Genomic DNA, 137,189 nt, shown 5'->3' with positions numbered 1-137,189 from the left:
AGCCCCAACAGGAGAGGGTGGTATCTGGGCCCCTGGCCTTCATAGAGCAGGAGAGCCCCAGGTGAGCTTGCCGCATACTCAAGTTTGAAAGTCACAGCTGCGGTCCCCCTCCCCTATTGTTCAGAGATGGGAGACTGAGGCTGGGCCATGGAGGTGGGTGGGCAGGGAGACACAGAGAACTCCACTCCCCATCTATCCGATCCTGTTCCCAGGGGTTCAGGAAAGGGGCGCCTGTGGATGTGTGGTGGGGGCGGGGCTGGCGCTGTGCACAAAGCATAGCAAAGGGCAGCTGGGCCATCCCCTTGCCTGGGGGGACATACCCTTGCTCCTCATCTCAGGGCCTGGAATCTACCAGTCATCGTTTCGTAAAAACAGAACACTAATAATACTAATAAATACACAACCTCAGGATTTGGAGACAGGGGGAGGGAGGCGGAAAATGTTTGGAAAGTGATAAACCGTGCAAAAGACTTTCCCTTTTCAGTTATTTCCAAATCTTCCCATTAAAAAGTCTTAAAACACGTTTGTAAAACGACTTGAAAACAGAGGCAGTTCCACTTAGCGGCATCAGTAAGGCTCCATTTCACAGATGAGGACGTTGAGGGTTGGAGGGCTTAAAACCAGGTCACTCGCTCAAGGTCAAGAGGCGACAGAGGAGGTGATTTTGACGCCGCCGGTTCCCAGAAGTCCCGAGGTTCCGCGCTCACCCCAGGGCCCCTACCCAAGGCTCGGTCCTTACCTGCGCGGCTTGCTACCCAAGCCCTTACCTCGGGCTTACCTGTGTGGCCGAGCGCTCTGCGCGGAGGTCCTGGGCGCGCAGGTGCCACCGCGCCGTGTGGTATAGTCCCAGGGCGCCACCCAGGGCCAGCGCCGCCGCCCCCAGAAGCCGTGGACCCCCCTTGCGGGCCGTAGCGGCGGGGCCCGAGCCTCCCGCTGCCCCGGTGAACCCGGCCCGGCTATGCGCGTGGAGTCCCACCGCCGGCCGATCGCCCAGCCTCCAGGCCAGAGCGCGCCCGAGGGGCCACAGAGCCCGTACAGCATGGGCCATGTTTGCTCCGCCGGCGCCGCGGAAGGGCGCGAGAAACAAAGACTGCCTTGGCGCTGGTTCCCCTTGAAGGGGCGGGGCCAGCCGGTTGCCAGGGGTGACGGTGACGCCAAGCGGGGCGGGGGCAGCCCTCGTGGGACTGAGCTTGAGTCCCCGGCGCCCAACTTTTAAAACATCCATCAGAGCCGAAGAAACACCTGAGGATGTCTGCTAACTGCCGCCGGCTTCTAGAGTGTAGACGTAACTGGTCTCGGTAGTGACCCGGAGCCGAATGCAGGAACTCAGGCATGCAGCCCTCAGTTCAGTTCAGTCGCTCAGTCGCGTCCGACTCTGCAACCCCATGGACTGCAGCACGCCAGGCCTCCCTGTCCATCTCCAACTCCCGGAGTTTACTCATACTCGTCTACATTGAGTCGGTGATGCCATCCAACCGTCTCATCCTCTGTCATCCCCTTCTCCTCCCACCTTCAATCTTTCCTAGCATCAGGGTCTTTTCCAATGAGCAGCTTTTCGCATCAGGTGACCAAAGTATTGGAGCTTCAGCTTCAGCATCAGTCCTTCCAATGAATATTCAGGACTGATCTCCTTTAGGATGGACTAGTTGGATCTCCTTGCAGTTCAAGGAACTGTCAAGAGTCTTCAACACCACAGTTCAAAAGCGTCAATTCTTCGGCGGTAAGCTTTCTTTATAGTCCAACTCTCATATCCATACATGACTACTGGGAAAACCATAGCTTTGACTAGACGGACTTTTGTTGGCAAAATAATATCTCTGCTTTTTAATATGTGGCCCTTAGTGTCACCCATAACAGGCACCCAATCGAAAGAGACTGAACCCTTCACAGTATCAGGGAAAACGTCGTGGCATCCGGTCCCTGAGAGCCGCAGAAACTGTCCATCCCGACAAGTAGCAGGTGAACGCCCTTGACTCGGGATTTCCGCACCCCGCCTCCCCCGCCCCCAGGATTTTTTATTCTGCCCTCCCGCGTCGATGCACTGTTTCTTCTGTGACCCGAACCATAAAAATTTCCATACACATGTGGGGCCTTAGAAACCCTGTGTCTCGGATTTCGCCCAGCCGGAGGTGCCGAGTCGCCGATTTGCCCAGGTCCCCAGGGGTAAGATGGGGCAGAATGGGGGGTTCCGAGCTGTCCCGCCCCTCTGTCGAGCTCTTTCACCCAAGCTAAGGGCTGGAGCCTCCATCGCCTAGGCTTCTCAGCAGGCAGCCTCGGGATGGCCCCTCCCGGGGACCGGGAAAGGGGCGGGGCTCGATGAGTGGGCGGGGTTTGGACAGCTTATGAGTGGGGCAAGGCGGAGTTGAAGGCCGGGCCTGCACAGAGTTCTGTTCACAGGGTAAAGCGCTGTGGGGACAGGGCCGCGGCTCTGAGTGGGGTGGCGACCGGGGGCAGAGTCTGCCAGCGTGTGGGGGCGGGGCCGGGGGCCCCTCTACGGCGTCCCGCCCCTCCGGTCCAGCGTTCGGTCCACAGCCCCCACCTTCCGCCCCGTGCCGGCCTTTCTGTGCGACAGTCGCCGTGTCCCATCTTCGCGGGGCCCTTGTGGAGCCCGTGTCTACAATGTCGGGACCTGGGCACGCCGGTGGAGGCGGGCGCGCAAGGCGAGGACGACGGCTTCAGGGAAGCGGGTGACTCGAGGCGGGGGCGTGGGTGCTGCTGAAGCGACTTTTGCTTTTTCGGGGATGCCCTCCTGGGAAGGGGAATCGAGGCTGGGAAAGAACCCCAGAGCCCTCCCATGCCCCGCCCCAGGGTGGGTCTGGGGCTGCCGGCGCCCTTCTGGGGTTTCCGGGGCGAGCACCTGCGAGTAAGTCCCTGGAAACCGCAGCATGGGAGAACCGGCCCCGTTTTACAGCTGGGGATACTGAGGCCGCCACAGGGTCACTCGCCCTTTGGGATTGGGATTTGCTTCAGCCACTTTTTTCAGCCCCGGTGGAGACGGAGGCTCCTAAGGGGACAGGGCTGGCCGTGGACCCTCTTGGGTTGGCCAGAGCGTCTATCTGGGTGGACGTCAGCATTCCTTTGCTGGTAGTGGTCTGGAGCCCTGGCAAATGTGACTTGCTTACAAAGCATCCTGTTGCCTGCATAGCACTGCAGGGGAAGGGAAGGAAGGAGGGTCAGGAGAGAGAACCATCAGCTCCCTTCTCACCTTCTGGAGCCTCAGTTCCCCCATCTGTAAAATAAAGATAATGGTTAGTGTCTCCTGCATTGAGATGTATCAGGATTCAATGGGGAAATGAATGGGAAGAGGCTGGAAGCCTGAGAGGCCAGTGTTTTAGAGACCCCTGGCAGTGGCAACCCACTCCAGTTCTCTTGCCTGGAAAATCCCGTGGACAGAGAAGCCTGGTAGGCTGCAGTCCATGGGGTCGCTAAGAGTCGGTCAGGACTGAGCGACTTCACTTTCACTTTTCACTTTCATGCATTGGAGAAGGAAATGGCAACCCACTCCAGTGTTCTCGCCTGGAGAATCCCAGGGACTGGAGAGCCTGGTGGGCTGCTGTCTATGGGGTTGCAGAAAGTCAGACACGACTGAAGTGACTTAGCAGTAGCAGCATTTTTTGCCCACCATTTTTTGCAGTTTGTTCCACCTTTGCCAAATATAAGAAGGAAACCCAATAACCCAGTCCTCCACCAAAATATTTGGCAAATTCTCCCTTTGTTCTCCTGACCAAGATTGGGCAGGATGTAAGGGCAGACCCACATCTCATGGCCCATCTTCCAGTGCTGTCTGCCCTGGGTCCCTATACTGCCTCTTCCTTATCTCATTCCAGCCAAAAGCTTCCTCTCTGTCACTTACTTGGATGGATCCCTAAGCCCAAGTCTGAGCAAGTCCCAGGGACGGCCATACTCTTCCTTGTTGCTGTGGAACATCTGGGGACAGGTAGCCAAGACCCAGGCCTCTCATGCAGAGAAGACAGAGCCTCTGTTCAGGCAGAACCCAGATCCTGCCAGTCCAGGAGCCCCATTCCAAGATCCAGCCTCCATGACCTCCCATTGGTATCTGACCCTAGTGACCAGTCTTCTGGATGGACACATGCCCCTCTGTGGGTCTGAGACCCCACCCCTTTTTGTTTTTCTTCACCCTCTCTTCTGCAGCAGCCCCCAAAGAGTTTGGTTCTTCAGGGTTCTGTGCTGGCTTCTCTAGGTCCCAGGCATATGGCCTCGGCCACTTCTTTGCTGCCCTGGTTTCTGTTACCATCTGTGTCGTGAATGCCCAGCCTGGGGTTTCAGGGCAGTTCTATCCTGTCCCTGCTTCTGGGACAGCCAGGATTTCCCCCAGGACATCCCCCACCTTCATCCTGGCACAAGCACCCAACTGGCTATCTCTCCCACCTAACCATTTTCTCCTCTTCTGTTCCTGCCTCTGTCATCAAGGGAAAACCCAAGAGTCCTGCCAAACTCTTCACCCTCCATGACTGCCAAGCCCCTGCTCTGCCACCTCCTCTGACCCCATCAGTTACCCTTCTCTGCCACCCCAGTGGGTTCTACCCATGTGTCCCACTTCATCTCACCCAAAACCTAGGAAAGAGATGAATTTCAAAATAATTATGCTGAATGAAAGAGGCCAGGCAATAGGGTATATATGCTGTTTGATTCCACTCCAGTACTCCTGCCTGGAAAATCCTATGGACGGAGGAACCTGATAGGCTGCAGCCCATGGAGTCTCGAAGAGTCGGACACGACTGAGTGACTTCACTTTCACTTTTCACTTTCATGCATTGGAGAAGGAAATGGCAACCCACTCCAGTGTTCTTGCCTGGAGAATCCCAGGGACGGGGAAGCCTGGTGGGCTGCCGACTCTGGGGTCACACAGAGTCGGACACAACTGAAGCGACTTAGCAGCAGCAGCAGAAAATGCCAGCTAATCTCTGGTGACAGAAAAGATATTGAAGCTTGCCTGGGGGTGGGGCATGGAGTGTGTGATGAAGGGCAGGAGGGAAAGAGCATGAGGTATCTTGGGGGGTGGGGGGGGGCGGTGACGAATACGTTCACTGTTGATTGTGGTGGTGGTTCCAGGCATGCTCAGTTGCTTCAGTCATGTCCGACTCTTTGTGATCCCATGGACTGTAGCCCGCCAGGCTCCTCTATCCGTGGGATTCTCTAGGCAAGAATACTGGAGAGGGTTGCCATGCCCTCCTCAGTGGTTCCATGGGGTATTTATATATATATCATAACAAACTGCTCAAAAACCACAATGAATGGGATATAGCAAGAGGACTTAAGAGGTCCCAATGGCCAAAGTTGGAACAATTTGATTAACAAAATTAAGTAGTATTGGATTATAACCAAAGTATAAAATAAATATCCATGAATCCATTCTGACATAAATGATTGAATTAATAAATACAGAAGAGAAAAATCTCGTGCAGAATTCCAAATAAGTTGTGTAGACATCCTGCCCTCAAGAAGGTGGAGAAAAACTCCGCCCTCCTTAGGTGCAGGCTGTGCAGCTTGACTCCTTCCCATGAGGACCATGTGGGAAGGAGGATGAAGGGCAACTGCAGTGGAGAAGCCCAACACTCACCCCCAAGCCAGGTGACCAAGCTCAGCATCAACAGTGATCAGTCATGTTGATAGTATATACCCTTGATAGAACGTGATGCAAAAATGACGCTTGACCTCTCTGCTCTTCCTCCCCTAAACTCGGTCTAACCATGAGGATAACACGTAAGAAATCCCAATGGAGGGACATTCAACACTACCTGAGCAGTGGTCCTCCAACCTGTCAAGGTCATCAAGACCAAGGGAAATCTGAGAGAGTGTCAGAGCAGAGAGAAACCTAAGGAGTCATAACAACTACATGTACTATGGGATCCTGAAATAGGAAGAAGGGCATTATGGACAAACCAAGGGAAGTCTGAATAAAGCATGGACTTCAGTTAATAATGTATAATTGGTGGTTTGTTCACTGTAACAAATGTATCGTATCAATATAAGAGGTTAATAATATGGAAAACTAGGTGCAGGGTATATGAGAACTCTTTACTTTAAAATTTTTATTTTAAAAAACTTGTCAAATCGTGTACTTTGAACATGCATAGTTTATATTGCCTGTCTGATATTTGTGGAAGATCTGTTAATGATTGATCTGATTTCTGTGATGGCTATAGGGCAGCTCAGATTTTCTTCTTCTTGAATCCATTTTGGTAAGTTACAATTTAGTGGGAAACTTCCCATTTCATTATCTGTAGCATTTGTCTGTTCTTTTATAATTTGTATAGAATCTACAGTTATATCCTTCTTTTATTTCTGTTTATCTGTGCCTTATATCATTCTGTCTTGAGAAATTTTTCTGAATTTCTATGTTATTCGTCTTCTTCCTGTTGTTTGGCCATGCCATGGGGCATGTGGAGTCTTAGCTCCCCGGCCAGGGATTGAACCCTTACCTACAGTAGTAATGCAGCCCTAAGCACTGGACCACCAGCGAAGTCCCTTATTAGTCTTTTCCAAGAATCAACTTTTTGGCTTTGATATTCCTATTGTATCTTTCTATTTTATTAACTTTTTCTCTTGACTTTATTTTCTCCTTCCTTCTGTTTTCTTTGGATTTATTCTGTGGTTTCTTTCATACGGTTTTATTCTGGACAATTTGCTCACGACATTGGGGCCTTTCTAATTATTCTAAAACACATCCTTAAGGCCATGAATGTTCCTTGTTTTTTGTGAGCCCAGCAGGGCGTTAAGAGTCTATTTCACGCTAGATCTGGTTGTCTGGCAGTGCGGGCCCTTCAGCACGTCCAGATTGCTGTTCGCCAGGTTTGCTTTTCAAATGGACCCTCCCCCAAGGTGCACACCCCAACGTCCACTTGGGCCACAGGAGAACCAGGCACCGCTCCCTGCCTGCCCTTCGGAGCAGTACCCTCATCTCAATAGCCTCCCCTTCTCTGCTCTCCAGCATTGTCTGATCCTGCCCATTCTTGCCTTTTGACTTTGCTTGGCAGTAATCCAACTCCAGTTCACAAGCTCCAAGATCAGAAGTCAGCCTGGCATCTTCTCCAGTGATTCTCCAAAACAGCCCTCACTGGGCAGGAGCTGGTGGAAACAGCCCCTTCCCGTCCCTGACCCTGGGAGGGATAATTCATAGATAAAAAGGGGAGGGCTCTGATCAGAAAAGGGGGGCCCTTAAGGTTGTCTGCAGAGGGGCCTATCCTACCTCTCCTAATACAGCACACACTGGAAGGAAACACTTGTGTGCACTGGGGGCCTGTGAGAACTCTCAGCCATGCGGGAAAGGGAACATCAGGAGGCAGAAGGAGGCGCAGACAGTGGCAGAAGGGCGGGGCTTCCAAGCTCCAGCCACAGGTCCGCAGCACCTGCCGGGGCATCCAAGCTCCAGCCACAGGTCCGCAGCACCTGCCGGGGCATCCAGAAACCCTGCCTGGACAGAGCTGAGTCCTGGAGCTCCTCATCAGTCCAGCTGCAGCTACACAGACTAGGCTGTCAGGGCCTGAGATGAACCCAAGTCTCTTTGTGAGCAAGTCTGGGGTGTGGATGGCTCAGGACAGGTGGGGACTGGGTTGTGGGGAAAAGTGGTCTGTATGGATCATGGGATTCTGACAGGCTGAAAAGTAACCCCCCAAAGGTATTTATGTCTAAATTCCTGCAAAAGTAAATGTAACTTTATTTGGAAAGAAGGCTTTGCAGATGTGACTAAGTTAAATATTTTTTTCTTTATTACTACTTAAAAAGTTTTATATAGTAGTTAATGTCTTACTAATGCCTGATTGCTACAGTTTATAAAGAAAATGTGTTACTCTCTTCAAAACAAAACAAGCTATTTTTTGCTTGGTATGGCCCAGTTTTGTTTGTTTGTTTGTTTTGCTTTCCTGCAGATTGACAATATCCTAATTCCTGACTCATAATATGATCAGTTGCATTCTATTTTCAGATGTCTAAAAGAATAAAATTATTTTCACAATTCACCAATATTTGAATAGTAGAAGACAGTTGTCCTAACCTGGTGATCAGCCTTTTCCTTCTTTCCATCTTTCTTTCCTTCTTTGCTTTTTAAATAAATTGGGGTTTTCCCAGACCACCTCAATAAAGTGAATATTGCAATTCAGAATTTTTAATTAAATGGGATTTGATATGAAAGTTTTTCAAATTATCCAGGTGGCCCTAAATTCATCATGGTGGTGGCAGTGCTGCTTTAGTCGTTAAGTCGTGTCCAGCTGTTGTGACCCCATGGACTGTAGCCTGCCAAGCTCCTCTGTCCATGCATGGGATTTCCCAGGCAAGAACACCGGAGTGGGTTGCCATTTCCTTTTCCAGGGGATCTTCCTGACCCAGGAATCAAACCCAACTCTCCTGCACTGCAGGCAGATTCTTTACCAACTGAGCTATGAGGGAAGCCCAAATGTCATCATGAGTGTTCTCATAAGATGAGCAGGGGCCATGAGAATGAGTCGCATTCTCGCTAATTTCTCTTGGCAGTCTCCTCCTCCTCTTTCCCTGCCTCCATTTCTAGGAGGATAATAACTTATAGAAAGGCCATGAGAAGCCGACCTATAACTTTTCGGATAAGACGGTCACCAGCATAGCATTGCCACGTTTAGCAAATAAAAACACAAGACACCCACTTAATAACTGCATGGGTTGTACTTATACTAAGAGATGATTTGTTGTTTATCCAGAATCAAAATTTAATTAGGCATTTGGTGCATCTCATATTTTATTTGGCAACTGTGTGAGCAGTCCCATCTTCCACTCAACAGACACATTCTGATTTGATCCCTTTAGTGAATGAGGACCGAGTTTTATTTTGTTGTTTTGGCTGCGCCACGTGGCATGTGGATCTGACTTCCCAGACTGTGAATTGACCCTGTGGCCCCTGCAGTGGAAACACAGAGTCCTGACCAGTGGACCACCGGGGCAGTCCCGTAACTGTTTTTAAGGAAAGTAAAGGATGGTTATGTTACAGGATGTCATGGCCCAGGTAGCGCAGGACTAGCATCTCCCAAAGGTCCTCCTATAGACAGGACACAAACTTGGGCAAACTCCGGGAGATGGTGATGGACATGGAAGCCTGGACTGCTTCAGTCCATGGGGTCTTGAAGAGTCGGACACGACTTAGTGACTGAACAAACAAACAATAGACAGTGACTGCAATATCTGTTGCAGGTTCAAGGGTTTAAAATACAGAATAGGACTCGGAGGCAGTACCATGTTGAGGGCTGCAGCATCCAGAGGGTCCTAGGTATACACATCTCCGTTCATTAAATGGCCATTAAAAAAATATATATATTTATTGGATTTCCTGGGTGGTTGAGAATTCACCTGTCAATGCAGGGGACATTGGTTCCATCCCTGGTCTGGGAAGATTCCACATGCCTCGAGGCAGCTAAGCATGGGCACCACAACCAGAGATTAGCCCCTTCATGCAACAGTGAAGACCCAGTACAACCTAAAAATAAATAAAATGATTTATTTGGCTGCACCAGGCCTTTGGTTGTGGTATATGAGATCTTCGACCTTCATTATAGCATGCTGCTGCTGCTGCTAAGTCACGTCAGTTGTGTCCGACTCTGTGCAACCCCATAGATGGCGGCCCGCCAGGCTCCCGTCCCTGGGATTCTCCAGGCAAGAACACTGGAGCAGCACAGCGCGAGGGATCTCTTATTAATAGTTGTGGCATTTGAACTCTTGGTTGCGGCATGTGGGATCTAGTTCCCTGACCAGGGATAGAACCCGGCTCCCCTACAATGGAAGCACAGAGTCTTAGCCACTGGACCACTGGGGACAGCAGCCATTTTTGAGTGCCAACAGTACATTTAGGCACTGTTACAGGGCTCTGGATAGAGCAATGAGAAACCAAATAGACAAAAATCCTCACCCTCCTGGAGTTTACCTTCTTCTGGGCATAGATGGTAAACAATAAAAGGACTATGAAGAAAAAGGGGATAGAGTGCTTGCTAGGTGGGGAACAAGTGTGGTTGCAATTTAAATAGGTTGCTGGAGGGAAGGCCTCGCTTAAAAGGTAATAACAGGCATAGTGCATTTATCTTTATTTTTTTACAAAGGCTTCTGGCAACCCTACATCAAGCGAGCCTGTAGGCTTTTTTCCAGCAGCATGTGCTTATGTCATGTCTCCGTCAGATTTTGGTAATTTTTGAAATATTTCAAATATTTCAAATCCTTCAACAGCAAAAACATGACTCACTGAAGACTTAGATAATAGTATTCTTTTTTTAGCAATAAAGTGTTTTGTAAAAAACAAAAAAACAGACGGAGATTATGCGCAAAGGAGAAGTCGATGAGAAGACAAGCAGATACGAGTAGTGAGGCCACCCACGCATGAGTGCTGGAGAGGCAAGGAACGGTGCCCTGGAGACTCCTGAGGGCATATGGCTGCCCACACCTTAGAGTCAGCATCCTGAACCTCTGATTTGGGGCTTCTGGCCTTTGGAATGTGTTGTTTTAAGCCAATAAATGATTGTTTGTTGTAGTAACTCAACAAGAAATTCTCAGCCTATCTAGGGGCTTCTCTGGTGGCTGAGACCGTAAATCCTCCTGCCGACACAGGAGACCTGGGTTTGATCCCTGGGTCAGGAAGATCCCCTGGAGAAGGAAATGGCAACCGCTCCAGTACTCTTGACCTGCCTGTTGAGAAATCTGTATGCAGGTCAAGAAGCAAGTTGGAACTGGACATGGAACAACAGACTGGTTCCAAATCAGGACAGGAGTACGTCAAGGCTGTATATTGTCACCCTGCTTATTTAACTTATATGCAGAGTACATCATGAGAAATGCTGGGCTGGGTGAAGCACAAGCTGGAATCAAGATTGCCAGGAGAAATATCAATAACCCCAGATATGCAGATGAAGACACCCTTATGGCAGAAAGTGAAGAAAAACTAAAGAGCCGATTGATGAAAGTGAAAGAGGAGAGTGAAAACATGGGCTTAAAGCACAACATTCAGAAAACGAAGATCATGGCATCTGGTCCCATCATTTCATGGCAAACAGATGGAGAAACAGCGGAAACAGTGGCAGACTTAAAATTTGGGGGGGCTCCAAATTCACTGCAGATGGTGACTGCAGCTGTGAAATGAAAAGATGCTTGCTTCTTGGAAGAAAAGCTATGACCAACCTAGATAGCATATTCAAAAGTAGAGACATTACTTTGCAAACAAAGGTCCGTCTAGTCAAGGCTATGGTTTTTCTAGTACTCATGTATGGATGTGAGAGTTGGACTATAAAGAAAGCTGAGCACCAAAGAATTGATGCTTTTGAACTGTGGTATTGGAGAAGACTCTTGAGAGTCCCCTGAACTGCAAGGAGATCCAACCAGTCCATCCTAAAGGAGATCAGTCCTGAGTGTTCATTGGAAGGACTGATGTTGAAGCTGAAATTCCAATACTTTGGCCATCTGATGTGAAGAGCTGACTCATTGGAAAAGACCCTGATGCTGAAAGATTGAAGGTGGGAGGAGAAGGGGATGACAGAGGATGAGATGGTTGGGTGGCATCACCGACTCAATGGACATGAGTTTGGGTAAACTCCAGGAGTTGGTGATAGACAGCGAGGCCTGGTGTGCTGCAGTCCATGGGGTCGCAAAGAGCCAGACATGACTGAGTGACTGAACTAAACCAGTACTCTTCCCTGGGAAATCCCATGGACAGAGGAACCTGGCAGGCTACCGTCCATTGGGTCGCACAAAGAGTCAGACATGACTAAGTGACTAATCACATGTGTATGCAGCCTATCCAGATTGCAGAAGATGCTGAAAGTATGAAATTCACTATCAAGAAGCCTTGCTCTGGAGAGAAGGCCCAGGGTGTGTCTGGGCAGGAGACCCCTGATGTAGGGGAGAGGGGGCCCAGGACAGGGGGACCCAGGACAGGGAGACCCAGCAGTGTGGACAGATGGCTGAATCAGCCTGTAACAGAATACCCCTGGGGACCCCTGTCCTGAGACACTGTTATGAACTGAATGTAGACTACGTGGCTTAAAAATAATAGAAATTTAATTCTTATGGTTCTGGAGTCTGGGAAGTCCAAGATCATGGCACTAGCAGATTTGGTATCTGATGAGGGCCCATTTCCACCCATTTCCTGGTTTGCAGCTGGCCATCTTCTCCCTGGGTCTGCACGTGGTGGAAGGGGCAATGGAGTTCTCTGGGGTCTCTTATAAGGGCACTAATCCCTTTCATGTGGGCTCCACCCTCATGACCTAATCACCTCCCAGTGGTGTCCCCTCCTAGTACCATTGTACCGGGCATTAGGATTTCAACATGAATTTCAGGGGGGACATGAACATTCAGTTCATAACAGTGTCTCAGGACAAGGGTCCCCAGGGGTGTGGACAGAGATCAAGGAGTCATAGGTCACTCAATCCTGACAGACCCAGGCTGGCTCCTAGGAGGGCAGTTAGGGTGTGCTGACCCTGGGGTGGCTAGTATCCATCTGAGGCTTAAGGGACTCTGTGCCCAGAGGGAGAACCCACACCTGTGCCCTGCATCCTCTGCCTGCCGAGGAGGCCTCTGTAGAGGGTTCCCACCCCTGAGATGATTCTGAGAGTCATGAGAAGGGGGAAGGGCGGGGTCCTCCCTCCAGCTGAGGTCCCCAGAAACTCACACCTCCCCCCAGACCCCTACCTGGTCTCCCTGAGAATCAGACTACAGAGGGGCAGTGGCCAGGCCAAGGCCTTAGTGGGTGTTCTCAGGGTTTTGTTCTCCTCTGCTCCCTGTACCATCCTCCCTGGCCCTTGCCCCCCTGTCCACTGTCCCCTTGTCCTTATAACAGTGGACGCCGCCCCTTTGGAGCCTGACCTTGTCCTCACTCAGTCTTGCTCATGGCAGGAGGGGTCCTGAGCTGGGGACAGCAGATCTTGTCCGCTGTCAGGATCAAGCCAGGCCTATGAACAGAGCTGCCCCTGCCCAGCTCCATGGGAGCCCAGAATCCACCCACCACCCGTGGGATGCTTGCTGCCTCCTGCAGATCCCGCTCGGAGCAGTGGCTGTCAGTCCACCGTCCCCTGAGAGTGTGTGTGTGTTCAGTCACTTCAGTCGGGTCTGACTCTTTGCGACCCCATGGACTGCAGCCCACCAGGCTCCTCTGTCCATGGAGATTCCCCAAGCAAGAATACTGGAGTGGGTTGCCATGCCCTCCTCCAGAGCATCTTCCCGACCCAGGGATTGAACCCACATCTCCTGCATTGCAGGTGGATTCTTGACCACTGAAACACCAGGGAAGCTCAGAGCAGTGGCCTCCAGTCCGCTGGCCCCCTAGTGGTCACAAAGGCCCTCTCGCCCGCATGAGAGTCCAGGCCCTGCACTGAATGGGACGACCACCCATCTAAGGCGCATGCGTGGGCCAGGCACCCAGGGACTGGAAACAGAAGGGGCTGGGCCCAGACCTCACTGCTGCCTGGTAGACCCCACGAACTTCCCCAGAGGGAGGAATCTGGGAGCGTATAGTGGGGGGTGTCAGTAGGGGCTGCCTTTCTGAGCTTTGCCACAGCTAGGGTCTCTGGTATGTGGAGAGGGCAGGAACCAGGAGATCCTCCAGTGAGCCCTGGCTGAGAGATGAGCGACAGGGGTTGGAAAGCTGCTTCTGGAATCTTGAGACTCCAGTCAAGTCCCGAGAGGAGCAGGCCCCTCACGTTGAACAGTCCTTCCTCCGTCTTGGACCTGCAGTGGCCAAGCAGGGTCCATTGGAGGACCCCAAGAGTTCCTGCCCCCCACAACTGGCCGCCTAGGGGCATTGTGCCTGAAAGCTGCTCCCAGGTGCGGCCCCGCTCTGGGGAGCCTCGTGGTCCCTGCCCTTCAAGTCGGGGAGAGAGGGCTGTTTTTGCCCCAAACATCCCAGATTGGATGGAACAGGCTCCCAAGCTTCCAGAAAGGAGTCCAAGGGGTTAGACTGGATTCCTGAGATGCAAAACCTGTCAGAGAGCATTTGACTGACTTCCTGATTGGATTAGACCAGGTTGCTCCTTGGGAGGTCAGGCCACCAGCAGCCCCTGGGAGCTTCTCCCCGGGGCATGTAGAGGGGAGAACTGCCTGCCAGAACAAATTCAGAGCAGCCATGGTTCTCCTGGCCTCTTGCCACAGAGAGCCAGGTATGGGTGGTTTTTAAGTTCCTGCCTTTGCTGAAGAGACCCAGAGCAGGTCCAGCCCTGGCTTCTCCCAAGAGGGGCTTGGCCCTGAGACACCTGTGTGCTGGTCATGGCCTCACTCAGGACATCTGCAGCTCCTAGAGAGACAGTGGGGAAAGCCAGCAAGGGTGGCCCTGTAGGACCAGCCCGGGAGCCACGGTGGAAACCAAGACAGGGGCCAAGGGGAGTCAGGGAAGCACCTGGGGTGCCCACGCAGGGCCAGGCGTGCAGTGCAGAACTTTCTGAAGCCCCGGAGTTCAAGAACTGCTCCCGGCTTTGGGCAATGTGGACATGCGAGTGCCCTCCTTGGCCAGGTCCAGGTTCAGAGGGAGAGGGCTGGGTAAGGAACGAGGCCTCCAGGGTCCAAGTCTAAACAGGAGGTTTACACCACGATCTTCACCCAACCCTCCTAGCACCTGGGTCTGCAGCTCATGCAAGGCGGTGTGCGTGTTGAGCTGACCCGTTCCTGAAGCCCAGCTGGACTCTGGAGGGTGGGCAGGACCTTTATCCCCAGCCCAGCCCGCAGGACCCTTCCCTTCCTGAGGCAGACTGCAGCAAGCACCCTGGCTGATCCCCTGCGCCCCTACAGCTCCACACAGCCTCAAACCCACCTCCTGTTGGCTGGGATTGGCCTGACCCCTGCTCTGGCCAAGGCCATGACCATCCTTAGGCCCCCCACGAGGTATGGCTGGCACCGTGGCACACTGCTGAGACTCTGGACAAAGCTCACCCACTTCACCTTGCCCCTGGCTCCTGGACCGGGCCAACCTCCAGGGCTGGGCCGGGGAGAAGGCAGTGGCAGCCAGGTGATGAGGGGTAATGAGATGGCCATCACCAGGTGTCAGCAAAGGCAGAGACCACACAGAAATAAGGACAGGGAGACAGAGAAGGCCAGCGGGTCTGAAAAAGGCCTACAGCCAGCACAGAGAGATGGGCCCTGCGAGGGTTTGGACAGAAACTCGGAGGTGACTCCGTGTATGTGCACCAGCCACGTGACCTCGCAGGATATGCTGGGAAGCTCTCTTTCCAGAGGGAGAAACTGACAGTGCCAGGGTAAGTGGACAGAGATTTGCAAGTACCTGGAGGAGTCAGGATTCAAACAGGGGCCCCTGAGCTGGACAACTGGCCCGTCCCCACTCCTGCAGCTGGTCCTGGTTTTCACATGCAGCAGACCCAGCCCAAACCTCCCTCCCCAATTTATACCCAGAGAGCACTGGCCACCTTCACTTTTATTTATTTTTCATTTTTCGCCATGCTGCCAGGCTTGCAGGATCTTAGTTCCCAGACCAGGGATTGAACCCAGACCTGCAGCACCCGGAAAGCACCCAGTCTTAACCACTGGACCAGCAGGGAATTCCCTCACCCTGACTTTTTTTTTTTTTTTTTTTTGAGATTACTCAATCAGATCAGGTCTTCTCATTTATTGGTTATCAACATCAATGGGAAATCTTAAAACACTGAAGAGAGCAGGTCACCCCTCCTTCTGTCTCATTCGGTTAGTTTTTTCTTAGGACCCAGTCCTTGTTTTTTAAGAGTAACCTGACTTTTAGAATCTAGAATATTCCTTGCAGTGGCTCCTTGGTAACCCAAGGCACTGCCCCTCTCCTACTTAAATTCTTTGGAGCTCCATCCATCAGCCTCCCCAGCATCTAGCAGTTACCACGACTCAATGGACATGAATTTGAGGACACTCCAGGAGACAGGGAGGCCAGAGGAACCTGACGTGCTGTAGTCCCTGGGATTGCAAAGAGTTGGACAAGACTTAGCAACTGACCAACAACAGACTCGAGGATTCCTTTTAAGGTCAAAGAGAGCAGCGGCAGCAGAGGCCCTGGGGCCGTGAGCAGGGATGAAAAGGGTGGCATGGCCTCTGGTGCCTCCGGAGGGCACGGGCGGGCTTCGGTGGTAACATCCTGAAGAAGCTTTGCTCATCTCTGCTTCCTGTGCTTTCACCACCAGACAGGGCAGGGCCTGAGGGGGCAGGGGTCCTGTGGGGGCCTCTCTGCCTCAGGAGGATACAACCCACCCACCAGCTTAGGACCCCTCCAAAGCCTCTTCCCTCGGGGCCTGACACCCCAGAGCCGAGGTCGGGGGAGCTGGTTCCCAAGCAGCAGGTGGGAAGAGTCAATGAGGCCCCTGTCAGTCTCATTTGGGGCCAGTGGACCCTCAGTTTCAGCCACAGATCAGGCCTCTAGACAGCCTTGGCCTGCATGGTGAGCAATTTGGGTGACTCTCCCCAGGGGCTGGGACTCGCCACTGCCTCCCAAGGATGGCCAGGCCCCCAGGAAAGTGCCTCCCTCCAAGGACAAAGCTGGGATCAGCCATGGCAGGGATATTTCTGGGGTCCCAGGCCTAGGCCACTGGGCTCCGAGGCTGCAGCCAGAGACTGCACACGGCCTCAATGACCTCTCAGAGAGAAGGCTGAGGGGACTTCCCTGGCGGCCCGATGGTTACGACTTCATCCTCCAGGATTCCTCAGTGGTCCCATGGTTAGGAATCTGCCTGCCAAGGCAGGGGACAACACAGGTCCCATCCCTGGTCCGGGAAGATCCCACATGCCACAGGTCAACTAAACCAAGCTGAAGCGCCACAACTTCTGAGCCTGCACTCTGAAGCCTGTGAGCCCACACTCTGCAACAAGGAAAGCCACTGTGACAAAAAGAGCTAAAGAAAAGCCCCCACTAACTGCAACTAGAGAAAGTCCCTGAGCGGCAAGAAGACCCAGTGTGGCCAAAATGAAATAAATGAAAAAAAAATCTTCACCTTCTAATGCAGAGGGTGGGGGTTCGAGCCCTGGTTGGAGAGCTAGAATCCCACCTGCCGCATGCCTCTCTCAGCCAAAGTCAAAACATAAAACAGAAGCAGTACTGTAACAAGTGACTGTTTGTTACAGTACAGACTTTAAAGACTAAAAATGGTTCACCTTAAAAAAAAATCTTAAAAAAAATAAAAAGACAAGTCCAAGTCCTTGCACTCCCTGTGACTCAAAGCACTTGGTGTCCGGAGCAGCCCAGTGGATAGCCTGCCCTCAGGCCCTAACCCCTTGCCCCCCAACTCAGTGCAGAAGCTCACCCTGTGCTTCCCCCACCCCCAGCAGCATGGTGCCTGGACTGTAGCATCCATGCTCTGCTTTGCTGAGCATCCACATGTGGGGCTCTGGTGTCCAGCTTGGGGGGTCTCATCTACTGGACCCACAGCAGTGGCCAAGTCCTTTAGGGGCTGGAGGAGAGGAGGGGCCGACTCGAGGAAGACGCGTGTCCTTCAGCCTCTGGTCTGGTGTGGGGCTCCCTGGGTGGGGGGTCAGGGGGCAGGATCTGGGCTCCAAGAGCTCAGGGCTCACACCGCACACTCTGTCCTTCCTGGTTAGAATTCTCTCAGCTGCCCTATACTTCCTTGTCCCTTCTAAGAACCAGGCCTGTTTGACTACATGGGCTACGAGCGTGAGTAATTCTCTATTTTCACTGGGGGGTTGGAAGCAGGAGTCTCATCACACATTCCCCAACTTGGGCTAGGGCTGAGTTGGGGCTCCTGGAAGCCAGAGATGACAGCTCCTCTGGATCGGGGACCACCAACCATGTACAGAGCCAAGCAGAGTGAAGGGAAGGGGCACAGAGCGGGTGTGGAGGGAGCCCTTGTCCCTGCCAGAAGTTGCGGAGCTCTGGGGAAGGTCCTCTCCCCACCCCCTGGCCCTCTGCCCCTGGTCTTGCCCAATCCTGACCAGCGGGGAGAGGGGCAGAAATCTTGCCAGGTGTTTCAGCAGGAGTGCTGGCAGTTGCCTCACCCTTCCGGGATTTGGCAAAATTTGAATCACTCCACCCTGGGGTGGGCCATGGGTCAGGTGGACCATAAATAGGGTCCCCCCAGGGAGCCTGCTCACTTGCTTCCTCCTTTAGCTGCTGCCTGGACCGCCGGCCTCCTCTGCCCCAAAACCATGTCCATAGGTCTCCTGTGGCTGGGCTTCACCCTCCTGGGGGCCCTGCACACCCAGGCCCGGAGTTCCAGCCCCAGACTGCTGCGGGCCCCACCTCTGTCCAGGATCCCGCTGCAGCCCAACTTCCAGGCCGACCAGGTAAGGGCCCCGGAGGGACAGCAGCAGGGGGCGGGCAGGGAAGCGTGTGAGTAGAGGGGACGGGAGGTGAAGGGTCTTAGCGAACCTGCGAGGGCAGGATGCCCAGGCTTAATTCAGCTCAGCCTGCCCTCTGGCCCTCTGATGGAAGCCAGGCTCCATGGCCCCACATTGACCCTGACCTTGCTGGCAAGAAGATCACCTGGACAGACCTTCTCTAGATCCACACTCGCTCCCATCATCTCTGTAGTGAGTGGATGACAGGAACACCTTCAGTCCTCTGCATGAGGAGGAAACAGGCCCAGGGTGGGGATACCCCATCCCTACCATCCACAGGGCTCCCTCCTGGCCTGGCCTCCCCCAGCTCCCACTGGCTTCACCAATCCAAGAACCGAATGCCCAGTCCCAGGCCTGCTGCTCAGTGAGAGGGGCTCCTGGCTCGGGGGCAAGCTGCCAGCGGCGACCGCAGGGACAGTGCTGTAGGGGAGCCCTAGGGTGGTTTGTGGGTTCCGCCTATTACAGCCCCCCCTGTAGTTCCAGGGGAAGTGGTACGCCATAGGCGTGGCAGGGAATGCAATTAAGAAGGAAGAGCAAGACCAGTTTAAGATGTACACCTCCAACTACGAGCTGAAGGAAGACGGCAGCTACAACGTCACCTCCATCCTGTTAAGGTGAGAGCTGCCACCTCCTTGGGGAAAGTGGGGGAGCCTCGAGGGGCTGCTTGAGTGTCTAGAGGCAGATTCATGTCGCAGTCAAGGGCTGACCGGAGGAGAGGCAGTTACTCATCCTCCTGCTCCGCAGTGGACTCAGATATTAATATTTGTTCATTTCTTCCTGCATTGTTGTTTAGTCACTAGGTCGTGCCCAGCTCTTTGCGACCCCTTGAACTGTAGCCCTCCAGGCTACTCTGTCCATGAGATTATCCAGGCAAGAATACTGGAGTGGGTTGCCACGTCCTTCTTCAGGGGATCTTCCCAGTCCAGGAATCAAACCTGCATCTCCTGCACTGGCAGGGGGATTCTTTACCCCTGAGCCACCAGGGAAGCCCTCTTCCTTCATCAGATCAACATTTATTGGTCATTTCAGTGCAAACAGACATGGACACAGGCATCAGGAAACAAGAGACAGAGAGGAGGGGTCTCCTGGATGGTCTCCTGAATCCAGCCTGGAGACCCACCCAGGTCTTCATCGAGGGCTTACAGGGAGGTAGCCTCCAGAACTGAGCCTTGAAGGAGCCACTCTGCCTTGGAAGGAGGCACGGAGCATCCATAGCAGGGGCTGGTGGACTCTGAGTCAGAGGGAAGCACTCCTTCAGGAAGCAGCAAGTCATCCTCCAGCTACCCAGCAGGAGCTGATAAGTGGCTTGGCTGGGGGGCAGCCCACACACTGCCAGGGTCCTCAGACACCAGGGCAGAAGTGATCTGGGGAGGACTGGGTCTGAGCAGGGTCCCTCTGGGTGTGGCGGAGAGAGAAACGGTGGCTGCCAAGGAACACCAAGCCCCTCTGGCACCCAAGGGAGACTGAGGCTGGAGCATGTGTGCAGCAAGAAGCAGAGGGAGAATGGGTTTGGGGAGATACGCTCTGGAATACCAGGAGAGAGGGTGGAACTCAGGTCAGGGTTGATCCAGGAGCTAGAGGAGTCCTTGGCATGGCACAGACTGGAACCTTGGAGGGTGAGCCCCCCAGGAGAGGTTACAGGCAGGGAAGCAGCAGAGGGGAGATAGGAGTAGGGGATAAACACCTGAGGAATGGGGTCGGGGACAGTGTGTAGGGAAGACCACCAAGGAAAGACAGACAGTGGGTGCTAAAGGGAGGACCTGAGCAGGGTCAGGTGGCCCAGGGTGGGCCAGGCAGGGACACCCACAGGTAGGCTCAGAGGCCCATCTGAGCTGGTGGAGAGGGCACCTCCTGTTGTGGCGGGGGATGGGCTGTCTTGGGCTGGGCCAGACCAGGGGTGTCAGAATCCCAGCCCCTCCAGCTGCAGCCCTGGCCCCCACCATGTCCAGCCCCAGGAACGCAAGCCCCTGTCCCCTCTGCCCTCACTCACCCATCTCTCGCCCACAGGGACGAGCGCTGTGACTACTGGATCAGAACTTTTGTCCCAAGCTCCCGGCCCGGCCAGTTCACCCTGGGCAATATTAGGAGTGAGTGTTGAGGGAGGTGGGCCCTGGGGTTGGGCTTCCAGGAGGTGGGGGGAGCAGGGTCCTCCTAGAAGGGGCACAGACCTCCTCGCCCCTCCACACAGATGCTGTTCTGCGTGGAGAGCCCCTGTAGACAGGTGGGGAACCAAGCAGCTCCCTCCTCCCAGGGCAGGCTGACCCCTCCCTGTCCTTCCCATCTTCCCCGCAGGCTTCCCCGGGATAAGGAGCTACACCGTGAGGGTGGTGAACACCGACTACAACCAGTTTGCCATAGTGTACTTCAAGAAGGTTCAAAGGAAACAGGGGTACTTCAAGGTCACCCTTTACGGTGGGTCCTTCCCTCGCGACCCCGGGGACCCACCCCCACCCAGCCCCCCGGGTCCTCTCCGGTTCAGGAGAGGTCCTCTCCAGTTCAGCTCCGAGCCCCTGCCGGGGAGGTCCAGGGAGGGAGGCCCTTCTGCAGACCCTCCATGAGGAAGGGATCAGAGGCCTTGTTCATACGTTCAGCAATGTTTATAGAGTGTTTGCTGGCCGCCCGCCGGCCACCTTGACCACAGGGAGGACCAAGGAGCTGACCCCTGAAGTGAGGGAAAACTTCATCAACTTCGCCAAGTCCCTGGGCCTCACCGATGACCACATCATCTTCCCTGTCCCGACTGGTAATGGCCCGTGCGGACTGTCCAGGCCCACTGCTGCCACCCCGCCTCCCGGGGAAAGGGGGGCGGAGGAGGGGCCTGGCCCTCTGCTCAGTCACTGAAGCCCCTCTCTGGGACCCACTCTGGGTTCAGGAAGATCCTGCCCCAACCCAGGGATCTGTGGGGCACCCAGGGATCTGGGCCCCAAGTGTTCCTCCTTGACAGATGAGGATTTCAGGCCCAGGTCCAAATTTTCCCAGTCTCTCAGCCCCAGGGCCCCTTCCCCCTACAACCCAGGCCCTCACCATCTGGGGCCACTTCCTCCTCCCTCCCTCCCTCTTGTCTGGGGCCCCTTTCCTCCTCGCCTTGAGGCCTGCTCACCACTGACTTGAAAGGCGGCCTTGTCTTCAGGCGGCCTGGCCTGGGCAGGGGCCTCCAAGACGGCCGCCCAGGGAGCCAGCAGCCCCCCATAGCTAGGAAACTGCCAGGGCTCAGCAGGTAAACAGGCGGCGGCCTGGTGCCCGAGAAGATGTGTGGCAGGGCCTCGCTGGCCTGCTCTGGAGAACGGGGTCCCCCCGAGCTGCTCATCCTCAGGCCTTCCTCCCAAACCCCTGCTCCCGTCCCTGAAGGGAACCCCCAGATCAGCAGTTGCTGGGCCAGGCTGGGGCCTGGGGTGCCCAGGGGCAGGGCAGGCATCCCAGTGGGCAGAAGTCACACACACACATACACACCTGCCCATTCTGACAGACTCTCTCCCCCACAGACCGGTGCATCGATGCCCAGTGAGCCTGCAGTGAGTACGGCTGGGGAGGGGGGCGGATGGGAGCCAGGGGGGTGCAGTGGGCCCGGGGTCTCAAACTACCTTTGCGCCCCCCCCACCCAGGACAGCTGCTGTCTCTACTTTCCCATCTCCCTCTCAGGTGCCTCCGGTCTCTCTTTGCTCCCACCCCCCTCACACCAGCCTTTGGCCGGCACAGCAGCCAGTTGAGCCCCCCACCAGCCTGGACACCAGTAACAGGAGAGAGCCCAGAGACCCTTCTGTGGTTCCTGCAGCCCCAAAGATGCAGCCCTGCCTTGCCTGCTAAATAAACATGTGCCCCGCCCCCAGTCTGTGCTGCTTGACTCTGCTCCTGGATTCCTGGGCCATTGGGAGGAGGACAGGCAAAGGCTGGGCTCACGTTGGCATGGCTCCTGGGGCCCCTGGGGTCCTCAGCAAGAGACGGCGGCCCCAGGGCCCATGGCCAGCTTTGGCTGGACCCTTCCTAGCCCCCCACCCCAGGCCAGCAGCAGGCCTCACATGACTCTTGACTTCAAGGAGTGCCCAGCAGAAACACTGAAGGGGCCACAGCTCATTTCCACATTCGGCCACCTGCAATAGGCATCACCGCAGGGGCTCAGCCAGGGCCGGGGAGCTGGAGGGGGGCTGCAAGGGCTGAGGTGCTGTCACCCCAACTTCCTCAGGACCCCTGTGGATGCTGGAAGATGGCAGCTAGGGCAGGAGGGGTGCACAGTCGGTGGGGCAGAGGCACGCCCAGCCTGAGGCTGTGCCAGGGGAGGGAAGGTCGCCAGGCGTGGTTCCCTGCCCCTCTGATAGCCAAACCTCCCTGCCCCTGGTTGGCCCAGGGATCACTCTCTGGCTCCCACTGGTGGGTGGCTGTGACCATGCTGAGCCCACCAGGGGCAGAGCTGGGGGCTACAGGGAGGCAAATACGCCACCAGGAATCCAGATTCTAGAAGACTCAAGGACTCCAGGCCTGCACGCACCACTTGGCTGGGCCTGACAAGCGCTTGTTCACCCACAAGCCGGAGCTGGAGCCCCTCCTTATCGGCATCAGGAACCCCCTCCCTGCCTCTTCTTCCACTTACAAGATCAGAGGCTGGAGAGGCGGGGTTCTGAAGAAACCCAGGCTTTTCCACCCTCAGACTTGCACACCCACCGGGTCACCTTTTGGAACTGTGCTAATCCTGGATAATTTCCTTCTCAAATTCTTAACATTGTCACCTCTGCAAAGGCCCCTTTCCCAAATAAGGTACCATTCACTGGTTCCAGGGACTCATTGTTGTTTAGTCACTAAGTCGTGTCCACCTCTTTGTGACCCCATGGACCGAAGCACACCAGGCTCTTCTGTCCTCCACTATCTCCCAGAGTTTGCTCAAATTCATGTCCATTGAATCAGTGATGCCATCCAACCATCTCGTCCTCTGTTGCCCCTTCTTTCTTGCCCTCAGTCTTTTACAGCATCAGGGTGTTTTCTAATGAGTTGGCACTTTGTATCAGGTGGCCAAAGTATTGGAGCTTTGGTTTCAGCATCAGTCCTTCCAATGAATATTCAGGGTTGATTTCCTTTAGGATGGACTGGTTTGATCTCCGTGCTGTTTAAGGGACTCTAGAGGTCCAAGGACTAGGAGCCAGTTGTCTCTGGGGACTGCTATTCCGCCTGCCACGCTGGGCTTGGGGACAGGATAATGACAGGCTTTGTGAGGTGGGGAGTGAGAGGTGAACGGGGACCCTAGAGACAGGTCCCCACCTCTGATCGAGGCTGGCTGGGGTAGCGGCTGCATTGTCCTGTGGTCTGGTTTGTGGACCTTGGCCACAGGAGTGGTGTGGGCAGGGTCCAGGTTCGCTTTGGCTTCTGGGAGTAGAGAAGGGGCCAGCCAGGTAGTGGGCTTCATCACCTGCACTACCCAGCTCCCCATCCTCCCACCCTCACTCAGCTGCCTGGGGGTGAGGCTTTGGCTGGGCTCTCCTCTCCTTTCCTCCCACCTGCCTCCCTGTGCCCAGATCTCTAGCCCCAGGCCCCAGGCATACACTCAGGTCCAGAAGAAAGGCCATTCCTTGAATACTATTGTGGGGACCATGCCCAGTTCTCCATGGAGTCCACCTTCTAAGAGGACAAGCCAAGGGCCTCCCCTGCCTGGTTCCCCTGACGGGATGGGAGTCCTGGGGTTGGAGAGGGGGTACTCTCTGGGGCTGGGTTGTCTCCCTGGAAAGAGGGGGTTGAATGCCTGGCACAGGCGTGAGCAAGGCTGAGGAAGGAGGGCTGGGCACCTGCCTTTGGCTGACTGGTGAGAGGCCCTCCCAGCGACCATGGTATTTCATTAAGACAGAAGAGCCCTGTGTCCTCTGATGGGCACAGAAACACCTGCGTCTGTGTGTAGTACACAAGTGTGCAGAGACACGGCAGAAACACAGATCACACATGTGGACATGCTGGCGCAATCCAAACATATGTATCCTTCCAAGCACAGGACACCCAAAGGAAAACACATGTTTTTTCCCAGATGTGAAATCATACCTGGGGTCACAGGGGCCCACTCTGTGTGTGAGTTCACAGACAAGGGGTGAAACACGAGGATACCTAGGCACAAGGAGCAGCAGACCTTCAGAGAGACATACAGGCTCCCAGAAACATGCCAACGCCACACAGACATGGCAGGTGGATGGGAAGGCTCATGCATGGAGCTTGCTCGGGGACCCCTGATGCCACATGTGAACCCATCTGAGTGCCCAGTTCCCCAGGCACACTCCCAGCACCCTTCCGAAGCCAAGACTCTTCCCTCTCCAGTGGAAGAGGTGCCTGGGTGCTACCTGCCCCCTGCTCCATCCATGGGCACAGTACCTTCAGAGACGGCTGGGGAGTGTGGCCAGCCACAGGTGGTGGGGAGTAAGTGGAGGCCTGCAGGCAGGGGAATGGGGGGAGGGATACCCACCGCTTATAGTCAAGGAGGGTGAGCTGACCCGGGTGAGGGATTGTTCACTACAATTCTTCCCACCTGGTTCAGCATGGGCCTTGCCTCCACTCCACCTGGTTCAGGGAGAAGGTGGGGCTGCCATCATGCAAGTCAGTGGTGGTGCTGACTGCAGGACATGACTGCATCTTCCACGCTCCTCAGGAGAAACAGCAAGGCAGCTTCCGGGACAGAGAGGATCCCTCCTCGTTGTTATCATCAGGGAACACACCCGGGCCTGACCCCCACCTGAAGGATGGCCTTCTGACAGGAACTACCAGTGTGAGACCAGAACCAGGCCTCGGAGCAGCTGCAGTGACAGGAGTCCCAGTAAGCCCCTCTCCCCTGGACATGAGCCTGACTCAGCTGTGTCCTTGGCCAGGATCACACCTGTGGGGCCAGCTCAGGAGAGAGAATTTCTGGCTGGATGATTTGGGGCAGGGCTCCCTTTCCAAGCTGGTCAAAAGGGTAAGGTATCAGCCCCAAGCATGCTGTATCCTCCATCGGACATAGACTGGTGATTCGATTCTTACATGATAGTATACATGTTTCAATGCCATTCTCCCAAATCATCCCACCCTCTCCCTCTGAGTCCAAAAGTCCCCTGGTGCACGGGGATGACCCAGAGGGATGTTGTGGGGAGGGAGGTGGGAGGGGGATTCATGTTTGGGATCGCATGTACACCCGTGGTGGATTCATGTCAATGTATGGCAAAACCAATACAGTATTATAAAGTAAAATAAAGTAAAAATAAAAAGTTGAAAAAAAAAAGGGTAAGGTATCATGGCAGCTGGGCAGACCTTATCACAACGCCTTCCTTGATTGACAGCCACAAGCTGCACTCTGCTGACCATGACTCTCAAGGAGGCTGTGAAAGGATATCGTCCCTATACATTGTTGTTGTTGTTCAGGCACTCAGTTGTGTCCAACTGCAACCCCATGGACTGCAGCATGCCAGGCTTCCCTGTCCTTCACCATTTCCTGGAGCTTGCTCAAACTCATATTGATCAAGTTGGTGATACCATCCAACCATCTTGTTTTCTGTCCTCCCCTTCTCCTCCTGCTTTCAATCTTTCCCAGCATCAGGGTCTTTTCCAATGAGCCGGCTCTTGGCATCAGGTGGCCCAAGTATTGGAGTTTCGGCTTCAGCATCAGTCCTTCCAATGAATATTCAAGGTTGATTTCCTTTAGGAGCGACTGGTTTGATCTCCTTGCTGTCCAAGGGACTCTCAAGTTTTCTCCAACACTGCAGTTCGAAAGCATCAATTCTTCGGCGCTCAGCCTTTTTTATGGTCCAACTCTCACATCCATATTATGACTATTGCAAAAATTATAGGCTCTATACATTGGGGCCTTAGAAACGGGTCTCAGATTTCACCCATGGGGAGGCACCGGCTAGCTAGGGAAGAGTGGGGGTCTCAGCTGCCCTGCCCTCGTGCCAGGTCGCTCGCCCGACGTGAAGGCCGAGCCTCCACCGCCTAAGTTTCTCCTGGAGGTAGCCCTGGATGGTCCAACTTGGCCTCCAGGACAGGGGCGGGCCTGGGGAAACCGGCCAAAGTGGGCGGACCTCGACTGTGAGGCAGAGTGTGGGCGGGGCTCTTTTGGGGGCGGAGCCTTGCGCTCGGCCGGGGGCGGGGTTCTGGAGGCAGGGCACAGTGGAGGCGGAGCTCCAGCCTCCGGGCTCCGCCTTAGGGGCGGATCCCGGCCGCCACGGCGCGTTCCGCCGCGGCGTTCCACCCTTCCGGCTCGGAGTTCCATTCACCGCCTCCGCCTTCCGCCCCGCGCCCGCTGTCGGCTAGACCATCGCCGCGTTCCATCGTCGCGCGGCCCTTGCGGCGCCCGAGCCCGCAATGTCGGGCCCCAACGGGGACCTGGGCACGCCGGTGGAGGCGGGCGCGGAAGGCGAGGAAGACGGCTTCGGGGAAGCAGGTGACTCGGGGTGGGGTGGGCTGGGCTGGGCTGGCGGGAGCTGCTGAAGCTACGTTTGGTTTCTCGGGGATGTCCTCCTGGGAGGGGGAATCGGGGCCGGCAAGAAACTGCAGCGCCCTCCCATCCCCCGCCCCAGGGAGGGTCCGGAGCTGCAGGCGCTTTCCTGAAATTCCGGGCGAGCACCTGCGAGCTGGCCTCTGGAAACCGCAGCCCTGAAGAACTGTGGTCAGCCGAGCCTGTTTTACAGATGAGGAAACTGAGGCCGCTTCAGGGATCATTCGCTTTTGGCGGCGGGGGGGTGGATTAAAACCTGCTTCAGCCATCTCTTTCAGCCCCTGTGGAGATGGGGACTCCTAAGGGGGCGGAGCTGGGCGTGGACCCTCCTGGGTTAGCACGGGAGGCTATCTGGGTGGGCGTGCTGCCCTGCTGAGTCAGCATCCCTAGCCACCTTTTCTGGTAGTGGTCTGGAGCCCTGGCGAATGTGACTTGCTTACCCAGCATCATGTTGCCTGCACAGCACTGCGCGGGGGAAGGGGTGGGGGTGGATAAGAAGGCTGGGTAAGGAGAGAGAAAGATCAGCTCCCTTCTCACCTTCCGGAGACTCAGTTTCCCCATCTGTAAAATAAGAATAATGGTTTAGTGTCCCCCTACGTTGAAATGTATCAGGATTAAATGAGAAAACGAATGAATAGTAGGCTCCAAGCATGCAAGAGTTCTGTAAATGGTTAGTCCCTTTAGTGTAGTAAAGATTAGTGTATTAACTCAGAGGTCAGGACTTAGTAAATGCAGGGTAAGTATAGACTCTACTTTTGGCTTTGTTTTGGGTAACAGCTTTATTGAGTGGTAATTCACATACTATACAATTAACTCATTTAAATTGTACAGTTCAATGGGTTTTAGGATATTCACAGTTGTGCACCCATCCATCAAGACCACAACAATTTTAGAACACTTCCTCCCTCAAGATCTACATTTTTATTAGTAAAGAGGTAGAGTGAATGGGGTAAGCTGTGGGCTGCCGGGTTCCCCCTTCCACTGGTGAAGAGCAGCCAGGCGAGGTGCTGGGAGCTGTGATGGGCCATCCGGAAGGACCTCCCAGGAGTCATGTTGAGTGGAAGTTGGCAGGTTGACAGGATTTAGGACATAGAGGAGGAGGGTGTCCTCAACGGAAGGCAAAGACTTGGAACTGAGAGGTACCCTTGACACTTTAACTCAGACAAAGCCCAGCCCCAGGAGTGGAGACACCCGCCTCCCCCAGCCTCCTCTCCACTTGGGTCTCTTAACCAGAATATGAAATGTTGCTAATAGTGACCATCTACTAAGTGCTTGCTGTGGCCAGACCCTGAGTTCTTGATATATGTATTTGATGTCTCACAATAACCCACTTTGTCCCCTTTTCCCAGAAAAGTGCAGTAACTTGCTGGGATGGAGCGGAACTGGGACTGAAACCCAAGGGCCCTTGCTCTGCTAGCACCACCAACCAGCTGCAGGATCCTAGGCAGGTCTCTTCCTTCTGGGACCTCAGTTTCCCCTTTTGTACAACAAGGGAGTTGGACTCAGATCCAACAGAGGCTTTCTAGGACTCTGTCCACTGTGAGTTAGGACAACTCTGAGCAATGGGTACCCTTCCCCCAGAAGGCAGACACCTTTGCACCCTTATCCCAGACACTCTTTTCTCATGCTGGCCATTCCCACACACTGCCAGCCACTTCCCCTTTGTCCCAAGCTGGCAGCTGAGTGTATCTGAGTCATGGGCTGGCTCAGAACTGGGTCCCGCAGTGGGCACAGGCCCAGACCTTGGCTCCTAAGAGAGACTGTGTTGCTGAGAGAGGCAGGTCAGAAGTGTCAGTGGAAGAGAGAGTGATGGTTTCTGATGGAGACCAGGGAAGGCTTCTTGGAAGAAGAGGCATTTGGAGCTGGTCCTTGAATGGCTGTTGTGGTTGAAGCATTCAGGGTGGCAGGGTCAGTTGAGAAAAGGCAGAAGGCTGGAAAGTCAGGCTCCATTCATTCATCCATTCATTCAACAAACACTCACTGTGTGACAGTGAGGGCCCTGGGGGACGGCAGTGGACACAAGCCCCCTCTCGCAGAGCACTCACTACAGGCTGGGGGAGACAGACCGGCACCCGATCACAGCAGTCGAGCCGGAGGTGAAGGCCACGGAGCTGTGAGAGCAGGGGCTCAGGAATAGAGGCCTGACTCAGGCTGGGGTGACAGCCGCGCTGACACTCGAAGGATGGGTGGGGCTCTCCCAGGAGAAGAGGAGGGAAGGAAGACACGACACAGCACACTCCAGGCAGAGGCCACAGCAGGTTCAAGGGGCCTGAGGTGGGCAAAGGCAGGAGTGAGAGAAGGGAGCAGGCAGGGGAGGCGGGGTGAGAGAAGGGAGCAGGGCCTGGGAGGCTGCCAGGAGCCCTGTTCTGAGGGCAGGGGGGCCAGGCAGGGCTAGAGAGTAGGGTCTGCCTAGGGACAGAGGCCTGCATTGCCCGACTCAGGCGCATGGGCTCTGGCCTCTAGGCAGTTGATGCAAGAAGTAGAGAGACTCGGGACCTGGCAGGACTTCCCAGGCTGGACACTGTCTGCCTGACCTCCCTATGACCACCCTAACCCTAGAAAAAGATGGCACACTAAGCTATTTCTCCAATGCCTTTCTTTCGATATACACCCGTTTTCCAGATGGTGACAGAGGCTCAAGGAGTAGGGACTTGCCTGAAGCCCTTTTAGAGACAGGTTGGCACATGGTGGTGGTGGGGAGGGTGCCTGTGAGCCCTGAGGAAATATAGGACCTTGACTATCTTTCCCCTTCCTTCCAGAATACGCCGCTATCAACTCCATGTTGGACCAGATCAACTCCTGTCTGGACCACCTGGAGGAGAAGAATGACCACCTCCATGCCCGCCTCCAGGAACTGCTTGAATCCAACCGGCAGACGCGCCTTGAGTTCCAGCAGCAGCTTGGGGAGACCCCCAGCGATGCCAGCCCCTAGGCTCTGGGAGCCCCCAGCCAGGCCCCAACCCTGCCTTGCTGGGTCAGGCTCTGGCCTGAACACTCACCACCTGGCTTAGATACCTTCTCAAGGGCTGGCTGACAGATCTCCTGGGGGTTCTGCCTGCCTAGGCCACCTTTCTGGTACTTCCTTTGGTGTGCCTAGGCCAGCCCCCACCTCCCAGCATACCCTCTTGGAGCCAGGTGTGGGCCAGTGGCTCACCCACCATGCCTGCCTGCCCAACTCCTGGATGCTCCCCACTCTGCCCAGGCCTTGAGTGTCCACATTAAACGGGTCTCCAACACCACTGCGCTTCCTCTCTCTTCTGTATCCTGGGATGAGGACCCCAGTGGCTGCCAGAGGTGAACAGGGCAGTGGAGGCATTGATCACATGGGTGGGGTTCTTGGCCTTCTTGTATTTCTGGGCACAGAGGTGCAGGTGAGGTCAGGGCTTCCTCCCAACTGGATATGCTCCTGGCCATGCTCCTGGCCAGAGGTTGCTCCCCTAGGCCAGCTGAGATAGCATCAGCCATGCTGTGTGACCCTGGGTGATGTGCTCAGCTTCTCTGGGCTCTAGGGCCTTTCACCAAGACAACCAACACCAAGACATGCTGTGCAGCCTTGGGTTCTGCCTCTGGCTCTTGACCCTCAGTCTTGGTCCTCAGTCTCCCCATCTGGCCAGTCACAGGGCTGGGCTGGTTGTCTGTCTCTAAGGGTCCTTCCAGATGGGGAAGTAGAACTAAAGAGCTTGCTCAGCTAGGGCCTCACTCACTGATGATTCATCATAAGGTCTCCTGATAAGAAGGGTGGTGCTTCCGCTAATGAACATGAACTTGGAGCCAGAGGGCCTGAGCAGTGAGGACCCCCCACTCCCACACCAACTTTGGTAAGGTCCAGCTGGAGAGAGGCCAGGATGGGGGTCCAGAGCTCAGGCTTGGGGTCAAATCCTGGCCTGTCACCAGATCTATGACCTTGTGCAGGCACTGAACCTTGCTAGGCCTCAGTTTCTTCATCTGTAAATTGGGTATAACAACAAGACTTCCCTCCTGGAGACACTGTGAAGATTAAATGAGATCTTACTTGAAGGTAGTACTTTCCAAGCTTGGGTACATGCTTAAGAGAGAAACTGAGGCTCAGGAGGTGAAACACCTCATAATCCCAGGGTCCCTGGTGAGGGACCCTGTCTTCAGATTTCCAGTTGTGCCTCCTCACTACCTGCAGGGGCTGGGTGCCAGCTGGGGCCCCCCTCTTCCCCTATCCATGCAGACAGAAGTGCTGGTGGAGACTATACAAGCCAAACTACCTTCCTTTATTGGATTTTCAGTAAAAATACCAACCATGTCACAGTCTCCACACAGACTCCTAAAAAGCATAGCCGATTGGGACTGAGATGAGGCAGGCATGGGGTGCTTCCTCCATCAGGTTCTGAGGCGTCTGGAGCGCCGGGGCAGTGGGGGCCGAGGGGGTGTGGGCGTCACCTTGCTGGGGTTTTTGGCTGTGTCCTGGGTGCTGGGCTGGCTGGGTGCACGGCCGCCGGAGGTGAACAGAGCCGTCAGGGCGTTCCGGGCGTTGATGGCACACCGGCGGCTCACGGGCCTGGTGGTGGGGCTGGGTTTCTTGGCCTTCTTGTATTTCTAGACACAGAGAGTGCAGGTGGGTCCGGGCTTCCTCCCCACCTGGTGTGCTCCTGGCCATGGCTGCTTCCCTGGCCCCGCTGAGACAATGTTGGACATGCTGTGTGACCCTGTGTGACGTGCTCAGCCTCTCTGGGCAGACCTCTAGTGCTAATCCTCTGGCCCTCAGCACCACCCGCTCCAGAACAATTGCAAAAAGACCTTGGCCCCAGCCTGGTTCGGATTCCCTTTGTGGGTAGAGCCTCTAGTTGGGGGCTGTGCCCAGGGGCTGAGGCCAAGCCTACGAGGGAGGTGGCCACCGGCTCTTCCCATCAGCTCAGACAGAGTCTGACCCCCCTGGGCAGGGCGGGGCGGGCCGGGAGGCCAGACTCACCTGCAGGTTCTCGAAGTGGGCCAAGGACTTGCAGTGGGAGAGCTGCGCCCCAGAGCTGCTGTGGTAGAACTTGTGGCAGACGCGGCAGACATAGCCCATCACGGGCACCAGGAAGTCCACCCCTGAAGCACAGCAGAGTCTAAGCGCTCACATCCCCACGCCAGCCTGGTGCCTGCCCTCGCCCCGCACCTAGGGGCCTGTCCTCCCCTAATACCCTCCAGGTGGGGAAAGACCAGGACGAGGGGACAGGCTGCCTGGCCAGGATGCTGTGACTGGGACCCGAGGCCCACCACTCCTGCAGGTGGGGTCAGGGCTGGGGTCTTACCGTATGCGGTGTTGGGGCTGTAGGTCTCTGAGCCTTTCCACTCGTCTATGGATATGTCTCTGGATCTCATCTGGAAACACACCAGTGTGGGCCCTGGTTGGTTCTGGCTTCCCTTGGTCTCCTCCTGACACAGGCGGGGCCTGGAACCCACCTATGCTCTTCAATGCCAGCCCCTTGATTTCCAGGAGGAGGTTATGGGCAGCATCCTCTAAGCCTTTGCCCATGCTGGTCCTGTCCCCCAGAGTGCCCTTCCTAATCTATACTTTCCAGGTGCAGCTCAATCCGTTCCCTCCTCTGGGAAGCCCTCCTGTTCCCACAGTGGCCATAATCCATGCCCAACACATCACATGTGGCATTTCACTGAATCCTCGTAACAACTTTCTGTGGTTCACCCATTTCACATATGAGGAAACTAAGGCCCAGGCTCATTAACTCACTTGCCCAGGGTCACCCAGCTGGTTGATGGAGGAGTAGGGTAGTGAACCCTGGTGAACCCCAAGCCCTGGTTAGCCTTTACCATGAACCCCTGCCAGCTCCTAGAGGCTGCAGAGACCACAGTCTTTGGGGGGGGGGAGTGGTTTCAAGTGATCACCTGCTCGACACGAGCCCCTTCCAGACAAGGCCATGCCTAGCAGTGCCCTCCACCACTTACCAGGCAAACAAACACAGCCTCTAAAAATGATGACCACCCCCGAGGCTGTGGCCCTTCCTTACAGTCTGAGTTGGGACTATTACTTCTAAGCAGAGAAAAGGGAGGCTTAGAGAAACCAACGGGCTTGCCCAGGGTCATGCCACTACTGATTTCTGAGCAGCAAAACTGGCATTACCCCAATTTGTTTAGGGCTGGAGGCCACACCTGCAACCCTCCATCCACAGCCCCTCTGAGCATGCCCTCTTTGGCTGCCCCCTCACTGCCCTGGACTGTGACTGGCAAGCTCTAGGAGGACAGGGGCCAGGCCTTGGTCCCGGGTATTCCTGGTATCCAGGACCAGGGCCTGGCCCAGAACAGGTGCTCCGGAAACACCTGTTAAACTGAAAAGCTCCTCCAGCTCCTCACTCATGGGAGACAGCAGAGCTGATGTATTCTAAGCACAGGCTGTGGAGTCTCGCTTCCTCGCATCCAAATGGGTGAGACTCTGCCAGGAAAGTGCCTGGTTACACGCCTAGCATATAGTAAGCACTCAACAAATGTTGACTGTGGGGGTTCCCTGGTACCCTAGCAGTTGGAATTCCAGGCATTCACTGCCATGGCTCAGGTTCAATCCCTGCTCAGGGAACTGAGATCCCACAAGCCATGTGGCATGGCAAAAAAAAAAACACCAATGTTGAGAGCTTCCCTAGTGGCTCAGTGATAAAAAAATCCGCCTGTCAATGCAGGAGACACGGGTTTGATCCCCGGTCCAGGAAGATCCCACATGCCGAGGAGCAACTAAGCCCGCATGCCACAACTGCTGAAGCCCTAGCGCTCTACAGCCCATGCTCTGCAGCTAGAGAAGCCACTGCAATGAGGTGCCTGTGCCCCCAACTAGAGAGTAGGCCCCGCTCGCCACAACCAGAGAAAGCCTATGCGGCAGTGCAGACCCAGAGCAGGCAAAAATTAATCAAAAAATAAAAACTATTTTAAAAATTGGGCAATCTGGCAAGCTTTCTCTGTAAAGAACTTGATAATAAGTACTTAAAGTTGACTGTTCTCGCCACCATCATCACCATCATCACCTTTCACTGACTTTCCTGTGTGTACCATGTAGCTCCCCTCTCCGTGTCTCTGCGATGCTATTCTCTTGGCCTAGGATGCCTTTCTCTTCCGCAACACAAGAAAAAATTTCAGGCAGGCTTTCAGGACCTTGCGTATTTCACCTGCCATCCTACTGTCATCATGATACAGATTTACACATTGTCATATTGAAGATAGTTCCTAATAATACTAGATTGTGGCATGTCTTTGGGCTTGCAAATACCAGCACAGCGTCTCCTGGCCCCTGGGAGGTGGGGGGAGGTCTCTCCTGGTCTGGGAGTCCAGCCTCCAGCCTCTTTTCCACGACCCCTCTCCCCAAGCACCTGCTTGCGGAATTCCTCCTCAACCTCGATCTCTTCTTCCTCCTCGTCATCCTCCTCCTCTTCTTCATCGCCTTCAAAGCAGCCCACAGCGTCCACTGTGATGAAGAGGTCCTCGTCTTGGCTGGCTACATCCTTCTCCAGTGTCTTCAGCTTCCCGGGGTGGGTAAGGGCTCAGGTCAGCTCTGGGGAGCCACAATGCGACACCCCAACCACCTCACACCCTGGAGAGCTCCAATCCCTCCGGCCCTGCTATGAATTTGGACTGGAATACACCTCAGCTTGCTGTGCGGCCTTGCCCAGGCTCTGTACCGCTCTGGGTCCCTGTCCTCTGAGGGAGCTGGGGTTACCTCCTTGGCTTTGTCTTTATGGCCCTGGGACTTCATGTGCTCCACAAACTTGCGGGGGGTCTTGAAGTAGCGGTTGCAAATGGTGCAGAAAGGTCGCAGGGATTGTTTGGCGAGCTGAGGAATGGAAGGCAGGCCCAGTGGGCAGTGAAGGCGGGCAGCGTCCCCAGGTGCAGCTGGGCAGGGCCCAGCAAGATGCCACCTCCCACCTGCAGGCCTCAGGTGTGCTACCTCCAGTCTCAGGGTTAGGGTTAGAGTTAGGCCACTCTACAATCAGCAGACTGTGCTCCACGGAACACAGGCAAACGCAAGATGGGATGGCGATGGTAACAGAGAGACAGGACAGTCAGAAGACTGAGAGGGCAGACGCCAGAGGACCCCATAAGCCCTGAGGCTGAATGCGGGGTGAGATGGTGCCTCGCCCACACTGGACAGATGGGGAAACTGAAGCCCAGAGAGGAAACGTGACTGACTCATCACGAGCTACAGCCATGCAGGGACAAAGACTGACGTCTACTTCCTGCTTCCAACCTGGGCTCCCTCCTCCCCAGCCCTGGGCCTGCAGACCGCACACGGGGTGCCTTTGCAGCCAGCGGGGGGGCCCGGTACCTTGTGGCCCTGCGTCCTGCGGTGCTGGATCAGGTCCCCCATGTAGTAGAGCTGGCAGGTGTTGCACCAGCGCCTGGGTGGCGGCTCTCTGATGACAATCAAAGCAAGTACAGTGTGACATTGCATTCTTGCTGGAAAGACAGCTGCTCTTCCGGATGCTCCATAAATGGAACGCAAGTCCAACAGAATCGGGTTGTTTTTTTTTTTGAAACTTAACAAATGGCTTCTAGGGTTTGTCAGGAAGAATGCTTAAGAATAAGAGAGAAAACTTGAGGGGAGGGATGAGATTTAGAAGCACTGGGGACACCAGGAGGCCACCAGGACAGGTGACAGAGCTGAAAATATCTGGCCTTGAGAACTCCTCTTTATCTTTCAGTTTGGACTCCCTGTCTTTCCCAGAGCTTGTCTGAGCCCTTCCCCAATTCCAGGACCTGTCTCCATGCCTTAAGTCAGGCCCCGCTCTGGGACCCCCAAAGTCCCGCTGCCATAGCATTGTCCACAATGGAGTGGGAGGACCTGATTCCCTCTCTGCCCTCACTGGACTGTGAGTTCTGGGAGGCCAGGACCTCACCCCAGCATCCCTGGGGTCTGGCAGGGGATCAGTCCAGAGCTTCTGACTGTGAGGGAAGGACAGACAGCCCAAAGGAAGGACTGCTGCATTCTGGGCGGGGCCAAGTCAGGATCCAGCAGTGTCAGGACGCAGTGTAGCGAACCTTCTCCACCTGAAGCTTGTTTACAGCTTGGGCTACAGCCCTGCATTCTGCCGCAAGGTCTATTTTTATATAGTCAAACTCATTCTGCAAATGCAATTTTGGATCCTGTTTGGTCCTGACATTGCATCATGCATATGTTTCCACACTGTCAGCAATTCCCTGCCGTTGTCCTATATATTATTAGTTCTCCGACCAAGTGGAAGAACTGACCTAAGTCCCTAGTTTGGGATATTTTAGATCATTTCCAAGTAAATTTTTTCACCACTGCATGAACTCTGCAAGGAACATCTCTGTGTCACCTTTCTCCTGGTTTTATGCTTATTTGGCCCAAGTGTAACTCCTAGGTCAGCAAGCCAGGGGAGGCTTAAGGGTGAAGAACATCCTGCAAAGCCACAGGGAAGTTCCTCTTGAACTGAGAACCAGCTAACAGAGATACAGCCCTTGGAGAGACCTCCCCGTCACTCAGGGAATGCAAGCAGAGGCCACCCAAGGGCCCTTCCTGTCCCCTCACCCCACCCAGGGAGCTGCAAGCTGTGACTCTCTGTAAATCCTCATGGCAGAGCCCCTGACCACTGACTCAGGGCCTATCCAACCAGGGAAAGGATCTGATTTGGCCTCCACAGGACTCATTTCTTATTTTTTTAAGTTTTTTTTTTTTTTTTTTTTTGGATGTGGATCAGTTCTAAAGTCTTTGTTAAATTTGTTACAATACTTCTGTTTTATGTTTTGGTTTTTTAGCCACAAGGCACATGGGATCTTAGTTCCCCAACCAGGGATTGAACCCACACCCTCTGCACTGGGAGGTGAAATCTTATCCACTGGACAACCAGGGAAGTCTGCTGTTCTGGTTTTAATTCTGAACTAGCTGTTAACATTATGAAATTGGGAGATTCACATTCAAATCGGTTTCTAGATGCTTCTGAGAAGCCAGGAAATCTGGAGCTGAGTGGCAGCTGTTTGGTGAGACAGAGCCCATGTCCCTTAGGGTGGACAGAGCCAATGCCAGCTTGTTTCCCTCACTGCTGACGCCTCCCAGCTCCTGCAGGCCTCAGTGGTTGCCCGCTCAGCATCCCAAGAACCAATCCCAGACTCCGGAGGGCTGACATTTCTAATGGAGCAAGCCCCCATGACTAAGAAAGGAGAAAACCCAGGGAAGTTCTAATCTCAGGCCATGAGATGAGCAGGTCCTGCCTGACCATCAGGCCCTGTGGTTGCAGGCAGCACATATGCCAGGGGAGTGGGGGGGTCTGTGCCACAACCCAATTCCCTCCCACATAGGGGGTCAAACTGTTCCTGCCTGGATGGAGCCTTAAGAGACTGTCTAGGGGCTTCCCTGCTGGCCCAGGGGTTAAGAATCCACCTGCCAATGCAGGGGACACAGGTTCAATCTCTGATCCAGGAACTAAGATCCCACAGGCCATGGAGCAACCAAGCCTGCGAGCCACAACTACTGAAGCTGGCATGCTCTAGGGAATCTGCGCTCTGCAGTTTGAGAAGCCACCGCAACGAGAAGCCAGTAGTCCACAGCTAGAGAGTAGCCCCACTTGGTGCAATTAGAGAAAGACTGTATGCAGGAACAAAGACTTAGCACAGCCAAAAATAAATAAAATTTTTCTATAAAAACCCAGAGGCTGTCTAGTTCATGAGTTCCTGCCTTACATCCCTCATCAGGCCATTTTACAGATAAGGAAAACTGGGGGCCAAGGCCACACAGTTAGTGAAGAAGTACTCGGGAGAGGGCAATCTTAATCCCTTAAGACCTTGTGGATGGTAGATCCGGGACCCCCTCCACCTGGGCTGGGGAAACCACCTCCCCCCCTCCACAGTCCAGAGCTTCTGGGACCCCCCACTCACTCGTCCTCTCTCTCCAGGACGTCCCGGGGCACAGGCAGCAGGGACAGCAGGTAGGCTTGGCTCATGTGCTGGATCTCACCGAGCCGCTGCTGGTGCTGGGCTCCCGACATGTGCTCCTGGAATTCCTGCAGCAGGCGGGAGCGAGGAAGGGGCGTGAGGAGTGAGCCGCTGAACACTGGGGCTAGAGGAGGCCTCCAACCTGGGCTTTCTGGCCACCCCACTGCCGCCGGGAGGACCCTTCTCCTACAACCCTGTATGGGCCAGAGAAGGATGGTAAACTGAGGCCCAGAGTGAGCACACACCAGCCAGAGCCTCTGCTCCCGCTGGAGACCAAGAGCACCTCCGAGGTGAGGAGCAGAGTGATCAAATTCCAGGTTCCCGTGGCTCTGCTCAGGCCAGGCACAGAGGGGCAGCGCTACCTACAGTGACGTAATCCCACCAGTGTGATGCTGTTGTTAAGGCTGTACTCGCTCTGGGCCAGCCCAGGGACTCGTGACTTCAATGTCAAGTGGACTCATGACTTCAATGCCAAGTTGCTGAATCCCCGGAACCCCTCTGGGAGGTAGTTTTTCTTTTTCTAGAGGTGGGTTCTAAATGTTTCTTCTGACGCATGCAGAAACCGAGGCACCAATGCCTCAGTTTGGAAGGTGAAACCCACATAGCCGGTCAGGGCTGATTTGCACCAGGTCCACCCAACTCTGAAATCCTGCCCCCTTGGCTGGTCCAGAGATGTTTTGTGAACTAAGGTACAACTGCCAGAGGTGGGGCTTGGGGGCCCAAGTGGACACAGAGGCAGCCCCCGGAAAGGCAGGCTGGGCATCACATACAGACCCCAAACCCTCCACCCGCCCACGAGATCTCCCACCCGCCCACCGGAGGGTACCTGCTGGCTGCTGCAGCCGGCCTTGCAGATGTAGCAGAAGAACTGAAGGGCCTGCTTAGAGGGCGTGCTGGCCGCCGTAGGGGTGGCAGAAGTAGAGGCGCCGGCCCGGGGCCCGGGTGTGAGGGGCACGGTGCTAAAGGCCCGGCTGTCGCTGCTCTGCAGGATGGTGACCTTCAGGGAGCCCCCGGCCCCCCACACCTGCACGGGAGCAGAAGCAGAGCTGCCACCAGCTGGGCACTTATGGTTGGTCAGCCTTGTGCCAAACTTCTAGGAGCCCTCCTGACAGTGGATTTTACAGGCAGGAAAACTGAGGCTCTGAGCCATTAGGTGATCACCCAGGCTCGCTCAGCCAGGCAGCACCGCAGTCAGGATTCAAAAACCCAGGTCCCCCTCAGTTCCCCCTGTCTCCTGTAACAGGTGGAGAAACGAAGATGCAAGGAAAGGGGGCTTGGCCACAGTTATACCATAAGGCTCCCCAGGTGGCGCTAGTGGTAAAGAACCCGCTTGCCAATGCAGGAGACATAAGGCATGCAGGTTCGAGAAGATCCCCTGGAGGAGGGCATGGCTACCCACTCCAACATTCTTGTCTGGGGAATCCTATGGACAGAGGAGCCTGGTGCGCTGCAGTCCATGGGGTTGCTAAGAGTCGGACACAACTGAGCGACTCCACTTTCACTTTTCACTTTCATGCATTGGAGAAGGAAATGGCAACCCACTCCAGTGTTCTTGCCTGGAGAATCCCAGGGACGGGGAAGCCTGGTGGGCTGTCGTCTATGGGGTCGCACAGAGTCAGACACGGCTGAAGTGACTTAGCAGCAGCGGCACACAGGGTGGAAGCCAGGACTGGGCCCCGGGCCCCAGACACAGGCTTCCACACCACGCTCTCTCTGCTGGAGCAATGTAGCAATGTAACCCATGTGGGGGCTCTGAGCACTCTAGTTTTGGGATGAGCAAGCTGGAAGGGACCCTTATCACCAAAAGTGCCTCCAGATTGTCAGAGCAAAGGAATGTAAAGGCCCACGTGAGAGCTGATGAACACTGTCAAACCCAATCTGGTCTGCCCGCAAACCCAGGAGGGCTGCCATCACATTTCACAGGAAGGGAAACACCAGGGGATCCCAGGTAGGCGGGGCGTGGCTGGGGCAGGAGGCTCTCCCACCACTGGGCACACCATGCGGTCCTCATCAGCATCTCTACCCACCCCCAGCATCTCTCTTGCTCTTTTTTCACATTCTGCCACATCCAGGCCACCGGTCAGCTCCTCCTGGCTCTCCTCCATGCTGACCTGGGCACCCCCGGGCTCTGGCGGGGCCTCCTCTGGGCCTGAAATGACAGGGGCATGCTCCATTTCCCACGGTCCATCTCCCACCGGGGCCCTGAGGGCTGTGGGCCTGAGAGCTACTTTCTCTGCCCATGGCCAGGACCTTGAAGCCTCCAGTGCACATGGACCAGAACCCTGGATCCAAGCCCAACCCTCAGTCCCAGGGTGGACAGTGCTCGGGGAGGAGTGGGGTCCCAGCAGAGCAAGTCCCATCACCGGGCCAGCTGGGAGTCACTGCTCACGTACCTGCTCTAGCTTCTACTGTATCAGGCAATGTTTCCAGCGCTGCAGAGCGAACCAGAACTGGGGCTTTCTCCAACGCTGGCACCGATGCCTGTGGCTGAGTCTGAGGCCGTCCCTGGGCCGGTTCTGGTGGCTGCACCGGTAGCTGACCCACAGGTTGCTTGGGTGGCTGCTCCGGCGGCTGGAGCCTCGGCTGTGCTTCCGTCTGGACCTGTGGGTACGTCTGCGTCTGTGCCTGCTTCTGTAGCAGTGGCTGCATGTGCCTGGGGGGCTGGGGCTGCACCTGTCTCCGTGGCTCTGCCTCCTTCCGCAGCTGTCGCTGCACCTGCTGCGGTGCTAAGTGCTCTGGAGAGGTCTGTGTTTGTGCCTGCTTCTGCAGCTTTGGCTGCACCTGGGCATTTACGGGGCGCGTCTGCGGCTGGGTCTGTGGCTGCACCTCGGCTGTGATCTGCAGGACCCGGGGCTGAAATTGTGGCTGCACTTGGGCTTCCAGGGGCTCAGGCAGTAGCTCGGGTGTCTGTGTCTGCTTGGGTGCCATCATCCGGGTCTGCAGCTGGACCTCTGCCTGCAGCTGCCCTGGGGGCCCCTTCTCTGTGGGCTCCTCTGAGCTAGGAAAGGTCAGAAGATCATATTCATGTCTGCCAACTGGCCCCAGAGGCTCCCAAGAAAGGCCTTGACCTAGGCTCCAGTCTTGGCTCTGCCATGTACAAGCTGGGACCTTGGCAAGCCCCTTCAGCTCTCCAGACCCCAGCTTCCTCTAAGCAAACTGATCACTTGCTCCCACCTCCCACAGCTTACTAGTACGTATTCAAGGCCCTGGAAGCCTGCTTACCCTCTGGCCATGCTCTGAGGTTCCAGGTACACATTTTCACCCCTCCACAATGGCCCCCTCACCTCACTGTGGCCCAGTCACAGTGAAGAAGCCAGAGTCCATTTGGCCAAGGGCCTTCCCAGGTAAGATGCAAAATTAGGTTTGACCTCCCCCCACGCCAGAAATCAAGGTCCTTGCCTTGTTCCCTTGAAGGATCTCACCCCACCTACCCCTACCCTTTGCCTTCTCAGAAATGAGGGTATAGAACACCTGGGAACCAGGCAGGTTTTCAGCCTCAGTTACCTCTTTGACTTTTTAGCTGGTGGCTCAGAGGCTTCACAAGACTCAGGCTCAAGTGCTGGAGTGTGTTTCTCCTTAGTGATGTCATCTGGGCACTGGGGAGGTTCTTGGTCTGGGATGGAGGGCAGGTGAGAGACTGCCATGGCAGGTGGAGCACTTTTGAGCTCCCAGTTCCGGGAGGTGGGACCTGGGCTCACAATTCCCCCCGCCCCCTATAAGAGCCCTGCCTCCCAGATCTGCCTCCAAGGCTGCCCCCGCACCCACCTCCCCCCAACCCATGTCCCTCCAAAGGACCAGCACCTTCCCTCTCTCCCTCACCTTCTGGTGTGCCTGTCCTGATCTCTGCAGCTTCTTCAGACCCCTCTGGGGGGTCTGACTTGTCTTCCACAGGCATCGTCTGAGAAGAAGAATCCTACTTCCTTTCAGAAACCATTTCTGATATCTGCCACCCACCCCAGTAAATACCCTCTTGCCCAAGAGTGGCTCCAACATATAGGCTCCAGGGGATGAAGGAGCCTGGCCCCAGAGCTGCCAAGGGAAGACCCTAAACGCCCCGGGAATCATGTCCAGGGGTGCCATCTAGCTGCCAGCCTGTTAAGTAAATGCAGGTTTGGGCGACGCAATACTTTCTCCAAGGCCATGATGCCGCCCCGATTCCTTACCCTCTTCACGAAGCAGCCAGAGGGACCCTTCTCAAATGCAGACCTGATCATGCCTCTTGTCCCTTTCAGGCTGAGACCCTGCCATGACTTCCCATAGCCCTGGACTATTCCTTCCTTACCCCAAGCCTGAAACTAACTCCCCTCTCCAGGCCCCTGCACAGTCTGGCCCCTACCTCAGGCCTGACCCTCCAGCCTCAGCCCTCATGCTCCATCTCCTCTCTGTGTCCACGCTAGCCTCTCTGCCTCCCCAAAGCCCTGGGTCTTCTCCCAGAGCCTCAGAGGCGCTTCTTGCAGGAAGCCCTCCTAACCCACAGTACAGGTTCCCCGGGGCCTTGGACTTCCTTTTTGCGGCATTTCCCACGGCCATCATTCATCAGCTGGAGAATTATGTATATTAAGGTCTCATCATCACTACCACCCTCCTCCCAGCCCAGGATCTCCAGGAGAGCTGGGCCAGATGCCTTCTCTGCCCCAGAGAGTCCTCTGCTGGGCCTTAACAGACATCTGCTAAGTGAACACAGTTCCAGATGGCTCCAGGGTACCCCAGGGAGCCCCAGGGGTCCACCTGCCGCTTCCCTCCCTCCTACTAAGCCCAAGGGACCAGCGGTGAGTGGAAACACGCACCACTTCAGGGCTCCACGCCCTTCGGAAACTACCCAGCTCTCACCCTGCATGGCACAGGCGCTGGTCTGAGAGTCAGGAGGGCCGGGCTCGGTCTGTGCAGCCCAGGATAATATCCACCCTCCTCTCTGAGCCCCTGTCTTCCCATATGTAAAATGGGGCAAGGAGGTAAGCACTAGACAGGACCATGTTTGGACAGGCTCAACTGGAAGGTCAGAGGCTGTGACCCCTCTCTGGAGGGAAATGCCTCACCTGTGGATGTGGGTGGTGTCAGAGCCAGAAAAGGTGGGTGCTGCCCCCTCTCCCAGTTGGGATGCTCTCAGGAGTGTGGTGTGTGTGAGGAGCTGTCTAGACATCTGGGGACAGGACAGACATAGGGAGCATATTATTTCCTTTGAAAACCTCCCTGGTTCTTCCAGCTCAAGTCAGGGAGAGCTCACTAAAGGCTCAGAAACTTCAGCTGGCAACAGGGTAGAGTTTAGGATTTTATAACATTGTTTTACCCCAATCACTTTTCTTTTACTTCTATGCTTGGGGATTAATTCAGAGTTATTGTTACTGTGTCGCTTTTTTAAAAAATTTCAGATAGTGATTGTTTCTTTTTTAAATAAATGTAACAGAAAAGCAGTGTTCATTTAAAGCTACACTACCCTAGACAGTAGCCAGTAGGTACATGTGCCTGACTTTCAAGCACTGGAATTGCAACGAGCTGAGTCGAGATGTAAGCATAAAATATATACCAATTTTAAAGAATTAGTATTAAAAAAAAAAAACTCAAAAGAATAAAAAATACCTTGTTCATTTTTTATATTGATTACATGTTGAAATGATCATTTTTATTATATTAGGTTAAATACAATATGTGAGTAAAGTTAATTTTGCCTGTTTCTTTTTACTTTGTTACTGTGATTACCAGAAATTTTTAAATTACATGTGTGGCTCACATTTAATTTCCACTGGGGAGTGCTGATTTAAAGAAAGTTGGTAAAATATACCTACAATGAATACAGTATTATATGTCAATTACACCTCAGTCTTTTCAAAAAGAGAACTGTTAGCAAATAGTATTAGTAGATAATAGAAATGGTAAATAAAAAGAGAATAAATAGTTTGAGTGGTGTTCGGATGTAGCAAAAATCACTTTGGGGTTCAGAAATATTTAAAGTTTTAGAAACACTAGACAAGCCTAACTCTCCCCCCTATCATTTTACTGATAAGGAAACTGAGGCACAGAGAGGGCTAGGATCAGCCCCAAGGCCAGTGTGAGCTGGAGGGGGTGCTGGTAGATCCCCAGATATGTCCTCTCCCATCCACACCTGCTCCGTACCCAGACACCACTCACCTTGCGATTGGGGGTCGTAGAGGAGGAGGTCCGGGCCTGTTTCTGGGGGGTCCGCCCTGAAAGGTTGAGCTGGGAGGGGTTGATGGGGACCCCGACGGGAGGAGGGCCCAGCAGGGACTGCCGAGTGGCCTGAGGAAAGAACTGCTGGAGATTTGGGGTGGCCAGCTGTGGGGGTGTGAGGCTGGGGGGTGTCAGGTTGGGGGTGGCCACGCTGTAGCCACGGAGGTTACCTGTGGGTGAAAAGAGGGCAGAAGGGGGATTACAACTGTGGTCGGGTAGTAAAGATTAGGGTCAGGGGTCAGTGCCCCCAAGCATCATGGGGGCATCAGGGATAACTTCAAAGGGACCCTTCCCACCCAAGGGCAGCCAGAGGGGAAGAGATGAGAACCGAAGGCCCCGTCCCACCTGAAGCACTGGTGGGAGGGGGCTTTCGGGCTGGTTTTCTGCTCCAGCTTGTGAGGGAAGGGGCCCTTTTCCCTCCTCAAATGCCTCCCTCGTCAGTGGCTTGGGCACCCCCAGAAACTCCGCTCACCCTGAGGCATGCTTTAGGGTACACTTTCAGGTATATAAAAGATTCAGCACAGCACCCAAAGGGAGAACCAGCAAGATGACTGGTCTCTGGAATAACAAGATAACTCTCCTACCAACACCAGCTACCCATCATCAAAAGTCCCCTGAGGACCTCGCTGGAAGTCCAGGGGCTAAGACTCCACGTTCCCAATGCAGGGGGCCTGGGTTCCATCCCTGCTCAGGGAACTAGATCCCACAGGCCACAGCTAAGACCTGGTGCTGCCAAATACATAAATAAATATTTTTTTAAAAGGAAATGTCTTTTGGTGACCGGGCACTTGCTAAAAACAACCTTAGTCACACCACCCAGCCACCATCAGGGTAACTATTATCCTCTCTACTGATGATAAAACAGAGACCCAAAGTGAAGGAGCTGCGTGTCCAGGATCTCCGGGGGCGGCACTGCTGCCCACTCACCGGCTCCCAGGTAGGGCTCTGGGGGTCCTCCTGACTCCCCTCTCGCCTCACCCTCCCCCATGTGAGCCAACACCATTTCTCTTAACCCTGACTCTTACCCTTCTTCTCAGTCTAGCCTGACTCCCCTTCACATCTCCACTCCTATGGCCCCCCTTCCTTCCAAAGCCATTTCATCCCACGCGTGAATTTCAGCCACAGTCTTTGTGCTGTGATCCTTCTAAAAACCACATTCTGACTTTGCCCCTCCCTCTGCTGAACCCTTCCATAGCTTCCTGATGCTCAGGAAGGAAGCCCACTCCTCACTCTGCAAGGCCCAGCCCTGCTCCCCTCGACTCCCTCTCTTGCAGTTCTCTCACACACACCCTCTGTGCTGCAGCCACATGCTCCCGTGCATGGGTCTGCCTCAAACAAGCCTGGGTCTGCCTGCCTCTGGGCCTTTGCACATGCCCTTCCTTCTGCTTGGAGTGTTCTGCCTCTGCATAACCAGCCATCCTTCATTCCTCCCTTTAGGTGATTCTCCTTTGAGAGGGCTTCTCAGACCTTCTCTCTGTCCCTAGAAACCCAGCTTCCCTGATTCCAGGCGAGCTGCACAATTTCCTTGTCTGCTTCCCATTGTCCACCACTTAACCACCCTGGGAACTCCTTAAGGGCAGGCACTTCATCTGACCCAGAGCACTGGGGAAGTATCTGATCCAATAAAGGACAGTTTAAATCCTTGCCCCAGTGCTGGGATGGGAAACCCAGGGGTTACAGGCATGTATGGACTTCCCTGGTGGCTCAGACGGTAAAGCGTCTGTCTACAATGCAGGAGACCTGGGTTTGAGCCCTGGGTTGGGACGATCCCCTAGAGAAGGAAATGGCAATCCACTCCAGTACTGTTGCCTGGAAAATCCCATGGACAGAGGAGCCTGGTACGGTACAGTCTATGGGGTGGCAAAGAGTTGGACACGACTGAGCGACTTCACTTCATGGGTCAGATGTGCTGGGAGAAATGGTTCAAATGCAGGCTCTACAGTACAAGTTCTGTGACCCTGAGCAAATAAGTTTCCCTGTCTTAGCCTCAGTTCCCTCATATGTAAAATGGGTATAGTAATAGTGCTTGACTCACAATGTTTCATGAGGATTCAGTGAAATATGTAAGTGTGCCTGGTATTTACTAAGCATTTTGTGAACATTAACTTAAACACATATACACATATGTGCAGAGAGAACACCAGCCAGCTCTTAAACAGTGAGATAAAAGATGGCACACTCTAAAAGAGAAATGGACAAAGAACATGGACAAGTCACAAAATGAATTACAAATGTTCAGCAGACACAGAGAAAATGTTCAAGCGCACTAAGAAATGTAAACTAAAAGCACTCCAAGAAATGTAAACTAAAGCATTAGTGATATAGCTTTTTTGCCAAGCAAATTAGATTAGATGTATATATACATATATATTAGAAAAGAGTATAATACCCAGTGTTGCCGTGGGCATGGTGAAACTGGCACTGTCATACGTGGCTGGTGGCATTGCAAACTGGTCCAGTCCTTTGGGAAAGCAATTTGGTAATACTTATCAAGAACCATAAAACACCCATCCTCCCTGACCCAGTCATTCTACTTTTGGGAATCCATTCCAGGAAAATATTCTCAAACATGATATTCACTCCATTATTTAAAGCAGCAAAAAAGAAAAGAAAAAAGAAAGAAGTAGAAGGAAACAGCTGAGAAAGTTTAGGAACATGAGGGCACACACCTCCAGAGGAATATTAAACAGCTGTTAAAAATAATCTTTATAGAGACTGTCAAATCATACGTAAATGAACATGCCATTCTGCTCAGTGAAAAACAAAATACAACTTTTCATGTATATCAGTAATCACAGTTATATATAAAGCCTCAATTCTGTGCCTACAAAAAAAATGGGAGGAAATATACCAACACTTTAATGGGTGTTCTTTTTCTTTAGAAGTGAGTCTACATATGATTTGGATTTTCTTGTCCTTTTTAAAACATTTCTTTTGCTCTTTGAAGAGTATGACTTTTAAAATGAGAAAGAAAAGAGTGAAAAAAAAAAGTAAACATTGTGGGTTTCTGTATGTGGTCTTATCTCTCTATCCATCCCTCTACAATTTATAAGCCGGCTCCCAGGATGATCCACACCCATGTGGCCACGGGAGGGCTGAAGAGTGACAACATCACATCTTCTGACCTGGCTGCATACCCTGCTGGGAGGCAGGAGAGCCTGGTGACTCAGAACAAAGCTCTGTAGTAAGACCTCTAGTCAACACCTGGTCCTCAGTTTCTTCATCTGTAAAATGGGGCCATGAGTATATCTCCCTTTAGGGTTGTCAGCAGAGTCAAGAAACTGGATTTGTAAGGGGCTCAGCACAGTGCTCAGCTCTGAAGGACCAGTCAGCATGTCACAGCTACCCTGTGGGAGGGGCTAGGTCTGAAGAAGAGATGCCTCCATGTCTCTGGACCTCTGCCTCCTCCCACAGTGGCTGAAGTATTGGGAGCAGCATTATGGAAAGAAAAGCTGAAAGACTGCTCTCCACGTAGAGAAACGTGGGGGGAAGGCACAGGCTTAATGCAGAGGGCTAGAGACACCTACTCAGAGATCCAAGGGCCAGGAGGCCCAGGCCTCCATCTAGCTCAGCCATTGCTGATGCTGTGTGACCCAGGGTGAATGACTTCCCTTCTCTGGACCTCAGTGTCTTCATCTGTCAAACAGGATGCAAAGGAGGGTGGTCAAAATAGATCTTTCCATCCATCATATCATCTAATCTCTCAATGTCAGCAAAATATGTGCTGAGCAGCGCCCACAGAGCTAGCACCACGGCCAAGGGCACGCCTCTGTGATCAGACAGACCTGCATCCAGCTGAGCAACCTAGGGACTTCCACCTCCCAGAGTCTCAGTATCCTCCTCTGTAAACTGGGATATTGACAGTAGCTCCCTCTCAGAGTTGCTGTGTGGCCTGGATGAGATTCAGTGAGCCCGCAGCCATACCTTGTAACTGCTGCAGAAGCAAAGCTCTCTGCAGCACAGAGCCATTGAGGAGGGAGGTGGGGCTGGTCCCCTGGAGAGTCAGGAGCTGCTGCTGTGGCTGCTGCTGGGGGAGCCCCCTGTGTGTTAAGAGCAGGGGTCAGAGGGTCATGGGGAGAGGCAGACCCCTCCCTCTTTTCTGACCCCCCTCCCCTCCATTCTCTGCCCCTCTCTACTGCAGAGGATCTCCTTGGAGTGGGAACTGATGACCTCCAGGGCTCAGACAGGGCTGCCCCTGGGCGAAAGGGCTGGAAGGGGGCGACTCCAAGGCACGGGCCAGAGTAACCCAGCCCTCCAATGGGGAGCTCACCTGCTGACGGTCATGGGCAGTGGGGCCTGCGGTGGGGACTGCTGGAGCAGCTGCTGAAGCTGCAGCAACTGCTGCTGTTGAAGCTGCTGCTGCTGGAGCTGCTGGAACTGCTGCTGCTGGTTGAACATGGTGGCTGCGAGAAGGGAGGGAGTCAGGTCGGATGGATCCCGGTCGCCCAGCTCCAGCCCGCGGCCCTCGCGCGCTACAGACTGAGCTACATGGCTACCCTCCGGGTCAGGCCCAGAGCGCGCCACGCGTGCGCTCCGTCCCTTCAATTACTCCCCCAATCCCACCAGCCGCGAGGTTTAACCACCCTCCCGCCAAAGTGAAGTGAAAAGTGAAGTCGCTCAGTCGTGTCCGACTCTTTGCGACCCCATGGACTGTAGCCTACCAGGCTCCTTTGTCCATGGGGTTTTCCAAGCAATAGTACTGGAGTAGATTGCCATTTCCTTCTCCAGGAGATCTTCCCGACCCAGGGATCGAACCCAAGTCTCCCGCATTGTAGACAGACGCTTATACCATCTAAGCCACCAGGGAAGTCTCACCTTCCCGCCAAATGCCTCCAAATCTTCCCAACAGTTCCTCCTCCAAACGCCCAATCCCGCCCTCCGTCTCTCCATTCTCCGCTCCGGTCCCTCCAGGAGCGGCGCCTGACACTGATACACCTCCCACCCCACCCTTCGGCCTTTCTTTAGGCCAATCACGTGCAGAACAAGCCAAGCCTCGTGCCATTCACACCCCTCTGATGCTCCCACCCCGTCCCGGGTGCGCGCGTTCTGTCAATAACATCACCCCACCCCCACCCTGCTGCCACCTTTGACTCTTCCGCGAACAAAGTAGGAGGAAGGCTTCCCTCCACTCTAATCCAACCGCCGCCCCCCCCCCGCCCCCGCCATTCCACCAGCCTCTTCCTCTACGGACAGATCCAGCATCACATCCAAATGCGGTGTCCCCACCTGCCCACGAAGCCCGCAGTCTCCATCCGAGTGGCCTCCGGGTCCTCGGCCATCCCCCCCGAACAGTGCCCGACCCGCGCACTTTGTCCCCGCCCCGGGAACCTCACTGCCAACCTCCCCTCACCCGCTCTGCCCTCTCGTAGCTCTCACCGGCGGGGCGGGGTGGGCCGGGCCGGGCAGCTCCGGCTCGCGGCTCCGCGGGTCCCCGTGTCTCCCCGCGGCTCCGCCCCGGCCTATCCACTCGGAGGGTCGGTCTGCGGGCCGGGCCCGGGCAGCGCCCCCTGGAGGACGGGAGGTCCAGGTCACGCTGCGGGGACCGCGGTGCGCTGTGGGGGTTGGGGGTGGGGGGAGATGGCTCACCCGGCAACGCGGCCGGCGGCGGGAGTGGTTCCCGGCTGCGAGCGGGCGCCGGGCACGGAGCAGACCTTCCGCCCCGCATCCTCCGCATCAGGAAGGGGCGGCTGTGAGCCCCAGGTCCGTCTGTCGCCCAGAAGAGGGTCTGTCGTCTGGCGGGGACTTGGCGGGGGGCTTTGAGGAGGACTGTCCCTAACCGACTTTCCCGAGGACCCCACTGTCCCGCGATCCTGGGGGCCCCGCGTGGGGCTGCGGGTGGGAGGGGGTGAGGAGCCGTCCGCTGTACATTCGGGGACCGAGACCCAGCGAGGGGACGCCCGGCACAAGAATTTGCCCTAGAAGGGGTGAAGGGACGGGGAGGGATGCGGGTGGGGACTCGATTTGAAAGTGTGTGTTTTTTTTTTCTTTTTTCTCGGGTTTGGCCGCGGAGCCGGGGAGGAGGGCAGAGTTCAAAGATTTAAAAAACGGCGCTCATCGTCCTGCTCTCAAGGGCCCTTTAATTTCGCCTCTGTCCGGTGTCCCGCTGCCTCGCTCCTCGGTCCCCACACTGGGTCACAGTGTGCAGTTACTCGAGAGCGATCCCTTTTCTCTTTAATGCAAAGCCGACCGCGGCTGTAACAGCCCTAGGCAACTCGCTCGCTTTGTATCCGGCGCCGACAGTGTGCCGCGGCGGCGCACGCGGTGGGGCAAGAGACTGCAGGCCCGAGGTTGGGCCAGCGGAGACCGGAGGGGCAACCAGGCACCGCAATCACGTGGTCAGCGCTGCCCTAAAGCTAAGGACCTGCGCTACTAAGGCCCCTGGGGCGGCAGCACAGGTGTCTGGATTTAGGCGTCAACGGGGCTGGACGTGGGTGGGACTAAAGGAGATGTCCCGCCTACGGGTGGAAGGGCTGCCCAGGCACTTCGGACTTTGAAGCAGAGCCTGGTTTTACACCTGAAGGGCAGGAAACGACAGCGAAGTGTGTGACACCATCACATCCGCCCAGATTCGGACACGGGTCGAGATCCCCCGGGCTTCCAACCAAGCAGATCTCGGCGCTAGCCGGGATTGAATTGGGGCTCCTCTGCCTCCTGGCTAGGGGACCCTGGCAGACGCGGGAGTCCTCTCTAAGCCTGCTTCTTCGTCTGTAAAATGAGTGCCCCCTCCCGGGGTGTGTGTGTGTCTGTATGATATTACATAATGTTTCGCACTGGCATCTCGCACAGAGCGAGCTTAGCAAATTGCCAAAGTAAGAAAATATATATGGTTCAGTTCAGTTGCTCAGTCCTGTCTGACTCTTTGCGACCCCATGGACTGCAGTACGCCAGGCCTCCCTGTCCATCACCAACTCCTAGAGTTTACTCAGAATCATGTCCATTGAGTCGGTGATGCCATCCAACCATCTTATCCTCTGTTGTCCCCTTCTCCTGCCTTCAATCTTCTCCAGCTTCAGGGTCTTTTCAAATGAGTCAGTTCTTCACATCAGGTGGCCAAAGGATTGGCGCTTCAGCTTCAGCATCAGTCTTTCCAATGAATATTCAGGACTGATTTCCTTTAGGATGGTTGGATCTCCTTGCTGTCCAACGGACTCTTAAGAGTCTTCTCCAATACCCCAGTTTAAAAAATATATGTATAAACCTGAAACTAATGCTCATGTTGGTGAAACTAGGGACACCAGCACTGGCTTCTTGTGTTGGTTCATCTTTCTGGAAAGCAATCTGCAAATTCTCTATCAAGACTCTTGAACGTGTTCTGCCCCTTGACCTGGTAACCCCACTTGTAGGAATCTAGCCCAAGAAAGTAAGCAGAAACAAGTCTTTTTAAAAGCCAGCATGTGCACAGAAACATCTATAATAGTGGTCAGGGAAATAATCAACTTTGGAGAATAGCTAAATAAATCACGGTGTCTGCCACGACTGAAATGACTTAGCAGCAGCAGCCTCTTAAGGAATAGCACACAGCCTTCAGAAATTATGTTTTCAAAGGATATTTAAACACGATATGGTATGAAGTGAACTCAGCAGGTTACAAATCTGCATACACATCAGGATCCCAGTTTTTGGAAAGAATAAATGTGTGTAGTGGGTTCATGGGGGCGGAGATTCACTTTCCTTTTTAAAAATAATTTGCTATGATCTGTTTGGATGACTTTTTCATGAGGAGGATGTGGACATTTTTTGGAAGGTATGTGACCTTGTGCTGCCTCCTTGGAGATCAGAGAATGCTCTGAGGACACTGTTTGGGGCTAGACTCATGTTAATTGCTTTTTTTTTTTTAATCCGCTGAACCTCAGGGCATGTGGGATCTAAGTTTCCAGACCCGCTCCAACGGAAGCACCAATTCTTAATCACTGTACTGCCAGAGAAGTCCCTCGTGTTAATTCCTTTAAACCAACCCCTTGCAAGCAAAGCCCCCCAGTGAAGTATGTTCAGAGGGAGAGGCCTCATCTCTGCATCCCAAATGAGGTCTGAGGATGTAGCATCGGCTGGAGGCCTCACTCTTCCCTCCACGTTGAGGTGCACCTTCACCATGAAATAGACTTATACTCGGGTGGCGCCATGCTCCAGGAATCTGTCTCTTCTCATGATGATATCATATAGCGTGATTATGATGGTGGTGGTATAGTCGCTAAGTCGTCTCTGACTCTTGTCACCCCATGGACTCTAGCCTGCCAGGCTCCTCTATCCATGGGACTCTTCAGGCAAGAAGCTTTCATCCACTTGTGCCTTTACCTACTACTAAGTAAGCAGAGGGGAGCAGAGAACAGAGGCAGGGAGTGGCAGGGTGGGCAGCCTACCCTTCAGAGTGACCTGGGGCAGGACCCCTCCCGACTTGGGATCTGAGTGTGGCCATCTCTGCTGGACAGGACTGACTTGTGTGTAACAGGCTCGCCCAGCCCTCACCCCCCACTTACCAGCTTCAGCCACAGTGGCAACCTTCTGTCCCCAGAGGAACCAAATCTCCCTCACAATCTCCCCTCTCCTGTCACTCATCACCAGGCTGATTCCTGTCCAGTCTTTGCTGCTCCATTCAAACATCACCTTCTCAGGAGGCCTTTCTCTTTTTTTAACTCCTTTTTTGAATTTTTATTTATTTTTGGCTATTCTGAGTCTTTGTTTCTGTGCAGGCTTTTCTGCAGTTGCAGCAAGCAGGGGCTCCTCTCTCGTGATGCTCGGGCTTCTCACTGCAGTGACTTCTCTTTTTGTAGAGCACACATTCTAGGGTGTGTGGGCTCAGCAGTTGTGGCTCTCAGGCTCTAGAGCGCAGGCTCAATAGTTGAGTGCACTGGCTTAGCTGCTGTGCAGCATGCGGCATCTTTCCAGATCAGGGATCGAACCAATGTCTCCTGCCCTGGCAGGTGGATTCTTTACCCCTGAGCCACCAGGGAAGCCCAAGAGGCCTTTCTTGATTGTCAGATATACCCTCAAAGCTCTCTGTCCACATGGGGAATAACTGGACAATCTAGGGCTCACTGGGGCCTGAGATTCTCACAAGCTGACCCATCCAGGGATAGAGTTGGCCCCCAATCCATGCCTCCAGACCTAGCTTTGTCTCTCCTGGACAAATCCTGGCGTGTCTACAATCCTTTAACCTTCCCACCAAGAGGTGACAGCCCAGACTTCCCTGTTGGCCAAGTGGCTAAGACTCCACATTCCCAAAGCAGGGAGCCCAGGTTCGATCCCTGCTCAGGGAACTAGATCCCACATGCTGCAATTCAGAGTTCATATGCCGCAACTAAAGATCTCTCATACCACAACTAAGGCCTGGCACTGCTAAATGAATAAAATAAATTTTAAAAAAGAGAGGTGACATCTTTTGCTACCTTCATGAGGTTGAAGTTTCTTCAGACAGTACTGTGGTAATGATGATTATAATCACACTAATCATAGCTCTAATTATTCACTGTTTCAGGCACTGTTTTCATATTTTCTCTGAATTATTACATCATTGAATCCTCCTCATATAACGCTACGAGGTAGTTAATAGTCTTATCCCCTTTTTGTAGATGCAGAAACTGAGGGCCAGGTAGGTGAAATGACTTGTCCAAGGTCACTGGGTTAGATAGTGGTAGGGGTGGGATTTGAACACCAGGCAGTCTAGCAACAGAACTGTACCCTTGATCCTCAGTATACAAGAGTATGTGCCTTGTTCCAGACTTATGGGGAGCTCCTCATTGTAAGATGAGGCAGTGCAAGCACAGATGCCTGGACCACTGGTGCCCCAAAGCCCCTGGGAAATCTTGGTGCCCAGCCTCCAGCCACCCGGAGAAAGGCACTATGTGGAGCCCCAGCCTGGCCCAGCCGGCTTCAGCAGTGACCTTGCCTGACACAGCCAGGTGTCTTGGCTTCATCCACCTGGACTGCTTTCTTGTCTTTCTCTCCCCTGTGATCCACATCCTAGGAGGGTTCAACTTCTGCATCTTGTTAACCTCTTCATCCCCTTATGTCTTGCTTGAGGTCTGGCATGAAGTACCCGATCAATACCTGTTGAAGAGGGACTTCCCTGGTGGTCCAGTGGCTAAGACTCCAAGCTCCCAATGCAGGGGGCCCAGCCTTGATCCCTGGTCAGGGAACTAGATCCCACATGCCACAGCTAAAGATCCTGAATGCATCAACTGAAAAAAAAGATCACACCTGCAACGAAGATTGAAGACCCCACGTGCCACAGCTGAGACCTGGCACAGCCAAATATATAAGTAAACATTTTTTTTAAAAAAAAGCCTGTTGAAGAATGAATGAATCCAAAGGGCCAGACTCTGAGCAGACTTCACGACTAAATATAATGGCTTGGTCAAGTGGTGCATAATAAAGCCATTGAGAAATTCAATACAGTCAGCATTTATTGAGCACCTGCTGCATGCCCAACAAAAGCCCCATCAGAAGGGACTAGCATTTCATTTCATGTGCATTAGAAGCATGCAGATTACAACAGCTGGTGCAGTATAGGCTATAAACATGGAAGCCCAGAGTCGCACCAAGCTCCATTCACATCTTTACTCCATCATTTTCTGGCTTTGTGCCCTCAGCCACATCCCTCTTTGCGCCTCAGTCGCTTCATCTGTCAAGGAGAACTAATAGGAACTCCTCCCCCCTCCTGAGGGTTGACTCTTTCAGCACAGTAATCTGGCCCAGGGAGAAATGCCCAATGAGTGTTCCTGTTGCTGATCTGCCAGTACAGGTGGTGGTTACAGCTTCAAGGGCTCCAGAGAGAATTCTCCCTCGTTAGTGCTCAAAATAGAGGGTCAAAGCCATTTCTAAGACTCTCATTTAACTCATTGGCCTTCGGGACTCCCACCTTCTCAGCACCTGGGAGAACCATCTGCAGCATCCCTCCTTTGGTCCTCACCAAGCCCTGTGGGAATGAGTGTGTGTGTGTGTGTGTGTGTGTGTGTGTGTGTGTGTGTGTGTGTGCGCGCGCGCGCGCGCGCGTGCACTCAGTCGCTCAGTCATGTCTGACTCTTTCTGACCTCATGGACTGTAGCTCTGCCAGGTTCCTCTGTCCATGGGATTTCCCAGGCAAGAATCCTGGAGTGGGTTGCCATTTCCTCCTCCAGGGGATCTTCCTGACCCAGGGATTGAACCCAGGTCTCCTGCATCTTCTGCACTGGCAGGAGGTTTCCTTACCACTGAGCCACCTGGGAAGCCCCATGGGAATGAGGCCAGTGTAGCTATCAGGTTCATTTCCTTTTTTCCGATTCCATACCTTTGCTTATGCTGATTCCTCTGCCCAGAACATCAACCCTTCTCCACACACACACCCTCAAGTGGCATTTTATCCATCCATTCTTCAAGCCCGGCACAATCATTTTTACCGAACCAGAGAACAAAACCAAAGCACTACTTAACAGCAGGAAATTATGCAGCTGTGGACAAGACACTTGACCAATCTGTTCTTTTTTTTTTTGACCAATCCGTTCTTACACTGAGAGACCTCAAAGACTTACTGTTGCTAAAAAAACAAGTTGCATATAATAAAATATATTAGAGCTTCTCCAGCTCTGATGTGCACAGGATTCTCCGGGGCACTTGATTCTTGTTAAATGCAGGTTGTGATCCAGCATGAGTGAAGCATGAGATTGTGTATTTCTGACCAACTCAGGGTGATACCCAGGCTGCTCGTCTGGCATGGGTGATTCAGCAAGACAGGATTTATAGTATAATCCCATTTCTGTAAAAAACAAAATGAAACAAAATGAATATACATGGGATAAACCAGAGAATAAACTCTAAATAGTGGTTATCTCTGGGTGGGAGGATGACCAGAAGTTTTCAAATACTGTGTAAAGTCTGATTTTTACAATACGTTTTGCTACTGTAATTAGGAAAAACAAACCAGCCACAATGGCGCCCCTCTAGGATGACTGTAACTGGCACCCTCTAAATAAATGAATGGCACCAATCCAGGCTTCATCTCTGCCCTCTCTGGTTCTGGAGCATAACAACGGGCTGGCTGGGAGCAGCCACACAGGATGTGCAGTTCCACATCCACATCCAGTTCTCTGGAAGGTTGTGATCATCAGCATCCTCAAAGCAGTGATTTAATAAGGGTCGCCTGAGCCTCAGGCCAGGGCCATGCCCTTCACGGGCATTCCAGTCTATCATTATCCCCATTACCCAGATTAGATCACTGAGGCTCAAAGATATGGAGGAACCTGGATCACACAGCTCATCTAAGGCCCAGGTCAGGCTCTTGGAATAGGATCCGCTTATTCCTCTCTGCCCAGATGTTCCCCAGAGGTCCACATGGGTTACTCCTGTACTTCCTTCAGGTCTGCTCAGATTTTCACCTTACCAGAATCCTCCTCCAGCCACTGTATGCAAAACAGCAACACAGCCCCCACCTCCAACTTCTCCAGCTTTCTTGTCTTCCAAAGTACTCATGACTATTTGACAGTCACATTTACGGGCTCCTTTGTACTTTGTCCTTCTTTTTCTACTAGACTATAAGCCACATGAAGGTAAAGGCTTCATCCATTTTGCTCCCTGCTTTTTCTCTGAGGTCTAGCAGAGTTCCTGGTTTAATAAATATGTATTAAATGAGTGAATGAACCACAGCCTCCAATTTACAGACTACTGATCTCCCAGCAGTGGCCCCTACTCTCTTCACAGATGGTGACCTACTGATCCCCAGTAGAACAGGACTGTTGTTGTTGCTAATCTCTAAGTCATGTCCAACTCTTTGCAACCTCATGGACTGTAGCTCTCTAGGCTCCTCTGTTCTCCAGGGTTCTCTCTCTGTTCTCTCTTCCCTAGTCTCCTTGTGGGGAGTCCCAGTTAGGTTCCTTAAATGCAGAGGTGGAAAACTTGGCTTGGGGCCCCCCGGTCTTTCTATGTGAAAAAAATAAATAGGGTAGGGTTTCAAGAGTCCTGGATTTGAGCCCTACTGTCTTACCACCACCCTGATGGTTTGGGGAGAACACTTCACTTACCAGGACAAGATGTTCCAACTGTCCCAAGAAGGCCCTTCCAAGTGTCAGAGCCTTTGTACCTGCTGTTCATTTGGCCTGGCTAGCTGCTCCTCGGAGAAGGCAATGGCAACCCACTCCAGTACTCTTGCCTGGAAAATCCCATGGACAGAGGAGCCTGGTAGGCTGCAGTCCATGGGGTCTCGAAGAGTCAGACACGACTGAGCGACTTCACTTTCACTTTTCACTTTCATGCATTAGAGAAGGAAATGGCAACCCACTCCAGTGTTCTTGCCTGGAGAATCCCAGGGACAGCGGAGCCTGGTGGGCTGCCATCTATGGGGTCGCACAGAGTTGGACACGACTGAAGCGACTTAGCAGCAGCAGCAGCAGCTGCTTCTCACCATTCAGGTCTCTTCTCAACTGTCACCTCCACAGAGAACCCTCCCAACCTGCCAGGCTAAAGAGAACTCTTCATATGCTGTGTTGATTTCTCACATCACTATTAGTGTATACTATCTTCACTTGTACTGTTTCATTTATCTGTTTATTCATTTACTGTCTGTCTCCACTGTAAGATCTATGAGGGTGGAGACCTGGTCTGTCTTGTTTACTGCTATATCTCCAGCGCCTAGAACAGGGTATGGCTTACAGTACGTGTTCAGTAAATATTTGTTAAATTAATGCTCTATATCTTTTCCTTCTAGAAACAGGGAGATTGAGGCCCAAAGGCGGGAAGGGAAATGCCGGAGATAAATTAGTGTTACAACCCAAAGTAGAAGGCAGTGAAGCCAAGTGAAACTGAAGGTCAGAAGACTATGACCTTGGAAGGAGGCCGTGCCTCCAAGCCTCAGTTTCCCCATCTATAAGAGGGAGTGAGGCAGCCACGACTACTCTCCAAGGGGTCCGGTACTAAGGGCACCTGGTACCTAGGAGACTTTGCCCGTTTCCTGGAAAGATAACCTGCGGTGCAGCATCTGTGCCTCCCCCAGACACGGCTCAAGCGTCCCCAAAAGCCGCAGAAGTTGAAAACTACAGTCCCCATAGTGCTACGGGCGGCGCCTGCGCACGGCTGCCGACCCGCGGCGCAGCGGGCGCCCCCTCGCGGCATCCCGGCGCAGCGCGGCGCTCCGATCCCCGAGGGGCGGGGGGACCCGCGGCGCAGAAAAGCGTCGGAGCGCGCCGCTGCATCCGCGGAGCCGAAGCCGGGAGCCCAAGCGGCGGCCGGATCGCAGCCTGCTGGGCCAGCCGCAGCCATGGGCAACCGTGGCATGGAGGATCTCATCCCGCTGGTCAACCGGCTGCAGGATGCCTTCTCCGCCATCGGCCAGAACGCGGACCTCGACCTGCCGCAGATCGCCGTGGTGGGCGGCCAGAGCGCCGGCAAGAGCTCGGTGCTCGAGAATTTCGTAGGCAGGTAGGAAGCGGCGCGCCCCTGGGACGCGGACTCCCCGCGCCCGGGTCCTCCGGGTCTCGGGACCCGGCCCCGACGGCGCCGGGACCTCGTAGCCCCTGGCGCTGCACGGCGGACAGCGCGCCACCCCTCCGCCCCCACCTCCAGCCAGAAGGAGGAGGCGGCCCTCCCCCGCGACGAGAGCCCTTCGGGGGCGCAGCGCCCTCCACCCTCCTCATCCCCGCTGGGCCGCAGACGTCAAGCCTGCGGCCGCGGGCTCACGCCCCCCTCCTCCGCTCCATCCTTTAGGAAGACAGCAGACCCGGGCAAAGGGCTGTTCCCCTACCCCGACCCCCCCATGGGTACCGAGGGGCCTACATGACTCCCCTCGGTTCTGAGGGGGTCTCTTGAAGCGGGCAGCACCCCTGGGCCCATGCCCCCAGGCTCTATGGGCAGCTCCCCCTCCTCTCATGGGGATTCCTGGACTGCGGTGAGGGGTCACCCCTCCCGTCGCCCCTGGGAGAGGACATGGCCCCTTGAGCATCGGGGACCAGATACAGTCTCCCCCGTCACACACACCTCTGCGGCTCCGGCCGCCATCCGTGCGCAGCGCGGAAGAGGGGGGAGGCGCGACTGCAGGATGAGGAAGAGGGGGTGGGGGGAGCCAGCGCCTCTGAGCCTTCCCCGAGCCGCCGGCCCCTTGCCCTGCCGCCGCCCCTGGCGGGGGGCGGGGGGGCGCCTGTCAGTGTCGTCCTCCCCTTGGCCTGGCAGAGGGATTGGAATGGAGGGAGAAGGCGGTGGAGGACAGAGATGACTAAGACAGGGAGGGAGGCGGGCTGGCCGGGAGGGGTGGGGGGAGCCATTTGCACGACCTAATCCCCCTCCTGCCTCGGATCCCACAAGGCGCCGGGAGGGCCAGGTGGCAAGGAGTCAGGGGCAACCACCAAGACAAAGAACCGTGGGTTTAGGGAGGCAGGCAGGGTCGTGACCACCCCCCACGCTCTCCCCAAGAAGGGGAGACAGAGATGGGCTTTCCGGGGGCTGAGAAGGAGAGAGAGGCCGGCGCTCTTCCCGCGGGCTGGAGGCGGAGGGGGGGTGCTGGGCAGACTGAGGGAGGAGGCAAGAGAATTGACGCTGACCTCCCCATTCTGTCATCTGCCTTCCTAACCTCCTTCAGAAACCCTAGCTTTGGTCCAATGACCTTCATGGGTAAAGAGGCGGATGACCTGTGCCAGAGAGGGAGGCAGGCAGAGAGGGCTTTCTCCTCCCCTCATCCCAGGGATGGCAGTTCTGGGCTGAGACATCCTGGGTCCCAAACCAGGTTCTGCTGTGAAACCTCCAGCGAGTCACTGCCCTCTCTGAGCTTCAGTTTCCCCATCTCTAATATGGGCGATTAGACTGGACGGTCATCCCTGCCCCTCAAATGACCTGGGAAGGCCCAGTGTCAGCCTCAGGGGTGAGAGAGAAGGATACTGCACGGATCGATGTATCTGTGGCACGCGGGAGAGCCACTGTGGGGGCGGCCGGGCCCATCTGATCAGCAGGGGGGATGCCGTCTGTCTCCTGGGGAAGGGCTTCTAGAGAACCGCTTTCCTGCTCATGTGACCCCACCTTCCCCCAGAGCTGCAGAGACACAGACAAGAGACACAGAGATGGTCCGTGTCCCTACAGCTCAACAGTCACCGCGAGGGGGGTGGGAGGGCCCTGGAGGCAATACAGCCCCTGAGGCCCTCATGCTTTAGATGACAGTCGTGGACATCCTGTACTTTTCAGGGTACAAACCACAGGCCTGCCTCTCCCCCCTCTGCTCATGCATGCTCTGTGCCTGCTGCGTGCTCTGGGCAGGGGGCACCAGGGGGCAGCTGACCTCAGCCACTGTCTGCCAGGCCCTTCCCCTGTGCCCCCGCCAGGCTATATGGGATGGATCACAAGAGCCCCGTGAGGCGGGTACTGTGATGACCACCCTGCAGGGGAGGAAACTGAGACTCTGAGGTTAGAGGCCCTGTCCAAGGTCACAGGGCCAAGAAGGACCGTGCCTGTCAGGCTCCAATCTGGGGCCCACACCACCTCTAAGAGTCCAGCTCAGCACTGAACACAGGAACACCCAAGTGTATGGACCCCCACTTTCCCCATGTGAGGAATGGGCCCAATGCCAGCTGCCGCCCTGCCTTCCTGAGACATGGGTGTGGGGCTCCAGCGAGTTCACGAGTGTAAAAGCCCCCTTTTATAGACTCGTGGAAGGGAGGTATCAATGTTCAGTTAGGTTTGGGGCCTGTGTGGGCCAGGAGACCTAGCTGCTGCCATCTCGGAGTCCACCATCCAGCCGAGAGAGGTGCCGGGGGTAGACCGCACAGCAGGCCAGCCTGGCCGCAGCTGACTTCCGCAACTGTTAGCTTGTCGAGGGGTCGAGTGAGATTCAGACTCTGCCCCCAGAGGCTTGGACCCTCTCGCTGCCCTCCACAATCCAATAGCCTTTGACTGCGGCCCCGCGGGAGGATACACAGGGTGTCCAGGTGCAGGTCTGGGGCAGAGTAGGGGCCTGGCATACAGTGGCGTGCACGGGGATGCATTAGTTGATTCTCATGAAAGCTAGTGAGGAGGCCAGGACTGGAGTGGGAAACAGGTTCACTGGGGTCCCCACAGTCTGCCTCGCCATGGATCCCCACCTCTCCACCTTGGGCTGGGTCCCCAGACCCATGTGCATGGTAACAGCCGCTCTGCCTCCTGGGGTTTCCCGGGAGTCAACCCCCCATGGAGAGGAAGTGGAAAATATATCAGAGGAAGCAGAGGCTGCTCCAGGCTTCCGGGCACCCAAGAGGGCCCTGTTGTAATCTCTGCTGTGGTGGTGGCCCAGGCAGCTGCCCAGGATGCTGGCAGGGCTGCTCTGGATCTATGCTTTTTCTTTGTCTCCCTTTTACAGAAAGGAAGGCTGAGGTTGATTTGTTCAGCCATCCAGCAGATGTACGTGAAGAAGAAAACTGGGGGCCATAGTCAATGCTGGGAGTGAAAAGGGCCACTTTCCACAGGGAGGTCAGAGAAGGTGTCTAGGAATCCGTGGCATCTGAGATGAGAACTGAGGGACAAGAAGTCATGTGACTATTTGGGGAGAAGCATTCTAGGCTGAGGGAACAGCGCATGCAAAGGCCCTGGGGCAGTGACGAATTTGGTATCTCTGAAGAACAGAAAGGAAGCGCGGTGGCTGGTGCTTGCTGGGCAAGGTGAACACAACATGGGAGAGATAGGCAGGGGCCTCAGATTAAGCTGACGAATGACGTTTGTTTTCATTCTTATCGGAAGCTCTTAAGTAGTGGAATGACTTGAGCTGCTTCCAGCAAGTGTGCGACTTGGGAAGGGCGACAGGAAACAGGTCCGGAGGCTGCTGCACTGGACAAAGTGGGGCTGGACCAGGGCGTTGGCAGAGAGAGGGGGAGCACAGTGGGGTTCAGGACGTATTTTGGAGGACGGTCCCACAACACCTGCTGGGGGATGGGATGTAGAAGGTGAGGAAAGAAGAATCCAGGATGACTTTAGCACCTCTGACCCCGGTGGGCGTTGGTACCATTAACAGAGTCTGGGAGGAACAGGCTGGGGGTCCGGGGGTAAGATCGGGAGATTGGTTTTGAACTCGTTGAATCTGCGATGTCAGGTGGGCAGTGTGGTGATGCAAGTCGGAAGCTCAGAGGGAAGGCGGGCTGGAAATATAAATTTGGAAAAGATGGGATGTCAACTCGTGAGCGTAGATGAGATCATCTCGGTGGTGAGCGCAGACAGTGGAGTGTGCATGGGCCCCCGAACACCCCAGCACTTTGTGAGCAGACGTCTGGGGCCCCAGGTTTCCCTTCGTCTGCCCCCAGCTGTGTGCCCCCTCCCCACTATACCCATCTGGCACCGACTCAGGTGTCCTGGGACAGGCTTCCAGGCTCTGGCACCCCTGGCCTCACTCACTCTGAGGCCCAGGGGTGCTGACTATCGGGCACTGCCCATCTTCCCTCCTGTCTGGCCCCCTGGGGAGGCCAGGGCCAGCAGGAGTGTGGCAGAGGGACTGAGCGCTCAGGCTCTGGAATCAGACCTGGGTTTGCAGCTTAGCTCTGGTATTTACATGCTGGGCAAACTTGGGCATGTTTTTTAAACCCTGCCCAGCTGCTCTTTCCTCATCTGTAAAATGGGGATAATAATAGCACCTCCATCATGGGACTGTGGCGAGTGTTGACATCATGCCCGTGAAGCACTCAGGTCAGGTCTGGCCCAGAGAACATGCCCATTCTGTTCCTGCCTGGGCATAGGTACCAGCTGGGAGGAGGGGCAAGGATGCAGGTGGGGCAGGGAGCCTAGTGAGTGAGCCTCTGCCCAGAGCCCAAAGGGCAGCCTGGGGGATAGGGTTTTGGTTTCCTCTGCCGACTCAGCCTACCCCAGCTCAGGCTCACTGAGTGGTTGGTCAGTCACTGAGTTGTGTCTAACTTTTTGCAACCCCGTGGACTGACTGTAGCCCGCCAGGCTCCTCTGTCTGTGGGATTTCCCAGGCAAGAATACTTGAGTGGGTTGCCATTTCCTTCTCCAGGGCATCTTCCCAACCTGGGGATTGAACTGGCATCTCCTATGGCTTCTGTATTGGCAGGCAGATTCTTTACCCTTGAGCCACCTGGGAAGCCTTTTGCTCAGGCCCCCTGCCTCCTACCAATCCCCTGTCTCTGCATTCTGGTCCCAGCACAGACCTTGTGCCAGTCTCTGGCCTCTGAGAGCCCTTCTCTTGGTCAGCCCCAGACCCTGCCATGGGGGACAGAGCATTCTCCACTACTAGGATCTGTCTCTTCCTCTGAACACCTCAGGCTACATCCCATTTCCCAGATTCGGAGACTGAGGCCAAAGAGGATTAGGGCATAATTGAGACATCGAAAGTAGAGAGGCGGAGGGAACTGACATCTCCTTGGCACTTGCAGTGCGCCAGGCCCTGAGGATAGAGCTGTGAACAAGCCAGACCCATCCCTGTTCTCGGGGGACTCACAGCTGAGCGGGACAGACAGAGGCTACATTACACAAAGAGCTCTTATGTTGTGGGTTTGAAGAAGGGTACCAGGAGCCTGATGTTGTAGGGAGCAGGAGTCATCAGGGGGCCAGAGAAGGCATCTGAGCAGTTAAGTCGGCGCCTGAGCGAAAATAGGACTTGGTCAGGCAAAGGAGTGAACCACTCCAGGTGCAGGGTCCCTCCCTGAGGAAAGGCCAGAGGTGGAACCCAGAGGAGAGAAGGGCAGTGAGGAGCAGAGATCGCAGTGAGATCAGGCTGGTCTGGGAGGCGCTTTGGGCCCTTCAGCCACCCCGACCCAGAGAGCCCACGATGCTGTGCCCCTCCCTGCTCAGAGCATGCTCCTGGCACATGCCCTCAGCCAGACCTGTGTGCCCATCCCTGCCAGAGGACGTCTTCTCCAACTCCCTGCCCCACCCAGTGGCCCCAAGGAACTGGGAATGAAAGGTGACTCTGGCAGACAGCATCTGATCCCGGTGTCAGGAGCATCGAGTTTCCCTGGCCTTGGCTGGGGTCGGAGGGTCAGAAACAGGAGGAGGGGACACAGGCAGGCTGGTGCGGAGGGGTCAGGTGGGAGCGGAGGCTGCCAGTCACAGACGCGGTATTATCAGGCCTGGAACAGGAGGGAGAAGTGGAGCCCACGTGCCGTATGTCTAAATATTCCAGTTATAAATCAAGCTAAGGAATTGCTAACTACAGTGCATTCTGCCCTCCCACCTTGACAAACATACCTTCAAAGCAACCTGGCAGGATGGTGTGGAATTTAGAATTTCAGACTCCTCCCAGTTCTGAGATGGGGTGGGGACTCCCCGGGCTGCCCTCATCTTCCAGCTCCATCAGCCTTAGCCTCGAGGTTACCTCCTCACACTGAGGGCAGCCCACAGGTGGGAAAGAACCTAGAGGTATACTTGAGACTGAGAGAAAGTTCCAGGGCACTTAAGTGTGGCCTAGGAGGGCTGCACGAGAGCCTCCCTTGTGGCTCAGCGGCAGAGAATCCACCTGCCAATGCAGGAGATCTGGGTTTGATCCCTGGGTCAGGAAGATCCCCTGGAGGAGGAAATGGCAAGCCACTCCAGCATTCTTGCCTGGGAAATTCCATAGACAGAGGAGCCTGGCGGGCCACAATCCATGGGGTCACAAAGAGTCAGGCTTGAATGAGCAACCAAAACAACAACAAACAAGGAGGGGTGCACAGGCTCACGGGAAGGTGAGACCAGAGATTCCAGCAAGGATGGGGCCCAAGGTCAGGGCCCCGAGCCCCCAGGTCCAAGGGCAGTGTTGCTTTTTGTCTTCTTAGAATCAGCAACCTCTTAGTAGGAGGAACATCATCCCCAATTTTCAAGTGGTGAAATGGCACAGAGAGGGTAAGGGACCTGCCTGAAGTCACACAGCAGTGCATCAGGACAGCAGCCAGCACGGGTCTTCTATCTCCATGTGAATGTCCACCCTCTTCACCCCAACCCCTGTGTCTGCCTCTCCATACACCTCAGCTTCTCCTCCTCTGCTCTCCCTGGTTGTCTCTCGGGCACTCGTGCCCGCTTCCTGGACTGAACTCTGGCTAAGGAATACCAACCGTTTGCAGCAGTCAACTCTAGCAACTTGGAATTCCTATGTTGTTGTTCGGCCACCAAGTCGTGTCTGACTCTTTGGGAGCCCACAGACCGCAGCACATCAGGCCTCCCTGTCCCTCACCATCTCCCAGAGTTTGCCCAAGCTCACATCCATTGAATCAGTGATGCCATCCAACCATCTCATCCTCTGTCGCCCTCCCAGTGCCCCAGCCAGAGGCCCCGGGATTGGCTCCCAGCTCCTCTCGCGTCCTCTCCATCCAGTGCAGTCTACAGACCCTGTGGGTTCTGCCCCAGCCCATCCCTTCTGATGGCCCAGGTACATCATCACCTTTGTCCTACCCAACAGTCAGGACAGACTCTTCTCTTGCTATTCTCTGTCGGGCAGCTCAGCACTTTCTAGGGCTTCCCAATCTGATGCCTCTGCTTGAAGCCCTTCTTAGCTCCCTGCCCTCCAAGCAGAGCCTTATCTCCTGAGCTGGGGCCCTGAGGCTGGCCGTACCCAGCCGGGCTTCCCCTCCGGGGGCCACCTAAGTATCTTACAGCTCATGGGGAATGGGCTGTCCCTCTCCCTCACTCTCCTATTCTCTCTGCCAGGAAGGTGCCTCACCCCACCTCCATCTTCTTCCTTCACTGGCTCAACCTCCAGATCTCACATCAGCCAACACCTCCTCTAGGATGCCTTCCCTGACCACCCTCCAGCCTGTGACCTTGGCATGTGGGGCAGGACTCAGTTTTCTCCCAGAATGAGGGACCACAGAGGAAGAAAGAGGCCCGTGACCTTGGGCTGAGAGCTCCTGGCAGAGGAGATCCAACCAAGGTTATTATGAACGTTTTACCTGTTTATCACTGCGCCACTCTTTTGTCCCCAATCTTAGCAACAGGGAAACAAGGCCACCAGCCCAGATGGGGAGAAACATCTCAGCAGGTGAATGCAATGCTCCCTGGCACACGTAGGCACCAAGCCCAGGATGGGCACTCAGGTGACTCACGGCAGCGCCAGTGGGCAGTCTGCTAGGTAGATCCTTCTACAGTCAGTGTCTCGAGGCATCCCCTCATTGGCCATAGGAGGGAGCTGCTGGATTGTGTCCATTTCACGGATGGGGAAACTGAGGTTCAGAGCAGGGAGATAATTTAGTGGAGCTGAGATTCCTTCACCTCAGGCTATTTGTGATAAGAAATAACAATCCAGGGACTTCCCTGGTGGTCCAGTGGCTAAGACTCTGTGCTCCCAATGCAGGGGACTCAGGTTTGATCCCTGGTCAGGGAACTATATCCCACATGCCACAACTAAGAGTTCGAATGCTGCAACAAAGACCCAGCACAGTGAAATAAATGAAAGAAATAAGGATCCAGAAGTAACTCCATATTGAGCGACTTGGGAAAAGTCCACGCTGAGCTGTTAGACAGGCAGAGCTGCTACCCAAGTGTGGCTCAGAGCCCAGGTCCATGAGGGGCACCTGACTTTGTCTCTCCCCTTCAAGTTGGGAAAACTGGCCACGCCAACCTCACACAGCCACTTGAGCATCAATCAAGAGGCTGCAGGTTTCTTAAACAACTTGATTAAGGTAGAATTTACATGCTGTAGATTCACTCATCTTTAGTGCACGCTTCAATGATTTTTCGCATATTGGTGCAACCATCATCACAATCCAATTTTAGACCACTTCCATCACCCCCGGAAGAAACCTCGTGATGATGCAGGCTTCAGAGCCCCCGGAAGCATCCTTGGCCAGCAATCAACAATCCATCAGGGTTTGCCATGACTGTTCTTATAAGTGATAAAACGTTTACAGTGCTGAGCCCCAGGTGTTAGGGGTGATGGTCGCTTTTTATTTTTTCAACGTCTTATGTATTTTCTGAAAAAATATTTAATGAGAGAGCATATGATTTTTTTAAAGCACGGGCAAAAGAAATCGTTTCCGTTTTGAAAGTATAAAGTCGTCAACACTTGAAAGAAAGGGAGGGAGGAAGACCGGGAGGGAGGCAGGAAGGAAAGAGGCAAAGAAGAATGGTAGGAAGGATGGAAGGATAAGGTGAAAAGAAAGATGACATGTTTTCTTTAATATTGAAGAATGGTTGTTGTGGGGAGAGTGCCGGGCTTGGAATCCAGGGCCCAGGGCACCAGTCTTACCCTATCACCAACTTGCACTGTGAACTCGGGCAACCCTCTTTCTTGTGCCTCAGTTTCCACATCTGTACAATGAGGGCAGTGATGGGAAAAATGGAGGAACTCCTTCCAATCATTCCTTCGGCCACAGTGGTGTCCCGAGCGCCTGCTCTGTGCCATGCTCTGAGCTGGGTGCTGGGAATACCGTGTAAATAGGGCCAATTCAGGCCCTGCTCTCAGGACATTAGAATACCAGGGGAAGCTAAGGCCAGGGCTGCCCTGAAATCTTCAAACCTCAGCTGGAAATTCGTGGGCTGTGTGACATGGGCCAGCCCAGGGCCTCCTGGGGTGGCAGGAACAGAGAGGGACTTGTTGCCTGGGGGCAGTCTCACCTCCTCCCCACTGTATTTCTTGGCCCACCCACTCCCTCGCCTCCACCCTGGCTCCCTGCTTCAGAGGGCACCTCACAGTCTGTTGGGCCCCTTCCCTTCAACTTCCAAGGCAAGATTGGGCTGGAAATATTCTGGCCTCCGCCCACTCCTCTGGCCAGCCCCCAGGAAATCTATCTTCCAGCTCTCTCCCTGCGGCATCAATTGATGACATGGTCCTGGGAACCCAGGCTGTGTGCTCAGCTCCCTCAACAAGTTTTATTTCTCATCATTGCTACCAAGCCTGGGTACAGACATTAAGTTATATAGGCCTTGCAGAAACCCATTTTACTGATAAGGAAACTGAGATTCAGAGACATCTGATGATTTATCCATAGTCACACAGCTCAGATATCCAATGCCGGGCCTGTCTGACATCAGAGTCCAGGAAACAAGAGACTGACAAGGATGACCGCCGCTGGGCACACACTAGTCCAAGCATCCTACTTTCTGGTGGTATTTGAGCTCAGCAGGACTTGGGAACCAGGGTCCCAGAGCAACTGTCAGACTAGGAGTGGCAGCTCTGGGTATAATTCCTCCAGGCCCCTCTGGGGTGACAGTGCCAGTTCCGATAGGCCATATGTGGTGCCTGTAGGTGGTGAGATGTGTTTATTTCATCCTCCCTGTGCTTCAGGTTTGAAGGTACCTCTGCAGATGGCAAGGCAAGGCCTCCCCAGGAAACCACCATCTGTCCAAAATGAGTGGGAGGAGCTGGCATGTCACCAGCCACCCCTCCCACACGTCAGTCGAGGCTGGTGGGCCCGGCACACTTTTCTCTGAGCACCTGTTCTGTCCTTTCTTGGGCAAACCAGGAGCTGGGTGGGAGGTGCAGAGGTGGCTCTGGCGGGAGACCAGATCAGGCCCAAATCTCCAGTGCAAAGGTGTGGGACACATTATTTTTTAAATATTTATTTATTTTTCTGCGCCAGGTCTTAGTTGCAGCACAAGGGGTCATCGTTTAGTTGCGGCATGTGGGATCTAGTTCCCTGACCAAGGATCAAACCCAGGCGCCCTACCACTGGACCACGAAGGAAGTCCCCAGGGGGCACTTTAACTGAGGGTATGGGGCAGTCTATCCAGGCGAAAGGTGGAAGCTGTGGAGTTGCTCAGCCATGCTTGCTCCTTCCAGGGTTGCCTGAGCCCCTACGATAGCCCATCCTGTGCCCAGCATGAGAATCCTGTGCCCAGCGTGAGAATCCAGCGGGCAGTGAGGCACTGAGTCTGGATGTGGGGACAGCTGTGCTCATCACTGCCTGTCCAGGCATGAGCCTAGCTGAGAAGCAGGCTTCCGGGTCCTGGGCCCGTCTCAGCCATCCCTTCCATTGCTGTGCAGCCTCACAGCTCCCTGCCCCTCTCTGGGCCTCTGTCCCACCCCCTGGACAATGACAGGGAATGAGATGTTCTCTGAAAACTCCTCCTCCTTGAGGTCCATCGTTTCCAGCCAATAATATGTGGTCGGGATCCTGAGATCCAATTCAGTGCCTAGAGGACGTGAGGCAGATGGTTCTTCAGGATCTTGGATTCCTTGCTGAATTTTGGGAGGATTCTCTGAAGGAGGGGGGCTGAGAACAGGAGGCTCTCCTTGGCAGCCCCCTCCAGCTGCTAAGTGCCCACTCTGTTCCAGGCACGGGCTAAGGCTCCAGGAATCATTGTGGAGCCACGCGTGGTCATATATGACGCCTCCTTTAGGTCATGTGGTTTACAACTGAGGATCCTGAGGCCCTGAGGGTGAAGCAACTGGCCCAGGGGCACCAGGTTGGGGAATGGCCAAGTCAGGACTCGAACCCAGGGCCTCTACCTGGCGCTGGTTCCTCGTCACTGAACCAGGAGCCTTAAACTTGATGGGAACATGGGGATTGTGTTTAGAATCCAGATTCCCTCCTCTCCTCCCCTGCGCCCCCCAACCCTGAAGATCCTAACCCAGCCCGTCTGAGGAATGGGCATTTGAACAAGCCACCCAGGGAATTCTGAGAGCCTGGGGCAGGGCCAAGATGGAGCCCCTGGCCACCTGGGCACCCATCCCCACACCGGCCTGGGAAATCTGGGTCTGAGTAGGCACTGCTCCCACACATGCTCTGTGCTCTAATCTCTGCTTCCCATAAGCTGCTTGTCCTTTAAGTAGCCCTGGGAGGCAGCAACTTGGAGCAGGCTGGCCCAGACCCCTGATCACCCTTCCAGCTGGGCTCTGGGTTCCCCACACCCTCTATGTGGCACCTCAGGGACCTCCGCCTCTCAGGCCTGCCAGGGCCAAGTGGGTCTATCTGTGCAGGAAGGGGGTTGGGGGGCTGGTGCTCTCAGGCTAGAGCTCCAGGGAAGGTTCATATCTCTGCCTGTGGGGGGGGGGGCTCTCTGTGGGGAGTCCCATCCTTTCCAGCCCCGCCTACAGTTTCCATGGCAACTACTGTTGCCATGGTATTGCTGGGTGAGGAGAAGGTGAAGAAGAAGGTAGACCCCAGGTCCCCATATCCTCCCCAGCCTCTGTGAGCCGAGATGCCCTATCTCTCTGGGGAGGAGGGGTGGGGGCGGGTCCCAAGTACTAGAGGGTCACCCCTGCAAAGAAGTCAACGAGTAAGGGGTAAAGACAGAGACAGGAAGTCCCTCCCCCGGCAAGTGAACCACCTCCCCCTCTGTGCGGCCTGGTGCACCTCCATTCCAGCACATGTCACACTGCATCACATTATCTGTTTACTTGTCTCTCCCACCACGCTGTGAGCGCCTAGGGGTGGGAACCGTCTGACTCATCACCTCCCATCCCCAGGGCCCAACACAGGGCCTGGCACAGAGCAGCTGCTCCCAAATATGTTCTACACTGAATTTAATTAAATTACATAAAAAGCCAAGTCTGGCTCCTCACATTTAGGGGGCAGCAGAGTCTGATGGGAAAGTTTCCAGGCTCTGGGGTCCGACAGCAGCGGGTTTGATTCCCCGACTCTGCCATTCCTGACTGGGTGACCTTGGATGAGTCATTTCACCTCCCTGAGGCCTTGGTTACCTCATCTGTAAAGTTATATCTTCTCCATATGAGAGCACTTTTTGAGGACTTGGGCGTTCAGCTCCCTGTTATTACTTATTTCTCATTCCATTGGGTTTTCATTGCTGCTCGCGGGCTTCCTCTAGTTGCAGTGATCTGGGGGCTACTCTTCGTACAGTGCACAGGCTTCTCATTGCGGTGGCTTCTCGTTGCGGATCATGGGCTCTAGACACACAGGCTTTGGTAGTTGTGGCGCGCTGGCTTAGTTGCTCCGTGGCATGTGGCATCTTCCCTGGCCAGAGATCAAACCTGTATCTCCTGCATCGATAGACGGCTTCTTATCCACTGTACCACCAGGGAAGTCATCAGTGCCCATTTTTTTAATGTAATTTTCTGGCCATGCCACATGGCATGTGAGCTCTTTGTTCCCTGACAAGGAACTGAACCCGCACTCCTCTTGTAATGGATAAGTGCGAGCCCTGCCCTTCTGAACTTCACAGTCTTGCGCAAATGAAAAACATTTGCCTGGCACCTAGAAATGATGGACAAATGCAGAATTTATCATGCTTCTTCCCCATAAAGTGGCTGACTCCTCCTTATTAGTCTCTGCTCTCCCCAGAGGTGGGGCAGGGTGAGGACAGAGAATGGAAGAGCCCTTCCCAGGGACCCCAGATGAAGCCTTGAACCCAGAAGCCTGGGCCGATTCTGTTGTTCCGGGGACACTCTGCCCTTAACCTGAGGCACAGAAAGCTTTGTGAGTTCAGGTCAGGCTCTGGGCTCGGGGTAGGGCATCCAGGTTTCTGTTCTGGCTCTGTCCCAGCCCTATAGTATCTTGAGTATATCCTTTCCCCTCCCTGGGCCTTCATGTGCCTCACCATGAAGGAGATCTCTGTGGCCCCTCAGCTCCCCTCTTTCCTGAATCCTGGCAGTCCCGTGTTTCCAATCCCAGTAGCCTGATCCCTGAAGAGGCCTCCACCATCACCCTTGTGCTGGCTTGGGTGGGGCTGTAGGTGGACGGGTGGAGTGATGAAAAGAGCTGACAGGACAGAGAGAAGTGGCACCCTGAAGAGTTAGCCAAAAGGACTGCTGAGGCTGAAATTGACATAGCAGATGTCTGAGAAATAGACATCAGGTCTACAGGCAGGAAGTGACTTTGGGACCCCCTCAGTCCAGTCATTTAAAGGGAGCTGGGTCTGCTGGGAGATGATGGGCAGAAAGCCTTCACCAGAGGGTCAAACAGATCTACTACAGGGTCTGGTAGATACGTGCTGGGCAACATGAATATCTCTGAGCCTCAGTTTCTTCATCTGTAAAATGGGGATAATAATACTGTCTTCCTAGTGAGGCTATTGTCTAGAGTCCATGAAATATTGCCCACAAAGAGCCTGGCATGCGGTAGGCACTTAAGAAGCATGAGTCCTTTTCCTTGTTTCCTCCTTCCCCTCATCCCCCTCATCCTCAACCCCAGCCAGATGGGGCTAGGAAAAGGGGAAGTGAGATGCTGCCTTTCCGTACAGCGGAAAGGAGGGGACGAAGTGCACCTCCGTTTCCTTGGCACCCACTCTGTGGCCACCAGACATTTGGGCATTGGGGTGGGGCATCTCATGCCTCAGTTTCTCCTGAGTTGAATGGCAGTGACTGAGTTGGGGCAGGGACTTCCTGTTGGCTCAGAACCAACACAGGGCAGACTGTGAGAGAGGTCTGAGGGTCAGTTCAGACTCACAAATTCTGTGACCCAGAGGACTTGAGGGTGGTCTTTTCCACCTTTCTCAGCTGCCCTCTCCCCTTCATGAATCCCTTGGGCTGAGGTGTGATGAGGCACTTCTGGGGAGCTTTTGAGGCCCCTGGTGGCAGGACAGGCGTCCCTGGGACACAGGGAGCCTCCTCAGATCTTGACTCTGCTATCACCCCCAATTCACTGCAGGGACTTCTTGCCCCGAGGATCTGGCATTGTCACGCGACGCCCCCTGGTCCTGCAGCTGGTCAATGCTACTACAGGTATGGGCTTCCCCTCTTTGGACCTCATTCCTCATCTGAACAGCGGGGATAAAAATGCATAACGGAGAGGAGGCCTTGTTGTCGGGGGAGGAAGAAGACAGTGTTGTGTGTGTGTGTGTGTGTGTGTGTGTGTGTGTGAGAGAGAGAGAGAGAGAGAGAGAGAGGGATCTTTTCCCAGTGGGAGATGAAACTCAGGTAAGCTTTGGTTATGATGCTTTCTACCCCGCGCCCGGCTCCTTCTGGGGCAGAATATGCCGAGTTTCTGCACTGCAAGGGGAAGAAATTCACTGACTTCGAAGAGGTGCGCCTGGAGATTGAGGCTGAGACCGACCGGGTGACCGGTACTAACAAGGGCATCTCTCCAGTGCCCATCAACCTCCGCGTCTACTCGCCGCACGGTGAGATCTGGCCCTGGTCCCGCCCCCGGCCTCTCAGCTTCCTCGCCGAGCCCCGCCCCTTGGGAAACCGTCTTCTTGGCCCCGCCCCTTAGCTTTTGCCTCACGGGCTTCACTCCTCTTCAGCGCGTCATATTCTGGGCCCCCAACCGAGCCGTGGCCACGCCTCTAACGGGCCTCCGTTTTAGCCCTCCGGGTTTCCCTAACCCCACCCACCTACGGCCACGCCCCCAACCAAGTCCTCTCTAAGTCCGGCCCTGTTCCTTAGTCCGCCCGCCCACGGCCACGCCCCTCGCCTTGAGCCCGCCCTCTCGCCGCCCTGTCCAGTGCTGAACCTGACCCTAGTGGACTTGCCTGGAATGACCAAGGTCCCGGTGGGGGACCAACCTCCCGACATCGAGTTCCAGATCCGGGACATGCTTATGCAGTTCGTCACCAAGGAGAACTGCCTCATCTTGGCCGTGTCCCCGGCCAACTCCGACCTGGCCAACTCTGATGCCCTCAAGGTCGCCAAGGAGGTGGACCCCCAGGGTAGGTTCCCACAGGCGGCCGACACGCAGGGCCCCAGGGATCTATTCACAGTGTAAGAGGGAGCCACTGGAGGATCTAAGCGAATAGCAGTGGGATCATATTTACGCCTTTAAAAGTCGTTTGGGCCACCATGGAGAATGAATGGGGGACGGAGCACAGGCTGGGAAATAGCAGGAGTGTGATGGGATCAGGAGTGCCTGGGGTCTCCTGTATGAGGGCAAGTGCAGGTATAGACAACCCTCTCCTGCCACACCTTCCCCCCAGGTCAGCGCACCATTGGGGTCATCACTAAGCTGGACCTGATGGACGAGGGCACAGATGCCCGCGATGTTTTGGAGAATAAGCTGCTCCCGCTGCGCAGAGGTAGGTAGGCCATGGCCCTGACCCACATGACAGCCCTTCCCTTTCACCTCCAGCCCCTCACTCCCTGCAAGGCTGAATGCCCCTTGACCTCCACCGCACCCACAGGCTACATTGGAGTCGTGAACCGAAGCCAGAAGGACATCGATGGTAAGAAAGATATCACAGCTGCCTTGGCTGCTGAACGCAAGTTCTTCCTCTCCCACCCTTCCTACCGCCACTTGGCTGACCGCATGGGCACGCCCTACCTGCAGAAGGTCCTCAACCAGGTAGGGGCTCAGGCCAGGATGAAGTCTGGGAAACCAGCATGAGAACAGTCATTGAAGTGTATTTTGGGAGGGTTGCCCACTGTCCCACAGCGAGGTAGCACCCGAGCTTCGCTGCTCCTTCCCTGTCTGGGGCCAGGAAGGGAACCCTGGCACCCTTCCAGGATGGAGGGTGTCATTGACAAGGGCTCGGGCTTAGGGGCTAGAACTGGAGCGTACTTGGCTGAAGACCTTGGTACCTTCTGAAATGGGGAGAGGCTGATCTGGGGACAGGTGATCCCAGGGGACTTCTTGGATATTTCTCTGCCTGGAATGGGGCTTCCAGAATCACTGAGGTGTGTGTGTGTGTTGACAGTAGGGAGGCAGTGTGACGTGGAGCAAAGCTGGGGTCCCTGGAGGCCATACACCTTGCTTCCAATCTCAGCTTCGCCACTCACCCACCAAGACTTTCCAGCTCTCTGAGCTTCTATTTCTGCATGTGTAAAATGGTGATAAGACCCATTTCTTACAGTCATTGTGCAGTTCAGGGAGATACTGTGTGGGCTGACCTAACCAGAGTGAGTCCCAGAACTTGAGAATTACCTTAAGGGAGGCCTTAAACCTAGAGGGCACAAGGGGGCAGTCTTCCAGTCATCACTGCCCCTGATTTATTTCATCTGGCTCTTGTGGTGTCTAACACTATTGAATTAATCAAAACCAGGTGATTTCCAATAAAAATCTAAATTTCTGGCTTCTATTGAAAATGGCATTATTGATGCATTAGTTCAATTAAAACACCTCTGTGAGCACCTACTATGTGCCAGGCAGCTTTCATTCCAGTGGGCAGGGCAGTGGTGGGCAGGGCAGTGGTGGGCAGGGCAGTGGTGGGCAGGGCTGTGGCTCTGCACCTCACCACGTCCACACGGCCCCCAGACATCCTGGTCCCTGCCTGGTCCTGTGGGCTTTCTGGGTCTCTGTGACCATGGTTTTCATGCTTTCCTCGCCCCTAGCAACTGACAAACCACATCCGGGACACGCTGCCAGGGCTGCGAAACAAACTCCAGAGCCAGCTGCTGTCCATCGAGAAGGAGGTGGAGGAGTACAAAAACTTCCGCCCTGATGACCCAGCGCGCAAGACCAAGGCTCTGCTGCAGTGAGGCCCTCCCCAACCCCTGACTCCCCATCGCGGAGCTGCCCCTCCCACAGCTTCTCAGCACCACCGGGTCTCTCCCTGGGCTTCCTGCACTGGGTTGCTGCTGCCCCCTCAGGTGACACAACTCTCTCCCCAGGATGGTCCAGCAGTTCGCTGTAGACTTTGAGAAGCGCATCGAAGGCTCAGGGGACCAGATCGACACCTATGAACTGTCAGGGGGAGCCCGCATCAACCGGATCTTCCATGAGCGCTTCCCTTTCGAGTTGGTCAAGGTAGGCAGCCCCCCACCCTGGGACAGGAGGGTTCACCTCCCTCCCACCCACTCACCTACCTAGAACTCTCTCACACATGTGTTGGCTGACTTCACTAGAGGCCCTGGTGCCAATCCTGGGAGTGGGGTGGAGCCTGTCCTGACCTCCCAAATACCAACAGAGGCCCTGACCAGCCATCTCTTGGTCTCCTACACAGATGGAGTTTGACGAGAAGGAACTCCGAAGGGAGATCAGCTATGCCATCAAGAATATCCATGGCATTAGGCACGTACGGGGGCCGGGGAGGGAAGCCGAACCCTGGAAGGCAGAAAGGGTCTACCGCAGAGGTAGAGGGAGTGATGGAGTGAGCTCCCCTCGGGAAGCGTGAAGAGCCCTAGTGCCCAGTCTCCTCAACCCCGACTTTCTGGCTCCCAGCTTGGACAGGCTCTGGCAAGGGGCACTGGATAGGAGGCCCGGGCTACCCCAATACCTGCAGCCTGCTGCCTGCCTTTGCCTGGTCCTGGGCACAAGGCTTGGCGGCTAGACTAGCTGTGTACAGCCCAAGGTACACGTGGCAGGGGAAGCACCCTCTGGGCTTGGGTCCCCTGGCCATGCCAAGGTGAGACAGCTCCCATCAGTCGTCTCCAGCACAAAGTTGCCCAAACCAATGGGTAGAGCCCGAGATAGGCTACCAGGTGTTGGTCTGTGAACCTTTTGTGATGGAATGAGGCCTCTCAACCCTCCAGACCCTCCCATGATCCTGTTAGCCCAAAGGTGGCCCCATTCCACCCCATTTCCCTCCTTCCAGCCAACACCAAGAACAGTGGAGCAGGAAGGAAGACTGGGAAATAGACCGGTCCTTAAAATCTTAGCCTCTGCTCCAGGGATCCAGAGCTACACTGGTCCTTCAATAAGAAAATTTAAAACACCCGCTATGTACCTAGGCAGTGAACCAGACCAAAATGTCGCTGCTTTCATGCAGGTTCCATTCCAAGGTTTGGCATGAATTTACAGACTGCATTGGCTAAGGCACAGGAAAAAAAAAAATCTCTCTCCTAGTCTTAAAATAAAATGCTTTCTTCCCAGTAAGGCTCTCAGAGACAACCCAGTTCAGCAGTTTTCAAACCATTTCTAGCCACAGAACCTTTTGTAGGAACAGAATCTGAAGACAAAGCAAGACATATGCACCAACTATAAGCAAACCTTGTCTTATCCTGAAAAGCATCAGTTGAAAGACCTTCATTAGAGTCCCTCCTGCCCATTTTACAGATGGGAACACTGAAGCCCAGAGAGGGGTAGTGGGAGGACCCCGAGGGCAGAGCTCAGGGGGTCGGGATGGGGCCATGGCCTGGTACTCCTGGCAGGAGCTGGCCTGTGACACTGTGCCCTTCTCCTGCTCCGGGCATTCAGAACCGGGCTCTTTACCCCAGACATGGCCTTTGAGACCATTGTGAAAAAGCAGGTGAAGAAGATCCGAGAACCTTGTCTCAAGTGTGTGGACATGGTTATCTCGGAGCTAATCAGCACCGTTAGACAGTGCACCAAGAAGGTAACTGGCACCCGGCCAGCCCCTCCCACCTCTGCCCCGCCCTGCTCTGCTGCCAGGCGCTCCTTCCCCACCCCACCCCATTGCCCCCTAGTAGCATGTACAGACCTCAGCGGGGCGGGGGAGGCAGGCCACCGCAGTCCAGGAGAGCGGGACTCTCTGAGGGGGCCTCAACCAGCCCCAGCCCCCAGGCTGGGGGGACCAAGGGATTAGACATTGGAAAGACAGGTATGGTAGTGGTTATTTGCTCCAAGAGCCCACCAAGAGCTCCCCCAGCTCAGGGAGAAGAAGGGACTCAGTCCCCTTCCTGTTCCCAGAGGTGGGGTTATCTTTGGGATCTCCAGGGAGGGGTTTCAGGGAAGTCTTGGCCCTGGAGACAGAAGAGGTACAGGACCTTCTTGGGTGCCACCCTAGGGGCCTGGACGGCCAGAGGGATCCAGAGGACCCAGGTCAAGCAGGTACCCCAACTCCCCACCGTCCTTCATCTTCCCCATCTCACCCCCACCCTCACTCAGGACCCTCACTCAGGACCTTCCCTGTCCCTTCCATCCACATCCAGCCTTCCAGGGACAGAATCCTCCTCCATCTGCCTCACAGAACCACTCAAGGAGGGCAGAGCAGGGCAGGGATGATGGTACCCATTTCACAGCAGGAAAACTGAGGCTCAGGAGATCAAGTGACTTGCCCAAGGTCATGTGAGCTCGGAGGTGGCAGAGCTGTAACTCCGAGCCAAGGCTTTGGACTCCACCCCCCAGCCCCCCTTCCTCTCCCCTCCCCATAGCTGTCCTGGCCCCTCTCTATCACCATCTTCACTCTTTTCTGTCTTTCCTCTTCTCTCTCTCTTTCCAAACTGAGCTCCTCCAGACTCCATTGGAGGAGAGGCACAGGATGCCCCTTGAGGAGAAAGGGAAGAGCCGGAGTAGAGCAGGAAATAGAGAATGGAGACCAGGCAGCTACACAGCAACTCTGGGAGGCGTAAATGGCGCCCCCTGGAGTTGTGCAGTGCACCCCTGGGCAGCGGGCTGCCACGACCTTGGCAAATAGGGAATGGTGCTGGGCTTTGGAGGTGGGATGAAGCAAATACAAGAGGTTCTGGGAAACCTAGCATTGAACAGAATGGAGGTGAGTGGAGTCCGGGCCTGGGTCAGCTCCTCAGCAGGACCCCAGGCTGTGACAAAGATGGTGCTGGAACAGAGAGAGGGGGCAGGATTTAGGGTAGCTGAAGAGTCGTGGAGCCAAGCCCTGGGAAAGAATATGAACTCAGTAAGGGCCCTTGGATGGGGCTGAGGCTTGGTCCCTCAGACCCCTCCCATGCCCTCAGAGCCCTGTGGGGGGCGGCGCTTGGCAACACCCGGGAGGTGCCAGTCTGGGTGGTAACAGGAGGGCCAGGCCCAACGCTCACATTGTCTTCTCTCCTCTCTTTCTCTGTGTCGGTGTCTCTCTCTCTCTCTTCCCTCGTGCCCCTGCCATCCTACACCCTGCACCCTGGCTCCGCTTGGCCTTCACTCCCCTCCTCCTCCTCTCCTGCCCACCCCTGGCTGCACCCCGTCCTGTTCCCCCTCCTCCCGGGTGCAGGACGGGCCTCTTCACACCTGACCTCGCTTTTGAAGCCACAGTGAAAAAGCAGGTGCAGAAGCTTAAAGAGCCCAGTATCAAGTGTGTGGATATGGTAGTCAGTGAGCTCACGGCCACCATCAGAAAGTGTAGCGAAAAGGTATGATGGCCGCCTGGGAGGGGCTGGGCCTGGCCATGGCTTCCTCACGGCCAGGGCCTCCTGTGGTGGGCCGCAACCAGCTGCTGAGCAAGCCTGGCAACCTCTCAGCCACTCAGGTGGACCCAGGCCAGCCTAGGTGGCTCCTGGCTCTGAGGTCCGGTGCCAGCTTCTAACCCTGGGTCTACAGTCCTCATAATTCCTTCAGGTCCCCACCTCTGCCTAGCAGACTGCTTTCACCCAAGCACCCTCAGTGGTCCCTTTGACAACAATGATGATGAGCTGGATGCTGTTTATTGAGCACCTACTGTGTGCTAAGCACTAGGCTAAGTGCCTGCCCTTGTTATCTGACTTCATCCTTCGAACAATCCTAAGCAGTGGATAGTCTTATCCCCATTTTACAGATGACAAAACTGAGTCTCAGAAAAGAACAGCAGAATGGGATTCAGATTTGTGGAGACCAGGGGAAGAGGTCTTGGATCAGGGCCTCCTGGGCCAGGGAAGCCATCCCAGTCCCTCAACACGAATTTGCCTAAAAGCATATTGGATTACTCCCTTCATTGCAATCCATACACGTTTGCCAGGGTCAGCCTCTTTTGAGTAGTCTCTGACCTTTCAGATGCCTTTTTCCTATTTGTCTACTTCGGGGCATTTGGGGGATTTTTCACCAGATCATCTAAAGCAGTCCTTCCCAGAGGCCTGCATGAGTCCAGCCTCGCTTGTGTTTGAGAAAGCTCTTATGCTGGGAGGTGGGGGAGTTTCTGCCTTAACTTCATGTCTCAAGTAAGGTATCACGGTTTTTGTGGCTCATACACAATTAGTCCTGTGCACCCCTTTCACAATCCTATCTCACTTTTTCTCACTTTTGTGCCAGATGGGAATGGATTAAGCAAATTAGCGTCCAGTGCCTGATCCAGGTGGAATCAAATCTGAGCTGGATTCTCTATTGTAGAGTATATATCATGACATCTAAATCATGGTCCCACAACATCATGACTACTAAGCAATATGATCTTAACTTTTGTTAAACTAAAAAATACTGAGTTTTTTTTTGGCTTGCACCATGCATGTGAGATCTTAGTTCCCCAAACAGGGATCAAACCGAAGCCCCCTGCCGTGGAGGCATGGAGTCTTAACCATTAGACCACCAGGGAAGTCCCGTGCATTTATTTTAAGCTGCCTCAAATCTCTTTACAAAAGAAGACAATATATATATTTCTTTTAATTTTGGTTTTTCCTAGTGAAAGTGATACATTCTCAAATAGAGAAAATTTGGAAAGCCCCTAAGAATTAAAAGGAGGCAACAACCCCCCCTTTCAAGAGAACCACACTGAGACTTTCATACATTTTCTGTCAATACACTCCTCTTTTATTTATTTAGATTTAACTAGTTTATGCGTTTTTTCAACTTTTTAACTTTATATTGGAGTATAGCCAATTAACAGTGTTGCAATAGTTTCAGGTACACAGCACAGCAACTCAGCTGTACATATACAAACTACATATATAAACTCCCCTCTCATCCAGGCTGCCACAAACATTCTCCTTTAAAAAAAAAATGGAATTAGCAGTGTTGATTTCATTCTGATCATACATGACTGCTACCAAAATATCCAAACTGCACAGAGAATGCAAAAGTCCCTATAACCGCACAACCCTAGAGATAACGGCTGGCAGCACTCCTTCCTTAACTAATTACAAATATTCACCAGTTTTAACCAAAGAGAGATCACACTGACCACACTGATCCATGGACTCTTCTTTTTTACTGAATAGTATGAACTGAAATCCTTGCAGTAGCTACGTAAAGACTATGCCCTTGAACAGCTGCACTGTATTCCACTGTAGACATATGACATGATTTGCATATTCAATATCCTATTGACGGACACTTAGGTTGTCTCAATTTTTTGTTTTTCATTTTACAAACAGTTCCGCAGTGAATAGCTTTATAAATGTATTTGCATATTTATCCTGTTGTTTCTTTAGAGCAAATTTCTAGTCTAGAACTGGCTAGTCAATGAATGTAAGCATTCACACTTTTGGTAACTTCTGCAAGATTTGCCCTCCAAAAAGTTTTAACCAAGTTATTCTTCCAAACTATTTTTTCTATACATAGATTTATGTACATTATTAGATATTCACACTGTGAATATATTAGTGTCCTGCTTTTTCTCCCAACATTTTGGTGGGTGTTATTGCAAAGTCAATGTGAGCATTTTTAATGATTGCATAATATTCTATTGAATAGATTTATTTCTGTCATGGTTTATTTAACCATTTTCCTATTGATGAACACTGAATTGTTTCCTGTTTTTCAATATTATAAATACCCTGGCAATGAATATCTTTGTGTATAAATAATTTTAATTTTCTTTTTCTAGGATTATTTCCTTAGGACAGATTCCTTGAAGACTGATTACTAGATATAAAAATTGTGAAACACTGCTGAATTGCATTCCAAAAAAGCAGTAATTAGGGTAAATGGTAATATGTTGGAAACAACCCAGATGTCCATCAAGAGGATATTGATTATAGTATTATACAATGAAAGACTAGTTGTTAAACAGGCAAGGGATATTTATTTCCATTCATATGTCCTTCCACAATGTACTGTGGAGGGAAAAGCAGGTTTCAGAAAATAATCTATAGAATTTAGGGAGAAAGTAATATATATAAATGATAAATATACAAAAAGTAAACTACAATATAATAACCTACATAAATTATAAAGTTCTAATGGCATAGTTATTAACCATTATTTTGAGAAAGTAAAGAACATAGGAATTTTTCTGTTTCTACTTCACAAACTTCAGTCATTTTCAGATTTCTTATAATGAGTTGGTAAGTTTTTGTAAGCAGACAACTGATCAACAAAGACTTTAGAGAGGAAAGCTTATAAATTATTTATTTTAAAAAATGCCCTTTGATTGATTTAATGCATAGTAGTTTTTTGGTTTACATAGCGAAATTCACCCATCTTCCTCTTTTTTTTTTCCTCCCTAAGTCTTCCAAATTTAGCAACCCCCTTCTGCTAATTACCCCTAGCCCTGCTGGGCTTAGAGTTTTCATCTCTGGATGAAATCTGGAGTTTACTGTCCAGCACAGGGTGTGCTGCTCAATCCTCTCAACAATGCCAAGAGGGAAGGGGCTATTATTACCCCATTTTACACATGGAAAAACTGAGACTCGGAGGGGTCCAATCACTTTTCCAAGGACAGTCAGCAGGGCAGGGGGCTGGCTTTGAACCCAGAGCGATGTGGCCTGCGTTCCTGACTCCTAAACAGTGGGCTCCAGGCTGACTGCCCCACTTAGCCAAGAACTGAGAGAGAAAAGATCCATTTTAAAAACTGGCTGAAAGTCCTGGAAATGCTCAGAGGCAGCCAGAATGGAAAAAGATGCTCAAAGGGAACAGAACTGCTCAAAGGGGCTGAGGCTGCCCTGTCGCTTGTGACACGTGGAAAACTTGACAACTGTAGCATCCAGGAGGTTAGTGGGAGAACTGGTCATGCTCTTTGGCAGATTGCTCCCTCCTCCTCCCTCCCTGCCCCTACCCCAACCCTACCCTGGGAGGAAGCACTTGGGACCATCTCAGAGGAGGCTTTTCTGGTAGCCGTGACTCAGTCTTGGAAAGGAATGACAGCGCATCCTTGAGCTTTGTGGGGCAGCAGGGTCCGCGGGACCCCTCCAGCCAGCATTTGTTTTTAAGCCCCTGGTCTCAGGCTGCCTCTCTCCCAGGTCCCCTGAGCTTGGCCACATGAGCCACACCCTTGGCAGAGTCATGGGATGGTTGGGGGGATGTGGCATCTCTCAAGGCTGCTTCTCCTGGGCTGACATCCAGGATGCTGCTTTCTTCCCCACCCTCCTGCCTCTCCTGAAGACCTCACCCCATCTCCTTGGCCTCCTTCTTGCCCTCAGAATCCCTATTTGTGACCCAGGCACACTAACCTTCAACTCTCTTCCCACATAGGCGGATCTGCCTGAGAGACCTGAGCCAGGCATAGGAAGAGGGACAAGGTGTGGGTCTAGTTTTGCCCGGCCTGAGCCCCGCCCGGCAGAGGAGCAGGTCCCTGGGAGTAGACTCCCGTCCTCAGCAGCGCAGCGAGTCCCCCTTTCTGAGGAGTTTCTGGTTCATGAGCCACAGGGCAAAGAAGCCCATGTCTGCTCACCCTGGCAAGAAGGGCAGAGATATCCATCCTTCATTCATTCACTCATTCCTTCAACATTGCCCTCTTTGAGCACCGTGGTATGCCCAGCCTCTGCCTTCAGGGCAATTACAGTCCAGTTTGGTGAGGGAAGAGGGTGTGTGTTGCAGGGGGTGGGGGAGGGGACATAGAGGTTATCATGGCGGACTTTCTGGAAGAGGTGACATTCAACAGAATCTTGAAGGGGGAGTCCATCTGGGTTTTGTCCAGAGCCTGACTGAGCTGGGGACAGAGTTCATAGGCCAAGGATTTGGAACAACTTCCCTTTTGGCCTCAGTTGATTAAAAATTAGGAGCGGGAGAAGGGTGCTGCTGAACTTCTACCCCAAAGGAGTGGGGCAGACACAGGCAGGCTGGCCAGTCAGCTCAGAGCCAGGCAAATGTGTCTGGGGGGTGGTAGTGCCAGGCCAAGGCATGCAAAGGGAAGCAGAGTCAGTTGGATTCTACCATGAAGGCCTGGGGCCCAACCAGGCCCCCCGCAGGGTACTGCTCATGCTGCTGGCCCCCCCAACTCCGCATGCCACCCTACCCCCCATGCATGCCTGTGCCTCCTGCATGGCCCTTGTGTGACTGTTGGTTTTCCCCTACCTCCCCTTTCCCAGCTCTTACAAGGAGCATTGCCTGTCCCCAGCCTGACTCAGGAGGCCAGCTGGCACCTTGGGCCCTGCCCTCCCCAGATTCTCCCCGGATAGTAATCTGCAGGCTGTTACCTGCCTGGTTCCCCACCTGAGTGTGCCTGCAAGCCTTTGCGAAGGCAAAGCGTAGCCCTGAGGATGAGTGAACGTTTGGGGAGCTAACTGTGCCCCCAAACAAAGGCCTCAATCGAATAGGTCTACTTCCAAGATGGCTGCCAGCAAGATGGCTGCCGAGGAGCAGGCTGATTCCCAAGGCACTTGTGCGCATGGGAACTACCAGCCCCATGAAGTTGCCGAGGTAGGCTAGTAAAGAGGGCCCAGACCCGGGAAGACGCTTGAATTGCCATTTGGATCCCATGACTGAGGGAAAGGGGTGGCCGTGGCTTGGTGCCATCAGCTTCCTGGGCCCCCAAGTCTTGGGCTTTCGGTGTGTCCCTCCCACCCCACCCCGGATTCTGGTGGGCTTTGGGTGCCCCCTGCCCATGCCCGCTGTGTACCTGGCTCTCTCCCCTGCCACCCTTTCTCAGCTCCAGCAGTACCCCCGGCTGCGGGAGGAGATGGAGCGCATTGTGACCACCCACATCCGGGAGCGCGAGGGTCGCACCAAGGAGCAGGTGAGCCCACTTGGCACTGCCCACTCTTCCCTGGCCTTGAACTCCTGCCCCTGGGCTCACCTCCTTCTTCCCAGTTAGTCTCTTATGCCTCAGTCTCTCTTACACTTTCTCTCCCCATATTAACTTTATGCTTCTCTCTTACTCTGTTTTATTGTGAGAAAAAAATACACATAACATAAATTTCACTGTTTCACCCACTTCAAATTGTGCAGTTCTATGGTATTAAGGACATTCAGATTGCAACCATCACCACCATCCATCTCCAGAACTTTGTCATCTTCCTAAAATGAAACTCTGCCCGCCTCCACCTTAAGCAGTCCCTGGCAGTCCAGTGGTGTAGACTCTGCGCTCCCAATGCAGGGGGCTCAGATTTGATTCCCAGTTGGGAAACCAAGATCCTGTGTGCTGCATGGCGCAGTTAAAAAAAAAAAAAAAAACACAAAACACAATGACTCCCATCCCACCCTCTTCCCAGCCCCTGGCAACCACCATTCTCCTTTCTGTTTCTATGAATTTGACAAGTCTCGGTGCCTCATATAAATGGAAGCAAACAACAACTGTCATTGTGTGTCTGGCTTGCTTCACTTAGCGTAATGTTCTCCATCCATGTTGTAGCATGTGTCAGAATAACTCTCCTTTTTAAGGCTGAATCATATTCCATTGTTTGGGTAGACCACATTTTGCTTATCCATTTGAGTTGGGGTTTTTTTCCCCCACCTTTGGGCTATTGTGAATAATGCTGCTATGAACATGGGTGCACAAATATCTCTTTGAGACCTTGCTTTCAGTTCTTTGGAGTGTATTCCCAGAAATGGAATCGCTGGATCATATGGTAATTTTATGTTTAATTTTTTGAGGATCTGCCATAGAGTTTTCTACAGAAGCTGTTCCATTTTACAGTCCTACCATCTGCTTCTCAACTTTCTATACTCTGATCATCCCTCTTTGGGCCTCTCTCTCTATTTCCTGTTTCTCTGGGTCACCATACACCCCCTCATAGGAACCCTCCCTTCCTTTTATGTAGTCATCTATCAAATATTCATTCATTCCATAAGAGGCATGTCCACTGAGTGCTCCTCTGGGTTGAGAGGCACAGAAGTAAGCAGGCCCCCTTACAGCTCTCACAGAGCTCACAGGTGAGTCCTTTTTCCTTGTCCATCTCCCTGTCATCCTTCCATCTGTACCCACTTCTGGCTCCCAGTCCCCAGCCTCATCCTTATACACTCCTTCTCCACAACGGTGCTGTCCTCAGTCACTCACTTTTTTCAGTTTCAATTTTGGCTGTGCTGGATCTGCGTCTGGCACGCACGGGCTTCCCTCATTGAGCATGAGCTTTATGGCGCGTGGGCACAGTAGTTAAGACACACAGGCTTTAGTTGCCCCACAGCATGCGGGATCTTAGTTCCCTGACCAGGGATCAAACCTGCATCCCCTGCATTGGAAGGTAGATTCTTAACCACTAGACCATTGGGGAAGTCCCAAGTATATGCATTTTAATGTTGTCATATATTGCCAAACTGCCCTCCAAGAAGGTGATACATGTTTATACTTCCATCTATGGTATGTCTTTCTACAATTGTGCCCACATTGGTCCCAATATTTATTATTAATTTGAGAGGTCAAAAAGGGTCCCATTTTAACTTACAATTTTTTGTGAACAGGAGGGAGCATTTTTTTTACATATCCTTATTGGTTATCTGCATTTCTTCTATGGATTACCCATTCAGGTTCTTTGACTATTTTGGTTTGTGTTTCTTGTCTTCTATTTATTGATTTCTAGGAACTCTTTATTTATTATGGATACTATTATGGATATCTTTGTTTATTATGGTTTATAGATTTATTTCTTATGGATTCTATATATGCTGCAAGTATGCTTCTCCCAGCTGTTCATGCATTTTAAAACTCATGGTATCTTTTCCATTTGCCTGCTGACCTGTGTATCCTTGAAGGTCATGCTCCTCATCGATATTGAGCTGGCTTACATGAATACGAACCATGAGGACTTCATAGGCTTTGCCAAGTGAGTGCTCCTTGGTCAGAGAAGGTGACAGTTTGTGTGACTCTGTGTGTGTGTGTGTGTGTGTGTGTGTGTGTGTAGGGCCCAGGCCTGCTGAGGCAAGCCTCTGGGTCTGGTGCCCGCTGAACAGTAGCAATGAAGCTGGACCTCTGGAGAGAGGTTCTGGGACTCTTCCTTCTCTCCTCATTAGTGCTCAGCAGAGAAGCAACCAGATGAACAAGAAGAAGGCTTCAGGGAACCAGGTGAGTGAACTCCAGTGCCCCAGCCGGAGGGATGGAGGGTGCCGGATGGACGCCAAGCTCTGAGAGCCCCCTCCCCCGAGGGGAAGGGTCCCACAGGGGCCAGGGAGCCTGTCAGATGCCAGCCACAAGCCTCCCACTCTGCCTCAGTAACCCTCTCTCCTCTCTCCCGATGCTTCTCGTGGTTGCTATGGTTACCTCTTTGCAGGATGAGATTCTGGTGAGTACCAGGACTGGGGCTCTTGGTTTGTATAGTGAGGGGGAGGAGGGGACCCATTTCTAGTGGGGATGCTCAGGGGTCAAGAGGACACCTTTTGGTTTGAGCTGCTTGCACACAGCAACACATGGGTGTCCACACAGGCACTCAGGCCAGAGGCAAGGCTTAGCCACACACAGAGTCCTACCAATCTGTCCTTTGGTGTGCATGAGCTAAGCATCTCCTTCATCCAGAGGGAGACCACATGGGCTGGAGTGGGCCAGAATGTTTGGCAGAGACCTGGCATTGCGTAGGAGCTCTTTAATATCTGTGAGATGGATGGATGAGAGAGAATGTTTATAACCTGGCATCCCTACCAGAGAGTTGAGGAAAGAGATGAATGAAATGTCAAGAAACCGGGGTCTCCTCACCTGCTCTGTCCTTCAGATCTCTGCTGAAACATCACTTCTAAGCCCCAGTTGTACCCCGAGCCTTAGAGTCTGAGCTTTTCCAGAGGCCATAGTGTCTGTGATCGGCTAGATGCTTGTGTACTTACTGACATCATATCATTTCCCTCTTGAGCCCTCTAAGGGGAAGAGCTGGGTCTGTCTTGTTCACCAGTAAATCCTTAGCCCCCAGTGCAGTGCCTGGCACCCAGTAGATGCTCATTAGAAGGAAGGAGTTCATGAATGCAATATCCCAGGGCAGTTCGATTCAGCAGACAGTCACTGGGGCCTACACTGTGCTGGCCCCTGGACAGGAGCCAAACTCGAGTCCTGCCCCTTGTAGGCTGGGCTTGCAGTCAGGCCCCACGGGGAACAGGAGGTTCCCGGTGCCCAGGGTCTAGAAAGGGGTTTTGGATGAGCAGGGAGGAGGGCAGAGCTGTGGTGGCTGAGGGAGCACAAAGGCTGGGAGTCAAGGGACGAGCAGGGCAGAGAGGTCTGCAGGTCAGATGCTGGAGATGGAGGGTCAAGTTACGGTATTTGGACTCAATTTCAAAGACAGTGACAAGACGCCGAGGGGGTCCTCTCCAGACGGGGACGGGGTGGGAGAGGACTCATGGAGGCGCCTGGCTCTTTGTCCCTGTTAACCGCTAGGGCAGCTATTAGCTGTGATCTGCTGTGTGACTTGGGTTCTCCACAGGCTTCTCAGGGAAGCCAGAGAGGGTACAGGAGGACTGGGGGCAGGGCAGGCTTTGAGAGCCTCAGAAGCAGGCTTGACCCCAGAGGGCTTTCCTGCTAGCCTCAGTCTCCTCTGTCTTCTCTGGGTGCTCAGGGGAGAAGCCAGGGAGGCCAGGGTTTGGGGGAGGGAGTGGAAGCAGCTCCCTCATCCCCTCAGTCTGGCCCGCCACCAGGGTCTAGTCGATGGCCCTGCCCTTGGACCAGAATCCACAGGCCCAGATCTGTGTTGATGGCTCAGGATGGTCCCAGGGCCAGCTGTTTCCTGCTGTGAAAAGAGACCTTTGCCCGTGACTCTGGGTTTCCCCGGGGAAGAGGAGTCTAGGCAATTTGTGCTCAGCAACCCCCCACCCCCGCCTCCCACTCTACCACCACCACCCCCTATCTGGGACCTGGAGACAAAAACTCTTAGAATCCCACTGTGGCAGCCTTCGTGTATTCATGCCACAGATATTTATTGATCACTTACTTACTGTCTGCAGAGCACACTGCCAAGTACTAGGATACACCAGTAGGGGAGAGAGTTCACAGTTTAGCAAGGCAGACTGACATGAACTAATAATAATCACACACACACACAGATTCAAAATCCCAGTCATCATCATAGAAGAAAACTTCAGGGAATGATGAAAGATTATAATATGGGTTCTGATTATCCTGGGAGCCAGGGAGAGCCTGTCTGAGAATGTGACTTCTGAGCCTGTATCCAGAGGATGGAGTCGGATTTGCCAGGCAAACAGAAGGAAGTGTTTTCTAGGCAGAGTCAACATCAGCATGTGCAAAGTCCCTGAGACAAGTCTTTGAATAAGCTGACTCTTAAGCTGAGAAGATATACTTTGGCTCATGTTGCCCAGTCAGCCACCTAAACTCAGCTTGCACAATTTTTAGTGCTGGGAGCTCATCCCCTACCAAGGCCACCAGTTGCCTACTCAGATGGCTCTGACTGTCAGAGGCTCTTTATCCTGAACTGACCTCTGTCTTCCACTCTGTTCACTTGTGGTTCAAACCAGGGCAGATCTGGCCCCTACCGTTCCTGACCAGCCAGGCCTCCAAAAGCTGAGGGAGGGGTGGCCTTTTGAGTGTCTCTCTCTGCCTACCCCATCTTCCATGGGGAATCCTGGCCTCTGTCCAGTGACTTCCTGTCCCCCCCACCACACAACCTTCCAGGTCATCCGGAAGGGCTGGCTAACCATCAACAACATTGGCATCATGAAGGGAGGCTCCAAGGAGTATTGGTTTGTGCTGACTGCCGAGAATCTGTCCTGGTACAAGGATGACGAGGTAAGTAAAGGGACACTTGTCATCAAGGGATTTGTCTGGTGGCCAGAGTCAGGTTTAGATCCTGCCACAGGCTTGGAGTGGACTGGACCACCAAATAGGAGTATTTGATATCTGTTTCATTGATTGATTGACTTATTTTTGGCTGGATCCAGTACTTAGTTGCAGTGCACCGACTTAATTGCCCCAGGGCATGTGGAATCTTAGTTCCCCGACCAGGGATCAAACCCATGTACCCTGCCTTGGAAGGCGGATTCTTAACCACTGGACCACCAGGGAAGTCTCCCAACAGGGGTATTTAAAAATCCCATCAAAGAGCTTTGAGTGAAGGTGGGAAGTAAGGACCATAAGCAGGCAATTCTGGGGGCTCATCCAGGCAGGATGGGGAAGATGGCTTGGCCGGACGGGGGAGCTTGGGGGCTGAGCACCCTGGAGAGGGTGGGCAGGGGTGCTGAGCGTCCTTCTCTGACCCCACCAGGCCCACAGCCTTCCTGTTTTCTTGCTCCAGGGCGTGCCTGCTCCTCTGTGGCCCCCACAGGCCCATGACACACACAGTCCAGCTGCCAGACACAGTGTTAACCCCTGCGCCCCAGTCCCCCAGGCCCCGCAGTCCAAGCGAGATGCCCAGGGTGCCTCCAGCCGGAGGGTCCAAGACCAATGGGCCCCACAGAGGTGCCACACCGAGCCTCTCCCTGCCCGCCAGGCATAGACCCCCCTGCCACTTCCCTCCCCTGCTGTTGGTCTCCTTTAAGAACCAGTCTATTTGGCTTCCACATCTGGATTCCAGAGGTGACCAAAGAAAAGAGGGAAGGCTGGGACGGAGTGGGGAAGGGGTGGGGGTGGCTTGTGGTAATGAACTCCAGCTGGCCACGGGGTGGGGGAGGGGACCCTCTTCCTCCCAAGGGCGCTGTTGAAGGACAGCGGGGAGCAGAGCTTGGGGTGGTGGCCTGTGAGTTTGGTCTCCAAGCCCCCCTCGGTGATCCCTGCCCCGTTCTGAGTTGCCTGAGGCAGGGCCCCCTCCCCACTTTGGGCAGGCCCCTCTGTCGTCACTGGCAGGGGCGCCAAGCCATCTGGACCTCATTACCCCAACCCTGGCCTCTCCCAGAGCCCGGGGCCCCTTGAAGGGATGGAGCATGAGGTGGCGGGGCACGCGGGGGGTGGGGGTCGCTTCCTGCTCTGCCGCCCAGGGAGGCTCCCTAGACGTGTGCCGTGGACGGGCGGGGCGGGGGGGTGCCAACTGCTGGCCCCCACAGCTCCTGGTGGCCCTGTGCTATGGTTCCTTACACAGGGCCGGGGGAAATTGTGAGCTGGGGCTGAGGGCCAGTGACTGTCTACTCTGTGGGGGAGAAAGAAGTGTATCTGAGAGCCCCCCCCCACCTCGTTCTCGTATGTGTGTACGTGGGGGGGTGTCTTTTGGGAGCTTTGTGTGTACATCTGAGTTGAGTCACGTGTGATGCTGGCGCTGTCTGTGGGGGTGGGAGTGGGGGGGGCAGAGAGTGCTGGGAGGTGGGGGCCTGGTGGACGTGGCGTGTGGGTGTTTGACAGGAGAGCATCTGGGTTATAAGCATCAGGGCATGTTTGGTATATGAGGGTCTGCGTGTGCAGACCACGTGTGCCCGTGCTCAGTATGTAAGTGCCGGTGTGTCTGTGTGGTGAGTGGGCTCCAGGAGCAAGGACGTGCCTGTGGCACGTTTGAGAATATGTATCATATGTATGGGGGATGTAAGGATGGGAGAGGACCAGAGTTCCATTGTGAGTGGGTATGAGTGTGTGTCTGTGTGAGCTTGTGTGTGTGTGCACTTGTGTGTGTGTGCACTTGTGTGTGTGCGTGGGACATTGGATGTGCGATTTAAAACTTGAATGCAGGAATGTATGTTTCTGAGCTGGGGCGGTGTTGGTGCTGAGGTGAGGGTGCCTGTGTGTGTTGGATGTGAGTGGATTTTTTTTTTTTTTGCACTAAAACTGCTGGGGTCACAGAGGTGGTCCGGACTGGGGAGAGGCTGATCTGTACCCCTTCTCCACCCAGCCACCAGCCATCTGCTCTTCAGGACTTGGATGGCCCTCTGGGCAGACAGGCGGTCGCCCACAGCCCAGCCCTCACTGACCCCCCATCTTCTCAGTCTCCCTCCGCCACCCATCAGCACCCCCACCCCATCCCACAGCAGCGTGGCGCCCCCCACCCCCACCTCCCTCGGTGCCTCCTCCCAGCCTCCACCCTGTGCCCCCCAAGCTCCCTGCCCCTGCTCCAGGCTCCGGTTGTGGGATGGCGAGCGGGGGGTCGGTCCAGGTCTCCAGCGGCGGCGCCGAGGGTCTAACCCAGCCCAGCCTAACCAATGTGCAGACTACTGTACAATTTGGGAGTCCTGAACAGATAGTCTAAACACTGGGTAGACGGAGTGGAGGGGGTCCCACGATCCATCCAGGCAGCAGTGTCTGTCCGTCGGGTGTGAGTTCGGCCCCGTGTCCCAGAGATGCAAGGCCCCTCAGCCCAACCGGTCCGGGGTCCCCTCTCTGCTCCAACTCCCCTTCTGCCTCCTTTGACGTGGCAGGGGTGAGCGGGAGCTGTGGCTGGGAAGGAGGGGCCTGGGGAGGGGGCCGGCCTGCGGGAAGGAGGAGGCTGCTCCTCACTGGATCCAACCCCAGGGCAGGGCGGGTGGCGGCAGGGCCTCCCTCGAATGTTTCCAGATGTTCCCTGGCCGTGTGTGCACGACTTCCTCTTCTCCTCCCCCAGCCGCCCTCCGGGGCTCCCGGCCACCCGCCTGGCATAAAGAGGGCTTTATGTGGCTGGACGGGCCAGGCGGGTGGGTGGTGGGTTGGGGGTGGGCAGAGGGAGGTGGGTAGGATGACACCAGGATGACGGGGAGCAGGGTCCTCCTAAATCCAGCACCCCTACCCCACCCTGCCGCCCAAGATCCTGGGCAAGGCCCAGAGTCCTCCAAACCCACACCGACACCCCACCCCACCCCAGGGCCTGGGCCCAGTGGAGTTGGGTGGGCTCATGGGGTACAGGCAGCAGACACCCTTCCCCTCCTCCCAGAGCCCCATCCCCGGGTACCTCCTCTGCAGACTCCGGAGCTCCTCCCCTCAGTGTGTAGGACAGAGCAGGCTACAGACACATGTACGCATAGGCCTGGCACCAGCATGCCACCCACAGATAAGCATAGCTCCTCCCAGACAATACAGATAAACCAGGTTCAGTCCGTTATGTAAACTATATGTACGTGTCCCAGAGGCACATTCGTTCAAACACACAGATATTTATAATTGCCGTGCATACCTAAAAAACTGCGCACGCATACAAACATGCTCACCCACACAGTCGGACTGGCACCCCCTCAGGCACCCTCATGCACACAGAAGGACACACAGGCACAGGGACAATGGTGAGAGGGCACATGCTCTGGCAGGCATGGATTTGCACAAACACAACGCCACACATTGCACACACTCACCACCTCCAGGCTTGTGCTGTGTGTCTGTCTGATTGCTAACACATGGGTGGCTGTGGGGGGGTTGCTGAGCCAGCCCTTTGAAGACACCAGGCTCTGGTGGCCACCCCCCCTTTCCCTGTCTCTCCAGTCAGGAAATGAAGTCAGAGGCTTATCCAGCGCAGACCCCATTGGCCAGGCCGGGGGCGAGAGAGGCCGAGTGTGGGGGTCCCTGGCTGGGGCTGACTTGGCTTGTATCCAGGGCTTCTTGGGGCGAGATGTGGGAGCCAAGCTCAGCCTCACCACCCCGGGCTCTTGAGCTCTGGCACTAATGCGGAGGTGGTGGGAAGGGCTTGAGCCAAGGTGTCCAGCAGGCCCAGGGCTCTGGGCCCAGGCTCTCACCAGATGGCGCCTGTGCAGTTCTAGGGGGCTGGTGGTCCCTAGTCCCAGGTGCCCACCCCAACCCCTTGCCCCAGCACAGAGGATCTTTACGGAGTGAAGTGGGGGCAGAGAACAGCGCCAACCTCACCATCACTCCTTGCTCTCCCTCAGGAGAAAGAGAAGAAGTACATGCTGTCCGTGGATAACCTGAAGTTGCGGGACGTGGAGAAGGGCTTCATGTCCAGCAAGCACATCTTTGCCCTCTTCAACACGGAGCAGAGGTGCCCGCCTGCCCCCATGGGGCCCACAGATCCAGAAGGGAGAGGCACCTGCCCCCAGCCCCCCAGCAAGTCATTCATTTGACAAACATTTGTTGAGTTTCTCCTCTGTGCTAGACTCATGTCAAGATCTCCTTCCTGGCCTGTGCCCCCCGCCCCTATTTCCTTTCTCCTTCCCACCTGACCTCCCTCCCTTTCCCCCTCTGTCTCTCCTTCCCTCCTTCCTCCCCTTCTGCAAGCACTTGGTTAGTAACTGCCCTGGGTAAGATACTGTCAGTACCAGGCCTCTCACCTCCCAACCCAGGGCTGACTCTAGAGGCCTTTCTCCCACTCAGAGATGCGGGTTCAATATAGCTGCCAAGAGGAGAAAGCTAGGGAGGGGGCAATGGGGCTTGAGATCTAAACCAAGGACTGCAATGTCACGGGTGCCCCTTTGATGAGGCCTCAGTCCCTTTCTAATAGAGTATTTTACTGCTCATTTCACTGAATTCTCACAAGGACCCTAAAAGGCAGGACTTGTTACTATTTTTAACTTTTTATTAATTTATTTGCCTGTGCTGGGTCTTAGTTGCGACACACAGTATCTTCGATCTTGTGGCACGCAAGTCCTCTAGTTGCAGCATGTGGGATCTAGTTTCCTGACCAGGGATTGAACTTGGGCCCCTTGTATTGGGAGCATGGAGTCTTAACCACTGGACCACCAGGGAAGTCCCAGGAATTGTTATTATTAACCCATCTTCCAGATGAGAACACTGAGGCTGGGAGAGAGGAAGGGACTTGCCACAGCTGGGAAATGAGAAAGCCAGGACTGGCCCTGCAGGCATGATGACCCCTGTCCACGTGTGCCCTTAACTACCAAGGTGAAGGGGCTTTGCCCTGTCACCCCTCACCACTGGCCCCACCTTGCAGGAATGTCTACAAGGATTATCGGCAGCTGGAGCTGGCCTGCGAGACACAGGAGGAGGTGGATAGCTGGAAGGCCTCCTTTCTAAGGGCTGGCGTGTACCCTGAGCGTGTTGGGGTGAGTGGCAGGGGAGGTAAGGGAGGGGCAAGCAGCTTAAAATAAGGGATCCTGCAGGGGAGCCACCCTCAGTGATGCCAAGTCGTGCCATATTTTCGAGGTATTGGGCTCCGAAATAGCAGGGATCCTCCCCCTACCTGCCCCGGGGTGGGATCAGTTAAGCCTTCCTCCCATCCTTCTCCAATGCCATTTTACATGACCCTTTTCTGCTGCAGATGGCGTTTCCTGTATCCCTTTCATATGATGGTGGTTTCTTGTGATTGCCCTCACTTTTCTCCCCTCTTTCACTGTGACAAAGTCGAGAGTTGCCTTCGAGTTGGGGTGCAGCGCCCAGATTGCTTACTCAGTCTCTCCTCTTTCCTCTCTATGTGTGTCTGCTTCGGCTATGCTCACTGGTGGCGGCGGCGGTGGTGGCAATGCTGATGTGGTGACCTCTGTGGCTTTGGTGTGGGCCTCCCAGGACAAAGAGAAAGTGAGTGTGCCCCTCCCTCACCCTCTGCCAGGCATCTCTAGCCTAGGGCTAGATCTGGCCAGGTCTTTAGAATCCAGAAGGGACCTTGGAGATGTCCTTTTCCTAATTTACGGACTGGAAAAGTAAGGCAAATTCTAGGTACTAGAGTCAGAGCCAAGACAAGGCTGAATGAGGGCCTGGGGTCCTGAGAGGCACTAGGGTGGGCACTCGTGTCCAGAGACCCAGAGCTTTGGGGGAGCTGGTGTCTTTGTATATAGGCCAGCTGCTTCTCTCTGTGCTCCAGCTTCTAGCCATCCTTGAAGGGGCTGGGACCCTGGGGATGCCTCGTACCTGGCTTTGAGGGCCCAGCCACCCTGATGCCCTTTGTTCTTAATGGCAGGCCAGTGAGACGGAGGAGAATGGCTCGGACAGCTTCATGCACTCCATGGACCCACAGCTGGAGCGGCAGGTGGAGACCATCCGGAACTTGGTGGATTCATACATGGCCATCGTCAACAAGACTGTCCGGGACCTCATGCCCAAGACGATCATGCATCTCATGATCAACAACGTGGGTTCACCACCTTGTTGGGGGGCAGTAGGACCAGGGAAGTGGGTGGCCGGCTTGGCCTCGGGTAGACACAGGCCAGCCACGGGGGACTGAATCTGGGGAGGGAGGCAGGGGTCCATGCCAGAGCTGTCCGATAGAATCTTCGTATGAGCTTCACATATTACTCTATAGATTCACACAACCAAATTGTTCCAGACATGCTTAAATTTTTCCAGAAAGGGCTCAGAATCTGCATCTTTTGAGAACTCCCAGACCATGTTTTGAAATACTTGCCCCAGAAATACTTCCACCTGTAGCTTAATGAAAAACCATAGCCCTAGGGGAATTAGAACTGTGTTGAAATCTTGGGTTTGCCACAAATTCCCTGTGTGATTCTAAGCAAACAACTACCCTCTCTGAGGCTATGTTCCCTTATTTGTAAAATATGGATAATAATAGAATTGGGAATTAAATGATTATAAAGTGCATAACAACACAGTTCCCAGCATGTGATAGGCGCTCAATATATATTTAAATAACAAATAAATGAGACACAAGCCAATGGCATAAAAAACCTCCACAAATATTCTCTCCACAAATATTCCAGAGCCTGGACCAGGTAACATTGAGGGATTTTTAAGAACATTAACCCACCTCCTAAACACAGAGACTTGTATTTCACCCAGTCCTGGCACAAATTCACACCTGGTACTCAAGGGCTCAGAACATTTTAAACTGTCATTTTCCTTATTTCGGTCCAGTGGAACATACAAATCTTTGGAAAGGATGTAACTACCCATTTTGGGCTTCCCAGGTGGCATTAGTGGTAAAGAACCTGCCTACCAATGTAGGAGACATAAGAGACGCAGGTTTGATCCCCCTGGAGGAGGGCATGGCAATCCACTCCAGTATTCTTGCCGGGAGAATCCCATGGACAGAAGAACCTGGTGGGCTACAGTCCATGGGGTCGCCAAAAGTCAGACATGACTAAAGCAACTTAGTACTCATTCACCTCATTTTACAGATGTGGAAACTGAGGCTGAATAAAGCTGAGTCCTGATGTGTGATATTAATAGCCCTTGGGTGTCCGTCCTAGATCTATGATCTGAACAGTTCACTTTTCTTCTCTGGATCATCTGAGAAAAAGGGCAAGTGGGGGAGGGGGGAGCAAGGGAGATCTCTGAGTTTAGGCAGTGGCAGAGCCCCATACCTGAGCTCCGATTCCTAGAAGGGCCGGGGACGGAGGGCAAATTTGGTTGGTACAGGCCTAGGGGTCCAATCCTCTCCTCTCTTTGCCCACTCTCAGACCAAGGAATTCATCTTCTCGGAGCTGCTGGCCAACCTGTATTCGTGCGGGGACCAGAACACACTGATGGAGGAGTCGGCCGAGCAGGCACAGCGGCGTGACGAGATGCTGCGCATGTACCACGCACTGAAAGAGGCGCTCAGCATCATAGGCGACATCAACACGACCACTGTCAGCACGCCCATGCCCCCGCCTGTGGACGACTCCTGGCTGCAGGTGCAGAGCGTACCGACCGGACGCAGGTACCAGGGCCGGCTCCCACGGCCCCAAAGCCCCCCAGCCCGGGGCCCGCGGGAGGAGGGCCGGGACCGGGCAGTGGCGCGCCCGCGTCACCGGGGCGGCTCCCACCTGGAGCGAGGGGCGGAGCTTAGAGAGGGCGGGGCTTGTCGCGGGGCGGGGCTTGCCGTGGAGCGCTGGCTGCCGGGCCAGGTGGAGCAGGGAAGTTGGAGCCTCCGGGGGGGAGGGCGGGGTTAAACACCCGAGAGAACCCAGGGCCGAGAGGGGCGGGGGCTTGCGCGCATGGGCGTGGCCTGCACCAGGCTGGGGGCGGGGCCTCGGTGTGGGGCGGAGCAGCTCATCTTTCCCCTGCTTGTCCTTCTGTTTCTGTCGCCCGCAGGTCACCCACGTCCAGCCCCACGCCTCAGCGCCGAGCCCCTGCCGTGCCCCCAGCCCGGCCCGGGTCGCGGGGCCCTGCTCCTGGGCCTCCGCCTGCTGGGTCCGCCCTGGGGGGAGCGCCCCCCGTGCCCTCCAGGCCGGGGGCTTCCCCTGACCCCTTCGGTCCTCCCCCTCAGGTGCCCTCGCGCCCCAACCGCGCCCCGCCCGGGGTCCCCAGGTGAGTAGGGGCTGAAAGCGGTGGCAGAGATCGCCAGGCTGGCGAGGCCGGGAGGGAGGTGGGGCGGATCCTGGAGCATCGGCCTGGGTCGCCAGAGCCGGGCCTCTCCGTCCAAGTCACTCGGACCATGGGTGCCAGAGCCACCGGGGGTGTGGCCGAGGGCTGGCGGAGCCTGCCCCCAGGGAGCGCTGAGTCCCGCAGGTGGTCGTTTCTGGGAAGGGGGCAGTGGGGCTCATCCCACCTGCCCTCTTCTTTCCAGCACTTGCATGGCGCTTCCCTCCTTTTTCACTCTCTCTCTCCCCCATACTGCATCCCTTCTTTCCTTTCCAGCCGCTCTCCTTCGATCTCCATTCCATCCTCTACTGCTGTCTCCCAGCCCCTAGGGAGCCTACCTTCAGGTCTGAGGATCTGAACCCAAATCCTTTCTGGATGGGTAGATTTTTTGTTCACTTACACTCAGGGCTACCCTGGTGCCCCCACTTCCCCAGTCCTGAACCTTTGTCCTCGAGGTTGTCCAGCCTCTGTCCCACAGGAAAAGAGGCCAGGTTGTGACTGTGTGACCAGCACGGTGTGTGATATGTATGTGTGGGCGTGCACACAGGTGTGAGAGTGTAAGAATGGCACCCAGGCATGTGGTAGGGCATGGAGCAGCTGGGAAAGGGGTCTGGGAACCGTGGGGGAGCCTGATGGTTTTTTCCCTTCCCTTGCCTCTGGCCCCGCCCAGCCTGGAGCAAGGTGGTGGGTGTGAGAGCAGGAGTGGGTAAAGGCTGCCGATTCCCAGAAATTTCCAGGGAAAAGGATTCTGTGTCATCCCTTGCCTTTGCCTTCTTGACCCATGACCTTCTTTCAAGGAAAGTCACTCTGATGTCTAACTCAGTCTGCCCTGTCTCCACTGGCCATGTTCTCTGAGGAAGGACACATCAGACCAATAGCATCCATTTATGTTTCCAGATGGCTGAAGGGGAGGGCCATGGGTCTAACATCCATGGATCTAAAATGAAGCAGAGATGGGGCTTGCTCTGTGATGACCTGATGGCCAAGGTGGAGGGGTTAAAGCAGGCAGCACGGTGGTGTTTAGGGACGCTGGACTGGAGTAGGCCTTCAAGCAAGTTGCTTTCCTTTCTAGGGCCTCAGTTTCCCTTCTACGAAATGATATTTAACATTCTGCCTTCCCAGGGTTGGAGTCGGGATCAGGGGAGACAGTGACTATAGATAGAGATACCACATTAACTGGAAAAGTGGCCATAGAAACTCTCTGTCAACTTTCAACCTGAGTTCAGATCTCTAAGGGTATTTGAGATGCCCAGGCCTGTGCTGAGGTGTGACATGAGAGCTGTAATATTTGGTACCTGCTACAGCTCTGGTCTAACTGACACATGGAAAGTCATGGCCTCAGGGAGAGAGCAGTCTGGGGAGCTTCAAGGCAGCTTGACTTCCTTGAGATTCCAGGGCTGGTTGAGATAAGGTTCAGGTGGTGAGGAGCTGGGAGGGCTTTGGGGTAAGGAGCAGCAGGTAGGCAAAGGTTTAGTGTGGAATGCATTAAGAGCTGCTGGCCAGAGCAGAGTGCAGATAGAATGAGGAAGAATCGAAAAAGATTGCCCTGGGTGGGGTGGAGCAGGTTGGAGAAACTTTGAAGTCCGCTGAAGAGGTTGTCTTGTTGGGACTCAATGCCGTGGGCAGTAGGGAGCCACATAAGGCTCTTGGGTTGGAGATGTGAGAGCTGGACCCTAAGAAAGCAAGGCCTGTCCCCTCTGGAGCAATGCAGGTGGCCCTCTGAGCACGCCAGGCACGAGTGTGCAGGGAGCTGGTGCAAATTGCCTCCTGTGTGCGGGAGGCAAGCTTCTGTGTTGTGACCGCAGCCCCGCGTGTGCTTCAGTGTGCCCAGTGGCTGCATGCCCCAGATCCACGCTGCACGTGCCGCCAGCCAGCAAGGTTGCTGGGCCTTGGGGGTGGGGGGGGAGCGGTGTATGCGTGTTGTTTGTGGGCATGTGTGTCAGCGTGTGCATGCGGGGCCGTGGGCCCTCACCGCATGTGTGTGCACGCCCAGGCGTGTGCGTGTGTGTGTCCCTCAGCCCCAGGCCCTGCTCTGTCCGTGCGTGTGAACTGCCATGTTGATTTCGTGCTGTCTTTCAGAATCACTATCAGTGACCCCTGAGGAGCGTCAGCCACGGTAGGTACAGGCCTCTCCGCCTGCTGCATGAACGGTGTGTCTGCCCCCTGCCGCACCAGCTCCGCACTGCAGGGCGCACCTGGGACCTCAGAGGCAGGACCCCCCCACCCCACCTCCGTCTCCCTTCCGCAGCTCCAGACTTACTCTTTCCTCTTCTTGTCTTTGCTGCCAGCTGGCTCTCTCACCTCCCTTCTCAGCGAGCCTCGGGACTCAGTGCCGCCGCCCACGAGCTCCTTGGCAAGAGCCTGGGGAGGTCCTGGGTCAGGCTCCGCACCCAAGCTGGCAGCCCCCCAGGGTGCCCTCTGGAGCCGTCAGAAAGAGCTCAGAGCTCATGGTTCACGGTGTCAGGAGCAGGGAGCTTGGTGAGGGTGGTGTGTAGGGGGCTGGACTCAGGCGGCAGAGAGGCCTTGGAACCTCACCCTGGGGTGCCATACTCCTTCCCCGACCTGAGTGAGCCCTGCTGCCTGGACGGGCAGCCGGCTCCCAGCCTGGGAGCTCTTCAGACCCAAAGAGCTTCAGGGCAGGGGAGGTCCAAGTCCCACCACTTCAACCGTGCCAGCAGCTGAGCAGCAGTTGGGGGTGAAGGCTCTGATGGTCAAATGCTTTTGGAGGGCCCGGGTGTCCTATCCACAGTCAGCCCAGAGCACACCTCACAGGCCGGGCAGGTCTCACAGCCCCTTCCTTGGCCTCCGTGGTCTCATCATTCCAGCACCTTCCTCAGCCCCAGGTGGAGCACTCTAGGTGGCCCGTAGACTCCCCCCAACCTGGGCCCGTGGCTCCTAGGGGTGACCTACCCTTTTCGGCCAAGGGGGTGACAGTGTCTGCGGGCTTGGGCGAGTCACCTTCTCCGAGTTCTGCCCCGGCTGGGCCCCCCCAAAACTCGCCCAGCGAACCCGCCTGCCACTCTGCACCTGCGCTGACTCTCGCTCTTCTGCTTTTCCCCAGCAGGAAGGGCCCAGCCTCACCTACACGACCTGCGGTCCCCCGACCAGCTGAGGCTCCCCTCTTAGACTTATAAGCCTGTGGCCACTGGCATCCGGCCGCCTGCCCTCCCTGGCTCCCCAGGGTCCCTTTGGGGGACTCACGGGCTTTCTGCCCACCCAGAGGGGCCTCTAGTGCTCCCTCCAGCCATGCTGTTAGCTTTAGCCTCCTGGTTCGGTGTTCTTTTTTCTCCTGTCTTCCTCCATCAGGCCTGTGGGCTGTTGCGTGGGGCTCAGGGTCCCACACCCTCTGAGGCTAGGGATGGCCCCAGGCCAGTGGGTTGAAAGACATGGGGAGGAGGCCAGAGAAAAGGGATGTCAGAGGGGGCTGAGCACGTGTCTGGAGCTGTGGGTGCACTGCCTGGTGGTGTGTGAGAGAACAGTGTGAGTGGTGGGGTGGGGGCTGCCCCCAGCTTTACCCCAGGTCCCCGTGAAGCTCTGGCCCCTGCCCATCTCCAGTTTCTTCCCTTCCACCTTCCCTTTCTCGTCTCTCTCCTCTCTTCCAGAACCCTTGCCCATGCCCTCGTCTCCCCCTGCCACCTCCAGGCTTGGCTGCCTTTGCCTTACCAGCTCTCTCCTGCTTTTCTCTCTCCCGTTCTCTCTTTGCTTTCTCTCCAACTGCCAGCCGATCGGGTCAGGCAAGTCCATCCCGTCCTGAGAGCCCCAGGCCCCCCTTCGACCTCTAACCAGATCCCTCCTATTCCTCGGAGACCTCCCTTTCCAAGCCTGCCCGGACGGCTGTTCTGTGACTTGACGGTGGCTTCCCAGCCCCAGAGCCTCCCCTCCACCTGTGACTTAGTCTGTTGTAGTGGTGAGCTGACACATGCAGGCGTGACGTTGGTGAAATTTTGTGCCCCTCTGTGGTCTTGCTCCTGCCCTGTTCTATAAATATCTATAAATACTCATATATATACATATACAAACATATCTATTGCCAAGGCTCGGCTCTGGTGTCAGGAATCAATCACCGTGCTGTCCTTGAGGAGTCTTGCAGCCCAACTACAAGGGAACACCTGTCACCCTGACATCCCCCTCCAAAGCGTGCCACCTCCAGTGAGCCCCACTGTCATGCCCAGCCTGTAGACAGCCAGCCCCCTCTGCCATCCTCCCGTCCCAACCCCCTCCTCGAGCGTGGGGGTACTGTGCTGGCAGCTGTGTGGTTCTCTGACTGCTATCAGTCTTGCTGTCTCTCAGCTGAGAATAAAACCCATTTCTGGACGATGGGGAACAGCGTGTCCTCTGAAGCCTTGTGTTCACTGTGGCGCTTGGGGGGAGGTAAAGGTTTAAACATTGGGGTGAGGGATGGGGGTGCCCAGCTATTGATACGATGCTTTAAGATGTTGTGGGGCAGGGAAAGCCCCATCCTTTCTGAAGCCTACTGGGAAAGCACTTGGCGTCAGCTGATCCTGCGAAGCCTACGCTGGCCACCAGGGGGCCCAGGGGGAGAGGCGCGGGCCAGCCAGGCACTGTGGAGGGACAGGGTGATGGAATGGACACTTGAGCTGGGGAAGTCAGCACTTGGTGCTGCGGCACTCTGCTTTCCCTCCCTGAGATCAGATCCAACTTCGAGTCACTCCGCTATTAAGGCAGGATGGCCCCTGAGAGCCCCTCTGGGGTCCCCCAGGCTTCACCAGGCAGCAGTGGGTGACAGGCCTCAAAAGATCTCTAACAGCCTCACTGGATGTGCCCAGACACCCTGGAGATTGGCACAACTAGAAGCCTGCCCTCTGTTGGCAGGACCTGCTCCCTGTTCAGTGCTCATGGCACAGACCCCAGGACCCAGAGACAGGAAAAAGGCACACACCAGGACAAGCAGTATGGCTAAATTCATTTATTCAGCAATAAAAAGTGAAACGAAACAGGAGTCGAATCACCCAGGCACAAACCCGTCCCCGCCTCCACCTTCTCTCTCTACCCTATACTATTAATAAATAAGTTTCCCCAGCCCCAAATATTTAATAGAAGTTCCTCCCCATTCACCAGCTCCAACCTCCGCTGAGATACGGGGGTGCTGCCCTACCTCCAGAATATACAAAATGTTACAGAGTTACAGTATAAACACTGGGGAGGGAGCCCACTCCGCCACCAGCTTATGTCCTTGCCTGGCCTCAATTTGCCCAACTGTCCCAAGGCCTGTGAGAGTGCTGCCCAGTTGTCAAGCTGGGCAAGGAGGGGGCACTTGGCCCCAAAGTGCCTCTGAATAGAGGATGCATGAGCCCCTCTGAAAGGACTGCTTGGTAGGGGTGAGGAAGCCACCAGGGAGCCCCTGCTCCCCAAGAAGGCCCGCCTCTTAAATAAACTGCCTTTAATTGAGCCTCTGGCTCTTTGTTTCTCTCTGGAACTAGTAGCAGTCCAGAGATCAAGACACAGCCCTGGCCAAGATGGCAAGGGGCCTGCACCTGTTTGTCTCCCCTCATTTGACGGGGGGCTTATACCCCTTTCTTCAAGGGTTTCAGCGTGCTAGTCTAGGGATGGGGGGGCAGGAAAGAGGGACAAGGGGGCAGGGACAGGTGGGGGCAAAGCCCCCGGCGCCATGTCTGCGGTCTCTGCCTGCCGGTGTCAGGCCACTAGATCACCATGATCTTCACTTCGTCATTGTCGTCAGCTCGGTAGAAGAAGGGGATGCAAGGGTTGCTGCCCAAGCCTGGGTGCTCCTGGGGGTTCTGGATCTCACGCAGCAGCTGCATGATCTGTTGCGCGGTGGGGTTTTCAGGGGTGGTCTGGCCCTGCAGGGTCCCCTGGGGGGGCTCCACATTGTCGGCGAGGCTCACCTCCTGGAGACCTTTGGGGAGAGAGGGCAGCAGAGCTTAGAGTGGTGTGCCAGCTCACCCCTGCCTGCCCACCAGTACCCCAAGGGTGCTACTACTCACCACCCTCATTGTCAGCAGTGCTGGGCTCCTGGCAGGTGTGGGGTGCTGTAGTGGGCTCACCAGCAGGTTTCTGGGCAGCCAGGAATTTGCCATACCATTCATTTCGTTCACCCACCAGGCATAAAACCAGTTCCTGGAGCTCCAACAGCTTCACCTGGAGGGAGAAGTACTCAGCAGCCCCGCCGCACCCCACCCCGGCCTGTAGAGACGGGCAGAAGGACCCCTACCTTCATCTCCTCCTTGTCCTGAGCCAGCCGGCTAATGTACTCTTCCTTCTCCTGATGGCGGGCCTTCAGTACCGCCCTCTGACTCTGATAGAGGGCGATATATTCTCCTGCAGGAGGCGGGGAGGGCAGACGTGGCTCAGAGGCAATGTGGTGCTGCCCGCATCCAGCCCCCCGCCCTGGGCCCCGCCTCCCCACTCACCAATAGTGTCCGTCTCTCCAGACAGCTGGATACAGCGATGCTCCAGCTCCTCCACCCGCTCCTTCAGATCTACTTTCTCCTGCATGAGCTCCGTAAAGCGGCCCTGAGGCCAGAAGGGCAGGGTCAGGGCTCAGCAGCGACCTGCCCACAGGGGCCCCCACCCTTCCTGGACCCCACTGGGGGGCAGCTCACGCACCTGCAGCTTGTCCATGGCCACCTGGAGGGCCTGGTGGGCCTCCGCGGGCACACTGTCTCCCCCAGTCCTGGGGGCGGAGGCCTCCTTTTCCACCCCGTCCTGGGCTGCGGCTGCCAGGTGACAGAGGCGCTGGCAGCGTAGCTTCTGCTCCTTCAACTGCCCGCGTAGCCGGGCCTGCTCATCCTCAGCACTGGCCAAGGCCGAGTGGAAAAATTCCACCTGCGGGGGAGAGGGCACATGTGCTTTTGTGGCAGACACGCAGGACGAGAGAGGGGTGGGCGGGCAGGCAGAGAGACATGCCTCTTCTCGGGGTCTCGGGGCGCACGCCTGTGGTTGGAAGATGACATGCTGGCTGACCATGGCTCCCAGGGGAGGTTGGGGGACGACCAGAGATGGAGGGAAGAAACCGCAAAGAAGAGTGTCTGAGAGGAACCGCTGGGGGTGGGGTAGGGTGGCGGTGGGGGGAGTGAGACAGGCGAGGAGCGGGGAGGTCCGCTCACCAGGGCCTCTCGGCTCTCCAGCTCCTCCGGCACACTCAGCTTAGGCCTTGGAGCCTCCTCATCCTGCTCCTCACTGTCCAGTCCGTCTCCTGTTGGGGACAGACAGGGGGTCTTCAGACCCCCCGACCACGGAGGCGGAGCAGGCCTGGAAGAAAGCTCGGAGCCCAGGTCTGCCCCCAACCTCACTCTGCAGCCCTGGGCCAGCCAGTGGCCGGGGGAAGAGGACCCACCGTCCCCATGGCCTCATCTAACTCAGGGCTGAAAAACAACTCGGTGCCATGCTGCCAGACGTCCCCCTGCTCCTCAGGCCAGTGTCCTCCCTCCAGGCCTCCCCACTGACCTTCCCCAGGCACAGCCATGATGGTCAGCTGGGCCTGAAGCTGCTGGTTCTGCTGGTTGGCAGCTTCCAGGCGCTCCTAAGGGGCCAGGGAAGAGAGTGAGGAGGGACACAGGCCACAGGCCTTCCCTCTCAGGGGCCCAGCGCCCCGACGCCCTCACCTGGGTCTCCTGTAACTCCTGGCGGGCCACCTCCATCGCCACCTTGCCCTGGACTTCCTCGTGCTGCAGCCGGTCCATGAGCTGGGTCTGCAGTAGCACCTGCTTGTGCAGCGCCTCCTTCTCCAAGGCCAGCTGCTGGTAGGCGGCCACATGCAGCTGGCAGGCGGCCACGTAATGCTGCAGGTGGTTCAGGTACTCGTCCCGCTGCTGCTGCAGATCTTGAACCTCCTGGCGCTTTACCTCCACCTGCGGGCAGACCCCGGGGGGTGAGGGCAGGGGTGGGGTGATGACCCCGGGGGCTGAGGGCAGGGAGTGGCTTGCTTCCACAGTCTGAGCCCCTGGGCCAGGGAGGCCGGGCACAGACCCCTCAGTCGGAGACGGACACTGCACAGGGCTTTGCCGGTTGCCCGGGTCCCGGCTTCCTCGTCCAGAGCCCCGTGCCGCCTTCACCCAGCCTCACCCCTCATAGCAAGTGTCTTTCTATCTTAACTCGAGGCTATGGATGAGTGGAAAAGCAGAACAGCTTTTCTGGCCAACAGCTGTGAGGTCCACACTTGAATGCCTGCGGCTTCCCCTGCAGGATTCTCCTTTAATCCCCAATGCTTCTAGGAGAAAAATACTAACTTCCTTTTAACATAAGGAAACTGAGCCTTAGAGATGCAAGGTTGGAATTCAGGGCTGAACCCAAGGAGCTAGCCACTGTATGTCTCTTTTCTCTAATTACGGGTTTGATGCCTCTAGCAGGGACACGGATCTACGGCATAGGGCTACCCAACTTTGAAAGTCAGAGGCCAGGGGGTATCAGTCACAGGCTCTGAAGGACCCCAGGGTCAGCTGTTCTGGCTGCCCCCCACCCCCCTGCCTGGGGGGGTGCCTGTCTCCTAGCCCTTCCTTTGGGGGCAGGGGTTACCGTCTCCTTCAGCTCCCCCAGCTTCTCCTGCAGCTGGCCCAGCTTCTTGGCCAGCTCCTTCTTGACGTGCTGCTCGGACTGCAGCGCACTGGTAACCTCCATGTTCTCATTGGACTGCATAGAGAGGGGCAGTGAGTGGCCACCCAACGCAGCTGGAGACTCCAAAACCTGGTGTCCAGCTCCCACAGCTCAGGGAAGTGTGGAGCCAGGTAGGAAAGTCCACCCACCTCCACACCCTCCCACATTCCTCCAAGCGGGGCTTTCTGGCTCCCAGGGTGCCTTTGTGGGCACCAGTCATGAAAGGTCCATATCACCCATTTTACAGGTGGGAAAACCAAGGCTGCCAGAGGGGTTAAGTGTCTCACCCCACCCCCAAAGGGCTTAGCCAGGGAGGAGAGTGGGCTGGGCAGGCGGGGCTGCACACCAGCTTGACGAATCCATTCTGCAGCTCGGCCAGCTGCTCCTTGAGCTCGCGGTTCTGGGAGAGCGCGCGGCTGATGGTGGTGCGGTCGCTCTGCATGCTCTCCAGAATCTGCTTGCGCTCCTCTGCCTGCTCCCCCCAGCACTCGGCCTCTCGCTCCAGCTCCAGCAGCCGCTGCTCCTGCTCCTGATTGAGGTGACTCAGACTTTCGTTGTCCTTAACCTGCGCCTGCAGCTGCCCAGCCAGGCTCTCTAGTTCCTTCTGGAGCCGCTCAGTCTCCGCCTGCAGCCACTGTTCTGCCTCCGAGGGCCCTGCCGGGGGCTCCTGGGGCGGGGGCGCAGCTGAGGAAGGGAGCACACCATCAGGGTCTCTTGGCTGGGCCGCGTCGAAAGCACCCTCTTCGGGGTCCACAGCTCCTAACTCGGCCTCCTTGCCCCCAATCTTGGATTCCTGGCTCAATCTTTCAAGACACGTTCAGAGCTCTTTATGCTTCAGACCACAGTGGGCACACTTCACCCCTTTTTTTGCAGATGGGGACACTGAGGCTCAGAGAAGTTGCAAGCCTTGCCAACTGCTGGTATGGACCTCTTTCCCTGGGCCACGATGCCCTTCCATCCACCCACCTCCAATCTCGGCCACCCTCACCAGCCCCAACACCGGCCTCCATCCCCAGGTCCCTGGGGCCCAGCTCACCGATCTGGTTCCTCAGTTCGGCCAAGCTGGTCTCCAGCTCCTGAGCCTGACACACACTGCGCTCCTTTTCTTCCTTCAACTTGCTCATCTGCTCAAAGCACCAAGGTGGGGGTGGGGGCGCACATGGAAGGAGAGGTCAAGTACGGGCTGGGTGACTGTACCCCTGTCCACCCCCACCTCCAGATACACACGTCCACCTCCAGCTATGCACAGCAAATGACATGATGCCCAGGAAGACCAAGTGACCTATCCAAGGTGGAGGGGGCGGGGGGATCGAAGGCCACGCCTCACCTGGTCCAGCACCTGCTGCATCTTCTGCTGCCACATGGCACTCTCCTCCTTCAGGTTTGTCACATACTGGTCTCTCTCTGCCTGCAGCTGCTTCAGCGAATCCTTCAGCTGTGAGAGGGGCACAGAAGTTAGCAGGGGCTGTCACGGGGGGGGCCTCACCTGCTCCTGGTCACCTGGGGTCTCCTGTACCCCTCCCTCTGTAAAGCCTCACCCGCTCCACGTGGGTCTCCAGCTGTGCCCTCTCCTCCAGGGCCTGCTGTAACTGCTGGCTGCTATCAGGGGCAGGTTGACTAGAAAACTGGATGGTGAAAAACGAGGTTAGATCAGGGGGCCCAGGCTGATCCACGCAACGCCCACCCCCAAAAGGTCAAAGTACAACTCAGGGTTATCCTTAATATTGTTAGTACCATGTCTACAAGCTTTATTTTCACTAAATACTCAACGTGAACAATTCTGCTAGTAAGTGTTCAAAGTTCTCCCAACCTCCCCAATCCAGTCTGTATCCTTCTTGACCCTTTTCCACAGGTACGCAAACATGCTTCATTGATGCATAGTACCAGGGATAGTATCATATATGGTTCTGCAACTTAATTTCACTTTGCTGAAAATAAGATAACTTTAAGTTTTTATAATGGTTACATAGTACTCCAATATATGAACATGGCATACTTTAACCATACCCTTACAGGTGGCACGAAGGCAGAAATTTGCTGGGCATACCAAAACAATGAAGAAGAAACTGACCTGGGCACTGTCTACCTGGAGGCTTGGCATCCAAGAGGAAGGAAGCAGAAACTCATGGGCTGGCCTTACAACTATTGGTTTGGTCAAAAAGTTTGTTCAGGTTTTTCCATGCAATATTATGGAAAAACTCAAAGGACCTATTTGGCCAACCCAACATCATCCATAAAACAATGGTTTTCAACTAGGATGCTTTAAAAATATATATATATATAAATAAATAAGCCGTATCAGATTCCTGAGATCTGGGCAAGGTCCTGGTTTTTCTCTTGTCTCTAGAGAAGTCTATGGCAGAACCAGAACAAGGATCCAAACTTTCTGGTTCCTGGTCGGAGGGCACCACAATGACCCTGAGAGGCCCTGGCCCTGCCAGGTGGGGCCTGCACACCCCAGGGCTTCAGCCCTACCTGCTGCAGCAGCAGCTCCGACATCTCCAGCTTCTTCTGCAGATCCTCCATGCCCAGCTGCATGGCTGACTTCTCTATCGCCAGGAGCCGCAGCTTCTCCTCCAGCTCTGAGTTTTGCTGCTTCAGGTCCTCGTTGTTCTTACTACAGCCAGAGGCAATGGAGGGAAGTGTGAGTACTGAACAGAGAGGAACGCTCCCATGATCCACCCACTACTCCTGCCATTAAAGTCATTTTGGAAGGGACCCCAGCACCAGAAGTCTCAAGTGGCAGCCCAGAGAGAAGACACGAGCTGCCTGAGGCCATAGCAGGGGTTTAGGGGCATGGCTGACTGACAGCCTGGCTCTGCACACGTCCAAACATGTACCCTCTTTCTCACCCCACTCCCCTGGATCTCCCCCACTTCCCAGTCCCCGCCATCACCCCCCATCCTACTTGTTCTTGTATAATTCCAGCTTGAGGGCATCTCGCTCTCTGGTTAATTCTTTGTTGTACTGTGAACACAGAAAGGCGAGGTCAGGAGAAGGCAGGCGGAAAATGCAGCCCAACTACAGCAACAGAACGGCTCCCAGCAACACGTCCTCACCTGGTGTGAGGCCTTTATGTTTTTTCAAAGCTCATCCAAGCTCATGCTCTCCTTTGGTTTTAGTAAGGACTCGGGAAGGTTGGAAGAGGAAGGTGGGGTGGTCTGACTCTGGGCTGGCCACCGTTTTCACTGTTAGCAGCATCACCTCTGAACCTTTTCTGAACACTTTCTTAGCCAACATTCCCATTTCCAACTCACAATCACCATGGAGGCAGCTGCTATCTCCATTTTATCAGTGAATGGGGAATATTAGAGGTGAAGGAGCTCGCCTAAAATCACTTAGGCCTGGGATTCTTCAACCTTGTTTTTGGCCCTGGGGTTAGGGCATGACCACAAGGGATGGATTAAAATGCACTGTAATCTTTTGTTCATTTTTTGAATGGATGGGACATTCACTTAGCCCCAAACTCAGAAGGTACAAAAGCGACAGGTCTCTAAGCCAGCCTATTCCTCTCCCTTGGGCTTTTTAAAAATATTTATTTGGCTGCGCTGGGTCTTAGTTGCAGCATGTGGGATCTAGCTCCCCCCTGCACTGGGAGCACACAGTCTCAGCCTCTGGACCACCAGGGAAGTCCCTTGCTTGGGTTTGACATGAGTCCTTTCCGACATGTCGTGTATATCACACATGTACTCCTCCCTTTTTAGTGTGGTCATGGACTAAAAATACTGATCTGGACCTTCACAGCCCGAACACCCAGCACCTGAGCCAGAGCCCATGCAGTTAAAGGCAGGGCTGGCTGACACTCAGGGTCTGGGCTCATCTAGTGCTCGCTCTGGGTGGCACTCCCCAGCCCCTCCCCACAACTCGCCCATGGCAACCAACTCGTGTCCAGATCGCGTTTCACAACCACACAACTCTAACGCAGCAAGAAACGGACAGTGCTGCCGTTTGGGCAGCCAGTCATTCCATCCTGCCGGAGAGACCTTTAGGCTCACAACCCTTCCACGTGACCTCCAGGGGACGGGCAGGCTGCTGGGCTCACCCTGTCGGCCTGCTTCTGCTGCGTGGAGACGGCAGACAGCGTCCGCTCCAGCTCTCCCACGCGCTGCCTGGAAGACTGCAGGCGGTTAGCAAGATCCTCTGACTCCCCTGAAATGACAGCAGAGAGGGGAAGTCCAGAGAAGGAATCCCACCAAAGGCCTAGCCAGCCCAAGGGTAAAAGGGTGCCTAGATTCCCACCTGCTTTCTGCCTGGCTGCCTGCTGGGTGTGAGCCAGAGCTGTCTGTAACTCCGTCTTCTCTGACACCAGAATCCCGATAGTCTGAATGTGGACCTTTGGGAGAAAGGCCAAACGAGTGCTGACAATGTGGAAAAGCAATGTTTCCTGGGGGCCACAAGGGACCCTGGAAGAGTCTGCTCACCTGCAGCTGCTCTCGCAGAGCCCCTTGTTCCTTTGCGAGCTTCTGCTCAAATTCCTTCTTTTCCTGCAGAAAGAGAGAAGAAACAACTCTTACTGGGAGGAGGCAAAAGTGAAAGAGAAAAGGACATGTGCCCCGCCCAGGGATGCCACCACAGGCCTAGGACAGGCCCACCAATGAGAACAGATAATCGGCGCCCTGGGAGTGGAAGACTGGCGAGGAGGCAAAGGGGGAAGCCCCCTATTCCTCCAGGCTGTAAGCAGCCAAGAGGAGAATGGTCCTCTACATCTGAATCCTCCCCCAAACCCATCAGCCATTGGTTGTTTAGTCGCTAAGTTGTATCTGACTCTTTTGCGACCCCATGGACTGTAGCCCGAAAGGCTAACTCTGTCCCTGGGATTTCCCAGACAAGAACAATGGAGTGGGTTGCCACCTCCTTTTCCAGGGGATCTTCCTGACCCAGGGATTGAATCCTCATCTCCTGCATTGGCAGGTGGATTCTTTACCACTGAGCCACCAGGGAAGCCCCATTAACCATGGAAGAAACAAAGAAATCACATTACTTTTTCCAGTTGATCCAAAGTTTCCTGGTTCTCTTGTTTCTGTGGGGAGAGGCAAAGGAAGGTGACTGAGGTTGTCCTCCTTCCCCACGATCCTCAGACCAAGGAGGAGGGGCCGCAGGCAGGGGCCAGGAAGGGGTTAGAAAGGGAGGGTTCACGGGGACACAAACGAATGAACGCTTCTCAAGCTAAGAGACTTTGAGCCTTGGCAGGTTTTGCTCATGGCTACAGCAGCGAGAGTCTGGATCTGATTCCCTTGAAGGGACAATGACATAAACCTCTAGAAATGAGGTCTGAGAAGGTAAAGACCACCCTCTGCCAGCTCGCACTCAAGGAATGTTCGCTGAGCAAACACATCACAGGCCAGGTTCTGTTCTTAACAACACTGATACATGAATGAAAAGGACCTTGAAACCTTTTTTTGGTCTTAAAAGGGACCTTGGACACCCTCTGATTCTACCTCCTCAGGAAACTAAAGGCCAAGGAGGAGAGGTGACTTGTCCAAGGTCAAAGTCGGAACAAATCAGGGGCCGGGTCAGGGCTGGAACACACCAGTCAAGCTAGTGCCTCCCCTACAGGCAACAGACCCATGGCAAGGTGGGGAGGACTCGAGCAGAGGTGTCTGGAGAACAGAACAGGCAAAGAGGGCAGCCACAGAGAGAGCCATGCTGCATGCCATGCTCCGGGGTCCCTCCAGCTGAGACCTAGGCCTCCCAGCACCCCCTTCTCCCTTGGCACCAGGGATCCCTAGCCCCTTTCTTCAAGAGCCCCAAGGTGAGACCGGAGCCCCATATTGGCAGCATGGATCAGGGGACAACACCGGACTCTTACCAATTCCTCTATCTTGCTACTGAGTTGTTTGTTTTTTAGATTGCTGGAGTCCAGGGCTACTGATAGTTCTTGGTACCGGCTCTGAGGCGCATGCAGAGAGGAGGAGGAGGTGGAGGAGGGGTGGGGGAGAGGTAGAGAGAGCAATCATTAGGGTTGGGGGGTGTCTGGGCTGTCTCAGCTGGGTGAGGCACCCAGCCCCCACCATGGGAGGAGGTGGGGGGCAGGGCTGGCCTGCAGGGTCACTGGGCCAAGGTGCAGGCCCACTTACCTCCAGATTCTTTATATTAGCAGGAGATGCTAGGCCCTCCCCATTGATGTAAGACGAAGACTAGGAGAGACGAAAGGGCTCACATGGAGATGTTCTCTGACCCCCTCCAGCATCTTGCCTTCCCCATCAACTGGTAACATTTCCTCTTCTGCCTAACTTGCCTCCTGCCCCTTAATCCCTCCCTGTGCCAGTTTCTCCTGGTTCTTAGCTCCCCCTTGTCCCTCCCCTCCCAAAGAGCTCTCAGCTACAGGATCAAACGATATAACCAATCTCATCGTCCAACCCCTTCATTTGCATGGCTTCAAAGAGGAGACTCAGAGAAGTAATGATCAGCTAAACATTATCCAGCCAAGCTGCCCGGTCCCGGGATCTTCCCTTCCTTTGGGGAGTCTCTGCCTCAGTTTCTTTCTATCATATTTTCCCTCCTACTCTAACCCATGCCGGGCTCCAGTTTTCGGGGTACCTCGGACACAAGACCGTTGAGCTGCTGAGACAGCTGTCGCAGGCTCTCGGTGGATGAAAAGGACCTGGGGATGAACACAGCAGTCAGGGGTGCAGGAGGCTCGATGGGAAAGGGGGGGTCACGGGGCGGTGGCCTAGGGACTGGTGCCCCCGTGGGAGACACTCACGTGCTTTCATCAATGGGACCAGAACCGTTGTCGGCATCATGGTTCTGTTTGGGAAGAAACACAGGAATTGGTCATTCAAGTTTTAGGAGGAACCACCTACAGGCACCAAGCTCATTCCGACCACTTTCCACCTCCCTGAAGCTTAAGGGGAGTCTGGTTTTGGGCTCCCCCATCCCAGTCCTCAGGAAGGGCACCTGGCTCACAGAGCCAAGATACCTGGAAAAAAAGGACGAGGGTCCACAGGAGGTCCAGTCCTCCAGGAAACAGGAGGGGGTGAACACAGAGCGGGCCAAAGGGGAAGAGGCACAAACCTGAGTGGATGCCATGCTAGTGACACGGGGGGGACTAGCACTGGGGGAAGGGACACCACCAGGTGACACGGTGTCATCAGCAGATGGTGTAGCAGGAGCGGCGCGGTCTTTGGGCGCCTGTCACAGAACAGAGCAGGGGGTTAGGGGGCCACGCAGGGCAAAGAGCGCCTCGCTGTCATGAGTGCAGGGGTGCAGAGCTGGCAGGACCGGTGTTGAGCAGTTGTGACAGTCACACGTGCTGGGAGCCACGTGGGGGTGTGGCTGCGGCTCGCCTAGAACTCGGGCCATTCTGCCGCCTTCTGGACCGAGGCTCAGGGCAAGGGCAGTGAGGCCTGCTTCCTGAACATGGAGCATCATCCTCTGTGGAGCTCAGTCAGAGGCAGGGCCAGGCTGCCCTCTGGCAGCCGCAGCAGGTAAGAGGAAAGCGTGCCGGGTCAGGGAGAAGCAGGCGTTGCTTTTCCAGAGGGCCAGTCTGTGCCAGAGTGACCCTCCCCCGGACCCTGCTGGGCAGAACGTGGCAGTGATAAAGGAAGAGAGCATCTGCCTCCTTCTTGCTCTCCCTTCCATCCCTCCTCCCAACCACTGGGTGTGTCCCCGAGTCATGCCTTTTTTGGGAAAGAAGCCGTCAAACAAGAAGGCTCCTCCTGCTCCTGGAGGTGGAAAGAAAACTGTGGCCGCTACCCCACCCTAAGTTCCTAGCTCCTAAACACCTACCCAACCAAAAACAGCTGAGAAACCAGAGAGAAGACGTCTACTACTGGCCTCCTGGAGAAGAATTGTGGGTTTGAGGACCAGGGGCCACAGAGAAGTCCCCTCTTCCCCCACCCAGGTGGATTCACCTGCTTGACCAGAGCCCCACTGGGCCTCTCTCCAGGCTCAGGCCTGACTGACACTGAGTCCAAGCCGCTGGCTCCTGAGAGCTACCATTCAACAGGTGAGACTGCAGAGGACTGACTAGCTGAAGCTTGGCCAGGGAAGAGAGCCAGGCAGCCAAGGCCTGGCCAGCCAAGGTGGATCTGGAAAGGAGAGGCTGCACCTCTCCTGAGGGAAAAGGCAGCCTGCTCTCTGGACGCTTCCAATGCAAAGGACATGGGTTTAATAATCCCTGGTTGGGGAACTAAGATCCCACAAGCTGTGCAGTGCAGCAAAAAAAAAAGAAAGTATAACAAATAAAACAAGAAGGGAACATGGGGTTATGGGTCTTCACTTCCAGGAGAGCGGACGGATGCGGGCCAGGGCTTCGGGACTCCTGGAGGCCCATGTGCCCTCCCCGGACCACCCAGTGGATCCTCTGAGAGCCAACAGGGTGAGTCACAGCACCTGGACAGACCTGAGTGACTGGGTGTGAGCAGTCCTGATGACTGAAGACTCTCTCACCCCAGCCACCAGGGCCCTGGCCCCACCCCTCTCCCCCTGCCCATCTCCAGCAGGACCTGGCCCCCTTCCAGTCCTACTCTGGCCTGGGAGATGTTCCCCGAGGAAGTTAATTAAGGAGGAAGTGCCAACATCATGTCTGGAGGAGGTCATCGCCTAGTCCAGGTGCATCCCAGGCTCCCCTTCTTTCTGGAAAATACTCTGTGAGCTCACAGTCCTGGCCGTTACCTGTGACCACATCCTCTGCCTGGGTCCCCCACTCGCAAAATGGATGAATGCTCCCCACTTCTAATCCTCAGACCAGCTTCGAATGCCACCCTCTCCAGCCTGGAATCCATTTAGGATGAACCTCTGCCTCAGTTAAGCATTTGGAATGCCGCCACGTCCTGGCTTGCTTCTTTCACCTGTTTTCTCCAGCACCTAGCACTAGCTGTCTGCTTTCAATGTCCCACTGAATACAGTTGTGTCCAGTAGATTTTTAAAAGAGAACAGGGGCAGAATGTCCTGATCACTCATGTGTTTGGTGAACCTCACATCACTTACAGTGAGTTCCATTGAAAAAATAACCTCAATCCTTCTAACTATTATAAAGTAAGCTCCTTTTCTCTTAACCCTACATTCCTTACTGCCAAACCAAAAGGAACTGATGAACTGAAAAAAAAAAAAAAATCACAAACTGCTTTGTGGTCTACCGGTCTTTTGGGGACAGATGCCCGGGGGCAAGATTTGAAGGTATGGTTTTATTTAACCTCTCCTAGTCTGAGAACACCACCAGGCATTCAAACTGAAGGCTCAAAGAGCCCTAATCCCACACACCTGCTCCAGAAACTATTCCCAAGTTACCTTTAACCTCCAAGGAGCATCTCACCTTCTCCAAGATGATAAAAGATGGTGGGGGCAGGGGTGGGGGGGAGGCAAGGGGAAGAACCCAATCAACCAAGCAGGTGAAACAGCAGACGTGAACAGGCCGAGGGTTAATGACAGCAACATAAAATAAGCCAGAGACAAAGTCTCCCCCACAACAAAGACGCCTCAGGGCATGCAGAGCTGGGAGGGAGCAAGCCAGAGAGGGGGTCTTGGCACTGCCTCACCTTCCACTTGTCCAATGGGGGGATCGCTACCCCATTGGAGCGGTTAAGGTCGGACACCAGCACCTCCAGAATGTCCTGAATCTACAGGAGGCGAAAAGGGAAAAACAAGGGCAGGGGAAAAAGAGAAAAGTGGCTTAGAGAGGCAAGAGAGTCAAGGAAGGAAGAAGACACGGGTTGGGGCAACGGCATGCTGGAGAAGAGAGAAAGGGGTCAGAAGGGATCAATACAGGCCTGGGTCATTTCTCCAAGTAGCCACTTGCTGCCTCGCCAAAGGCAGAAATCAAGGGAAACAAACAGATGGAGAAGTCCCCTGAACAATGCAGTCACATAGCTCCTCAGATGAACAATGCAGCTCTTAATAGCTTCTTAGACCCTCAGGCCTAGACTTTTAAAAACCAGACTTCAGGAACAGGGTCCACTTGAATGAAGTGGCGGGAGAGGGGCTACAGCTGAAAAATAAGCTTTAAAGGCAATAATCTGATCCACCAGTATCATTTTACAGATGAGGAAACTGAGGCCCAGGGGAGGAAGTGATTTTCCCAGGGCCACCCAGCAAGCTGGTGGCAAAGATGGTCTTAAAACTCAGATGGTCTCCTAATCCAAGTGCCTGAGGCCCTCTCCTCACCACACTCTGGGGCTCTACTGGGGCCTCTAAATGGAAAGTCTGAGGGCAAGCAGCTGCCTGGCTTTCCCCATGAGGCTTGGGAAGATCACCAGAGCAGTTAAGTCAACTAGCAACTACACTTTATTGAAAGTTTACTCTGCACCAGGCCCTGTTTTAGGGGATTATAATAAAAACAACGACAATCTCATTTCAACTTCCTTGGTGTAAGACAGCATTACCCCAATTTTACTAATGTGGAAACAGGGATCCAACGAGCTTAAACAATTTGCCTAAAACCATATCCCTTGCAGAGAGAAAGGGAGAATTCAAACCCAAACTTCTTAGCCAATATCTGACATTTCTTCCACAATCTTAACCACTACCCTCTATTGTTGCCCCTTGAGTGCCTCATCCCCGGAAGGCGGTCAGGCAAGACTCACATCCTCAGGTGACGGACAATCACCAGAAGTGGTTGTCTCAGGGCTACTGCCATTCTTGATCTTTCTTTTTTTCTTAGCTCCTGCAGGAACACCAGGGCTGTTCTTCTGCTGATACTCCCTTAACTGTAAAAAGGAAAAGCAGTGAGGCTCATGAGAACTATACGCCCCCTGGATCCACATCCTACTTTACAAAGTTTACAAAATACTCTTCGCCTTCTAATTTAATGCCACAACAACCCTACAAGGGCTGTCGTCCTCAATGACTTGAAATGGACTGGTAACGTGGCTAGGAGCAAAAGGTGGCAATGAAAGGCAACAACGGAATTTAAACTCAGCCTTCTGACTCTGAGTTCTGGGATTACAACATCAATCAGCAGCTGCTAGGGGGCAAAATCAGCAGCAGCAGAAGAAATGTAATCATTTGATCAGACATCAGGGTCCCTTCTTCCATCTCTATTAGAGCTGCACACCAGTACTTCTCAAAATTTTACATCAATATATCCTGATGGCAGAAGGTAGAGAAGACACACACCCCTAGTGATTCTGGAAACATAACCGAAAGAGGACAACCCAAACACATTTCAGAGAGAAGTCCATTATAATCATACAAATCTACACAAATGTCATCCCTACGTATATTAGTATAAAAGGTTTTTTCTCTCTCAAGAAAATCAAGCAAAACTGATCCATCAGTCCCATATTTATCCTGTGGCACTTGGGCTGCCCCACGTTGAGGTGATGATTTGTGAAAGATTCCCCGTTGTGAAGTTGTTTCCCTGGATGTGCTCCTCAGAGGAGCACTGAATGCTGAGTGACGGGCCCTCTAGTCTCAGAATCATGGAAAATTAGAATGTGAAGTAGAAACTTCCGATTAAAAATGTGAAAGTCTCTCTGGATAGAGACCTGGGAGAAAACCAAACTAAACCAAACACCTTCTCCCCATAGCCACCCAGAAATACTGTCAATGTTTGGAGGTCACTGGGGGAAGTGTAGGCTTTTTACATCAAACGATGGGGGTACAAGTCTAGAGGTGAGGGAGCCTGAAACCCAGGTCCGATCTAGGTCCCATATCCCCCCGAGTCTCCTTTTTCAAGCTGGTGCCGCGACCCAGAGAGACGGGAAAGGATGTGAAAACACAGTGGGAACTGGGTGGTAAAATTTAACACCGAGTTTTCTAGGCACTAATGACAGTTCCGAGAGGCATTATGACGTAGCCACATGGCACTCATCCCTAGCAACGCCCGAGTAGCCGCTCCGCGTTGAGTCGGGGGGCGGGGGGCGGTTGGTTGGGGGGAAATGCAAAGGCCAGGACCGAGGTTTTCGGAGTCCGGGAGTTAGGGAGACCAGGGAGCTGCGGAGGTGCGGTTCCGGGCGACAGGAGACGAAGGCCAAGCCTGGTGTGGGAAGCCCCGGGGGTCACCGGCCCAAAGTCACCTGGGGGTGACGAGTGAAGGCGGCGGAGACTGGGCAGCCGGGGGGCGGAGGGGTAGCGGGGGGCGGGACTGGCTGCGAAGACTTTGTTGGCGGGGGTGGGGGGGAGGGGCGCCAAGGGGCGCCGAGGGGCTCACCCCGTTGCCTTAGAGGCAGCACAGAAACTCTGGCCATGGCCCGGCCTTCGGAGGGGTCAGGGAGCCGCGAGCCCGCACGTTTTTACCTTTTTCTTGGCCGCAGCCAATTTGCTCTGTCGGGTTTCTTCCGACATCCCGGGACGGGGCGGGGGAAGTGGGGGGGCCACATCAGCACGATCCCGTCAACCTCTGCGGAATCGCTTCCGGCAGCCACCGCGCCGCGGTGCCACTCAGCCCAGAGAAGGCGGCTCCGGGGCGGTACTAGGAGGCCGCGGTGTGTCGGGGTGGCCTCAGTTCTCTAACCCCATTGGATAGTGGGAAAGATTCGGGGCGGAGACGCATGGCTAAAGCCGTCGCTTCGCCCGAAAGAGAGGGTGGAGTCACAAAAAACACTGAAAGCGCAGCCGCAGAATAAGCGGCCTGTCCTGCCCACCTCGGCGGAGAGGCCTGAGCCGGCTCTCGCGGAGTGCGTGCGTAGCTACGCTTTGCGACGGTCCTAGTCTCCGTCACAGGATTCCAAGTACCTGGCAGACCTGAGGAGATTCGTTTCCGTCCTCGCTCTGGACCCTCCTTCTCTGCCGCGCCCCCCGAGTCGGGGGCCCCGGACGCCAGGGCTGAGGAGGTGGGCAAGGAGCTGATAGCAGGGGGAAAGCACATCTCTTCCCAGTCCCTTTTCGTTACACCCCTGTAGCTCTGCCTGAGACTTTCTCTCCTCAGAGATCACCTCCATAGACGCACCCCCCGCCCCGCCATCCACTCCAACACTCCTCCCTGTCAGAAACTCCCCTTTTTCGAGAATCCCTACCCTGATCCCAGAACCATTCTCTGTCCCCTTCCCAACCGGATCCAGTCCGGGTTCACAGCTGTTCCTCCTCTCCACACCCCCACAGTACCCCTTTCCTCCCCAGGCGGCCTCTAGGTCCAATCAGACTTTATCCCTCGGCTTCCTCTGCAGGATTCAACCAGGACTTTCCAGAAGTTGCGGCGGGGCCTTCCGATCCCCTGTGAGTATACCTGTGCCCCCTCCCTGCCCTCCCCCCTGTATGCTGCTCCCAGCCCTTCCCTCCTTCCCTAACAGCGGCTGACCCACCCCCCAGCCCTCCTCGGGGTCTTCCCCCCAGCTGACCTGATTCCACGGAGAAACTCCAGGTCATTTCTCAGTCCTTCCCCATCATCTTTTCCTCCTGCCCGCCAGGCTTCAGAGAAGAAACAGCGTTCCTGTCCGTTGTCAGGGTTACCCCAGACCCTACAAAGGGGCTCTGTCTCTCCTCCGTGACATCGCCACAAGTGGTTGGCTGGTTTTGTTCTTTTCACACCACCCTCCTTCCCTCACCCATTCCACCCACGTGGAAACCACTCTCATTCCCTCAAACACAGGTGCTCTCTCCTGCCCTACAGCACTTGCATATGCTGTCCCTTGTGTGGAATACTTTTTTCCAGCTTTTTGCCAAACTGATGCCTCCTCAGCCTTTAAAGTTGAGCTTTCTCGGAGAAGTCTCAGCTCCACTTCAGGCTCAGGCCACTTGCTCTGTTAGGTAACCCCTTAGCACACCGTACTTCAACTTCAAAACACTTTCCAGACTGCTAGTTAGTTGATTGGTTGTTTTTCCTTCATTCATTCACTTGGTGAATTCATTCGAAATAGTGCTTTCTATGTGCCAGGTCGGGGCTTCCCTGGTGGCTTAGATGGTAAGGAATCCACTTGCAATGCAGGAGACCCAGGTTTGATTTCTGGGTTGGGAAGATCCCTTGGAGAAGGGAATGGCCACCCACTCCAGTATTCTTTTTTTTTTTTTTCTTCCACTCCAGTATTCTTGCCTGGAGAATTCCATGGACAGAGGAGCCTGGCGGGCCACAGTCCATGGAGTCACAGAGTCTGACACTACTGAAGCGACTTACTTATGTGCTAGGTCCTATTGTAGACACAGGGCCATCAGCTGTGAAAAAAACAGAGTCCCTGCCCTCATGGTGTTCACCCTCCAGGGGTATAAGGCCATCAGTGAAAATAATATTATTAATGAAATGTAAAATGTGTTAGGTGGTGATAGATGTTAGAAAACATCAGGACAAGGGGTAGTGTGTGAGGTAGTTAGATGGGGTGGTAAGGGGTGGTCTTTCTGATGAAGTGTGACTGATGAGCCCAGCTTTCCATGGAAATATCTGGAGGAAGAGCATCATTGTTGGGTGTTGTATGTGTGGGACTAGGCTCTATGTTCCATGAAGGCAGGGGGCCGGGCTTGATGTCTTATCCATTGCTAAACCCCTGCAGCCTTTGGCAGTGCCTGGCAGCTAGTACTTACTCATGATTTGTTGACTGGTTAAAAACCCCAGTGTGGCTCTAACCAACATTTTCTGAAGATTAGCAGCATATCAGGCCCTGCCTTCACAGCTTTTAGATGCAGAAAGGACAAAGGTGAACTGTAGCCCCAAGGAAGCATTTTGTTACCCAATTAGATTTTTTTAAAATATTTATTTATTTGGCTGTACCAGGTCTTAGTTGCAGCATGTGGGTTCTAATTCCATGACCAGGGATCAAACCTGGGTTCCCTGTGTTGGGAGCATGGAGTCTTAGCCACTGGCCCACGAGGAAAATCCTCCAGTGAGGTTATTATCATAGACTGGAGAGGAGAATCCAAGAGGTAGACCTGAAGTGGATTCGCTAGGGTCAGATTGGGAACCAGGATGAGCCCTTTAGTTAAAGTTGGGTTTGGCTGAAAGTGAAAGGAAACCCTGAATAATGGTGGCTGAAACAGTCATCGGGGACCCTTGCCTCTATCATCCAAGACACGGTCCAACTCCCATCATCCCTCCACTGGCAGGAGGAAGAGGGCCACAGAAAGGTGTACCCTCTCCCCGGAAGGACAGTTCCCAGACATAGAATCTACTATTTCTGATTAAGTTCCACTTGCCAGAACTTAGTTATAGGACCACATCTAATTCCAAGGGAAGCTGGGAAATGTAGTCTTATTCTGGGTAGAGGTTGTCTGTTACCACCCTGAAGCAGGGAGTGGCTTTTGGGGGGACAACGTGGAGGTTCTGAATTGTAGATAATTGGTCAGTCTGGCTTCTGACTTTTTGTGCCACTCAGCGGCCATCTCCCAAACCTGGCCAGGCTGACAGGGCCAGCGAGGATTCTCTACAGCTTGACATTCAGAAACTCAAGGAGAAGAAGGACATGTTGGACAAGGAGATCTCCCAGCTATTATCAGAGTAAGTCTCGTTGGGTTCCTCAGTGTGCTTAGAATAACTTTTTTTGTGTGTATGGGGGTGGGTGACAGGGGTCATACCATGTGGCTTGTGGGATCTTAGTTCCCCAACCAGGGATTAAACCCAGGCCATAGCAGTGAAAGCACTGAGTCCTAATCACTGGACCACCAGGGAAGCTCTAGAAAACTTTTAACTCGTGCCCAGTAACTCATGGATGAGGATAAGAGGCTTGTGCAAGCTTCCTGATGGGAAGTGGGTGGCAGAGGATGAGATGATTAGATAGTATCACTGACTCAATATGGACATAAGTCTGAGCAAACTCAGGGAGATGGTGAAGGACAGGGAAGCCTGGCGTGCTGCAGTCCATGGGGTCTCAAAGAGTCCGATAGGACTTAGCAACTGAACAACAGCAATGGTAACTGAAACCTAGCTTAGCATAAAAACAGGACTGTGCCGTTGGCATCCAGCAGCCTCAGCAGCTGTCTCAGGTAAGGTGTGGTCAGGCTCGGGAGGACCAGGGGAACTGGGAGCTGAAAAGCTATGGGTCTCCCACTCTCTGTCTGGAACCCATGGTCTCTGCCTCTGCTTCTGTCCACACGTGGGCTCTGCCCTCCCTCTGAAAGTGGGTTTTCAGTGCCAAGGGGACACTGGCTCTTCCATACCTCCTGGGTTTTCCCACGTTTCTTGCTCCAACCACAGGGCACAGACCAAGGAACCTTTGAATACCCGTGTCACACGGGAGCAGATTTGACTAACCACTCGTGTGCCCATCTGTGAATCCCTCAGCTCTGACCAGAGTTACATAGTACCAATGTGCCTGGAGACCCCTCCCTAAGGATACAGGGAGAATATGCCAGGAGTGAGACAGTGGGCACAGGAGTGAGACGAGGGCAGGGTCTGTCTTGGCATTGCTGTGTTCCCAGTGCTGAGCACCCAGTAGGCCCTTAGTGAGTAAGGGCCTTATTACCTCTGAAGCCGGGAGCCTTATCAGCTTTCTTAACGATTCTTTCTCTCTCTCTCCCCATTTCCCACCCCAGAGGCTACAGTGTAGATGAACTGGAGGACCACATCTCCCAGCTCCACGAGTATAATGACATCAAGGATGCGGCCCAGATGCTGCTGGGAAGACTAGGTGAGAGAAGGTGGTCAGGGAAGGCCTCTCAGGAGACAGACCCTTGTCCGTGGGAGGAGAGACAAGTCTTTGAGGAAGCTGGAGGAATGGCATCACCAAATGGCAAGGGCAGAGGCTTCCTTGGCGGTCCAGCAGTTAGGACTTCACCTTCCCATGCAGGGTGTGCGGGTTCGATCTCTGGCTGAGGAGTTAAGATCCCACATGCCTCCAGGTCATAAAACAGGAGCGATATTGTAACAGATTCAATAAAGACTTTTAAAATGTGCTGTGCGCTATGCTAAGTTGCTTCAGTCATGTCAGACTCTTTGTGACTGTAAGCCCTCCGGGTTCCTCTGTCCATAGGATTCTCTAGGCAAGAATACTGGAGTGGGTTGCTATGCCCTCTTCCAGGGGATCTTCCCAACCCAGAGATCGAACCCATATCTCTTACATCTCCTGCATTGGCAAGTGGGTTCTTTACCACAAGTGGCACCTGGTCCACATTAAAAAAAAAAATCTTATAGTGGTCAGACATGCACATGGGCCGGGGCTTGCAGCTAGTCAGACACAGTGTCAGTGTGGATTTACATTTGCAGCTGGTGACTCTTGTTGCTCTGTGTGGAGAAAGGATTCTTGGGGAACTTTGCTTCCTCTGCCAAGTGGGTGAGGGTTCAGTGAGTCCAGTTTGGAATGAGTGGACAGGGCCCATAGTGGAGGAGCCTGGAAGGAATGGCAGGAAGATCATGTGGCCAACAAGGGGAGCAGGAAAAAAGGGCAGGAGGAGGTCCTGGGTGGGCCAGGGCTTTGGCCATTCTCCCTCCCACTTCGCTCACTGGACATCCTTCCTTCCTTCCAGCTGTGATCCGAGGTGTCACCACCAAGGAGTTGTATCCAGAATTTGGCCTAGACATGAATGACTGAGCTCACAGCCCTTTGCCCACGGCCCACTGGGACAGGCAGATGCGGACATGAGAAGAAGCAGTGAAAGCCCAACCAGTGAACCCACAGGCTTTCCAGCAAGAAAACATCAGAAGCCCTTTTTCTAGAGAGCCCAAGCCAAGTTAGGAGGGAGCCCAGCTCCAAGGTTCCCGAAACATTCCAATGATACCTGTGTATGTGTATGTATCCTGTTTATAAATAAACATGAGTGATTTTGTTTCAAATCTATATGCTGATTCCCTCTCTTCTGATAGCCCCCTGATCCTAACCTGGAAAAAGAGAGCCTGCCCTATGTGATAACAGGCTTCCACATGCCAGGGACTGTGCTAAGTCCATTACCTCCAATGCTTCAATCCATCCTATGAAGAATTAGTATTACTATCCCCATTTCACAGATGAGGAAATTGAGACTCAGAAAGGCACAGTGACTTGCCTAAAGTTAGACACCCAGTAAGTGGCCACACAGGGATTTGAGCCCAAGTCTTAACTCTGAAGTTTCTAGTGTGTAACTCTGCCTTTGTGAGCTGGGAAATGAGCAGGTAAGAGCTGAGAGTGAAATAGCAACATTGGCAGGAATTCCTCCCTAATCCACAGAACTAGGGTTCTAGTCCCCAGTTGAAACACTCTGCCAATCGTGGGTGAGCTGTGGTCATTTCTTCATTGCACAATGCTCACCATGAACAGCCATCAACTGGCAGAAGTGCAACCTGAGTGTTGTGACTGCTCAGTGCAAACAAGAATAACAGGATTTCACTACTAATTAGTTATCCTGTGGCTATTCCCACTGCCCCTCTGCCCGGTCCGTGCTGAACATTCTCATAAGATTCCAGATGTAATAGCAGTGCTTAGGGACAGGCTGTCATGAGGTTAAGTATAGTCTCTATCAATAAAAACCAGCCATGCAAGTCAGGTCTGGGTTTGAATTCCAGCTCTGCCCACTTACAAGCTGTGTGACCACGGGCAGCTAGCTTGGCCTCCATAAATAGAAATGACAATGGTACTGTACGTACGCATCAGGGCAATTTGCCTTAGCTGCCTTAACAGTCAGACCTCCTTGTCACTCAGTCGTGTCCAACTCTGTGACCCCATGGGCCAGCCTGCCAGGCTCCTCTGTCAATGAGATTCTGCAGGCAAGAATACTGGAGTGGATAGCCATTCCCTTCTCCAGGGGATCTTCCTGACCCAGGGATTGAACCTGGGTCTCCTGCATTGCAGGCAGATTCTTTACTATCTGAGCCACCAGACTCCTTGGCTGAATGTGATCAAGGTTCCTTTGTCTCACAAAATCTGACGAGTATCTAGTAGCCCTCCTACATTTCAGAGCTTCACTGCTGGGATCCACAGTGGGGGTAAAAGAGATGGAGAAGACACATCAACTCTGAACCGACTCACTCCCAAATGGGCAAACGTCACTTCTGCTCACAGACAAATGTTCTAGAGCTAGCTATGTGGTCTAAACTGACTGAAGGCACCTGGGAAATGAAGCTGAGCACCCGGATATGTGATGGGGACTAGCCCACTCCAGTGTTCTTGCCTGGAGAATCCCAGGGACGGGGAAGCCTGGTGGGCTGCCTTCTATGGGGTCACACAGAGTCGGACACGACTGAAGCGACTTAGCAGCAGCAGAAGCTGCTGTTGGAGCTACAAGTACTACCTCCAAAGAGTGCGTCAGGGATTTAATGAGCAACTGCCTAGGACCCAGAGCCTGGGAACGTGAGTCCAGCTCCCCTTTAATGCTGGACAGCACCTGGTGCTGCTCAGGAGCCGGCATGACTCAGGCCCACACTCTGGTCCTGTTGCAGACTGCAGACAGTTGGCTTGTCCTGCCTCTGTCTAAACAAAAAGGACCTGGGTCTCTGCCACACAGCGCTTATCTGCCAGCAGGAAGGAAGAAGCACTGACAGGGACTTCCCTGCTGGTCCAGTGGCTAAGACTACATGTTCCCAATGCAGGGAACCCGGGTTTGATCCCTGCGTGGAGAACTAGATCCCACATGTAGCAACTAAGAGTTCGCTTACCTAAGCTAAAGATCCCAAGTGCCACATACAGCATCCAAAGCTGTTACACCATCATCAACAGCAGTTACAGGACCATGTCTCCACACCTCCACCACTTCTTACTTGCTTAATTCCCAATCTAGCTCATGTTGACCTTTCTGTAGTTAACTGATCCTTTTATTTCTCTTGCCTCATTTTGGTAATTTCAAATCTTATAACAAGATATCTTAACCTCTTTCCTTTATACTAGTCATATTGCTTGACTCTAACCTTATCTTCAATTTCAAAAATTACTAGAGAGTAAGGACACTTCTCCCTAGTCCACTAAAACCCCTGCCTCTTCACATTTTGTCGTGTTTTCTTTTGTTTATGTCTTTGTCAACTAGCTTGTGGGATCCTAGTTTCCCATCCAGGGATGAACCCTGGGCCCCAGGGCAGTGAGCACGCAAAGCCCTAACCACTGGACCACCAGGGAATTCGCCCTGTCTCTTTGCAAATTATAGATCTCTAACAATTATGTGGTTGTTTTCTTTTTTTTTTTTAAGACTGTATTTTGTTTGTCTTTGGCTGCACTGGGTCTTCGTTGCTGCCCATGGGCTTTCTCCAGGTGCAGTGGCTGCGCTTCGCATCGTGGCGGCTTCTCTTGTTGCAGAGCACGGGCTCTAGGCACACGGGCTCAGTAGTTGTGGAACACGGGCTTAGTTTCCCCAGGGCTTGTGGGATCTTCCCAGATGAAGGATCGAACCCGTGTTCCCTGCCTTAGCAGGAGGATTCTCAGCCAGTGGACCACCAGGGAAGTCCTATGTGCCTGATTTCTGATGATTGCCCTGAGTTGTATTCTTCCGGAAGGCAATATAAGGCACTAAGGTAGGTTCCAAGTTCTCCAGTTGAGAAGGACTACGCTGCCAGTGCTCCAGAGACTTTTGCATTTGGGGCCAATTTTAAAGACACCCTTGGAGGATGCTTGGAAAGTATAACCCAGGTCCCTTTGTGTGAGGTCAGCACTCCCAGGTGTCATGGTGGGAAGAGGCCTCAAGGGGGCAGTGTCTACTCAGAGATTTGCCCAACTGCCAGGGAAGCTGCCTCTAGAAGGGCCCTGGCTGGGAAGGTCTGGTCCTACCAAGCCACTGGCCATAGATCCTCAGAGTGCCCCACAGAGAAGAGGGGGTTCTCTGTGGCAGAACGCCCCCGCCCCGAGTCTGAAGTGATCCCAACCGCCATCCCAGGCAGTAGGGAGCCAACTGGTGGTGGAATGCGGACAGTGACAGGTGCCATTGCTCAGGATGTGCCCAGATGGTGCTAGGAAGCAGGCTGCCAAGGACAACTGACACTGTGAGCATGGAAATGTTGTTTGATCACCTCCAGTGTAAACCTTACCCCCAAACATTTGTCATTTGACATGTCCACTGGAGTTCAAAACACTAACAAAGGGCAATCTGTATTTTCATCCCTGAGGGCTGAAAGGGGTCATTTCCGGGCAGCCTGACCTCACCAATGCAGTGTCACCAAACAGTAGGACACTCTGGGGAGGGGAAGAAGGCCAGACTGGGGCCCTCTTCTATGGGAGAATGGAGCCTGTGGGGCCCAGACTTGATGCTTGGAGCCAGTGTGATGAAAGCGCTGGTTACCGTCAGGCACGTAGGTAGCAAATCAGGGGAAAGGTGACAGCCAGCACCCAAACCAGTCAGAAGCTGAAGGTTTCCCCAGAGCAGGGTTGATGGCAGTAACAACCTAACATTTCTGAAACCCTTTGGACCATCTGGGAGATAAGAACTTCATCTCCAGCACCTCCCAACCAGACTGTCAGGAGGCGAGTGTCCCCATTTCCAAACTGAGGCTCCGAGGGGTGGAGCAACTTGCTCAAGGTCACAGACCCAAGAAGCAACCAAACTGTCTGGCTCCAAAGCCTAGCCGATGGTGGGCTGTCCTGCCTCCCAGCTGAGTCTCACCAAAGGTCACGCATTAATAGAAGGAGTCAGAACTTGAATCCAGAACTCTGAGCCTTTAAGCCCAAGGTCTTAGCCACAGATCTCTGCTGCGCTTCTTAAAAGTTGTACCTGGGATTTCCCCGGTGGCGCAGTGAATAAGAATCTACCTGCCGAAGCAGGACACACGGGTTTGATCCCTGAGCCACAACTACTAAGCCTGAGCTCTAGGGCCCACAAGTCACAAGTACTGAAGCCTGCGTGCCTAGGGCCTGTGCTCCGCAGCAAAAGAAGCCACCGCCATGAGAAGCCCTCGCGCCACAACTAAAGACCGTGCAAAGCGACAGAGACCCAGCATAGCCATAAATAAATAAATATTTTTTTTAAAAAAAAGGTTTTACCTGCCCAAGTGCTTCCCAGGTGGCACTAGTGGAAAAGAACCTCCCTGCCAATGCAGGAGACTTAAGAGACATGAGTTCAATCCCTGGGTCAGGAAGATTCCCCAGGAGGAGGGCATGGCAACCCACTCCATTCTTCTTGCCTGGAGAATCCCATGGACAGAGGAGCCTGGTGGGCTACAGTCCATAGGGCCGCAAAAAGTCGGACACAACTGAAGCAACTCAGCACGCATGCACGTATCTGACCAAAGATCTGACCTAGAGGCCAGGCCAGTGACCAAAAATGAACAGCCTCACTCAGCCTTGAGTTGGGCGTTGGCCCCTCTGTCCTGATTCCTCTGACTATGTGGTTTTGCTCCTTTCCCAGGGAAGGGGAAGAGGTGGAAGCAGTGACAGATTTCCTCTTCTTGGGCTCTAAAATCACTGCACTGTGGATGGTGACCACAGTCATGAAATTAGAAGACGACTGTTTCTTGGCAGGAAAGCTATGACAAACCTAGACAGGGTGTTAAAAAGCAAAGACATCACTTTGCCAACAAAGGGCCATCTAGTCAAAGCTATGGTTTTTCCAGTGGTCCTGTATGGATGTGAGAGCTGAACCATAAAGAAAGCTGAGCGCCAAAGAATCGATGCTTTCGAACTCTGGTGCTGGAGAAGACTCTTAAGAGTCCCTTGGACTACAAGGAGATCCAACCAGTCAATCTTTTTTTATTATTATTATTATTTATTGGTTATTTTTGGCCATGCTGGGTCATCGCCAGCTCTTCTTTGCTTGCGGTGAGTGGGGGCCACTCTCGTTGCGGTGCACAGGCTTCTTATTGCAGTTGCCTCTCTTTTTGCAGAGCACAGGTTCTAGAGCACGCAGGCTTCAGCAGTTGCAGCACACGAGCTCAATAGTTGCACTTCCTGGGTTCTAGGGCACAGGCTAAACAGTTGTGGCACACAGGCTGAGTTGCTCCGTGGCATGTGAGATCTTTCTGTCTCAGGGATTGAACTCCTGTCTCCTGCATTGGCAGGCAGATTCTTTACTGCTAAGCCACCAGGGAAGCCCCAAACCAGTCAATCCTAAAGGAAATCAACCCTGAATGCTCACTGGAAGGACTGATACTAAAGCTGAAGCTCCAGTAGTTTGGCCACCTGATGTAAACTGCCAACTCATTGGAAAAGACCTTGATGCTGGCAAAGATTGAAGGCAGAAGAAGAGGGCAACACAGGATGAGATGGTTGGATAGCATCACCAATTCAGTGGATGTGAACTTGGGCTAACTCTGGGAGATGGTGAGGGACAGCGAGGCCTGCAGCCCATGGGGTCGCGAGTAGTGGGACACAACTTAGCAACTGAACAACAACAATAATTTCCAAACCTCTGAGTGTCACAATTACCGGAGAGGGATTTTAAAGAAAAAGATTTGGGTCTCTAACCCCTCCTCGGGGATTGCACTTTGGCAGGCCTGGAATATGGCTGTATTTTTTTTTTAACAAGCTCCCCAAGTGTTTTTGATATCTGAGCTCCCCGGTTAATGTTCCTGGGTAGTTGACAAGTTGCTTCTAACCACCAGCAATGACATCCAATCAAATTCTACCTCCAAACTGGCCATCTTCCAACTCATCTAGAGAGCCACTGGACCCTAAGAGCCAGCCCTGGATCAAAACCAGGTGAGATTGTATCTGGCTTTTCCCCAGAGGCTTCTCATAGGCCCTCAGAGGCCCAACATTAGTTAGCTCTGCTCCTGGGCTGGAGCTGACCTGCAGCTCCACCCTTCACCCTGGCACCAGCAGACCTGCCCAGCTGGTTTACCTGGGAGGAACTCGGCGGCCTGTTTCACCATCTTAGAGCTCTTCTGGCTTCTGATTTGCTAGGGGATCAGGAACTACTGATAGGGTTGGGGTCAGCGAGAAGACAGCTGGGCAACAGGGGTCAATTTGATCATGGACTGCTTTGCAGACCCCTGAGGAGGCTAGAAGGCCCCGGGATAGCCCATCACCCCCACCATCACACCTGACCGCCCACCTGATACTTGCCTCTCTTAGTCAACCTCCACCGCCCTTACTGGATGGTGAGCCAAGTTTCACCCAGAGGGGAACTTCTTGGAGTGACTAATATCAGTCCCTCTGCTTATCCAGCCCACCTCCAGATGAGTCCCATGCCTCCTGCTGAAGTGCTCAAAGCAGGGGGATCAGTCAGGGTCTGACAGGATATTGCAGAGGAAATCAGATGATGATACAGTGGTGGAAACCGGGTTTTGTTTTTATTCTGTGGCCAAACAGAGCTAATGCTCTGCAGGCTGTGTCATGTATAGACAGATGTGAGAGGCTGGGCCAGTGGCTGGACACCCCAAGCCTCAGTTTCTACATATATAAAGTAGGTAAAATGATACCTGCTGTGGCCACTTCACAAGTGATCACAGATTTAAAAGTTGGTCTAATGACCATAATGAAATAGACAAATGTCAGCTCATTCTTACATTTGTGTGTGCTAGGCATGTTCCTGGCTCCTCTGGGAAAGTAAGGTCCTTATAGCTCAAAGTGGGGCCTTAATGAGCTAACATTCTTGGTACAATAGTAGGGGGCAGGAGGAGTGAGCTGGGAAATATAAAAAAAACCTCGTATCTTGAAAACTGCAGTTATCTGGATATTGATGTTCATTCATTCAACAAGTAACATTGAATGAATATGCATTCACTGTCCACAGTGATTTTGGAACCCAAGAAAATAAAATCTGCCACTGTTTTCATTTCCCCCCCATCTATTGGCCATGAAGTGATGGGACTGGATGCCATGATCTTAGTTTTTTGAATGTGGAGTTTTAAGCCAGGTTTTTCACTCTCCTCTTTCACCTTCATCAAGCAGCTCTTTAGTTCCTCTTCACTTTCTACCATTAGGGTAGAATCATATGCATATCCGAGGTTTTTGATATTTCTCCTGGCAGTCTTGATTCCAGCTTGCAATTCATCCAGCCCGGCATTTAGCATGATGTACTCTACATATAAGTTAAATAACCAGTGTCACAATATACAACCTTAATGTACTCCTTTCCCAATTTTGAACCAGTCTGTTGTTCCATGTCTGGTTCTAACTGTTGCTTCTTGCCCTGCATACAGGTTTCTCAGGAGGCTGGTAAGGTGGTCTGGTATTCCCATCTCTGTAAGAATTCTCCACAGTTTGTTGTAAGCCTCCTTTGGAGAAGGGAAAGGCTACCCACTCCAGTATTCTGGCCTGGAGAATTCCATGGGCTGTATAGTCCGTGGGGTCGCAAAGTGTCGGACGCGACTGAGCAACTTTCACTAATACACAGTCAAAGGGTTTAGCATGCTCAATGAAGCAGATGTTTTTCTGGATAAGCAGAAGTCTCTTGCCTTTACTATGATCCAGCGGATGTTGGCAGTTTGATCTCTGGTTCCTCTGCCTTTTCTAAATCCAGCTCATACACCTGGAAATTCTCCGTTCATACACTGTTGAAGCCTAGCTTGAAGGATTTTGAGCATTGCCTTGCTAGCATGTGAAATGAGTGCAATTGCGCGGTAGTTTGAATGTTCTTTGGCATTGCCCTTCTTTTGGGATTGGAATGAAAACTGGGGGGTAAAATATACATAAAGTACTTATAAAATTAACCACTTTAACCATCATTAAGTGTACAATTTAGTGGCATTAAGTATTGGGCTGGCCAAAAAGTTTGTTCAGGTTTTTCCATTATGGAAACCCAATGCAACCTAATACACTCACATTGTTGTGCAAATACCACCACTTTCTAGCTCTATAGTTTGTTTGTTTTTGTTGCTGTTGCTGTGTGTGTGTGTGTGTGTGTGTGTGTGTGTGTGTGTGTGTGTGTGTTTTGGTGCTGAAACCCAGGATCAAACCAGGAACTATCTCTATAACTTAAAAAAATTTTTTTTATTTATTTGACTGCACCGGGTCTTAGTTGCAGCAGACAGGATCGATTTCTCGTTTCGACACGTGAGATCTAGTTCCCTGACCAGGGACTGAACCCAGGCCCCCTGCATTGGGAGCATAGAGTCTTAGCCACTGGACCACCCGGGAAGTCCCTCTCTATAGCTCTTTCTATCTTGCAAAACTGAAATTCTGTACACATGAAACATGAACTCCCCACGTCCCAGCCCCTGGCAACCACCATTCTATCTTCTGGCCCTTTGAATGTCTGCTTTAAGTAACTCATAGAAATGGAATCAAACAGTATTTGTCTTCTGGTGATAGGTTTATTTCACTTATAATATAATGAATATAATGATATCCATCATTAGCATAATGTCTTTATGGTTCATCCATGCTGGAGCAGGTGTCACAGAGACCAAATCACCCAGTCAGTAAACAGGGCAAGGAGGGGTTCACACCCAGGGCCCTCCACCACCAAGGTCTAGGGCTGCACCCCCCCCTCCCCATTGCACCCTAGTTCCCATTACCTCAACTGGTTACTGGCCAGCATGGAGGCCAGCGGGTTTGTCAATGAGGTTGATGTTCTTGAGAGCCCACTCTGAGCATGGTAAGGACGATTTGGCACTTTGTCTTCAAAACAGTCTATTTCTTGAAATAAGACACTCAATCATGTAACTTAAAATTTAAAGCCCAATTCCCAAATCTCGGGTTACTTACATACTTGGTACAATTTAACAATCGTTGTTAAGTACTCTAAGGTTAGAGACATCAAGTAAGAGGCTTGGGGTGGTTTTCCTGGCAGACTGGGGCTACACATTGACTCAACATTCTCTCTGCCCCCCAAATCCTTCTATTGCCTTATGTACTGAGGTGCTCCTCTGTTAGGTGCATATTTATTTACAGTCATTATATCTTCTTCTGGAATCGATCCTTTGATCATTAAGTGGTGTCCTTTGTCTCTTGTAACAGTCTTTATTTTAAAGTCTATTTTGTCTGATTTAAGTATTGCTACTTCCGCCTTCTTTTAATTTCCATCTGCATGGAATACAATGCAGAGATGCAGGAGGCATGCAGGCTAAACTGATGTCTTGAGTAACTATCTGCTCAGAAATGGGGGTGGGGGGGCAGCAGGGTCCTACTGAGAGACAGATGCTCAGCTGGGCAGGAGGTCACTCCCTCCCTAGCAGCTTCCTCACCTGTGAAGTGCAGGTAATCACAGTAACTTCCATACTATGTGAGACAGTCCCTGTAAGGGTCTTAGCACAGAGCCCAGCACACCAGAAGGCCTGGGAAGTGATATCATCCTTGTCCCTTCAGGTTCACTGGTCTACTGACTGCCAAACCTGGCCAGGCCCTGGGCAGGGCACTGCGCCCTGGAAACAAATTATAATGATGGTATCAGTCCAGCCATTAAGAAAAATAGAGTGGCCAGCTAGTTATTACCATCTGTAGAAGTCACTGGTGCAAATGCCAGAGGAAATGCCCCCAGTGTTGGGGCCTCTTTGAAGGAACAAACACTGGTCATGCTGACTCTTATCCCTGTGAAGTTAAATAAGTCACATGGAACCCGGATCTTCCATCCTGGCCTCGCAGCAGTTTCTGACTCAAAGGAAATTCTGATACAAAGGATCCAAGGCCCCAGTTTCTGAGAATGTGGAACATTGGAATATTCACCTTGGGTGTGAAGGACCCAAGGTGATTCTTATTGACAGGCAGTCAAGCTATCAGTAGGCACTGCGTCTCCACCTGGGCCACTGTGGGCCCTGAATGTATCAGACACCATTTGAACTGCACTGGAGGTTTTCTTGGCTGATGAGGGTGAAAGACGAGAGTAAAAAAGCTGGTTTAAAACTCAACATTCAAAAAACTAATATCACGGCATCCAGTCCTATCACTTCACGGCAAATAGATGGGTAAAAGGTGGAAACAGTGGCAGATTTTCTTTTCTTGGACTTCAAAATCACTGCAAATGGTAAATGCAGCCTCGGAAATAAAAGACGCCTGCTCCTTGGAAGAAAAGTTATGAAAAACCTAGACAGTATATTAAAAAGCAGAAACATCACTTTGCGGCAAAGGTCCATATAGTCAAAGCTATGGTTTTTCCAGTAGTCATGTAAAGATGTGAGAGTTGGACCAAAAAGAAGGCTGAGAGCTGAAGAATTGATGCTTTTGAACTGTGGTGTTGGAGAAGACTCTTGAGACTCCCTTGGACAGCAAGGAGATCCAACCAGTCAAGCCTAAAGGAAATCAACCCTGAATATTTATTGGAAGGACTGATGCTGAAGCTGAAGCTTCAATACTTTGGCCACCTGATGTGATGAGCCAACTCATTGGGAAAGACCCTGATGCTAGGAAAGATTGAGGGCAGGAGAAGGGGGCAACAGAGGATGAGATGGTAGGATGGCATCACTGACTCAATGGACATGAGTTTGAGCAAACTCCAGAAGATAGTGAAGGACGGGGAAGCCTGGCGTGCTGCATTCCATGGGGTCACAAAGAGTCAGACACGACTTAACGACTGAACAACAACTTCCAGGTTACTTCCTGACTCAGTGGCTCACCCTGTTCAGCATTTTATTCAAAAGACTGCTCAGGCAGCCCTAGTTAACATCACCAACTTCCCTTTCCCCACTTAGCATTTAGGCTGTCTTGTTTACTGATATACTCCTGGTGCCTATACCAGCATGTGGCCAATAATACGTAGGCATCTAATGAATATTTATTGAGTAAATGTTGAATAAACTGACAGACCAGCTGGTGCAGTGATAAAGAATCTGCTTGCTGAGCAGGAGACGAGGGTTCAGTCCTGGAGCTAGGAAGATCCCTTGGAGGAGATGGTAACCCTATGCAGTATTCTTGCCTAGAGAATGCCATGGACAGAGGAGCCTGGCAGGTTGCAGTCTATGGGGTCACAGAGTCAGATACGACTGAGCAACTGAGCACCGTTACCAAACTGGCTGAACCCAGGCCTTTGTTAAAGCTGCCACATCCTGCAGTCACAATTCGTACAATGGGAAGGAACAGCCCAAGAGGAGGGAAGAGGTCAGGGCTTTCCTCTAAGAGAGCCCTGTGTCTCTGGGCACCCCCACGGAGTTTGGAGGAAGGAACATTCGTACTTGATGGACAGATAGGGAGAGGGCCATACTGTCATCACTGAGTCACTAATTTGTGTCTGGACTGAGCAACGAAACAACACAGACTGCAGCCCGCCAGGCTCCTCTGTCCACGGGATTCTCCAGGCAAGAATACTGGAGTGGGTTGCCATTTCCTTCTCTAGGGGATCTTCCCAACCCAGGGATTGAACTCGTGTCTCCTGCATTGGCAGGTGGGTTCTTTACCCAGGGCCAACAGGAAAGGCCCAGAAAAGGCCACACTCTACTGTTGGATGAAAGAAGCCAATTGTGGTAACTGTGTATATTATAATTCCACTGTTAAAAAATTAATCACTTGAGGGACTTCCCTGGCAGTCTAATGGTTAAGACTTTGTGCTCCCAAGGCAGGGGGCATGGGTTCTATCCCTGGTTGGGGAACTAAGGTTTCTCATATTGCACAGCCAAAGGAAATACAAAAGTAACCACTTCGGTTATTTATTCAGGTAATACGTATATACTAAGCACATATACAGGTAAAAAACTCCTGTTTCCTTTCTGTACTTCTGACCCCAAACATGGAGGCTTTCCCATACCAAGCAATTCTGTAATTCCTGAGGGACAGGACTGGGTGACTTACAATACAACTCAGTTCTGACACTGCCTGCCTGGAATTTGCCCACACCATGCAGGTCAAGGGCGCAGTCCCATGAGCCTGCCCCTTCAGACACTGACCACACGTCCTAGGTTGTCACCTACACGTGCTGCTGACTGAAGCTGGGAACTCTCATGACCTCCTCCTTAAGTTTGAAAGTTTGCTCTAACAGCTCACACATCTCAGAGAAACACTTATGTTCACTAGTTTATTACAGAGGATACAACTCAGGAAGGACCAAATGGTGGAGGTCCACAGGGCAAGCAAGCCACGTGGGAGGCGTGTTGGGTTTCCAAGCCCTCTCCGGCCACACCCCTTCCCCAGCACCCAAATGTGTTGGCTAACTCAGCTCTCAAAACCCCATCCTTTGGGTTTTTTATGGCGCTTCTATTAAGTACGTAGGTGTAGCTGAAAGGGGCTTGTTTTTATTTATTTGGCTGTGTTGGGTCTTAGTTATCTGGCTCTTTGTTGGGGCCTGAGGGCTTCTCTCTAGTTGTGGCGCATAGACTTAGTTGTCCCAAGGCAAGTGGGATTCTTAGTTCTTGGACCAGGGATCAAACCAGAGTCCCTTGCACTGGAAGTGCAGAGTCTTAATCACTGGAAAGTGAAAGTCACTCAGTCCTGTCTGACTCATTGGGACCCCATGGACTATACAGTCCACGGAATTCTACAGGCCAGAATTCTGGAGTGGGTAGCCTTTCCCTTTTCCAGGGGATCTTCCCAACCCAGGGATCGAACTCAGGTCTCCTGCATTGCAGGCGGATTCTTAACTGGCTGATCCACTAGGGAAGTTTCGAAAGGGGCTTGGTTATGAGTAAGAAAAGATGCTTGCCACTTTCACCCTCTGGAGCTCTTTCAGGAACTGGGCATAAAACATACAACAAAAGATATTCAAGATGCTCTTCTCACCTTTATCGCTTGGGAAATTACAAGGGTTTTAGGAGCTCTGACTGGGAGCTAGGGAGGAAGACCCAAAAATATACTTCTTTTTACATCACAGTATCACAATTGATCCTCAGTTCATTTTTTTCACTTTGGCTATGCTGGGTCTTCGTGGTTGCACAGGCTCTTCTCTAGTTACGGCGAGGGGCTGCTAGTCTCTAGTTGTGGTGAATCCAGGCTTCTTGTTGAGGTGGCTTCTCTTACTGTAGAGGACAGGCCCCAGGGCACCCGGACTTCAGTAGGTGCAGCGTTCTGGGCTCAGTAATTGTGGCACATGGGCTTAGTTGCTCTGAAGCATATGGGATCCTCCCAGGCCAGGGGTCGAACCCATGACACCTGCATTGGCAGGCAGTCTTTACCACTGAGCCACCAGGGAAGTCCAGGCACTAAGTTCCTTCAACAGCGCCTAAGCGCCTACCATGTGCCAGGCCTGGGACTTGGTTAGTAAACGACCCCAAAAAAGCAGCAATAGATTGAGAAGAGGCAGGACAGTGTGGCGGTCAGTAACGCTGACTCCGAACAGCACAGATGTGGTCTCGGGCTCAGGACTCCCTCGTCAGGTGTCCTTTGTTTTGTTATTTGTCCCCTTCATGCCTCAGTTTCCTCTTCTGTTAAACAGGGATTACTATAGTCTCTGGACTTCCCTGGTGGTCCAGTGGTGAAGAATCTGCCTGCGACTACAGGGGACACAGGTTCGATCCCTGGTCCAGGAAGATTCCACATGCCATGGGGCACTAAGCCTCTGCACCGCAACTACTGAAGCCCCCAGGCTCTAAGTCCTGACAGCCACAACTACTAAAGTCCATGCACTTAGATTCTGCAACAAGAGAAGCCACTGCAATGAGAAGCTGGTGCACCGCAATGAAGAGTAGCCCCAGCTCAGCTCAACTAAAGAAAGCCTGTGCATAGCAATGAAGACTCAGCACAACCAGAAAATAATCACTTCAGTTCAGTCGCTCAGTCGTGTCTCTTTGCAACCCCATGAACTGTAGCACACCAGGCTTCCCTGTCCATCACCAACTCCCAGAGCTTGCTCAAACTCATGTCCATCGAGTCGGTGATGCCACTCAACCATCTTATCCTCTGTCGTCCCCTTCTCCTCCCGACTTCAATCTTTCCCAGCATCAGGGTCTTTTCAAATGAGTCAGTTCTTTGCATCAGGTGGCCAAAGTACTGGAGTTTCAGCTTCAGCATCAGTCCTTCCAATGAATATTCAGGACTGATTTCCTTTAGGACTAACTGGTTTGATCTCCTTGCAGTCCAAGGGA

General features: G+C 53.8%; 7 protein-coding genes across 35 annotated transcripts in view; 4 read left to right on the top strand and 3 right to left on the bottom strand.

Moving 5' to 3' along the window:
- The window catches only part of PTGES2 (prostaglandin E synthase 2), a 5,478-nt gene extending 4,430 nt beyond the window's left edge, over positions 1-1,048 (bottom strand). Inside the window, exon 1 of the mRNA XM_068978376.1 lies at positions 779-1,048. Within this exon, the coding sequence (XP_068834477.1) occupies positions 779-1,048 (270 nt within the window). The remainder of the gene's footprint in view (positions 1-778) is intronic.
- A 16,916-nt stretch (positions 1,049-17,964) lies between these two features.
- On the top strand, positions 17,965-22,080 carry LCN2 (lipocalin 2). Its single transcript, XM_068984083.1, has 7 exons — positions 17,965-18,219; positions 18,751-18,887; positions 20,281-20,360; positions 20,566-20,685; positions 20,915-21,016; positions 21,756-21,785; positions 21,913-22,080. The coding sequence occupies exons 1-6, from the start codon at positions 18,082-18,084 to the stop codon at positions 21,776-21,778; spliced, it is 600 nt and encodes a 199-aa protein (XP_068840184.1). The 5' UTR covers positions 17,965-18,081; the 3' UTR covers positions 21,779-21,785; positions 21,913-22,080.
- Positions 22,081-26,463: 4,383 nt separating this feature from the next.
- On the top strand, positions 26,464-29,931 carry BBLN (bublin coiled coil protein). The gene is made up of 2 exons (XM_068983434.1): positions 26,464-26,650; positions 29,464-29,931. Exons 1-2 carry the CDS (start codon positions 26,572-26,574, stop codon positions 29,634-29,636), a joined length of 252 nt encoding a protein of 83 aa, XP_068839535.1. The 5' UTR covers positions 26,464-26,571; the 3' UTR covers positions 29,637-29,931.
- Positions 29,932-30,991: 1,060 nt separating this feature from the next.
- Positions 30,992-49,048, bottom strand: CIZ1 (CDKN1A interacting zinc finger protein 1). 4 transcript variants are annotated; one of them, XM_068965933.1, is made up of 18 exons: positions 49,016-49,048; positions 48,060-48,192; positions 47,714-47,829; positions 46,179-46,250; positions 43,730-43,959; positions 41,423-41,516; positions 41,108-41,240; positions 40,277-40,601; positions 39,997-40,204; positions 39,631-39,752; positions 38,430-38,627; positions 37,547-37,671; positions 34,980-35,067; positions 34,374-34,487; positions 34,027-34,176; positions 31,969-32,038; positions 31,644-31,765; positions 30,992-31,270 (listed from the first exon to the last, which is right to left on the bottom strand). In XM_068965933.1, exons 2-18 carry the CDS (start codon positions 48,185-48,187, stop codon positions 31,055-31,057), a joined length of 2,511 nt encoding a protein of 836 aa, XP_068822034.1. In that variant the 5' UTR covers positions 48,188-48,192; positions 49,016-49,048; the 3' UTR covers positions 30,992-31,054. The 4 variants fall into 4 exon arrangements, with proteins under 4 accessions (XP_068822034.1, XP_068822042.1, XP_068822019.1 ...); XM_068965941.1 differs by having other exon boundaries at positions 39,997-40,216; positions 41,108-41,216; positions 41,423-41,501; XM_068965918.1 differs by having other exon boundaries at positions 39,997-40,601.
- Positions 49,049-58,000: 8,952 nt separating this feature from the next.
- Positions 58,001-101,329, top strand: DNM1 (dynamin 1). 13 transcript variants are annotated; one of them, XM_068970078.1, is made up of 22 exons: positions 58,001-58,171; positions 72,169-72,242; positions 72,491-72,640; positions 72,965-73,168; positions 73,433-73,531; positions 73,637-73,797; positions 74,784-74,926; positions 75,063-75,198; positions 75,395-75,462; positions 78,299-78,437; positions 83,801-83,887; positions 85,840-85,910; positions 86,098-86,149; positions 86,355-86,366; positions 88,688-88,801; positions 92,779-92,888; positions 93,795-93,906; positions 94,367-94,378; positions 94,758-94,928; positions 96,214-96,455; positions 96,830-97,045; positions 100,821-101,329. In XM_068970078.1, exons 1-22 carry the CDS (start codon positions 58,011-58,013, stop codon positions 100,879-100,881), a joined length of 2,595 nt encoding a protein of 864 aa, XP_068826179.1. In that variant the 5' UTR covers positions 58,001-58,010; the 3' UTR covers positions 100,882-101,329. The 13 variants fall into 13 exon arrangements, with proteins under 13 accessions (XP_068826179.1, XP_068826143.1, XP_068826160.1 ...); XM_068970042.1 differs by lacking the exons at positions 78,299-78,437; positions 86,355-86,366 and adding exons at positions 76,588-76,726; positions 98,450-98,451 and having other exon boundaries at positions 100,164-101,329; XM_068970059.1 differs by lacking the exon at positions 78,299-78,437 and adding an exon at positions 76,588-76,726.
- A 778-nt stretch (positions 101,330-102,107) lies between these two features.
- GOLGA2 (golgin A2) lies at positions 102,108-117,958 on the bottom strand. 14 transcript variants are annotated; one of them, XM_068974660.1, is made up of 27 exons: positions 117,854-117,958; positions 116,200-116,322; positions 115,156-115,236; positions 112,691-112,807; positions 112,380-112,423; positions 112,214-112,277; positions 111,751-111,810; positions 111,483-111,563; positions 110,655-110,693; positions 110,095-110,157; positions 109,913-110,006; positions 109,716-109,822; positions 108,582-108,640; positions 108,149-108,290; positions 107,212-107,298; positions 107,001-107,108; positions 106,710-106,797; positions 106,020-106,357; positions 105,596-105,709; positions 104,686-104,931; positions 104,528-104,603; positions 104,188-104,276; positions 103,688-103,906; positions 103,492-103,594; positions 103,293-103,399; positions 103,066-103,219; positions 102,108-102,977 (listed from the first exon to the last, which is right to left on the bottom strand). In XM_068974660.1, the coding sequence occupies exons 1-27, from the start codon at positions 117,899-117,901 to the stop codon at positions 102,763-102,765; spliced, it is 3,066 nt and encodes a 1,021-aa protein (XP_068830761.1). In that variant the 5' UTR covers positions 117,902-117,958; the 3' UTR covers positions 102,108-102,762. The 14 variants fall into 14 exon arrangements, with proteins under 14 accessions (XP_068830761.1, XP_068830784.1, XP_068830790.1 ...); XM_068974683.1 differs by having other exon boundaries at positions 106,020-106,341; positions 106,712-106,797; positions 117,854-117,928; XM_068974689.1 differs by having other exon boundaries at positions 111,483-111,550; positions 111,747-111,810; positions 117,854-117,910.
- Positions 117,959-118,107: 149 nt separating this feature from the next.
- SWI5 (SWI5 homologous recombination repair protein) lies at positions 118,108-123,197 on the top strand. Its single transcript, XM_068966227.1, has 6 exons — positions 118,108-118,119; positions 118,268-118,389; positions 118,723-118,771; positions 120,856-120,977; positions 122,012-122,106; positions 122,942-123,197. Exons 1-6 carry the CDS (start codon positions 118,108-118,110, stop codon positions 123,004-123,006), a joined length of 465 nt encoding a protein of 154 aa, XP_068822328.1. The 3' UTR covers positions 123,007-123,197.
- Positions 123,198-137,189: the final 13,992 nt, after the last annotated feature.

The sequence above is a fragment of the Capricornis sumatraensis genome, chromosome 1 (genome assembly GCF_032405125.1).
Source record: "Capricornis sumatraensis isolate serow.1 chromosome 1, serow.2, whole genome shotgun sequence".
NCBI classification, from domain to species: Eukaryota; Metazoa; Chordata; class Mammalia; order Artiodactyla; family Bovidae; genus Capricornis; species Capricornis sumatraensis.
This window is presented reverse-complemented; position numbering and strand designations above follow the sequence as displayed.

Excerpts from the sequence above, each read along its gene's own strand:
- LCN2 (XM_068984083.1), top strand. The coding sequence starts at position 18,082 with ATGTCCATAGGTCTCCTGTGGCTGGGCTTCACCCTCCTGGGGGCCCTG. Across the intron at positions 18,888-20,280 it reads GTCACCTCCATCCTGTTAAG|GGACGAGCGCTGTGACTACT; the intron begins GTGAGAGCTGCC and ends TCTCGCCCACAG. Across the intron at positions 20,361-20,565 it reads CACCCTGGGCAATATTAGGA|GCTTCCCCGGGATAAGGAGC; the intron begins GTGAGTGTTGAG and ends TCTTCCCCGCAG.
- BBLN (XM_068983434.1), top strand. The coding sequence starts at position 26,572 with ATGTCGGGCCCCAACGGGGACCTGGGCACGCCGGTGGAGGCGGGCGCG. Across the intron at positions 26,651-29,463 it reads AGACGGCTTCGGGGAAGCAG|AATACGCCGCTATCAACTCC; the intron begins GTGACTCGGGGT and ends CCTTCCTTCCAG.
- CIZ1 (XM_068965918.1), bottom strand. The coding sequence starts at position 48,187 with ATGTTCAACCAGCAGCAGCAGTTCCAGCAGCTCCAGCAGCAGCAGCTT. Across the intron at positions 43,960-46,178 it reads CATGCCCACGGCAACACTGG|GTAACCTCCGTGGCTACAGC; the intron begins GTATTATACTCT and ends TTTCACCCACAG. Across the intron at positions 39,753-39,996 it reads TACAGTAGAAGCTAGAGCAG|GCCCAGAGGAGGCCCCGCCA; the intron begins GTACGTGAGCAG and ends CTGTCATTTCAG.
- DNM1 (XM_068970051.1), top strand. The coding sequence starts at position 58,011 with ATGGGCAACCGTGGCATGGAGGATCTCATCCCGCTGGTCAACCGGCTG. Across the intron at positions 73,532-73,636 it reads GCTGCTCCCGCTGCGCAGAG|GCTACATTGGAGTCGTGAAC; the intron begins GTAGGTAGGCCA and ends CCGCACCCACAG. Across the intron at positions 73,798-74,783 it reads TGCAGAAGGTCCTCAACCAG|CAACTGACAAACCACATCCG; the intron begins GTAGGGGCTCAG and ends CCTCGCCCCTAG.
- GOLGA2 (XM_068974660.1), bottom strand. The coding sequence starts at position 117,901 with ATGTCGGAAGAAACCCGACAGAGCAAATTGGCTGCGGCCAAGAAAAAG. Across the intron at positions 112,808-115,155 it reads CCCCATTGGACAAGTGGAAG|GCGCCCAAAGACCGCGCCGC; the intron begins GTGAGGCAGTGC and ends GTTCTGTGACAG. Across the intron at positions 110,007-110,094 it reads CTCTGCGAGAGCAGCTGCAG|GTCCACATTCAGACTATCGG; the intron begins GTGAGCAGACTC and ends TTTCTCCCAAAG.
- SWI5 (XM_068966227.1), top strand. Across the intron at positions 118,772-120,855 it reads GCGGGGCCTTCCGATCCCCT|CGGCCATCTCCCAAACCTGG; the intron begins GTGAGTATACCT and ends TGTGCCACTCAG. Across the intron at positions 120,978-122,011 it reads ATCTCCCAGCTATTATCAGA|AGGCTACAGTGTAGATGAAC; the intron begins GTAAGTCTCGTT and ends TTCCCACCCCAG.